Consider the following 141174-nt stretch of genomic DNA (forward strand, 5'->3'; position numbering starts at 1 on the left):
TCAGATTTAAAAAATGTCAGTCGTTCTTCGATTTTTCAAAAATAGCAGACCTACAAGCTCGTATCGCGCCACTCGGTGGCGCGATATGAGCTTGTAGATCTGCTATTTTTCAATAGCTAAAGCATAACATGATGCCGACACCAAAATGGGTGCCCGGTCAGAATGGGTTAACAAAAAGCTGGAGAGACCGGGAGACCTCTGTTACTGAACAAACACTATAGCAATGATTACTGTCACAATATAGAGCTATTTAACACTGTTACTGAACACACACTATAGCAATGATTACTGTCACAATATCTATTTAACACTGTTACTGAACACACACTATAGCAATGATTTCTGTCACACTATAGAGCTATTTAACACTGTTACTGAACACACACTCTATAGCAATGATTACTGTCACAATACAGAGCAATTTAATTTAGGTAACCAAATTGACCCTAGCCTCGATACCCAGGCTTTCATTTCGTCTGCGCGAAAGATGAAAGCCTGGAAAAAGCCGTGGGCTGAACCAGTCTAAAAGTGGGAGTCAACCCTTCCGCGTAGGCGTCGCTCTAAATGATGTGACGTAGCGCTGCACTAGGGGGGAGAGGAGGGGCCGGGGGTGACGGACAGATCGATGAGATCCAATCAGGGTGCGCACTTTTCTGAGACGCGACCCTCCCATCTAGGCCAGAAATGTCTCTGCTTAGGTCAGGCTAAATTGACCCCAAAAGTAGATCTTTACACTCTCAATAGTTCAATTGTTGTTAAGCATCTGCTTAATTTCCAAAAAACTACACAATTAGAGAATGTAGAAGATTGCTACTTTTGATCCTTTAATTATATAATGCTGATTGTAGCATAGTGGTTAGTGACTGAGCTTTGTTAACATGAGTGCCCGGGATCGTTTCCCACCAATTTCAAAGAATGTTTGTTGCTTCGCGCCAATTTTCACAGAATGTGTGTCCTTTACCTACCAAACAATACTCTTCTCACCTCTAGTCGATTATTTATTCAGCGTTTGAACCACGGACCAACATTTGACGCCATCTAGTCTCTCAGACCCATTTGAGCCACTGACCACCATTGTGAGAGTCTATTAATGTGAAATGGTGGTCCGTGGCTCAAACATGTTATCACTTTTTAAGTTACTTGTTGTGTTTAGAATCTGTGACCAGTGCCAGCAGAATATGCCTCAACTCGATTTTTACAGATTACAGTAAATTATTAAAGTACAGAATGTAAGCTTTCATATGATGTATCATTCAATGAAATTGGACAATAATTGAAGGAGATATGACCATCTAAAACTTGTTGAAACAGAAACCCCAAAGCAGAGAATAAGCCATGCAAAGAATCCTGAAATTTTAGCACCACTTGAATGGGTGTGACAATAGATACTTGTCTGTCCACAACCCTAATTTCTTGCATAATCACTCCCCCACCCACTAACCACTCCCCCACTAGGTTAAAGTAAAAGTAAGTTAAAGTAAAGAAATATAGGACTGAAGTTGTTTAGTGTATATTTTGTAATAATACAATCTAAAAAGTAACTAGTAGGCTAACAGAGTTTTCAATGGATATAGGCTATGTAGTTTTAGACCAATGCTTTAACATGTGTGCAATGAAACAAAGGGCAGAAGAATGAGATCTAACACCTTAGGTGCCCCAATAAACCCTTTTGAAAGTACAACAATTCAATTTAACTTATACACTACCTGGTTGTAAATAGCTGCAGTACAGAATTTTATGCAGGTCTACTTTAAGCAATCAAAGTCAGACAATTGACCCAGTATTTTGCTATTTAAAAAAAACAGATACAGCAAACAGCAAGTCATAATGATCATTAGTCAATTGATACCGTTTCGTAGAGACGGCCTACACGACGCGTGATCTTGGCGCTGGGTGCGCGAGGGAAAAAATAAAGCGATTTCCCGACATTTCCTTTTCAATTGATACCGTTTCATAGAGACGGCCTACACAAACGTTCTATATACCAAATGAAAGCCTGCATTTCATAGTTTACATAGTATATAACCTTTTTTTAAATGAGCAAGAAATGAGCGACACAGACGGCTAGCTAACTAGGCTAGCTAGCTTCTAGCCTGTTTGTTGGTGAAAGACTCCAAGTTGGGAAGTGTATTTCAGCGAGTAGCTATACGTGGTTTTGTTTATTTACTCCAAGCTGGGAAGTGTATTTCAGCGAGTAGCAGCGATGGTTATACTTTACAGAAAATAAACAAAACCACGTATAGCTACTCGCTGAAATACACTTCCCAGCTTGGAGTCTTTCACCAACAAACAGCAGGCTAGAAGCTAGCTAGCCTAGTTAGCTAGCCGTCTGTGTCGTGTGTTAAAGAGCAAAGAGCCAAGATCATACGTCTTATACGTTCTTTTAATCATAACTCGCTCATTTCTAATGTGAGTCTATAAATGTAACATGGTGGTCCGTGGCTCAAATACTTAATGAATAATGGACCTCGACTAGATGGAAAAACAATTGTGTTTGTTTTGGTAAGAAGGAAAAACACTCGGTCATCGACGGGCCCGTTGTTTATAAACCTTCAACAGTTAAACCATTCGGCTACTGAAACACTGTTTTACGGTTTCGTACAAACATCATATATAAACATCATAACAAGTAACTTCAAGTGATAGACGTTTGAACACAAAAACAACAACAGCGTTAAGTATTAAATAACATTTAATCACTTACTTGCTCCGAAGACGGACCCGGAAGATGGTGACGTGGCACTTCCAAACAAACACTGACCAAGCCGACCTCCACGCGTCTCTTCCGTATTTGAGGACGGCGGCACTTCCTTCCGGTGTGAGGCCACGCCCGCGAGATTTAACAGTGAATTTATTGTAGTCATATTGTAGTCCTTCTACGTTACATCCGGGTCCCTTGGTCCCACCCGCTTCTCATAAAAATGTAAATGCAAAATAGCTACATATGAACGCGTGAATCTTTTACAATAACGTTATTTGTCAGAAAGGAAGCCATTGGGGGTTAAAATGGGTCTTAATGCTTCCAACTCATATAACTGTCAGTCTGTCACCAACAACACTTTTAATGATATTACATGAAGCAGACAGCCCTGTGATGAAACCTTTAGCATTACACTGTGGTTAATACGTTTTTATTCACAATGGAATGTTATTGTACTCTTAATATATCATGGTGTAGCACAGCACAGTAGATTCATATTTCAATCGATCTGGGATGTTAAAATTGTGCAAAACTCTGTTAAATGAATGGCCTCTTCTGCTACATTAAAAATTACTAAACATTAAACGTTACTTATACCTGTTATTGAGACTCCTATAGAGCATGTTGACATGGATAGCTTGGTTAGTAGTATCTCTGTTAGTTAATGCAGTTTGATTGATTAAATTAATAGCCTATTTTATTAGACAAAAATGTAGAACAGTAGTGTCATAGAGTGGAAAATGCCATTTGGTTTAATGTCACAGAATGCAGTGCCACGTAGAGCAGCATGATAAATGGTTAACTTTATAGTGTGTTCAAAAATGGCAGATCTGCAAGTTCAGTGTATTGAATGAGATGTGCTGTGAGTTTGCATATCTGCTATTGTCCAGCATAGGACCGTTGCACAGTTAAGTATAAACAAGGCTTTAGGATTTATAAGTCGTTTTTAGAATATAATAGAATATTCACTCCAGTGAATAGCATTTATCCATTTAGATAACTTTTTGATGTTATTTAATTACTTATTTTTACACAGAAACATAATGTGTGTCTTTACAATAACTGTAATGTAATAATAATACTAATAATGTAATGTAATAATTAATTAAATAACCTTATTTTATTCTGAAGGCAACCGGATGTCTTAAATTAGCTAGCTCTCAGACAGGAAGTTCTAAATTAGCTCAAAAGACGGAGCCTTCTGTAGTGCAGTTTCTTCTTCTATTATTGTTGGATTATTGTTTCATGGAGCATTACCGCCACCTACTGTAGTTGTATAGAATTGTTCTATAGTCAAGTCTGAGCATAAGATTGAAATCATGGAACTTCGAGTAGGTAGGTCACCTAGTGAATGCATGACTATTTTGTTCTCTCTGCACTCTTATGTTACTATTTACTTAGTTGTTTATTGACTAGACTTCTTACTCTGCTTGTTTGTTTAGATATTGGTCAGTTGTAGCTGATGTGACAGAAGCTTTCCGTGTAGTCAGTGATAGTATTGTTTTTGTGTAAATCCAGAAATTTGTGTTTTCTGACCTTTTAAAGTGGTTGCACACTGGACACATTTTTCGGAAAACCGCTGCTAAAAATCTGAAAAATGTGTCCAGTGTTCAACCAAATTTAAGGCCTCTCTGAAACAGGCTTTGATTAGTAATAAAGTAAATATGGATCCTGATTCAGACATGTGTAAGAATGTAGCCCATGCACCAATCTTCATACATTGATTAGATGGAAGTTCATGGAAGACATTAATTCAAATAAAAACACCAAGCCAAAGTACATTTTGTACTAAAATAAATATGCTAATGCAGCCATCTCATGGAAACTTCTTCACAAGATATTGCAGTGGATCTTGCTTTACCCCAAATCACAAATAAAGTGACTGTCACTACTCTGCACTACAGACAATATTTGATATACTTTCAACTGTACAGATGTTTCTAATAGTGCAGAATATTCTAGCGTCTATTCATGCACAGTATTTATTACATGGTCAGAGTAATGAATAAGCAATATGAAACTCAGATGACTGCCTAATATCTTTTTGAAGGAAGGACCTACTTTACAAATGTAGTGCATTGTTCCTGAGCCAAAGAATACACACATCACACAGATAAGACATGAAAGGAAAGTATGTTTATGTGTGTGTTCTTTAAAAACGTCAAGCAAGACAACATCCATAAACAAAACTCATCAAAACACAACACAGCAACCAAAAAATAAATGATCAATCTTAATAATTAATGAGCCGATTTAGCTAAAGAAAACAATGCCCAGTTAGGTTTGTAAAGAAATCAGTTCTGAAAAGAGATATTACTCTTTTTAAATTGTCCATCTGAACATTGGACATCCTTCCTGTGACAAACTGGCAAGGACCATTTGTAAAGGTCTAATTTCTCTTTAGTTTGCAGTACGTTCCACACTGGCTTGTGTGCTGCCATTGTCACAATCCATACAGCTGAGTAGTGTTGCGTCGGATGGTGGTCAACACTGTGTCAAAGTCCTCTCCTTTTAGCAGACTGATCTCACGCAACGTGTGGATAGCCATTCCAGGGTGGGCGAACCGACACACATTTTTACTAACCTACAGGAAAGGAAGCAACGGGAGAATGACTGAGTAAAGCCAGATATATTTATACTCTTTGCCGTACAACAAAGTATGCATGATAGAACAAAGGATTAGGGCTGCAACTATAAAGTTTCCTTTTAAAAATATATAACGGTATCTAAATTTAAAATCACAACGAATCGACACAAATGTTTGTTTTGTCTCCCTGCTCTTCTATTGAGACATTTAGATTTTGACACAGGATCTGACACAAATTTTGACCTGATGGTCAATATTCAATTTATCCCCTGAGCAAGGACGCAGGCTCTAGTAAAATCCTCTTAAAATCCAGTGTAGAAGAGGAAAGCATAGTGCAGCTTTTAAATAAATACAATAAAGTCAAATGAATAATGTTTTAATTGAAAATGTTGTTTGATGTTTGTACCTGTCTTGGCAGGAAATAAGGTGCGTCTGTCTCCACCAGGATTCGGTTGAGAGGGATCTTGCGGACAGAATCTCGTGCCTCTGCGGCTCCCCGGTAGGTGATGAGGGCCGTGAAGCCCACACACAGGTTGGGGAACTCCGTCAGGAAGGGTTCAATCACTGGATAACTGTTAGTGAAACAGTGCCTGCAGTAAGCAGAAAAGAGACAGAGAAATACTGTAAGCATTCAACAGATGAATGAAATAACTAGTGCTGTAATTAGATTTCTCTGGGCATTCACTGGGATTTTTTATTAAAAAAAGAGAACAATGTAAAACCAAGAGGTATTGAAGTCAATTATCAATATAATTTAATCATTTTGTGCTCATGGGTGAAGGAAGCTGCAGTGAACAAAAGTGATGCGCAAAGAAAAACTAAAGGCAACTAAATGTTGCCTTCTCTTATTAATTAACCCTCCCCCAGTGCTAAACCACAACAAGAACACACAACCTGTGAATTTTGTAGTCGTGCGGAACACACTTCTTCATGATCTCCAGCAGGTCATCATCTGCATCCCTACAGTGGATGACCAGAGGTTTCTGCATGGCCACGGCCAGACGCAGCTGCCGCTCAAACACCTTCAGGGGGCACCAAAACAACAGGACAAGACCAACAGAATGTCAAATATATGGCATATCAGGCAGCCAAAACAGATTAAGGATGGGGAAATAAACGTTATTATCGTTTATCGTGATAAAAAAACACTCAAAATAACAATAATCATATCGTGGAGATTTTAATTTATGGTGAAATTGTCCTCCTCTCATAGCCTGTAGCTTTTATTGAGAAAAATCGGTTTAAGGGAAAAGGAAGTTCCGGAAGATTGCAGACTACAAAACAATATTACAACATGACGTAGCGATATCATCCGCTCCCGACCGGTTCATGAACCCGAAATGGAATGGTGCCCAGTAAAACCTAGCTCTGGTCCATAACCCTAATGCCCTTTGCTGCCGTTGCATTAAGGCTATGGGACCGTTCTCTTCCTGGCTTGCATGAAACGCAGACCAGCCTCTCCTCTGTTACGAAAATAAAAATAACGTTTCACCTACTCACTGAGCCCCCCACCACACGTATCAAATTTACTTTTTGGCCAGAAAGTGCATTTTATACGTGTGGTGGGGGGCTCAGAGTGCGTCCACTAAGGAAAGTAGGCTTTCTAATAACACAAGCCACCTTTTTTATTGGTGAGTAGGTAAAACGTTATTTTTATTTCCACAACAGAGGAGAGGCTGGTCTGCGTGTCATGCAAGCCAGGAAGAGAAGAGTAGCAGAGCTCTAATGAAGGCATTAGAGCTATGATCAGAGCTAGGTAAAACCTGTAAAGAACTTGAGTCTTTTTTTCACTCTCTACAAAAAATCTTTGCCAAAAATAGTATATTTTTCAATATTGTATTCGTAAATAGCAAATATCTTTGCCACAATAATCGTGACATTTTTATATAGTCCCATCCTACAATGTGAGAACAGATTATAAATTACTTTTATTATGGCTATTAAATTCTATTTGTCAATAAGCGCAACAGCAAGTTATCTGAGCTTTAGCCAATTTAAGATCTTACCACTTTTTGCACGGAGGAGTCGGTGGAGTTTTTGTGGGAGTAGTCCAGGCCAATCTCTCCAAATGCCACAGCTTTAGGATGTCGCATAGCCATGAGTATACTGCGCTCATGGATGTCTGAATAGTCCTTGGAAAAATGGGGGTGGCACCCAAATGCCCCCCAGACCAAGTCCTCGGCAAGAAACCCTTCCCACAATGCATCTTTTACCATGATTCGTGGGTTGCAGAAGTCTGCAATGCACCCGTGGAACTCTGCAGGAAAGCTGCTCTGGTGCATACTGCGGAAACGGCTAAAGGTCCCGTGGAAGTCTAGTTTGCCGTACAGCATGTCCAGGTGACAATGTGTGTCTATGAAACCAATCTGATCTGTAGGGCCCTGGGAGAGATCACTGAGCCAAATTGGCTCCGAGCCATCAGACATTCTTCTTTTAGGATTTCCAGTGTTATAGGAAGGGTTGGAGGGGTGCAGCATGCTACGAACACTATCGGAGTACCTGCATGCACTGGAGTCCGAGTATGTGTAAAGGGGAGAAAATTGATTGCTGCATAAAGTAGGGGTTGTTGATGTAGATGGTCGTGCTCTATTTTCGTAAACAGGTAAAGCAAACGGGTCCAGTGAGGAGTCACTAATTCTGGTGGATCCCTCCCCGTCAGTCCTGGGTAACTTGAACGGGTCACTTTTGGGAGTATGAGTGGGCACGGGTGTCTTTGGAGATTTCTTTGTAATAGAGACTGTCCTCCTTGAGTTTGGGGAGAGCAAACTTGAGCCATCAGTTGTTGCCTGGGTGTCAACTGTAGACCATTCAGAAGATGAAGTGGAGAGAGAGGATCTTTGAATCCCCTTTGTAATCACCGGAGAACTGCTGTGGTTCCAGCTGTTTGTGTAGTGGTTCTGGGTATGCGTCACAGAGGGGACAGGATAACAGGAGACTTCAGGCTTTTTATTTTCCTTTGGGCTGGAAGATTCGTCTTGGGAGAAGGTCTTCGTTAACACACGGCCCTCATCATCAGACCATTCAGACCATTCAGGTGAATCCTCTCCTTTCAGCACCACCCTCTGAGACACAAATCATAGAAGGTACTCAAATTGATATGGAATGATAGCAACTTGTATCATTTCAGTAGTGAAATATTGACATGCATAGTTATCCCATGCCTAGACATTTTAATCAACATCATAACAGAGCCCTACTTTTTATTAGCCATAGGTATTTACTTTTTTTTTTTTAATGTTTGTATGATGCAGTTACCTGTTGATTTCCCCTTTTTTCTGTGTATACAGTACTACATTTAGTAGGTGGTTGTAATGTACTGTTTTGTAATACCGTTTTGTAATACCATTTTATTGTCTGTCTAGAGCTGCACTACATGCTGATGATTAAATCATTGATAATTGAATAATTGTGGGGCCCCACCAATTGAGCTGCAACCAGTGGTGGAAAAAGTACTAATTTTTTTTTACTTACGAATTGTGAGCTTATAGATCGGCTATTTTCAAATGGCCAAAATGTATATAGGGCTGAAGAGGTTAATGTATGTTGTAACAATAATCAAAATCTACAGAGTAACTACTAACTAAAGTTCTCAAATGTAGTGGAGTAAAAGTACAATATTTGGATCCCGAGATGTAGTGGAATAGATGCAAAGTTTCAAGAGACTGAAAGTTTTTGTTTTTACTCAAATGAATGGAATACAATTTCAAAGGAAAATGTCAAGTATATGAGTCAGTCTGTGGGCTAAATATCCAAAAGCTTACAAGGCATTAGGTGGAAGTGGAACATTCAACATACCCGTGTGTCCGTTTTAAGGACTGCTCTGTCATCTTCACTTCCTGTGTCCTCGAACATCAGCGGGGCGAATGAACAACCACATCCGTCGACAGTTGTGCCATCCTCAGATTCACTGTCAGGTTGGGGTAAGCTTCTCAAGACTTCGCTGTCATCTGCCTCTGAAATAGACACCTCTGCCACCACCGGCGAGGAGCTCAGCTTATCTTCCTCTGAAATAGACACCTCTGCCACCACCGGCGAGGAGCTCAGCTGTGAAGCTACCTTAGAGAGAGGAGGACTGCTCCTGGTGCCCCTGGTGCTGGGGATAGCAGTACGATGCCGTGCTTTCCCTCCTTGGCCAATGGCTGCAGTCAAGGCTCTCAAGTAGATGGCCTTTGATCCATCTTCTGGTGTCCGGGTCGTCTTCTTCGATATGAAATGATGAGATGTAGGCGTTGTAGGAGATACTTCTGAAGTCTCCGTGGACTCTCGCCTGGATGTGTCGTCCATAGATGCTCCCTGACAAGAGTTTTGATACCAAGTGACTAATGGAATATTTAACTTGAAAGAACACAATTAACAGAACTGATCTTTGGTGGAAAAAGTATATGGTGTGCATATTTACCTCGGAAGGACTGAGTGCTCTAAAATGTTTTCTGGAGAGCTTCTTTAGTTTGATTTTACGTGAGGACGTGCTATCCTCACCCAGATTCTCTGACTTTCGCTTGGGTGTGCCTAGGCTGAGTTCTCCGAGGGTAACAGATCCTGTAGACTCATTAAGTCCAGGGGAAGGTTGGGAGTGGGATGAGCTACTCCAGCGAGTAGGACTAGGTGTACAGGGGACATCATCACTCCTCTGACGATTGGAAGAGCTGATTGTTGTGCATTTCCACTCAATCTTCACCCTCTTTCTGTTACTATCCATGTTACAAATCCTAAAGAAAAAGGTCAAGAAAGAAAAAGAAAATCAGTGTGCAAGTCTGTGAGACCTATCAAAATGAAAATCACCACAACAGCTCTGAGTCCTGAGGCTCCCTGACATCAGGGAATGTTAGCCGCAAGCAACTCTTAGGGCCGATTCATACTCCTATTTTACCGCTGTTTCGGCGCTGTAGTGCCGAAATGATTTCGGCTCGTCAGAAATTTTCAGTAGCACCGAAGAGCCGACTTTAGAACGGTACCCGCCCCCCCGAACCTCAAATGACGTCAAATTGTAGGCTTTACAGCGCCGAACCGACTTTTATTCGGCTCTAAATAGGAGTATGAATCGGCCCTAAGATTCAATTTTTAATATCAGGAGTCTAATAGTTGCAATACCAAATCCTTGACAGACCCATACAGGCAACAAGAGGATAATTCGAGCTTTCGGTACAACTTTCTATCTCTACCTGTTTTTGTTTCATGAACATCCACCATAGACATGCTATGAGCAACTTTCTGACTTTCTGTCAATAAATTATTACATTCCATGCAGGTGATTGCGTTGGAGTTTGGAAGCATTTGTTTTCAATAACGCAATTTCCAACAAGCGCTTCCAAACTTCAACACTTCACCTTCACATAATTTATTGACAGAAAGTAGCTCATAACAACAGTCTATGGTGGATTTTTATGAAACAAAAACTTTGCAGATAGAGGATAATTCAAATTTTCCATACAGCTGCAATGTTGGTGAGTTAATACTGCAATCAGATAGGACTTGGACTTGTTTGTACTTTGTATGGGTTGTCAAAGGTTGGTAATGGCAACTCCAGATTCCAGATATTAATCATAGAATCTAAGAGTTGCTTGTGACTAAGGGAATATATGGATATTATATTACTATATTCTTATTCTATCTAAATAGTCTAGTTGAAAAGTTAACACCAGCAACTGCTCTACAGTTTAGGAGACTTTGGCTGCATGGTTTATATCATGAACCCATGATGAAGATATTAAGTTACAACAATTAAGCTCTTGCGTGAAAATGGTAGCTCAATTGTGTAAAATAATGACAACTAGAGTAGAATAATGTTACTTGCGTGTCTCAGTGCCATTTAGCGGCCAGGTATGCATACGTGTTGCACTCAGGAAGGTCCGGGTTGCGCACTAACTAGTTCCTAAAGTCCTCCGAGGTGGAAAGCCTCAGCCTGGTGAGGTTAACTCTCGACTCTCGAGTTAAAAAAATAAGCTCCTGGCTCCAGGGCAGGCTTCATCGTATGCCCAAAACGGACCCTCGAAATGTTCATTTTCAGGCACACCAAAATGTGCCATATAGAGGCATTATTCTTAGTGAGGATATGTTTACTAGTTAAATGGGAACCGTCTGCATCTTGGCATTGAATGAAACTTAATTTGTCTTTATGTGGAATACTATATCCCATATCAGTAATATCACACTATGCATTTACATTCAACAGGTTTGAAATGCATAGAGTGTGATAACTTCTATTACTTAAGTTCTTACCTTCTGCAGTCCAGTGACTCCAGTCACAACGACAAGACGCTTCTCCACAACGAGCTGCTGCTTCCACGTTCCTATGTCAGGTTACTGAAGAGTAGACAACGCGCACGTGACCCAGAATCGAAACCTTACTGTACAGTCGAAAGTCGAAACCGTTGTTGTTGTTGTTGTTGTTGTTAATTAAAAGCCAGGGTGGGGCCTGCCCATCATGTTTAATTATTACTTAGACATTGCCATTAATTAATGATGAATTCCTGCTCTGTTCTTTGGCTATATAGAAGTGTCTATTTGATATTTGTACGTCTCTAAATGTTTTGATGAATTGAACAAGGTGGACCCTCTTGTAAACAATTAAGTGTAATGCTTTATTGGGTCGTCCACTCACAGTTAAGTTAACAGTCTTTAATTGGAGTTGTGCTTGAGTTGAAATGTACTGTAATTCGATCTGCAAACTGTTAATAAATATTTCAATCAATTAAGACATGCGAATCCCTTCAAAACCGCTCTCAAAGGGCACCTATATGGACGGCTGCTATTCGAAACTGCCCCCCGTAAAATCTGAATCCCCCACCCACCCCCTTTTCTCCTATATGTTTTTTTACCTCCTCTATGAATGATTTCCTGTTTTTGGCTAGAAGTGTATATTTTTACGTCTCTAAATGTTATGATGAATTTAACATGGTGAACCCTATTGTAAACAAGTGTAATGATGTATGGTGTCGCCCACAGTTAACAGTTTTGGAGTTGTGCTTGAAATATACTGTAATTCTCCAATCTGTTAATAAATACTTCAATTAATCAATCATCCCACATGGAAATTTAACAGGGGAAAAGGTCTACGAATTTAGATATTTGATTACGAATGGGGTATAGCAAACATGGCACAAGGCACATTGAAATACAGAATTCAAAGCAATATAACAGACGTTTGATAACGAACTCACTTTTACATGAAAGTTTTAATCCACGTAAACCACTAGATGGCAGTGTTGTGTTACGTCAGGGTCAGACAGTGTAAGCCTGTAAGGACTGAATCATTGGGATTTTTTCCTTTGGAAGCATTGATTGAGCAATGGTGTATTTCCATGCAGATACAACAACCATATTGAGAATTGGTAATGCTATTCAATAACCACTTTCCATAGAAAAGCCAACTCTCTGTAAGAAAAGGATAGCCTAATATGATGTGAAAAAGAAACAGAAGGAAGGCAGTGGCAGTCAGTCTGTAGGCCTATAGCTCGGAGCTCCTAGATGTTTTATGTCCCATTTGTCCTGCTACAGTGGTGAAAACTAAGGTCATAGGGTTTCACATCCTCCAGGTGTTCCATGAATAAATAGTCTATGATATTGTAAAAGTACTGACAAGCACTGATACAATTCAATCTGCAAATATTTCACCACTTTGTTCTCAGAGTCTTGGTAATCCTAGACATGTCTTGTAGCTTCCAAAGGTGGACGCATGACCTGAAAAGTAAACGCCAGTATATCAGTCACCTCACCTATATGATAGTAATTAGAAGAAGAATACATCCATCCTATAGATAACCAGACTTATAGATAACCAGACTTAGAATAATACACGTCTTGACATATCCTGCTGTAGATAGATAAGATAGCTGCTGTATCTTACATTATACGGCAGCAGCCAATCAGCACAAGCTGAAGCTTTATCTTTGTCTGGTAGTAGAGCAGTGGTTCTCAAAGTGGGGTCCGGGGACCCCCAGGGGTCCTTGAAGGGAGTGAATTTGCATGCTTCACAAACTATTGGCATTCATTTAACTGAGAGTTTTAAAATGGGCCCGTCAGCACTCAGGCTCAAGCTAAATGAACACTGAAGATATTGATGTGATGCTCACATTTTGGGGCTTTCTTCTCCATAAGCCAATAGCAGAAGTCCATCCTGGCACGGTCATTGTATTCATTCCTGTACTGAGGCATATTTTGAGATGAGGAGCTAACTCTTAGAGGGGTTTGGCACATAGCTGCAAAAAAGAAAAGAAAAAAAGGCCTCGTTGTGAGCTTGTAGATCAGTTATTTACTTGCGACACAGTTAGGGTGACCAGATGTCCCCCATTTGTGTGGGAAAGTCCCTCTTTTCCAAGACTTTTCAGGCATAATGAGGCATCCCACAAATTGAGACCCTGTCCCACATTAGCCTGGCTAATAAGCCAGACCAACGGCTGATTCGGTCTGGTTTATTAACCAGGCTAGTCCCACATTGTGACTGGCAGGCTCAAACGCCCTAATAGTTAGTCCCCTAATAGTTGGCTTTCTGTTGTAAAGCTCTCTCACTGTCTCTTTTAATGCAAGATGTTTTTAAGCCTGTTAAAATAACATGATAGGCCCAGGCCGTAGCGTAACGGTCTGGGCACCGGACTGGTGATCCAGTCGCGGTTTGCCGCGGGTTCGACTCCCGGACCCGACACGGCCTTTACCGCATGTCATCCCCCCATCTCTCTCCCGTTTCCTGTCAGCCTACTTTCTATCCCTTAAAAAATCAATAAAGGCGTAAGCCGCAAAAAAATATCTTAAAAAAATAATAATAATAACATGATAAATATCCCCTATACTAGGCTACACCATACAGTACCAGCTACCAAGTTGGCCATACCACCCATGTTGACCCATTTTATAACAAAATGTGAGACACCAGAGGGGTTTAATAACAAAATAATAGGTAATATTAAGCCTATGGTTGAACCGTCACACAAAAGCAATACTTATGTACCTCATTTGAACAGTTTGGATCTGGTCACCCTAGACACAATCATATGTCAAAGTTTAATGTAGTGGAAATTTGATACAGTATTAAGTGAGAATACCTTGCCCCATGGAAGGGATCAAGTCATTAGCAGGAGTCTCAGTGGTAGTACCATGGCCTAGGGGGGGAAGAAGACGGGCGCCTGTCCACCTTATAACATTTCCATCCTTTCCACAGGCTTGAGTGTCTACATTACAATATGGGAGTCAAAAAAACAAACAAACAAAGAAATACTACAGGATTTTTCAGCATAATTGCACAAAAGTCTTTGCGAAAGTCTAAGCTAAATGCCTTTTCATTTGTTTGTGTTAAATAGTGTTAAATAGCTCTATATTACCATAGCAATCTTTGTTATAGCCTGGGTTTCAGCCAGCTTCTCTGCGTTCTGTGATTTGTTTCGTCACTTCGCTACTAGCTCCGAGTTTGAACCCGGGCTCCCCCACAGTTAGTGTCGAAGTGTCCTTGAGGAAGACTCTGAACCCCTAATTGCTCCTGATGTGCAGGTTGGTGCCTTGCATGGTTTCCTCCGCCATCAGTATATGAATGTGAATGGGTGAATGTAATGCAGCACAATCTATGCGGTTTACCATTTATATGAATTTCATCCAATCAGGATGATACATAATCTGGACATATCTGGACCCAGGTATTATCGGCTTAAATTCCAGTCTATGGACGCCAGAGAGTCCAGACCACAACTCCACCGACTCGAGATGCTTCTAGTCTTTCTTAAACAGACAGATTCCGCAGCTTTGCAGAGAGACTGACCTGAAGACATTATAGCAATGATTACTATCAGAATATTTTTAACCAAACAATATCAATATCATCTTTGAACACAAGTGTTTGGTGCTGCTTTCATGGAATGGTTGGTCTGACAGTACATTTGTCATCTTCCTGTATCCTGTGGTCGTGTACGATTTTTACTAACCTTTTCCTGTCAACAACGCTGCTGGAAGTGACCCTAGAGAAGTTGGTACCTTGAAATAATGGAATACATTGCAAAGTTGACTAGGCAGCTCAGGCACCAAAAATATATACCTATAGTGTACAAAGAATTATAGATGAATCATGCAATCCATTTCCAGTTCAGGATGACCAACTGAGAAAATCTACAACCTACAAAACTTCCAAAAATGAAGAATAAAATAACCAGCAGAGACATTCTTACAGCTCAATCTGCACTAAGACTATACACTTTAAACCAAGGCAATTTGCAGAAGATACAGCAAAATAATCAAATAAAAATGTATTAAACATTTATTTAAATAGTGAATGAGACATAGGTACATTATATGCCCTGTGAGGCAGAGGGGTGAGTTTTCATTTAAGCTACTGGTCTTCTTACCATTGTTTTCATTTTGGCCCAGTGGTCTGTGTGGAGATGTGGATACATCACTGGGTTACGTCTTGACCAAAATGTCATGCTGTCGAAGCATATCAAATGCTGAATGTGAGTCATTTCTCCATCTAAAAAAACTATTCAATGAAATGATAGCCTATAATAAATGCATAAAATTACATAAAAGCTCAATGATAACTCACTGCTGTTGCCTGAAGGGACTTGAGCTCTTCTTTTCTCCAAATGACATATTTGTACTTCAACTAGCTAGCCTCACACAGGAAAGGATAGATTATGTTTCTTTGTCGCTTAGCAACAGTTGAGCAACAGTATACCTTCTCTGGCAATACGAAGGCGGGATACAATTGAAGACAGACATGAAACACTTACAGTACTTATCTTGATCCGTATAGTTGTCAGTGTGATTCCATAGCTGGGGAACAGTTACGTCCAAGTTTATTTCCTGTCCGCCACAACACCACTACAGAAAATAATCTGGGATCCAATTTGAATGTTGATGATGTTGCAACATACTAGTCTAAAACATTCTACAACTATAAATAACAACTACTAAATAAATCAATTTGGGCAATTTGCTATACTTCAGTGATGCAAATAGCCTGCATCCTAGACTCACATGTAATACTGAACTCAGTACTGTACTCTAACGTCAATGAAGTAGGACTCGTAAAATGATCCCGGGAACCCACCCATCTAAAAGACCACCCCTGGGTCCCGGGACCCGTTACATTGAAAACCTATTTACATCACTGCTTGTTAATGTTTTATTTGGAACCAACCACAGAATTATTAATGAAATGACTGGAGGAAAGCTGAGAGGGACAGTGATTGGGGGAGACTGATGGAAAATAAAGATCTAGGATGCAAAAAAATAACAATGCAGCACAACATTTAGGGTATGACTGATTATTTGTTCTGTATGTTTTTATTGTAGGAGAACATATCTGGCATTTCCAATTCCAAAGAATATGTATTTACAGTGCTGACAACCAACGGTTTGGTGGCTGACAAAGTAATATAAAAATAACTTGTGTTTATATAATTAATACATAATTAACATATTGAAGAAATATCAATATCATAAATGAATTGCAAATGGTTATAGAAGAATAAAATAAAAGATATGAATGTGTTAACAACTGTCTTTCAAGACAATGAAATATGACACTGATTTGTAAGCCTACATTTACAATGTAGGCATTTAGCAAAAGGTAAACGCGAGGTAATACATCAAATGCATATAAAATAAATAGTAATCTCGGATCAAAGGTAAACCAATAACCTATAATCAGTCTAAACAGTACAATATAAAAAATATCAACAATCTGTACATTGAAACTATACACATAGTAGGATGCCAGGTCTACAAATGAACCTGGCATCTGACCCATGTAGTAGCCTACTAGTAGGTCAAATGATTTATCAGAATGAACTTTACATTGGCTAGGCTGAGGATCAGGTAATATTAGGTGTACTGTGGATGCAGAACTATGTGAGATTCTAATGATACAGGCTTCTCCAAATGAATAGTCATTCGTCATGGATGCAGCTACTGAGTCAATTAATAAATACACTCTTAAATTCTAGATGAAATATAAATATAAAATCTAGATCTTCAAAGAATGATTTATTTTTAATGCTATATTAAAAAAGGCACAATTGGGCAAATTTAGAAATAAATAAATGTCTGACTTAAACTGTCATGACTTTTTGTGTGTGCGTGGTAATTAGACAGTAACCTTACTTGACACATAAACATGCTTGCAGAGGTTTAAAGAGTGCACTGGCTCCGCCGCCCAGTAATGTTGATGTTTTGGGAGACACAAAGCTGCCGCCACAGCTAGCGTCAAAACATAAACACTGTTCCTTGGCACAGGCCAGATAATCCAACTTTGACGCTGATGTTGCTCCAAGCCCAATTGTCTTATTAATGTCTTTGTACAATGGTGAATAAAAGCAGTGTTAGTGGTGTGCTACAACACCAGTAAAATGAGCTCCTCTGTGATTTACCTCTGTGTGGTGGCCAAAACAAGGGTATGATTGAACCATAAAAGCTGAACAGCTTGCCACCACATCAGTGGCATAACTGACATTATGTGTACATGTAAACAATGACACTGAAATGACCCTGAGACGGCGATTATGTTACACAAAACAGCGAACATATGGTATATATATATGGTATATGGTGCATCAGTGTATAGTTACATATTGGAGTAGAATGTCATTCTACAAAACTCTGCAGTGTCACAGCTAGGAAGGTACTGTAGGCAACTTGGCCAAATAGTTCCTTCTGAGCAGTTCTCTGTGTCCCGAAAATAATAATAATAAAAAATCTGAACTTGGTGATTACAAAGTGATTAGACAAAATAAATTACTATTGTAATTCAAACATACCAGTACAGCTCTTGCTGAATGGTTGTGGATACAGTACACTAATTTGGTCTGCTACAGTATGTTCCAAAATAAGTTACAGTTACACAGTCAAATCTAGAGTGAAAATATAGTTTGCTTTTTAAGAGTCTGTGGGATAAGTGTCCACATTACCAAGGGCACAATATTGTCATTATTTAGGATCCCCGTTAGTTAAAGCCGCAGTAAGTACTATTCTTCCTGGGGTGACGGGGTCTTCTAGAGTAGACAGGACATTCAAACATCACCTTATGGATAATCCACTGAGTCTCTTAGTGATACATCAAAACATCATGTGTCTTCTTGGCCTTGCATTTCCACTTGCATGTTCATGTGCTGGACCACTGTCATGTTCATGCGCTGGAGGTCTTTCAATGCACTAGGTTTATCTTCCAGGTCCTCATGGAGAGACCGAGCAATTTCGAGCCTCCTGTAGTCTTCTGGTCGGACCAGGTGCCGAACGACCTGGAGAGAACGTTCTCTGAGGCTGTAAACTGTAAAACAAAAACAAAACAAACACATCTAAGTTATCATCTCAAATCTTGATTTTGCACGTTTGCATTCATCTATCAATCTTACTCCTTGATTTTTTCAGGGAAGCCCATTGAGAACAACTTTTTCAAGGATGCCATGATTACAGCATGAAAACAAGTAGTTCTAAAATACAATACATGTAATTAAAAAACCAACAACAAACATTTTAACTACATTAAAACAAATCAGATGCAAATAAATAGTGTTACATAAAACAGGTGCATTCACTATGTCCCTATGGAGACCAATCAAACCCATTTCAGAGAGTCATGAAGTTTGTTCCATTTGTGTGGATAAAAGAAAGCAGTCTTTCCTTGTTCACTGTGGACTTCATACGTGGACTGATACTGTATGTCTTGGGTCTGTGAACGTTTTGAATGTACAGTAACATTTGGTTCTAAACGTGAGGATAGATACAAAGGAAGCTTAGCTTAATAAATGGTGTTAATCTCTACGAACTGCGAGAGATGGCCAACCCACTTTGTCATATTGGAAAACCCCATGATTAGCCAACACTGTGTTACCTAGTCTTCCTGGGGTTCCGTCCTCTCAGTTTATAGATGTATTGACCTTAAACTTTCTGAGAATCGCAACCACTACAAAGTGTACTGTATCTAGGCTTATGTTTGAAAATCGATGCACAAATGAAAAACAAACACTATACACCTTTTGTACACTCACCTGGTAATGTGATACTGGCGATTACAGCTTGCCCATCCTGTGTTGCCCTGGGAAGAAACAATGCTTTGCAATTCACCCTCAGCGGGTCATCGGTCACTGCATCACGGAACATCCATGGGTGACCTAGTAGAGAGAGAGACACATTGTAGACAGGACATTATCACACACTGCATCATCACAGAACATCCATGGGTGACCTAGTAGAGAGAGACACACAGTCAGACAGGACATTATCACAGAACTGTACAAACACAACTATAACAGCTACTGACATACAAACAAGTTTACACAAGATTGTCTTGGATTACATTTCTGGCCCAAAACTCAACACACAGAATACAAGACACATCTGCACACACATATATACTGTAGTGTACACACACATTGGTTCTCAAAGTGGAGTCCTTAGGAGGGTTCCAGAGGGGGTCCCCAACAAAAACAGTTAACATAGCATATAGCGTCACAATCATGTTAACCACTTTATCCATTTATATGTTGGCTATTCAAAAATAGCAGAACTACAAGCTCACGCTGCAGCTTGTACATCTGCTATTTTTGAAAATTATTGAAATGTTTGGAACTTTTAGAATAATTTTGTCCCAGGCACAAAACATTTTCAGATGGGGGTCCCCGGCTACATATATATCAGTTTGGGGGTCCTTGACATGAAAAAGCTGCTGTATGGAATACCATGCTAGAGTTAACAAATAGGCAGTATTAAGTCAGTGTGTTTACCCTCAAATGTGTTCATCTTTCTCCCCGTCCGTGGCCTTAGATCACCGTACGAATGCAGTTCTCCTCTATAATCGATCCACATAGGTCGCACTGTGCGAGGACTGTGGTTACATATCACAGCCTGGACCGATACTTGGCTGTCCAGGGATCGGATGAAGTAGAGTGGCCGACGTGGCTGCTCCCCTCGCCCCCTTCCTTCTTCTGGATCCTCCTGGGGCATCGCAGACTCTCTGCCAGTGGATTTCACTCCAGGAGAGATAACCTTACCTTAGTTAGCTGTCTGGCTAGCTGGAAGTTATGGCTAACTATAAAATCAGACTCTAATCTTATTAGAACAGTGAACAAACATCTGCTTTTCTCAACCACTATGAACGTCCAGGATGCTCGTCAGCTTGTGAAATAATAACATATGGATTGTTATATAAGCTAGAGAGTTGATGTTGTTTACCCCTCTCTCCTCTTCTATTTACATTATTCTGTCTTCCTGCTGGAAGTCTTGTTCAGTGTTGCCAGATGCTGTGAGAGAAATGAGCGACCAAGTATATGAAAACAAGGACAAAAGAAGAAGAACCACTTAACTACCGGTATCTGGTTTATCAGGTCACCTGATAAACCAGATACCGGTGGATTCAGGTGGGTTTATAAACAACATTAGGAAACAAGCCCAAGAAACCGCAACCCGCGACTACCAATATTTTCAAGCAACTTTACAGAAAAACGCAAAGTCGCTTATAATAAGCAGACCTGGCAACAGTGGTCTTGTTACATCAATCGGTCTCGTGCTCTGATTGGCCGAACTCTGCCGTGCACTGTCCAATACCGCGGGAGTGCGCAAACAGTGGTTTCCATTGTTATTATTAATCTCGTGTTTTTTAGCTTGTTTTCCCCAAAGCGCCTTATCCATTGCTTATGCCATAAAATATAGCCATTCGTATAGAAATAGTTGAATTATTAGGCGTTTAAATAATGTCAAATGTTCAAGCATGTTCAAATCATATCCTAGGCTACGGTACATTTATTTTAAATTGTATACATTTTGGAAATAAACCCCACTGCCCACAGTCGGTTAAACCCCCGGGCCCTTGCCATCCATCCATTTGCGGCTACTACCGTAATTAAATTGAGCTGCTGCTACGCAGTATGGTGCTGAAGGATAGCTCCACCCACAGGATAAAACATAGAACCATGATAGGAGCGCTTCTCTTCAGATTATCAAACTGAACACAGTAGTCTACCTACCGGACCGGTAAGTATAGCCTACTATAATGCAGGCTATTCAACCTCAGTTTGCAGCTGATATGAGTTTCGTGAATGGAGGCATATCTTGAAATTAGGCTAAATCAGATGATAAAAAGTCAAAAGCTCACCGTGACATTTGGAGTTTGAGGTTAACGTTTTTCAAAATATAGTTGAAACTGTGTGTAGCCACAATGTTTAGGAATGACAAGTTTATATGTCATAAACTACAGCCTAACTTTTTATACCATGCAATCAGTCAGGCCATAATTTAAAAACCGACTAAACGCAGCCTTATCACTCAAAAATGCTTTATTTCACATGATAGCCCAATCTTTTCAATTTTGCAATTTCTCAACAGTAGCCTATGCCTTTGGCAAGGTGGGAAATCTGAATTCATCATCATCATCATCATCATCATCATCATCATCATCATCATCATCTCCCGATCTCAGCAAAGAGAAAATGAACCGTGTTAATAATGGCAGTGATTTGACGGTGGAGGACGTGCCCAGAGATGAGAGCCTGGCCACCGTGGAGATCGCGTTGCTCAGCGTCATCTTCGTCAGTGCAACCATCCTCAACAGCGGTCTACTGCTGCTGCTCTGGACGCAGCGCAAGCAGGCGTCCAGGATGCGCGTGTTCGTGCTGCATCTGTGCCTAGCCGACCTGGTGGTGGCGTTCTTCCAGGTGTGTCCTCAACTCATATGGGACGCCACGGACAGATTCATCGGCCCGGACATGTTGTGCCGCCTGGTGAAATACCTCCAGCTTCTCGGCATGTTTTCTTCCACTTACATGATCGTGGCGATGACGATCGACCGATACCAAGCCATATGCAACCCCATGGTAAAGTTCAGGAGGGGACGCGCGCAACTCTACCTCCCTGTGTGCTTCGCGTGGGGGGTCTCTGTGCTGGGCAGCTTGCCGCAGGTTTTCATCTTCTCCCGGATCGAAGTGGCCCCCGGGGTCTTCGACTGTTGGGGAAGTTTTCTGCAGCCATGGGGTCTGAAGGCGTACGTAACCTGGATCACACTGGCGATTTTCATCCTCCCCATTGTCACCATTGTGTTTTGCCAAGTGCGCATTTGCCGTGCCATCCAGGCAAACCTCTACCACAAGACGCGCCAAGAAGGTCGCGAAGGCGCGGCTCTTCCAGTAGACCTACTGGCCCACAGAGCCAGCAGTGTAGCCGGGATGTCGAAGGCCAGAATCAAGACAGCGAAGATGACGGTGGTTGTGGTGTTTTCCTACATAATCTGCTGGGGCCCGTTTTTCACTGTCCAGCTTTGGTCCGCTTGGGACACAAGTGCGCCAATAGAAAGTAAGTTCCCACTGGGGGCCAATTAATAAATATAAAGTTACTGTCTGAACAATCAAACTATATAAAAACTTGTTTCTTTATGCATAAATTCAGCTTTAAATAGAACATCGCCTTTTACAGCAATTTTTGCCTTTTACGCATAGAGCTTTGCCTTTTACGCATGCACGTAGCCTATTGATCAACATGTTCAAACGGGCGTTTGTGTTTAGACTTTTGATTGAACATGTGTACAGTGTGCCACTTTCTTCTTGTCATGTCATTCCAGCTGCGACTTTTGTCATCCTGATGCTGTTGGCCAGCCTGAACAGCTGCGCAAACCCCTGCATTTACCTGTTATTCAGCGGCCAGATGCACAAGAAAGTGGTGGCAGCTCTATGTCGGAGGCATGCAGGTGTCATGGATTCATCGCGTGATGAAAGCACGGTCGTCACTCAGTTCACTCTATAGCTGTCAAAAAGAGAATCATGGAAATAGCTATTGGAAAAAAATCTATTCCAACTTTAAAGGACAACTTTAGTTTTTTTCAACCAAGGTTCATGTTTTAGGTTGTTATTAGAGAAACTAAAAGATGAGTCTTCATTTTTTTTCATTTGCTGCTTTCTTTCGTTTTAGGGATTTTAGCTATTTTTGACAGGGGGGCGGGGGCATTCGAGCATGGGGCTAAATATGTATTTCTTTACAACATTTTATAGCTATTTATTTTTTAATTATTTACTATAGTCCTAATAAACCCCTGGAAATTACATCTGGCCACAAAACATCACGAGATCTACTGAATGTGTCAAACTGACATTGAGCCTATGACACACAGTGTGGCTTCCCCCCAGTAGGCTACCTTCACATTCAGTAGATCCTGTGATTTATTTGTGGCCAGATGTAATTTCTTGGGGTTTATTAGGGCTATAGTAAATAAAATAAAAAATAATCTCCATAATATTTTGTAAAAAAATACATATTTAGCCCCGTGCTCGAATGCCCCCACCCCCCTGTAAAAAACAGCTAAAATCCCTAAAACGAAAGAAAGCAGCAAATGGAAAAAAAATAACACTCATCTTTTACTTTCTCTAATAACAACCTAAAACATGAACCTTGGTTGAAAAAAACTAAAGTTGTCCTTTAAGTATATCATAAATTTTAGGGAACAATATTAATGCTTTCTTAATGCATGCATGGGCAATAATGAGCCATATTTTGCCTTGCATCTGTTTTACGGCGGGGCTCCAGTGGAGCAAATTAGGCAATCAATATTAACATATCTTTCTTTCTCAATTGTTTACTTAGAAGGATTGTAATTTCTCACATGCTAAAATGTCATTAGCAGTAGCCATCAGTTGTTGGGGGGGGGGGGGTGTTATTCAGGGGGTTTGCTATTCAGATGTAATTCAGTCAGTAAGTAGGTCTATTAGAACTGTGATTGATTACAACAACAATGTCTACAATAAGTTAATAATAATAATAAACACTAATCTGGGAATTATTTCCGGCCATCTTGGGGCTTCACTTTCGGGTCGAGATGTCTTCCCCTTTTGGCGAGAAGTCTTCACTTTCCAGGGCGAGTTCTCTCAGAGAACCCGCCCCGGAAAGTGAAGACTTCTCGCCAAAGTGGAAGACCACTCGCCGACAGACACACACACACACACACTATATGTCTCATTAACTCCCCCGGCCACCCGATGCTATAGACAAACACCATGCTGTCCACATGTTGCACGGGTATCTGCCTACAAATGCACACATAGGCATTATAGGCAGCATTTGATTTGCTGGGGGGATCCATGCTTCTGCCTTTGATATTTCCCCTCTAGTCTTTTTATAGGGGGGGATGGGAATATGTTTTTAATTATCCCTGCTTCTGATCAGACTGAATTAAATGAATGCATTTTCTTTTTCTGGAAATGTAGACGTATGTAGCCTGGTGTGTTTGATAATTTACATTTGACTATAGTGCAGTGCCCGTTGAAAACGCATGCCCCTTGGTTATGCAAAACCCCTTGTCAGAGACACGTTTTGTTTTTCCAGATTATTAGACTGGCTATGCGAGTAGGCTATATTCATTCTGAATTAAGATGATCACACATCCATTCACCTGTCGCTGTCAGTCATCTCATTCAGGACATCAGTCCTGTCTGAACTGTCACATTTAAGCATATAGCATAGTCTAATTTATGCTTTGTGGGAAAGGTCGCTCAATATCACTTGCTGTGCTATAGTTAGTAGTTTGTTTAGTTCTGTATTCTATTTTTTTTTGTTCTGTGTTTTCCTAGCAGCACACCACTTTATTAGTTGACAAAGGCAGGCAAGATACTCTGGGAGTCGCAGTATAAGTGTATATTTATTTGGTTTGATGGTAACTTAAAAGGAGAAAACGAGCATGGCCAGCTTTGGAAACAGGCAATTGAATGATCCCTTCCGTGTAGCACACAACTGTCAGGGGTGTATGTAAATCTGACAGGGATAACAGGAACCCAGGAGACAGGACAGTGATTGACATCACAAGAACACCACTTTTTGCATTTGACATGCTGTTTCTTTTCCCTAGAAGAGTCTGTAGATTAGCACACATCACCAGTAGTAGTCCCATCATCAAAAGAATCAGCGCACAACACATTGTATCGGGATAGGTTGTGAGCTTGTTCAAGGTGGTCTTTAATATATATTGTGTTTATAAGACTTAAACTGCTTCAGACATGACAGCATCATAAGTAGCAGTAATTACAATGAGAAGATGTGTGGATCGGCTATTTTTGCCAGGGGCTAAAAGACAATCTTAATTATTAACTGGCCTAATAATTCTTCATTATAATTATTCCCCCAATTGCACTACACTTTACAGTTAGCCCATTTATCATTTCCAAAACAGAAGATTTTAATTACTGTGTTTTCACTTTTCACTCATACCAGTTAAGGAAAATAAACCAAAAGATTTCAATGCTGATTTAAAATGCTAGTAAAAAGACCACTATATTCTAAACCATTTATTTATTGCATTAAATTATACTTCCTGGTGATGAGTCAGACTGATAATGCTTCAATATTGGAAACAAATGAATGAGATAGGAGTTTTCAGATTCTACACACAGAACACCACTAATGTTATGTCGGACGACACCAAATCATTGCCACTATATGTACAATTAAATCTATACAAACATGAGCCCAACGACCTTGGACATTAGCAACAGATACACTTCTGGAAAATGAGCTTAAATCTCACAAAGCATGACAAAATCAAATGACATAAGTTACCACGCTTCAATGTACAACATTTCACTGGTGTCTGTGGACAACCTGATTTTACTAAACTCAAATCAAAGATGTTGAGCCACAGCATAGGCACACTATTTTACACACAACATGAATATTGGATGGGGGGGGGGGATACAGCATTTGCTCTCTGCATTCACTGCTTCAGCTTTGGGCAAATTCATACTCCTATTTTACTGCTGTTTCTGTTTTACTGCCGAACCGACTTTTATTCGGCTCTAAAATAGGAGTATGAATCGGCCCTTAGACTTGTCTCAATCAGGATCCATTCGACATGAGGTAACAAGCAAACTCTAGCCTTCCGATGTGCATATGAAGCAACAAGAGGCACAATTGTATTTTACTGTACAACGAGCCTTCTTTCTTTACAAAATAGAACACCCCTCTTGTCATAGTCTGTTTTCAGAAAAACAGGTGGGACATATGAAGCATGTGTCTGCACACATGGGGAAAATGTTTTCCAATCTCAGTCAATGGATACAAAAATACTAATTCTTATCGTATTGATCAAAAACAGTCTTATTAGAGTGGCATACTCAACACACGTGTTACATCTGCTTTTATACAATGAAAGAATGCCAATGAAATGAAAGAAAACATAACGAACAACCTGAAACCTAAGTGGGTTATTATTAATTTTACAACTGTTTGAATATTCAGCTCACCTGCCCAGTTTGCCCACTCTCCATAGTACAGTGGGAACAAGACAATACAGTTCTGTGTGTGTGTGTGTGTGTGTGTGTGTGTGTGTGTGTGTGTGTGTGTGTCTTCAGCAATAAAGTGGCTGGCCACACAGAAACAGGAGGGTATCATCTTTCCATGACTACGATATCCTCATCATCTTGCAGAATTATTACTTTCAACTAGACTCTGTTCTAATTTGATAAATCTGCCTTTACTGTGTCATTTAAAGGCTAAATGACTTTTCCACAAATATGATGAATTCACTGTCATGGTTTCTAAGCTGGTTGTGATATATTGATTATTAAAAGGAAGCCCCCCAGAGTGGATGGTTGATTGATGACCCTGGTAGCATGGAAGCAAACTTGAGTCCGGTGTCACAGGCAGAGGACACGAGAGCCTTCCTCGCCTGCTTCCCCCTCTGTCTGAGGGATACGGGGCAGCATGGCAGAGCGAGTCAGCCCCCAAAAGCGAGCCGGGGACATGTCCTTCTTTGTGGCTGTGAACTTCCAACCCATGTGAAACCCACAGGAACGACACTGGGCAATTGTCCAGGCATATCTGAGGGTGAAAAATAAGTAACCTCTTAAAAGATAGCAAGGCATGTACACATGGTGATGTGGTCCAATCACGTCAGTTATAGTGAAATAGGAGGAATTATGAACTATTTCCAAAACATTCATGTACTCGTACTTCGAAACAAACACTATAAACTGGCCTCTCCTACTCTGCAGATATTATAGATGAATGACTGTGTCTAATCAGTACAATCCCCACACCCGTCACTGCTACATTCACCCCTGCTCATGTGCTCCATCCAAAGCTTTCACGTGGGAACACTGGAAGTGAAGAAAGATGCCCTGGCACCAAACTACAAATGCATCTCACATCTGACACCTGTTCAGCCCAGAAAAGCATCATAAAATGCACCGCCGTTAGGTTTTTTAAATGTGCTACTAATTCAAAAGTGGCAGTAAAAACAAGAAAAGGTGGGATTCTCTGGATTGCCCATTCAAACATTAGAGAGGAAATAATTTACATAGGTTTTTCAGATTAAATACAATTTGGCTGTGATTGGCTAAATTTGCACAAACATGAACACACTCAAGTGCTGTGGAACTGTGCATGCACACCTCCAGCAGGTCAAGGGAGATCCTCCTTCCCAAAGTTTTCAAATTGGCCTCATGGTGGCGTTATAGAGTTTTGGTCTTTAACTGATGAACCATAGGTGGCACAATCAAAATCCCTTTACCCTGAATTTATTGGATTCTGATGCAAATTCTCATAAAGGCCCAGACCATTTGTGCCAAATAAATCTTCCATCATTTTGCGTTTTCTTAACTCCTACACCTTTTGTCTAAAACTCACACAAATCGGTACACATTATTTCTGAAGTCATGTGATCAAGATGTTTGTCTCTGTAGAAGCCATTTCACAGTTTTTGTCATTAGTATTAGTTTTAGTTTTGAATTTTGATTATTGGTTTATTTAATTATTTGTGGGCACAGGTGATTGGGGAAGGTTATGCACCTGGGTGGACAGATGTTTTCTTTTTTTTACCAGAGCCAGAGAATGCAGAAGCGGTTTGTACTGCAAGTTCACATTTGGATCAGTGAAATATTCAAACTATAATTTAAGTTGTGGACGAGGCGTTCTGTTGCCTGGTACATGACACGTGACACGTCTCCAAGGTGCATCAGTAGTTTGTTGACTTTTAGAAACGTCTGAACAGAAACAACGAAACACCTCTAGTCTACACACTGAATGAATGTGACAAAAGAAATCCTGACAAAAGAAATCCTCTCTGAATTCACAATGAATGTGAGCTTTGAAAATGGAAAAAAAGTCATCACGGCCCCCTCACACATTAGAATGTCAGATTTTTCCATTACTTTCTCCATTTATTTTTTATATTTTTTATTTGAAAGTAAAATATGCCTTTCACAAGAACAATGTTGAGTAACTAGATTATGTGAAACATTTTTTTACATTCACAGATAAACAACTACAGACAGACAAGACAAGACAGACAGACACAAACAAAGAGACAGACACAAACACACAGTCACAGACAGGGGTGATTGAATGCCATAATATTGACATGGCGGGTCAGATTTAAGAATGGCACATTTGTGTCAGGAAAAGGCACTGGGCACCCTTTATGCCAAGAGGGATTTGATGGATCATTAAGAAGTACTTGTGTAAGAGAATCCTGGGGAGAGACAGTTCTGTCACAGGCAGTCCCCCTACTGCTTTCTCCAGATAAGTCACCCCTTTACATTAGGGTCCATCATTTTCAATTCATCATAACAACCCATCATCCACACCAGTCCACCAGATTACTAACAAAAGAAGACAACATGCCCTTTTTCATACAGCCCAATTGCAAATGGAATCTTGTGTGTTAATTTAACAAACAGCATGTACACAAGACCAAAGGCTTTTCATTTAAAGCCTTTGTCAGGTTCAGTCACTGTTGATCAATACTAGACCCAATACTGAAATCATAAGCATGTCTAAGGCCTGACTCACACATGCACAACAGATTGATGTATAGCTGATGCATGAGACTTATAGGGGATTCACACTGAGACGGACTGAATCCTTTTCATTGGAACCGTTTCCGAATACGGTTGCCTGGTCCCCGATGGCCATGATTCACATTACCCGAGATTCAACAGCGCACCCGGGTACACTTGCATAACACACTTTAATCCCCCTGATGACGGTGTGCTTGATGGCTGGCGCGCACGGACACTGACCATCAACTGTGCGACATTGTCTCAAATAAATCCAGACACACTGAATTGCATTGCCTCTTTGCCGTTATACTACTATACTGTCAGCCTGCCTGCTATTCACTGTGTCAGTCAGTTCTGTGCTCCAGTGTCGTGTTTGATATTAGTTTGCTATGGATTCTACTTTAGCATTATTATTATTTTGTTTTACTTTGGAAACTATGCCAAGCAAAGCCCAAGAGCCACGTGTAATAAGATCAGCGCGTACTGCGGTGCTGCACGTATACGCAGATTCAACAGGAGACGGGCGGCGTTGAGAAATGAGCTGGTGTTACGCGTTGTGCAGCACTGCAGCGGCTGTGTGGGGTTTTTTTGTTGACGCTTGGCTTGTCGACTAGAGATTATGTCACGTTCTTAAAAAAAAACAGTCCACTTCCTTCTTTAGGTACGCATGCATTCACATTGGAACGATCCGTATCTGAATACACTTCAACGGTCCAGAGACCCGCCCCCCATGCGGTCCCGGGGACGGTTGGGCAATCCGCTCCCGGGAACGGTATGCATCATTCACACTACCACAACATCTGCCAAGTGGTCCCGAGTGCGCACCCGGGACCATAGTGTGAATCCCCTAATATTTACTGATGCAAGCTCGCAATTCATTTCCAATGGGAGTCACATGGTTTGACATAACATTCTTGTTGTATGAGGGGTAGGGGGGGCAGTCGAAACACAGCCGAAAGCAACAAAAATGTTGTGTCAAACCATGTGACTTCCATTGGAAATGCATTGGGAGCTTGCATCAGTAAACAAGTCTCATACATCTAGCATGCATCAATGTTGTATGCTAGATGCGAAGGTGTGAGTGAGGCCTATGACATCAGTGACATGTGTTTCAGTTGCATTTTGCACTAAGTCCTCAAGAGGGAAATAAAATCTAGCCTGGCATTAGCCGTGGAGGAATGTGTGCCTGAGCGAATCCACGTTATTAGTCTGGCTAAAGCCAGGCTATATGAAAGCATCCAAAATACCGCTGTTGGTTCATCTGTCCGTACCTGTGTAAAATCACATGTCACATCCTAATACAGGGGGAGCTTACCCTGGGAACCAGCTGTGCAAGGTGGATGGCCGACCGATCAGGTTCAGGTTGTTGGCTTTGTAGACGGTCAGGGTTTCATGGACGTATCCGTGAGGATTGACGTAGGCAGCCATGGGGCCGTACAGAGACAGGCTGCAGAAAGAGGAAGAGAGCCAAAAGATCAGCGATGATTCATATCTCCATGACAAGAAACACCAGACCAAGCGTTGTCAAAGAATTACAAGAAACAGACACGGAGTAGGAACGGAGGTATTTTACACATTGCATGCCAAACTGTCAAATGAATGACGGCATAATTATGAATTCAACAACCTAAATCTTTCACATGCTTTTGTGGTCCTTTGTTTTCTGAAGAATGCAGTCATGATTGTATAGTAAATGGCACAAGGGAGGAACAAAATGTTTATAAGATGATAAACAATAAAAAAATAAAAAAGTAGAATAAAACTTGCTCTGCTTACAGTAGGGACTAGGCGGGAGTGCTGCACAGTGCACACCAATTCTATATTGGGCGTTTGAGTCAACATGCATTAGTAGTTATCACCAAGCAGCATCTCATTTCACACATACAGTAATAAACATTTCAAATCATCAGTCACCAATACACTGACTGTAGACCATCTGGCTGTTCTCAAGCAATACAACACACAGCAGAACAGTTTATACAGTACATGGACCTGGACATGGTTCTGTGTGTCCCTCTTTTGACACGCAGAGTGCTGGACAGGAATAAACACCTTTACAAAAATGTATTACACAAGTGAGAACTTAGCTAGCCTAAAAGGTGCCTAAAAGGTGATCAGGCAGCATATTACAGTAGGTGGTAGAGCGGTACTCCCAGTACATATTTTGCAGGTGTGTGCAGTGAGTGTGTGTGTGTGTGTGTGTCGCATCACCACACTTATCACCATACATTTGGGCTATATTAAAGAGCCTATAACGTGACATTTTGGGGTTCTGTGATGTCCCTATTGTGGGGTGAACAATATGTGAGAATAGCTGATCTACTAAGCCGGCCATTTGGTGTAGAGAGGGTCAAAAGGAGCAAACAACTTATAGAGCCCTGGGGGACCCCGTCAAATAAGTACATTTTAAGTGGTTTTAATAAATGAACATGTATTGGTGTGCTGGCTTGCTCTACTACGCCATCCCCAGTTTAACCCATTCTGACCTGAGATCAGATTCATACGAGGTTTCCGCCGGACACACACTGGTCCTGATGAACCCATTCTGACCTGAGATCAGATTCTAAAAATGTCAGTCGCTCGATTTTTCAAAAATAGCAGACCTACAAGCTCGTATCGCGCCACTCGGTGGCGCGATATGAGCTTGTAGATCTGCTATTTTTCAATAGCTAAAGCATAACATGATGCTGACACCAAAATGGGTGCCCGTTCAGAATGGGTTAAAAGAGAGACGTGGACCCGGGGCGGCTTAGCGGTCCGGGATCCTAGGCTGGTAATGTTGACGGCGTGCCGCGGGTTTGAATCCTGATCCCAACAATGTTTGCCCGGTGTCTTCCCCCCCCCCATCTCTCTCCCCATTTCCTGTCAACCTACTGTACATCTATCAATAAAGGCAAAAAGACCCAAAATAAATCACACCCGTGTGAAGTGAGTGGTGCAACTCCGTGTGGGGGTCCCCGGGGAGGGGGGGGCACCATACTCCTCCACCGCGGACAAATTTCAAGATGTACACCAAAACTCACCTGAAGATTTCTTTCTTAGTGGTGATTTCTGTGTCTTGGCATTGTTTACAGCGCAGGGAGGTACACTGGAAAGAGAGAGAGAGAAGCAAATAACAAGATTTGTTCTCCTATGACACAAACATGTGGAACGCCCTATCAAAAGTCACGAAGAATTGTGAATCCTTACTCTTTCAGAACCGCTCTAAAAGAGCAATTACAGGTGGCTGCAGTTCGAAACTGTCCCCAGTAAAAAGAATAATGCACAGATTTGTAGGTACCGACACAGAGAAGAAAGTAAACGTAAATGGGTAAAAGGTAAAGACTGATATTTTAATTGTACTTCCCTGACTGGCAACATTGTTATTTGCCCTAGTATGGCACACTATAACAGACATTGCAAACATTGGTGACACTAGCACCCATGACTTCTGTGGTATGCAGACGGCTCTGGAAACAATGGACACAATGCCAAGGGGAGCATCCTGTTCAAATTATGATGAACAGAAATATTTTTGATGTCATTCTTACTAGTTGTAGAAAAATTCAGGGATTTGGAAAAACCATGTGCTCTACAGTGTGGGGGGACGACGACGACACACACACACACAACAAGAAGATATTTGAATTAAGTGAACTCACTGAATATACCTTTAAATTTTGAAAAGCCAACCACCATGACTGGTAATATCACTGCAGGTTCAGCACTTACTTAGACAGGAGGAATATACTGTAGCCCACTATTTGCACCATCAGAGTGACAGTTTTTTGGGCAGAATCATGATAATTGGGGTGGGGGGTGGGGGGGGGGGCGGGAGACATTAGCCAAAAAATGCCGATCTATAAGCTAACAACATGTCGTGTTGCGAGGCGCTGTGAGATTCTTTGGAGGTCGGTTATTTTCGGTGAAGAGATTTGGTGTAGAAGGACGAGTATTGGGTTTAAGTGGTTAAAGAAAAGGCAGGACTGATGTGTAGCAAAAGGCCGTCCTTACACGGTCCATGATGTCCAGCTCACAGCGCAGTCTCTGAATGGCACTGCCGATCTTCAGCAGCTGGAGCCGCAGAGCATCGTCTATGGGCAGACAGGCAGCCACTCTGTAGGAGAAATCTGACGGAAACCAGACAGGACAGACAGACGGGGGGGAAACGGAAAAGGGGGATTAGAGGACGTAAGGGAAGAAAGAATAACACAATTGGAGACGAATGTGTGTAATGTATATTCTGTATGCGTGTGCGCCTGTGATTCTTCTATGATAACCCATTCTGAACGGGCACCCATTTTGGTGTTGGCATCATGTTATGCTTTAGCTATTTAAAAATAGCAGATCTACAAGCTCATATCGCGCCACCGAGTGGCGCGATACGAGCTTGTAGGTCTGCTATTTTTTTTTTATCGAAGAGCGACTGACATTTCTAGAATCTGATCTCAGGTCAGAATGGGTTCATCAGACCAGTGTGTGTCCATGTGGAAACCTCGTATGAATCTGATCTCAGGTCAGAATGGGATAATGTAAGCGGAAACCAACCAATGGCATTTGTGGGGAGAGAGTCATCCTTCAGGTTCTCGTCCCACTCATGGAGCTGTTTTTTCACTCGGTTCATAAGAGACTCCTGGAGGGTAAAATGAAGAGGATTATTTAATAAATGGCTTTTCCCAAAGACGTGGCTGATAGGACTGAGCTGTGTTTATGTTCATCATTCTGGGAAGTTCCAAATAGGCCACATAACTGTATCCTCCAGTACTCACAGAGTCATAGAGTGCATAGACCCAGGGTGGCCATGGTGTCAGGTTTGCACAATGGAACTTCCTCTGAAGTGCAGAAAAAAGAACATATCGATTGTACACACATACTGTAACAGACATTTAAAACAAATCTTTAGATCAGCAGATTATTGGGGTTAGGGATGTTAATAGTTAATCGATTAATCACCGTTAAGAAATTAGTCGGTTAAACTTAACAGTTAATAAACATCTCTGCTTTTGCTTGTGATGTGACAGACAAGACAGTGCACTTTTCATTTGATTCTATTTCTCATACAAAGATGCCTGGCCCTGTATCGCAAATGGTCAAATAAATATTTGATTAAGGAATATAACATGCCTTTTGTATTCTTTCTGTATATCAGCTAAGTGTAGATTTTTATGTCAGACATTGAGGGAAATTAAGATTCTCCAAAAAAAAAATTAAATGCCGCTTATCAACTAACTGGTTAATCAATCGATAAGCTTATTAAAACGTATTAATTATTAATGCATTAATGGATATTTCCCATCCCTAGGTAAATCACATTACTCTGTAGCCTGGTGTATTCCTTTGAGTAAACTGTCACATGAGATTATGTAAATACAATAAATATGTGTGAATACAATGGTTGAATATTACTTTTGTCAACAAAAAGGGGCAATCGCCGGCTGTCGTCTTTTTTTTTGTCTCGCTTGCCTCTGCCTCGTCCCTTCCCATTTGGCATGTCGACCCCTGCGCGGCCCGAAACTGAGTGCTCTTCGCCCCGTTTTCTCGATTTTACTGTAACAGGAAGTCCATTAATTTGAATACTAGAGATGGGAGATTAATCTGCAAACACATCGGTATCGGACGATTTTAGTTTCATTCATCGGAATCGGTTTGATTAATCAATCAGACCGATTAATTAATTGGTCCGATTAATCGGTCTGTCTTTACAGATAAACAAGCCCAAAGTAACAGCTTGAACAGATCTACAAGCTCACAATATTAAATATAAAAAGGTATTTAAGTTAAATCTGACTTGCCCTGTTACATGTATTTTTCAGAATGGACAAAATTATTATAATTTTTCAATACAGAATGAGATCATATCGACATCAGTTATATCAGTTATCGGCCATAACAGCAATTAATTACGGCCAAAATGTCTCATCGGCAGATTCGGCACATCCCTATTGAATACATTGTGCCAGCTGATCACAGCTGATGAGAATCAGATGATTGGGACTCGGCCCAGCTGTGGCACTACGGTTAAAAACAGTCTCAGTAACGACACAAGGCAAAATGTTGTTGCTAAGTTATGGACGGTTAATGAAAGGAAGGCATCACCCTGGGGGCCTCTGCCCGGCCGAGTGCGCCCACACCCGGCCATGCACCACTGGGACTCTCTGGGGGGACACCCTTAAGGAATGGACGAAGGGTCAAATGCCAAACTAACCATGGAGCAAACGGATGCCACACAGAAGGTATAGCAGTGTGTATTCCATATTCAAATCTATATTTGAATATTAAAAATAACATTTGAAGGTAAAAATCAAGACTAAAATAAAATCTCTGTAATGTGAGTTCTCACAGGCCCTAGGACCCTGTAACCTCACACAGCAGCTGGTCTTGTGAGATCACATCAGTCATCAGTCTGAGAGACTGCAAGCAGCTTCAAGTTACACCCCTCCCTTGCTACGATACACTGATAGACAAACCCTGACTCGGCAGAACCCACTGCTGTACTGAATGTACAGAACATGAATCACAGGTCGTCACTTTAATTGATTCTAAATGCAGAGCCCGGAAATCTAGTTTGGTAATGATGGCAGAATCAGTCATTTATTTTTGCAGGAGTGTGCACCAAGAGAGAGAGAAAGATGTCTGCAGTCTTTAAATTAAGTTGTACAGCGAGCATACTTTTCCTTGCCTCCATCTCACCCCTACTCTTCTTTAAACACCAGCATACAATATTTTATAGTCAAACTAAGATGTGTTCGAAACTCCACTGAAAGGGGTGTGTGTGTGTGTGTGTGTGTGTGTGTGTGTGTGTGTCACACCTGGCGGTATGTATCCCACCAGCACTGGGCCTGTTTGGAGCTCTGAGTGGGTGGTCTGGTAGATGGATACTTGTGGAGCCTGGAGACAGGTGTCAGCTGCACAGCAGTGAGGGGGTCTGGGAGGACACGCTCTGGCAGGATCTGCACCTTGGCTTGTCTGATCCTGGTAGACGCCAAAAGAAAGACAAACAGAAGGGGATATAATAGTTTAGTAAGGAAAGATTTGTATGATTAGATGGATTGTGTGCTGGCTCAATTATGTACATGAAATGATAAATGTTCACTTGATCGTTCATTCAAAAGAAAACTAGTTTTATATCATTGGAAGTCTTTATTCTAGGTTCAATTGTTTGACACTGTTCACCTATTGTGAACAGCCAATGTGTGTGTGGCAATTTCCACACCTTAAAACAACTTTCAGTTCCCCTAGAGAGAGGATATCGAAAATGTCTTAAACATGGCTTAAAGGAGAATTCCATGGCCCAGGCCGTAGCGTAACGGTCTGGGCACCGGACTGGTAATCCAGTCGCAGTGTGCCGCGGGTTCGACTCCCGGACCCGACACGGCCTTTACTGCATGTCATCCCCCCATCTCTCTCCCGTTTCCTGTCAGCCTACTGTCTGTCCCTTCAAAAATCAATAAAAGGCGTAAGCCGCAAAAAAATATCTTAAAAAAAAAAAAAAAAGGAGAATTCCATATTCCATGCTAGAATGCCTTCTTATCTTTCTTACCTTTCTTTGTAGTCGTTACGTCCCCACCAAAGAGGTCCAGGTGTTTTTTTGTGCAAAAACTCCTTATTGGCTATTTTCCCTACCATAAGCCCTCAATGAATTGCATTGCATTGAATGGGAATTGAATGGGGCTATGGGGTGTTATGCTAGTTCGCTTATTTCCATCGAAAGAAGTAGTAAAGTGTGCCGCTTGGGATATTATTTACATTATGAAGAGAGGATATATACAAAGAAATTATAATTTTGAGCGATGGAAATAAGCGAATTAGCACAACACCCCATAGCCCCATTCAATTCAATGCAATTCATTTAGGGCTTATGGTAGGGGAAATAGCCAATAAGGAGCTTTTGCACAAAATAACACCTGGACCTCTTTGGTGGGGACGTAACAACTACAAAGAAAGGTAAGAAAGCCTTTTAGTATGGAATTCTCCTTTAAGAGACAAAACAAATGTCAATCAATCACTAATATCTTGTTTGCCTTTGATTACTTTATGGATCTTCTACACTTCTACACTATCTATCTTCTACACTTTTATATCTCCCAATGTCTATTGTCTGTTTGTCATGATGTGCTGCATATTTGCATTGTTATTGTGGATTATGCAGCTCTTACATAATACAAGTATCAACTGTAACCTGCCAATGAATATACAGGTGAATTTAAGTGTGTTTGGTTTTCTCCTCCTTGGAAAGATCTATGATTATGAAGAGAGTGACTCTGCCCCCTAGCTGCCAAGAGTTAATATCAAATCCATTAAGCCAAATAAAAGAAGATTTCCATTAGTGGTAAAAATCACTCGTCCTCATGATTATCTATTTGTCTTCAATCTTTAAAGAACCATGCCACCATTTCCTAAACAACAGCTACAGTACTCCTTCAAACTGAAAAGATGGATGAAGACCTCTCCCTCCAGTGTTTTCCAGCTTACCCGTCTGCCTGGGTTCTTATCTCATGGACCTTGAATCTCTGCCTCCCTACAGCTTTCACTTTGACTGTCTCAATCCCGTACTCCTGCTCCTCACGGTATGCGTAGATCTCAGCTGTTGTCCCAAACTCTGCCTCTGGCTCACCTGAGCCACTGTAGAGAGATTTGAGATATAGACGGGTGCCATACATTTATGAACAATAATATGTAATGCTTTATGGTGTCGTCCACAGTTAACTGTTTTTGTATTGAGTTGTGCTTGAAATGTACTGTAATTCTGCAAACTGTTAATACTTCAATCAATTAACAGAGGTGGATAGTAACTACGTACCTTAACTTGAGTTCTGTACTTAAAATATATATTAATTTTATTTGTAGAGTGAGTATATACCTATGGTACAATATAACTTGTACAATTGGGGTCTCGCTGCTCCTCTATTGAGACATTGACTTGTAGTCACATCTCACCTTGACACAGGATTTGACACAAATTTGAACGTGATCAAGATTCAATTTATCCCCTTAGAAAACAGCCAGGCTGTTAGATCAACGGTAAAAATTTCAGCACTTGCGCAGGAAACCAGGTTCAAATGTCAAATCCGAGGTAGAAGAGCAAAGCATAGGGCAGCTTTAAGTATACTTTGTGAGTACCTGTACTTTACTTAAGTATTCATATTATTTATTGATACTTACAATTAGAACATGATTGAACATTTGACATTTATGGTCTAATATTTGTAAAGTTTCTACAAAACATCAAAATCCAATCTTTTTGTACATAGACAAGAAGTTGAAGGGTAAATTTAAGTCTGATAATGATGTACTGTGCATGTTCAAATCATGTATACTTTACATTACTAAAATGACAATTTTTCAAATCAGCAAATTTTACATTGAGGTGCCAACTCTTCCTTAGTGCCCACTCTTCTTGTATCCATATTCCGTACCTGTGTGCAAGCACGGCAAAGGTGCGATCTCTCTGAATGATGCTGCGCATCATGCTGACCTCCTGTGGTCTGAACAGCTGCAGAGGCAGCGTCTGTCCTGGAACCAGCATGACAGCTGTGTGTGGCAGCACTGGAATGGTCTGATAGCTGTCCTCGTCATGGACTGTTCGACCATGAAACTCCTCCATGTCTGCTCCCAAGTACTGTTACCACAGTGAGCCAGAGATAGACGAGCAAATCAATAAGACAAAACTGTTGCAATGACACATACTTTTCCCCCCTTCTTCTAGGGGAGGTCTTCTGTCTGTATATTTCATAGGGTGTGCAGATAATAACAAACTTGATGATAAATGGCTACAACATAAAGAAAGCCTAATAAGTATGTGATATTGTGAAACACTATTCTATATTTGCATTTGGCAGAATTCATGATATTGCAACATTCTCTAAAATATATATATATGCCTATATTGTGACTTGTTGAAAATCTGTTGAGGTAATAGGATTAGCTCGGCATTATATTAATTCAAAATTCATCACGCACAGCATGTGATGTGGGAAGACTAAAGTCAAAGTTGATGGTAGTAGGCTTCTCTGCATCTTCACTGTCCCGGTCCTCTACAGCCTCCATGCCATACTCCTCCTCTTCTTCATTTTCTGCAATGGGAATGGGATACCAATACCATTCATGTGTAGTGTTGCCTGGCATGCAGTCTCATTTAAGGTCATGAAATATTCCTATGCTCTGGTCCATGGCGTTAGAAGAAGTTAATGTTATGAACCAAAACAAACATTATTCCTTCCTATACTATATGTTACGATGCTATTGTCATATAAATAGGGTCCATTCCTGACACGCCTCTCTGTTTCGAATGGCTCGAATTGAAACGTTTAACGAGCTTTATGACCGACTATCAAACCCACTTACATTTATGTAAGTGTAAGCTTGGTATGAGCTAGCCCTGAAACATGACTGTCATGATTATCATGAAGTACGAGCGTCATGTGAACCATGGCTAGGTATGAGCCACTGTTCTCCAGAAAGCAAAACAAAAGCTCAGATGTTATGACCATCAGATGTTATGATCCGACTCAGTCGCCCTTTGTGCATTAATGCTTGCTAACTGCAAGTATAAATCATTCGCAAATGTATCATTGTTGCAAAACGCCTCGCAAAATAGAAAAATAGTTCATTCAGATCATTACCAGGTAAGAGTTGTAGCTGATTTCCCATGTTTTCGTCTATATTCTGCCCACCTCCACCCTCATCGTCAGCCATATCCTTCTGTTTACAATCCACCTACTTCTTCTGCGCCCCGGTGTCTTGGGCTTGCAACAAATAAATGGCTCCTGGTCGCCCCCAATGGGACAGTATGAGCAGATACATATATTTAGCCTGCACCAATGTGCCCTGTTGTCTAGAATCTGGAGAATCATACCAGTTTGCAATCTAAATTACTTGTGTGTCAGTGTAAGTGATACATTACATATTGATACATGCAACGCAAAAGACAATACAAGAACAATAGCTTTGCTATCCAATGTTATGAAATGATAAACTGACAAATAATTTAATTTATATGGAATGCTGCGTGCACTGATCCACTGAAGCGCAGTGGATCAGTTAGCCTGGCTAATAAGACAGACTGAAATCACACTGTCGTTTTCTGGCAGGGATCTTTTTGCCAACGGCTGATTCGGTCTGGCTTATTATCCAGGCTATCTCAAAATGGGGTCCTTTGAAACAGTTTAAGAAACACTGATTTAGGACGCTTTTACAGTGGGTGGTGGTTAAAAATAGTACACCAGCTGGGTCCAGGACTGAGCTCACTGAAGCTCCAATCCCTGTTCTAGCAGACATCTGAAAACGGTAATGGTAGACTTTTGACTCTTACACTTATATGCTCACATGGCATGCCACTTGTGCCAGGATTTGATTATATTATATTATACTAAATGTATTTATTACAACTACTGTTACACAAAGCCATTTATTAATTGCCATATGCATTGAACAATTGTGTTTAACAAATTAAGTTACCATGCCTGTTGCATAACCCTAACAGAAGCTGTAGCACAGCTGTTACACTGAAACAATGCAGTGCCAGTAACCAAGTCAGTTTTCAAATAGTCAACCAGCCAATAGAGGGTATGCGCGTATCAACAAACCAGGAAGTTATGCCAGGAATGCCTACGGAGTGGCAAAAAAACTACATGGCCTTGACAGCCCATGCATCCAAACAGATGTCATATCTAATTGCATTAAACGACAATATTAAATTCAATTTGCCTGTAACTTCACCACTCGATTTGCCATTCACTTTATGCATGCACATACCCTGTATAAGTGATTAAGTAGGCATTCCTATTGTTTTAGATATGTAATATCCTTACTACACCAAATTGTCAAATACAAAACCTTGTAATCTCACTAACCATCATGGTATTATAATAAACTGGTGTTGCATTATACATGCCCCCTATTTTTTTAAAGTATTTAACTTCTACCCTCAAGTTCACAATTAGATGCATCAATAGTTGAAAATATACCACAATCTTTCAGTTTGTAAAACAGGTTTTATTACGTTCTGTTGACGAAGACAGCTGTTCTGATGTTATGAACAAGAGATCAATCCTCAAGAGTCATTTTGCAATGTTCCAGTGAGACATCCATAGCTGGTTGCCATGGGAAGCATGGTGTACTCAGGTTAGAACCAGGATTCAGCCTTCGTGCCTTCAATGAGGACAGCTCTACAGAATCCACTTCAGTGCTTGGATCATCAATGGGCTGCTAGCGTCGGCCATCATTGAAGGTTCAGACAGGATCAGCTGCAGGTGAAGAGAGACGATAGTCTACTTGGACCTCTGCCTCATCTTCCTCCTTTTACGCTTCAGCCTGTGGACAAAGCAGACAAAGGACATGAGTCAGAGAAAAACAGTGACCTTGACTTAAGCCAGGTTCATTAACTAAATTCAGGATGAGAAATTAAGTGACACTTCCAAGTAGGGTTGTGTGATAAATATCATCGTGATAAGATATTCAGAAATATCGTATACATCATGATAGTGAATACTTTAACGTTCTATAGCTCAATTTATACTTGTAGAACTACAGTTTCGTTAAAGTATTGGACTAAAATAAGTTTTTTTTTTAGTTTGTTACCTTGTAGGTTGTACCGTTAAGTAACTTTAATAACCCTAAAAACTATAAAATATGCATCATACTGCATGACATTATATTTTTCCATATTGCCCACCCCCAAGATTGTATGGCAAGAGGTTGCCTTTACATTCTGTACTGGAGCTAGGCCAATATTCTAGTATCAGATTTATGTGCCATTTCACTGTGAGCCAATTTAAAGGGCAGGTGCATGTAAAGTAGGATGGAATAGCTTTGAAATAGGGTGGTGCATGAAACCCACCCCCCCCCCCCCCCCCCCCCGGAGCAAAATCATAGCCAGCCAACTAGTCTGGGGAAGTAGATTAAACAGTCAAATCACATCTAATGCAGTAACCACAACTGTACAGAATGGCCATGTGCAGTACCCCAACTGTACAGAATGGCCATGTGCAGTACCCCAACTGTACAGAATGGCCATGTGCATTTAGAAAAATTCTTTACACCATTGTTGGGTTGTAGTTACAGATAGTGCTGTGAGGGGGGCCAGAAAATATAAGGAATTGAAAAAGACAGCTTCTCACAGGACAATATTTGAATCCAAATTAAGCTACATGGGGTCAAAAAATGGATAAATTGAAAATCAAATACTGAATCACACAACTTAAACTGCCGGCATGCACACAAACGCCTGCGTAATGTTAAATTAAACATGTTGGAAGTGAAAATAGCCCAGTTGATTTTCTTTTAGACATTACTGTGTGGCAGCATTAAGAAAACGACAGAAGCTGCCCATGCAGGCGGTACAAAGACAATGAAAATTCAAGAATTTGTTTGCCCATCAAAATTGTGGCTTTTCTAAATGGCCAGACCAGCCCCAATAATAAATAGCATATGTCTTACCTACGCATACGCTTCTTCCTCCACTGAAAGAGAAAAAAATGTGAATTATAGTACACAAATACACAGCTTACGGCATTAGCGGTATGTTAATAAGTTGCTCCCGCAAGGCTTTCAGGAGACACATCTAGTTCAGGTAATTATAAATATTATTCAAACGTGTTAACAAGCATTTTCCATCCAGTTGAAGTGACGCCGTTAGCCATTCTTTCAACTAAGATTTGGTGCAAGGGCTAGCGCGGCGGCACAGGCCTGCATGTGCACAACACGGTAGAAGTATAACAGTGGCCAAGTCAAATTCGATACTAAGAGCATAACTCGTAATATACTTGCACAGGTGGTACAAATACAGTATGAGGTGGCGAACTCGTTGCATTCAGAGGCTAGCTAACGCTACCGAAATGCATAGTTGCATTGTTTATTTGTGGATTGAAGGGGAAGTGCGTGTAAAAATCAAATTATCTCCCTTTACTCACCTTAGCTCTCATCTTGTGGAGACGGGTCTGTGAAAGAGAAATGAGAAAATATTATTAGATACAATGGATGGTTTGGAAAATGTGTAGATTAATTTGGATTCAGTTCGTGCCAAAAATCCAACCTTACCTCAGGGCAAGGAGAGCAGCTGAAAGAGGAAGTGACGGAGGGAGAGGGCGGTATTTATAAGTAGAGATGACATCATATTCAATCGCCAATACTTCGGCTAAATGGGAAATGTAGTCCATGTTGAGAAGCAATTATTCTAATTTCGTATTATTGTATTTTTTCTTTTGTTTTACTTAAAGCTGTAGAAAATACTTTAATACAGTGGTTAAAGGTATTTAATTGTGTATTCTTCTGTATATAAACAAAATACAACATTGACATTCAAACTAAATGACAGCAGCATCAGCAATGATGAAGAAGAACATTTTATTGACTATAAGGTTGAATGACTGTGACACATTTACGGAATAGTCTTTCCATGTGTGGATAGTGCAGTTTTGTATTACAATAACAATAGAGGATAATCACCCACGTGCTTTCCTTTGCATAAAGTAACAATGCTAGGGTGACCAGATGTTCCCCTTTGCGTGGGACAGTCCCTCATTGCCAGGACTTTTCAGGCGTTCCTGCAAGATGTGTTATTATTATGTCTGTTAAAATAACATGAGAAATATCCCCTAGGCTATGGTACCAAGTCGGCCATACCACCCATGACCAAAATTTGCATTTAAAACAAAATGTGAGACATCAGTTTGGATCTGATTCTGGTCACTAAAAGGTCATTGAGGTCTTTCCTGTTGTTCTGTAGCTGCTGTCTATGAGGTCTATAGTGGCTCAGTGCAGTGTGACAGGTTTGAACTGCATGGCCTAATTGTGTCTCTTTATAGACGGAGCTTGAAACAGAACCTGTATTCTCAGTTGAGATTCTGTTTGGTTTACATTACTGGTCAGGCTGCATTCAGGTGTTAAAATACCAACATAAGTCAGAAGTTCATGAGCCAGAGCTCCAAATGTGGGCTATGATTACCTAATCTGGTTTCCCAGGAGTTTTCGAGACGAGATTACCAAATGAGTAGGCAAAGCCATAGAAGACATTTTTTAAATCAGGCCTAAATGGGTTAATAGATTAAACTGTTTCAAGTAAAGTATTGTATGATGACCCTTCCACAGGAGTTTTTTGATATACATGTTATTTTTACCTAGGTGAATTGGATGACACATTTTAAGAAATTGTTATCGCCATGAAACTGAAAATGTACATTTAAATATGCAAATTAGGCATTATATAGGAAAACATACCATATTTTGCATAACGTTTCAGAATCAAAATCGGGAAAATGTGATATAGCCAGAGGCAACCTTCTTATTTAATGTTGTTTACATGTTAGAATCAAAGGTTTTAACTTTTAAGTAATAAGTCGCTAACCCCGTCCCGTCCCCCCTGTCCCACACAAGTGATACTTCTGCCCCTCAAATGAACACTTTGGATCTAGTCACCCTAAACAATGCTGTTAAGTAATTGTGTTTTGTAATACGTATACTTCCTATGAAGCCATTATACATTACATACATACATTTGTGTCCATATCACTACGCCCCAAAAAATAGTTCCATGTGATAGAGGGGTCAAAGTTGAACGAAAGTTCTGCTAATATTTTAGAAATAGTTCAACAATACAAATTACGTTAGTTTTGTGAATTAATTTACGTTTAATAAGTGCCCCCCACAAAATGACCGGAACTACTTAATAATCACCACAACCAAAGCAGAACTAATACAGTTGCAACCACTATATTAATGTCAAGTATTTCATACAACTTAAGTTAAAAAATTGTGAACTATCCCTTTTTAATGGGAAGTTTTAGTATCATGGTGTGTATATTGTGATGTTGATGCTGAAACAATAACCTATATTGTGCAAGCCCAGTTCCTAATGGTAATGTTTCTTCTGAGAGATGGTAGCTGCACACCTGAAACGATCATATCTCTACCCTCATCCTCTACTACGATTCCTGACTCTAGCAAAGTGGAAGGGGAGTTCAGATGGTCACCGTTGCTGCACAACACATACAAGACAAAGAGAAAGAGGCCACCTGTAAAGTGTTCCGAGCAGTAGCCTACACTTCTTGGCTTACAACAAAAGGCAATTTTCAGAGCTTGACAATTTACTGTGTCTACTAGACAAAAATGGGTCTGAAATTGGCACTGGCTTGCGCTCAGAATACAGCGGAGCACAAATAGCAAACTATATAGGTTTAGAAATGCGTACAAAAATCTGCAAAAGAATCCAAGCCATAGAAGGTAACATTTCAATTCTCGTAGATGAAACAACTAGACTGGGACCTGGAACTACACTGATTGTGTACCTCAAAGCTGAAATAGACAAGAGCTGTGACCCAGTGTTTCTGTTTCTAGATTTGATTGACCTTCCATATGCATATTTGAAGCAGCATTTAGTTTCATTTGTGAGGAAACCAATCACCAATGCAAGGGACATGGCAGTAAATGTATAGCTGCTTGTTCCCAAAAGTCAATCTAATGACAACACTTGCTGTCTTCCAACCTGGTACTGTACAAAGTATTGCTTAAATAACAATACATAATTACAAAGAGTCAAAGTGACAGCTTTTTATACAAACACACCAAATGAATTGTAATATTTCATAGCCCTTTAAGGCATGGTGTGGCAACATACATGTAGTTAACTATCACCTTTTGTTTGGGTCAAGGGAGCTTATGACTGTTATGTTTTGTGACTTTTTGAAAGACTGCAATGGTTCAGTGATGTTCTTTAGTCCAGTGATTCTCAAAATGGGGTCCCCAGAAAAGGTAGTTAATGTAGCATCTATCACAATAATTTTAACCACTTTATATTGGCTATTCAAAAATAGCAGATCATACAAGCCAGTGATTCACAAAATAGCTAAAATGTCTTTAAATGTCTTGATTGTGTCCGGTTACCAATTACCATTGTACTATTTGCAAACTGTTAATAAAGTATTAAATCAATCAAACAAACATGTCCTGGTGTAAGGATAACTATTTTGACTTAACTGTACAATAATAATGATGATAAAAAAATAATATAACAATGATAATAGGGTTATAGGTCAACTAAACTAAACCAGTTAAATAAACCACAACCACAACTTTCAATTATATTTTATTCTGCAGATAAATCATCATCAACAAAGTATAGATACAATGAAATTGTTCTTAAAAAAAAGACAAAATTTGTTCATTTCAATAAGTAAACATAAAAATACAGAGCTTGTATTCTGGCCATTTCTATTATAGTGTCCCCAACATTCAGTGCCATTATTTCTGAAAATACTCAGCGCTTATGTCTTATGTACTTATGTAGGCCTACCTATGTCCAAAAATATAGTATCAGCTTGTAACAGACAATAAAGTTGTGAGAGTCACGTGTTGACTTATTATTGTAACGTGAGTCATTGGCTACAGTATAATGCATAATTTATGCTTGTGGTCCAAGGAAGCATAAATCAAGCCTAAAGATGGCTGTTGATCACGCTCCGCCTTCCACAGTCCTTCATTTACACATTTTATAGGGAAGATAGAGGCTACATACTGCATTACCCAACTCCAAAACGACAGCTTATGTGTGCACAGCATTTTCCTTCAGGAACATCCTGCTATGCCAGTAGTCTGGATTGTCAAAAGATCTATCTCTGCCACGCGGATCACTGACTCCAACCCCAGCGTGCACTTTGACATAAGGGTCCAAACCGGATGCCCATGCCTCCGTACCTCCCGCTGCCCCGTCTTCCTCAACCTGTATGTTCTGATACTCCACTGTCTCCCCAGCTTCAGGGACGACCAGGGAGTCCATCTCCTCGTACTCGCACGCATCATCTGCTCTCCTTCCCTGCACTTTCAGGCCCTTTCTGTCTTGGAGAGCCTGCCGCAGCTTTGGCTGTCTGTTCGTGTACTGATAGGCATCATTCTCCATGTAGTCGTCATCCTCCATTTCTCTGTTGTGGGTCACTGTCTTTGGGTGAGGGGCGTCCTGTGTCGGGGGACAGTTGTCCTCGGATTCAGATCCTCTGATATCCATGTATTCGTATTCCACGTCGCGAGAGGTCTGCGGCTCTGGATCCAAAGTGCGATCTGTGCTGTTGTCCCCTGCCCCGTCTAGTACGGAGGGAGAGGAGCTTTGTCTCTTGCTCATCTTCAGCCAGGGACTGTTATCTCTGCGACCCAGACTGTTATGTCTGGTTTGGAGAGATGCTGCACACGCCCGTTTGTTCATATACTCGTATTCTTCTTCGTCTGGGTCATTCAAGGGAGAGTAAGCCTTGACTATGAGCCTGTCATGAGACATCGTGGCGTGGGAGCTGGATAGCAGGGTGTCTAGAAAATAAATAAATAAAGAGTTTGATAAAATATACTGTATTTACTATATTATATAGTTTATAATCTAAAGCCACTGTCGGGTGGAAACCTTGTATCTCCAAATTGTAGATCAGCTATTTTCACTATTGAGAACTTTCTAAAGTGAAAGTGGTAAAGTGTGTTGGTGGATTTCATAAATATACCAATGAAAATAATTAATAAGAGCTTGTAACTAAATAATAATACATTAGATCAATTGGAACGTTTTTTCTCTCCCATTTCCTGAAAATTAATAGTTTTGGATCCAAAAGGTTTCCGCCCGACACAATATATTATGAATTGGTTATTATAAAATATTGATATAGTGTTCTTATAGTTATTTATTAATTGTTTTGTTTTGTAAGGATTCAAATCCCTTCCCAATCCCTATGTACTGTACATTTTATTTTCATCCAACCATGTATTCTCATTGTTATATGCAATAAACAAAACTAAAGTTAGTAAAGGTCAAGAAAGATTGTGAACCGGCTGCTACCTTAGAGCTACCCTAGAAAACAACATCTCAAATACAGTAAATTAATGTGATTCTGTGATTTGCTGTCCATTCTACAATGGTAAATGAACTGCATTTATATATAGACCAGATGAGCTGTATCTGATTTTAACCACTTAAGCCCTATATTCTTCATTGTGTCATTGTATGATAAGGAATATATGAAAATAGCTGATCTACAAATCGTAATGCGATGCTTTGTGAGATTGCAGATCTGTATATATACATTTACTTTTAAACACATTTTAAATTTGAGGCTTTTTCTGTATATTAATGAAATAGTTAGTATAACATACATGTATATAACGACGCAATGATGACATAGCTCTGTTTACACAATGCTGTACCCACTCCAACTGTTTTTTTGAAAATGTCTGAAACCTTTTGCCTATAATGTGACATGCCCAAAGTGAGACGCTATAGGGTTAACGTGGTTTAAAGGCACACCTCTTTCCGGGCTGTCTCCAGGGAGCACATATTCATTCAGGTCTTCCTCCTCCATGTCTGGGGACGGAGTCTCGGATGGTCCACCAGACATGCTGTCCCTCTGGGACATGTAGGCACTGTCCTCGCGGTGATGCTTTCTCCTGCACGGGCTGCCGGTCAGGGACAGGGACAGGTCCTCGGTCATCTCCAGCTCCACCACCGTGCCACGGCCCTCCGAGCTCTCGGACACGGTCCGCGCTGAGTCGAGCCGGGAGCGTGACTGCCAAGAGGAGGACTGCTAAGGAAATGGAAGCAAAATGTGCATTAGGGAAAAAGGATTGACATACACTTACTGTAGATGTAGGCCTGTCACATCATTATCTAATCGCAATTATCTTTTTGCATAATCGTCCATTTCCAGTTGAAAAAGTGTCATCTATTTTAAAACATTTAAAAAGAATAGTGGAAATAGCAGAATTCATGTTTTTTAAGTATAAGTAGTATAAGTAAGTATAGGCCACCTTTTCTTTACCAAACATAATGATTCATAATGTTCCTATGTTCCTATGTTCAACGACAACGCAATTAAATAATGTAATTGCAATTATTTGTGTGATGATTTATTGTCAACTTAAATGATACCAATATTGACAAGACTTGTTTATAAACATTGAATGAGGAAAACTGATAAATACAAATGGGGCTAAATTATGATGAATAATAATAAACTTTACTTAAAATGCACTTTCAGAAACATGGTTACAAAGTGCTTTGTGATGACATGGCTTCCAGCTGAAAAATGGACTGTAGTCTAGTCTGTTTGACATACAGGAATTTATTTTGTCTTCCCTTCACCACTATTATCGCAAACCACTCACCTGTCCTGGGTTGTTATCAACACCTGGGGTCATAGGCAGGTATCCAGCCAGATTCGGTGTAAGAACCACCTTTGGAAGAAGAAATATGAGAAAGGTAGAGACAGAGGGGAGAATTGTCACAAGGATAAACCATAATAGAAACAAGTCATTATTGTCTTCGTCCTAGTATTGCGGCTGATAGCAACCCCCAATAAGCCAATCAGCCGGCAGTCTAAGCATGGGAGAAGAAAGGTGTGTGACGCTTTCTAGGCCTGAAAAGTTGCAATGCGAAAATGGAAGCCATCGTTCTCACGATAATAAAACTCTAACCATTTTTGTAAAAAAAATCTGCCTAACGATGATGTCACTGGTGGACGGGTTTCTGAACTGCCCACAGCCCTCCTATGAGACATAATTGTGCCATTTTATCATGATTATTAGTGAGGACCTATTATATGAAAATAGGTTGAAAAGTGGTGAAGTGGTCCTTTAACAGTGAGCAAAATATGAAATGCGGTCAACACAAAATATCTCTCCCATCTCACCCTATACCCCCACGGCCAAGCCAGCCTTTTAAGGTGAGCAGGTGAGGACCGTCATTTGTAACCTGCTGGAAGCCACCCGCAGAGACACTTCCACCAATGCCTACTTTTATCACTAACTAATCAATCAGTGCACAAATACAAAAATAGCTGCAAGCAGCGATAAGACGGGGCCAAGCCATAAAGTAAGGGTCCAGACTATAATTGATACAATCATATAATTGGGAGATCTAAAGGTCAGAGGTCTTTTGACGAATTACTAGTGTGAGATTCAGTTCTTGACCGTTTTCCATGACCCTCTACCATATTGCCGAATTCCGTGGAAAGCGACAGCACAGAACTGCCACCACTGCAAAAAGTGGCGGAAGAAAGAAACACAACAGGGGCCTTCGGTCCTTCGGGCTTGGCCGCTTGGCCCCTAAATATAAACAGCATTTTGCTCCTACACCTACTCTGTGACTGTCCATTCTAGAGAGACGAGACAGGCTCCTGGAAGGTGCCAAGTAGTGAGGAGACGTGGTCATCATGACATCCTCCAGTCCTGGTTCGTTCTGGTCCTCCAGGTCACCATCCAGGTCATCCAGGTCCACACTCCGCTGGTGCTGCTCATCTGGGGCCGGGTCTTGTGTGTTGCACTCCCCCTAGTGGAGTAGAGAGATTACCTATAAGTAACCAAACACCAGCATAATGACCATTGTGTACCTAATATTAAAGCCGCCTAAAGCTTCTAAACTTGGTAAACATTACCTCAGTTGACTCTCTACTTGGTTCGCCCTTTCCCCTCTACCACAAATCTCATTTCATCAAGTGTTAATGGGTGTGCCTGTGCTACATTAACGTAGCTTCTGTTCATGAAAAATAATCATTACATACTGTATGTGCTGATGCTGACAGGATGTGCCTTACTTTGATTACAAGATAGCGGGGCGGGTCTCTGGCCATTCTGGTAAACTCGCTAGCCAGTTCCTTGAAGGTTGGACGGACATTCTCATCAATCATCCAACCTGGAATAAAGAGTCATATGTCACTGTTAGACCATCAATACCATGTTGTTTCAGCAAATACAAATAATGAGTTTCGGAAACTATAATTTATCAACTGCAGAGAAAACGGCATCAAAGGAACTTATGGACTCTAAAGACTTGGGAGACAAGGGAGGGGCTATTTGCATCCAAGATGCTGACAAATATAAAGCAGAAATTCTCTCCCAACTGTCTAATGATAAAGTCTATAAGAAATTTAAATACTCCCTTAGAGCATTGTATTTGTAGTTAACACCTATGCATGTAGTTGGTGTCATTTACAGAGACAGCTGAATAGAGGACAATGTAGGAGGGTGGGGCACTTACACTTGACCATGACCATGTAGACATCGATTGTGCAGATCTGAGGCTGCGACAGGCGCTCGCCTTTTTCCAGTAGATCAGGAACTTCCTGAGGGCGCATAGCTGCGTACGGCTCTGCCCCATATGACATCATCTCCCATATTGTCACACCTGAACGAAGATATTTTTAGGTTAAAAGGGTATCTTAAAAACAAAGAAAAGGAACTGCACACTGTCAGAAACTTTGCAAAAACGTTTTATTTTTATTTTATTAATTAGATGTTTCGGTTGTTAGACCTTCATCAGGAAGGACATCGGGACGTCCTGAAGATACCCTTTTATTATATGCACTTTTGTCCTATGCACTTGTCTCCAACCTTTTGAGGTTGCACTGATATACATGACATATTACATGAGGATATGTTCATGTGGATATGTTCGTCTGTGTGAACTCTAAGTGGTTCATTTTTGCACCTTATGTCTAATCATATATATTGTATACAACCTGCCGCTATGTGGACCTACCAATGATGTGTTACCACCTTTGCATGCGTAACCTCAAGTACATACTGATCAACTTTGTTTTATGCTATGTGTGTGTACATGTGGATAGCTTCATCCTTTTATGTTCTCTTTGACATGCTTATTTAATTTTTCTATCTCTCTCTCTCTCTGTACCCTCCCTCTGACCTACTTCTTTATCTTTACACCTGTAAACCAGTGATGTGACAATAAAGCTGATTCTGAGATACATACCAATATGTGTAATAGTGTAATAGAGTTTAATAGAGTAAGGAGATCAGCACAACACTCACCATAGCTCCAGACATCACTTTGATGTGTGTATCTGCGAAACAAGATGCTCTCCAAAGCCATCCATTTGATTGGGGTCTAAAATATAAATATATATTTTAAATAATAATTGTATTGATAGCATTAACACACACTAAATAAATAACGAATGCATGAATTGTCAAGGAATGTCAGCGGATAATTGCTACTGGAGATTTTAACAGTGAACTAGAATTAGAATTAGAACATCTGCCAACTATCTTTAAGATCAAGAATCTGTGTCAAAGACTCTCGTGGACCTTGATCTGATACTTCAGCCTACCACGATGAACTACCATATCTTTATTGGAAAGACACACACCTTGACCTCGTTGTAAAAGTATTTCTTTTCATCTGGGTAGAGCAAGTCTGCGATGCCATAGTCTGAGATCTGGACGATGTAATCATTCTTCAGGAGCACATTTCTGGCTGCCAGGTTCCTGTGAACCATCCTGTTCTCCTCCAAGTAATACATGCCCTGCAGAGGTGGGAAAAAGTACTCAAATGTATCAATACTGCAATATAGAAATACTAGTCTACAAGTAAACGTTTAGAATTCAAAATTTACTTGAGTAAAAGTAAATAATGAATTGCATTTTTATAGCGCTTTTCCAAGTGCTCAAAGCGCTTTACAATGGTACATTCATTCATAGGCCTCACTCACACCTTTCGATCTAGCATACAACATTGATGCATGCTAGATGTAAGCAAGATGTAAGTGTCATGGCCGCCCCAATGCATTTCCAATGGAAGTCACATGGTTTGATACAACATTTTGGACTACAAGCTGTTGTATGGCTTTCGGCTGTGTTTCGACTGCCCCCCTCCCCCTCATACAACACAAATGTTGTGTCAAACCATGTGACTCCCAATTTACAATTTACAATTTAGGCATTTAGCAGACGCTCTTAATCCAGAGCGATTTACATTTAAGCAAGAACAAAAACATGGGAATACATCACATAAAAGCATTTATCATGAAACATGCGTAAGCTAAGAAAGTAACAGTGGAATATCTATATAATGAAACTATACATACACTATACATATAAACTATACATATTTACTACTATGCTATACATATGTACTATGGCGTGCTGTGACTATATACAATACAATTATAGTGCTGTCTACATAACATGCTATAAGTCTGTGTCAAATGCTATCTAAGCCAACAGAAATGCTATCTAAGGGGTTAGGGTAAGTGCTATGGGCCATGATGGAGTCTGAAAAGGTGGGTTTTCAGGCTACGGCGGAAGATTGGGAGTGATGCTGCAGTTCTGACTGCAATGGGAAGTGCATTCCACAGTTTTGGAGCCCATTGGAAATGCATTGGGGCAAGATGTATCACACCCTTTGTATACAACAAGCATACATCAGTCTGTTGCGAAGGTGTGAGTGAGGCCTGAGTGAGGCCATACATTGGGAGGTGAAGCGTACAAAAGTATTGGTATAAAAATGTATTTAAAGTACCCAAAAGTTAAAGTACTCATGCATACAAATCTTTTGAAAATAGCAGATCTGGCTGAAATGTATATAGGGCTGAAGTGGTTAATGCATAATAAATGTAGTGGAGTATAAGTATTGGAAATTGGAAATACTCAAGTCAAGTACAAATACCTCCAAATTGTAGTACCATGGATTCCTCAGTGTTATTAGCATGTTACCTTTGCAATCTGCACACACCAGTTGAGCAGCCTCTGGGGGCTGAGGCAGTCCCTACGCTTCCGAATGTGCTCCAGCAAAGATCCGTGTGTGCTGAGTTGGGTGACAAGTTGCAGACTGGCACCCGGGCAGATACCTAAGATCCTGACTACATGAGTATGGTCCAGGCTGCCTATGGCCAACATGTGCTGTAGTAGGCAAAAGCAAAAAGCAGATACTGTTTAAAGGTTAGGCTAAATAACTATTACAAAAATAAATAATAATACAAATTTAAAATGAAATAAAAAATACAAATGAACTATTAAATGTTAATTTGGTGGGGAGGGTGGGTTCTCTCACATCTGTAACCTCATGGAAGGTCTGTCGTCCAGTGCGATCATGAATGATCTTTATGGCCACAGGAAGCTTCACCGTATCGCCTTCAGGAATCCAAATACCCTGTGAAAACGTACTCAAATGTTTTACTTAAGAATGTGCCGTTTCACAAGTTAGCATAAGTCTAAAATGTTAAACATAAAAAAGTTTGAAAATAGCAGATTTACAGGCTCATCGTGATGTGTTGTTGTGACCTTGTAAGTTTAAATAGGACTGAAGTGGTAAATGTTTGTTTAGTAACTAAAGTTTTCAAATAATTATTTGTCTCTGAGATGTGTTGGAGTAGGAGTGAAAGTATTGGAAATTGGAATTACTCAAGTAAAATACAAATACCTCAAAATTATGTGCGATGTACTGAAGTACTGTACTTTAAGTAAATGTACTTGCTTTCCACCACTGTTAAAATGTGTTACGAATGAGAAGAGCATTGAACAGGACGGTTGATGTCAGGCAGTACCTTATGGACAGAGCCAAAGATACCATTCCCCAGCAGCTTGATCTTACCTTATGGACAGAGCCAAAGATCCCATTCCCCAGCAGCTTGATCTTACGCAGCTCTGAAGGCTTCAGGATCCGAGCATGAACTTTGGCTCCTTTCTCACTCGGGTCCAGTGGCTCAAAGCTCTATTATGTATAAAAGAGACCATGCATGCTAATACACACTAATCCAGTTGAAACGCTGACTGCAGCATAATGAAATGCAAACAGAACTCGGACTTACTTCTCCACTCGCCATGTATCTCCTCATGGCTCGTTTGCGACGGATGGCCAGACCTCGGCGGTACAGAATAACCAAAGCAAAGATGGCAAATCCAACAAAGAGCAACGCGATCACTCCTAGCACTATTCCTGTAGTTTGACTGGATGGAGACAAAACAAGGAATGTGTAAATATCAGCAGTCGATACTTTGTAAGTTATTTATTTCGATGTCAATGTGAATTCATTTTTTCATTGAAAGGAGCTAGGGTCTTTACCCCGATATGGATCTGGAGGGACCCAAACAGTCCCCGATTCCTGGATCTGAGCATCTGAATGCAAAATACAGAATAAAAGGGAAATTCAAAACACACATACAGACTATATATTTTCATATAATCATATCAACAAACATTGTAGCATACAAAGTTGATGAAAACATGATGAAAATGATCAAACTAACAGACACACATGCACGCACACACGCGCGTGTGCACACACACACACACACACACACACACACACCCGTTGTAACTGCCATCGTTAACACACACACATACCCCTGGGTACAATTGGCGTGGCAGGGACACACACACACACACACATACCCCTGGGTACAATTGGCGTGGCAGGGTTCGCAGCGCTGTTGTTTGTTGGGGTATTTAAATATGACTCCCTCCCCTCCCATCACTCCCTCGGGACAAGAGGACACACAGTGTGGACCGTCTCTGAGACTGGCACACGCCACACACTCATCTGCTCCCTGCAGAGAGGAGGAAGAGCAGTGGAACAACAGATCATCATCAGTAACAACAGATCATCATCAGTAACAACAGATCATCATCAGTAACAACAGATCATCATCTGCTCCCTGCAGAGAGGAGGAAGAGCAGTGTAACAACAGATCAGCATCAGTCATCACCATGCTGGCTTGTGGTCAAAAGTCGATTTTTGCCATGGACGTACAAATGAGTGGACAATAATATGAGCAGAAACACACAAAGAGCTTAAATGACCTTTACAGGTTTGTAACTCTGTAACTCTGAGAGTGCACAAATGGAACCAAATGGACTCCTAATGTGCCATAGTAAATCAGTAAGTGGAGACTGACATTCAGTAATTGGGTCTTATGATCAAAATAAGATCATTATAATGTTATGTAAAAACGGACAAGGGCAGGCCAAGTACATTTGTCCGTGACACACTGATGACCCCTGCAAAGGATAGGAACAATGGAAAGAGCTATACCAGAGTTAACTTCTAAGTTATGTCTGGGGATTAATGTAATAATTAATCTGCCTGTGCTGTATACCTTAACCGCTTTCAATCTGGGCTCTCAATTTTGGGTATGTCATTATAGATGAACATTTTCCCCCAATTTTCACAATACTGTCATTCAATAATTTCAACAAAAATAGAATAATAGCAGAGGTTTGAGAGTGGTTAACATAAAATATGTGTCTGACATATTGCCACTAGGTGGGAGCAATTCTCCTGTTCTAACAATCGCTATACTTGAAGAACCTGACTTTTGTTTGTTCTCTGACTTAGTTTTCAACCTGATTGTCAAACTAATGGCGTCAGTTAGCTGGAGGGTGAAGGTGAGGCACATACCGGCCCAGTGCAGGTCACTTTTCCCTCTTGCACTGCACACTCAGTGTGACAAGGCATACACTCTCCTTCTGCAGTGGCAAACTCACGCCTCCCCCTGGATAAACACACAGACAGACAGAGACGAGAGACATAATATTATGTCAAAACACAGTACAGGGGAAGCCAATATACAGAAAATGAAAAAAGATATAAGTTACATCAGGGATCATCGCCATGCTGGCTTGTGGTGGACATTTTGGTCAAAATTAAATTTTTGCCATGGACACTCAAGTTATGGGTGTCCTTGCTAATAAAACATCTGAGACCAACTAGTACTATTTGGACTACAAATATGCCATAGCGTAGTCATAGTAGGTGTCATACATATTCTGATGAAAACCTGGAGACTTGGCATTCGGTAATTGGGTGTTATGATCAACATAATAACATTATAATGGTGTGTAAAAAAAGAAAATCAATCATTTGCCGATTTGTTGATGACCCCTGGGCTACATACTGTAAAACAAAACAGTTTTCTAATTGTTACGTTTTGAAGACTGACCCGGTGTAGAACATGCACTGTTGCACGCAGGTTCCTCCTCGGCTGTAGTTCTTGCAGGACAGACACTGGTCCGGTCCAGGACCCCAACAGCCATCAGAGGAGCACAGCAGGTCACACACATGACCTTCTGCAACTACACACACACACACCATGAGACCAAAGCTGATGAGGAATGAACATCAATTTGCGCAAATTGTGTCACTCATCGAAAAGAGAGATCTACGAGCTCTCAATGTTTTGTAGCGTGATGCGTGAGCTTTCATATTTTACTATTGTCATTGCGTGACATCATCTACTAAAGGCCTATTTATTTTAGCTGTTACTGTAAAAACAAGAGAGATGTGTTTGGGTAAGCGGTGCGTGGCTTATCACCACAGCATGATGTCATGTTGTTGTTTTTGATAGTCACCTTATCACCTAATCATCTTCTGTTTCTTTAGCGTGAGGCGGTACATCCCCCAGCCATGATGTACAAGTAAACCTACTAGACATGACGCAACTTTGCTCCCAATCCTATTCAACCCTTGATGCTAAGTGCGAAGCAGGGTGGCACTACTGGGCACAATATACAGTAGTCTTTGGTTTTAGAGATTTACATTTGTAAATGTAATTCAGGGTGGATTTAGGGTTATTTACAGGTCACCCTGAGCCAAACTGGTTTGAGAACCACTGCTTTGGATTGATGTTTAATTCTATGTTTGTCTTCAGTCTCTAGTTGAGTCAGTTGACCTTTCAGAGACTGACATGTTATTAGTCTAACCGTAATTATGTCAATTGCTTCCAACTTGACCTGACTTACCACATTGGCTATGTGCTTGATTCTCCTTGACGTCGGTGTTCTTCTGACGTCGCAGGGGCCGGGAGCTGCCGCTAAAAATGCGTGTCCAGTTGACGGTGTCATGGTAGCACAGCAATTTGTTTCCTGAGACGTAGATATTGCCATCGTTTATTCTGCGTAGTGATCGCAGGCCCAGGGAGGTGATAGATGGAATCTTCACCACCAGTAGAGAGTAACCCCTGAAAATGCAGGGTGTGGGGTTTAATTGTCGATTAAATGAAAGAAACTTATTCTCATATGGTTACTATAAATAGCAAGAGTGATATTGTGTCTGTGTTAAAATTTAATTTACAATTATATAATTTTTACAATTAACCCAGTGTTTACTCAGATCCCAATCAGTCACATCTCTAGCCCATTCTGACCGGGCACCCATTTTGGTGTCGGCATCATGTTATGCTTTAGCTATTGAAAAATAGCAGATCTACAAGCTCATATCGCGCCACCGAGTGGCGCGATACGAGCTTGTAGGTCTGCTATTTTTGAAAAATCTAAAAAAACGACTGACATTTTTTAAATCTGATCTCAGGTCAGAATGGGTTAATCAGACCAGTGTGTGTCCAGTGGAAACCTCGTGTGAATCTGATCTCAGGTCAGAATGGGCTAGATAAGCTACATACCATACATACCATTTACAGGAGAAACCCCACCACCAATGATTGAATCATTATACCCCAGCACTTAAAGCGACAGCACATTCAGCATTTGCTCTAGATATCTCTTGTAATGTATGTTCCATTACTGCTGCCGAAACTGTGCTGAAAAGTCTACCCCAGTGATGTCACAATCTGTAAATGGGAAGACGACCACCCTTAATTCCTCTTTTTGACCCACTATGCCTTCATTGTTCTGTGTTTATATGAATAATGCTCACAACGCATGGCAAAGAATAGATTGTAAATCAGAGTGTTGTAAAGCTGGCCATACATACACTACAGTAGGTGTTTTGCCAGGCCAGTGCTTCATGTGAATTGAAGGAGCACCAAAACAGGCAGACAGGGGATACATTTTCACTGTCTCTTTGGATTGTATCATAAATATTGTTGTTTCTACAGAATGTGATATAACTGGCAACAATTAACTGAAATGCACAATCAACAGTATATGATAGTGTCCATAGATGGTAGTCTATAGACTTTATTAACCACTATGCATTGCGTATTGCAACACGTTGTGAGCTTGTGGGTCGACTATTTTCGTTTGCTGTACAAATAAGAATAGTGCTTAATTGGGTAAATTAAGGCAAAGCCTAAATGCTAAAGAAAACGAAGGAAAATTGTCATTGAAGCAAAACTGTTCTGTATGAAATGTGATCACACATCATTCAGCACGAGTGAAAACACATGACTGTACCTTTTAGAGCTCACTCCTCTAAATGGGATCAAACAGAGACAGAGAGAGGACACACATGTTATGTTAAAGGGTTATGAGACAGGGATGATGACATATAACATGGACACCTGGTGCAGTGGTTCTCAAAGTGGTGTCTGCATGCAGGAACCCCCAGGAAAAGTATTTAATACAGTATCAAAATCAGTTTTACTGTATACACAAGCTTACAATGCCACACATTGTGAAAAAGGTATAGTAATAGAAACCTTTAAAAAAAACTTTTAAAAAGTGCAAATCATGTCCCTGGCACAAAATCTTTTCAGATGGGGGGTCCACGGACAAATACATATTAATTTGGGGGTCATTATGAAGAATTTTGAGAACCACTGGCACTGATCTAGTTCTAGTATACATTGTGGTTAAGCACAGATGGTGACATGAGATGCAGTGAACGGCCATTACATAAAGAAAACATTTTAAAAACAAAAACAAATAAGAGCTCACCTATAAAGTGTTCTGCCTTGAATTGTTTGCAGGTTGGAGAAGACTGACAGATCAGACATGTTCTCTGGCCATGACTGGATGCTGAGAATATCTGCAAATTAAATCCAATGTATCCAGTTTGTTCAGGTTGGAATACAGTAACACTCTAAGTACTGCTGTCATATATATATACAGTACATAATAAAACATCTAGGTTACTTATGAAAGGGAATGTCTAAAATAAAATGTCAAAATGGCACATGCATGGACAAACATACACCCATATTATACGCACGCACACACCTGTAATCTCCCGCACAGTGTTGAAGATTTTCAGTTTTTCTGGATCCAGTGCTGGAATCTTGTTGTATGCATCTCTATCGACAGAATTTGGAGAGTAACAAATAAGGACTTTTGACAAAAAACAAACAAAGAAAACTCACACAAAACATTGTCATGATGAATGCGGATGACTATGGCTTCCTTTAAAATGGGCCTGAAAATCCATCTTTCAGGAGGCCAAAGGGTGAGGTAATATATTCACTTCCTACTCTTTTTTTTTTTTTTTTTTATCCTACCTATACGTATTTTATATTTTGTGATGATATTGAATCTTGTCATTATGTTTTATCATTTTATGTTTTGTTTTGTTTTGTGAATTGAATGAAACCCAAATGGAAACAAGACTGAAAGGAACCTTTTTTTGGTGTGATCCTTTTAGACCAAGTACTGTAGTCTGTTGCTGTATACATTTATTTTCTATCTAAATAAAGTATTCAATAAAATGAAATAAAAAGGTTTATAACATCATAACATGCTATCAGTCAAACCATTTCCGGGGAGAATAAAGAGAAATAGAAACAAACACATTTAAAACATCACAAGGTTCAAACAGTAACAGCCGGTATATTACTCACCCTTTGATTCCAGTGACCAGGAAATGCAAGCTGCCCTGGATCTTGGTGCAGTTGACAAAGCTGTCGATATTGCGGGCATCAATAGTCTGTCTGTTGGGAGTTCCTGTGCCACGGCAAGCTGCAAGGAGGAGGATGGGAGGAATGAGGAAGGGAGGGGTCAGCCTACAGCAGTGGCTCCAAAAACCTTTCAGCTCAAGACCCAAAAGAGGACTGAAACGTCTGCAGAGACCCAAACTTGTGAAAATAGCAGATATACAAGCTCACAACGTGGCACAAAGCTTGTAGGTTGAAAAAAGGGCTTTGTGTGAAAATGCCTGTGTGCAAATTCAGAGAGATTGGTGCAGCCAGTGAGGAGCAGTAACAGTGTTTCAGAGATGTATTCATTTATTCAGACGTTCATTCATGCATTCAGACATCAAATGACTGTACCTTTTGGACAGAGCCCTCCACAGGGCTCACATCTTTTCACTCCTTTCCTCTCCACTTCCTTCTTATCAGAAGGGCAGCTCCTCACACACGAGCTGCCATCCACCACAAAGTTAGCTGTGAAAGGGGGAGACGGAGTGAGAAAGGAGGTTGACAAGACTAAAAGAGCAGGATTTTGTAATTCAATTCTAAATCTCAAAAGTAAAAAAAAAAAAAATCTCCCTTGACTTACTGTCATAAGAAGGAATGCTGTAACAACACAAACTTTGCTAGGGGGCACTCACCAGGGCACTGGGTCACACAGATGGAGCCATACTGGTACTTGGCACTGGGGTTGGGCTCCAACTTGAACGTGTGCTTGTTGTAGATGAGGGTCTGTGGACACTGAGGCACGCAGGAGCCTGAGTTGTTGAAGTTCCTGCAAGCCTGTGCAAAGAACACCATGTCGTACACACCATACAGTATACAATACGTTATTGCTCTGTTTCTTTGTATGAGTTTTACGATTTTATGATTTTATGATTTTATGATTTTATGGTTTTATGATTTTACGATTTTAGCCATTATACTCACAAAGCAGTCTGTATCCAGTGGTCCCGTGCAGCCTCCTGCACACTCTATATGACAACACTCACTGGGGCTTCGTCCAAAGCAGCGTCCGTTGCACTGAGGAGCGCACACCGTCTTGGTCACTACGAGAGAGGAGGACAGTGTTAAGACTCAGCAGGTGGACACACTGAAGTTTAAAAAAAACATTTAACTCATTCTGAACGGGAACCCATTTTGGTGTCAGCATCATGTTATGCTTTAGCTATTGAAAAATAGCAGATCTACAAGCTCATATCGCGCCACCGAGTGGCGCGATACGAGCTTGTAGGTCTGCTATTTTTTGAAAAATCGAAGAGCGACTGACATTTTTAGAATCTGATCTCAGGTCAGAATGGGTTCATCAGACCAGTGTGTGTCCGGCGGAAACCTCGTATGAATCTGATCTCAGGTCAGAATGGGTTAAAGAGGAGATGTGTCGATGTGACTTACAGATCTGACACGCGTCTCTCTCTGGCCCCCAACATGGACCGCCCTTGCACCTCGCATTGCAACGCTCTGAAAAGTAACCATCATCATTATCATCATCATCATTTCTGATTATATTTCCAACTTTATTATAAGACTATTATTATATCATAAGTCTGAAATGTACACAGTAAAAGCCTGAGTTAATTTAACTGGTCCATTTAACTGTGTAATATACAGACATGGATGTCATTACTATGAGATGCCTCTGAAACACTCACCCCGAGGCCCATTGTCATTAATGACAACCTCTGATGAGCCGTCCTTCACTATGTCCAGCCAGTTGACCTGAGGGCCATAACTCAGGAATTTATTCTGGATGATCTGGACCCCTCCCTCCAGTATCTCTGTATGTAACATACATGTACACAACATTAAAGGTACAGTTAAAGGTTATATTCAAGTAACAGCGTCTCCGTCATATGTGGCAGCTGCCAATTATATCAGACAGCACAGTACTTTGCCAGCCTTTTTGCCCCGATTTGTGCATCCCACACACACACACACACACACACACACACACACACACACACACACACACACACACACACACTCACACACACACACACACACACACACACACACACACACACACACACACACACACACACACTGAAGATAACCAATAAGTTGTAACAGGCAGGTGAGTCGCCGTGTGAAATGTCATTTGATATTTGAACTTGGGTGTATTTTAAGACAAAGTCTTGTGTGTTTGTCATATTAATGACAAACACAAAGCCCACAGGAGAGAGAAGATCCAGGGACTTCCCATCATCTCCATCCATTAATCAGACCAGTGTGTGTCCGGCGGAAACCTCGTATGAATCTGATCTCAGGTCAGAATGGGTTAAAGGCTATTCTGTGACTCCTTCTGATGACAGGTGTGTGGGCGAGGAGGCAGCACTACGAGGGTGTGGCAACACTAACAGCCATCAAAGGTAACACAGTACTCGTTCCATTCTCCCACATAAGAAAAACACCCTCACACATTCCATTAGGTATGAGGGGGGCAAAATGTTGAAAATATGCCAATAAAACGACACTACAAAGCAAAATCTTATTATTATTATTCTGTGTATACAAAGCATTTTGTAATTATGCCTGCCAATTTTCATTTCCATCCTGTCGGAAGTGTGTCGTGAATAATAATAATAATAATAATAAACTTTATTTGTATAGTACCTTTCATGACATCAAAAGCAGCCCAAAGTGCTTTACTGTACATAAAAAACAATCAACAAAAGAAAATAAATGAAACAATATTAAACCAGGTTAAAAACAGTAAGATCAAAACATTGAACAAATTAAAATGAGCCAGGATCAAAATAAAACAATACAAGAAAACCCCAAGAACAGAACATCATTACATCATGCACTTTAGAAGAATGACAGACTCTAGACCTATTCAAAAACAAATTGAATAGGTGTGTGTGAATGGCTGTTATGCATACAAAGGAATGTACATGATAGCACGCCATGATAGAATAGTGGAACTCATAGCAAAGGACATATCAAAATATTATGCATCCTCAGTGAGATTGTACAAACATTCCAGTGTCATTCCATCCATGTTTCAACTGATAACCCAGACACCTATACATCTCTGACAGCTAATACACCAGATATTGTTGTGATTGATGAGAGAAGTGTCTGTATTAGAGATAAGATAGCCTGCACCTTTGACCCTAGGCTAGTTTGTCTGGGGACCCCCAGAAATGCTTTGGCCATGTCTCGCCCCCGGCTCTGGACATGGCCAAATTAGCCAATTGATCACACCTGATCACCCCTAGATCTTCATATATGGAGCTGGCCTGTTCTTCACAAAGAACTCCATATTTGGGCATAAAAGGGTCACAGACATAACTAGAAAAAGTGCCCTTCCGGGCACAGGTCTCCACCAGGTTATCCACAGATCCGTGCAGTTAGAGGTAAAAACACTTTTCGGCCAGTTATAGCGCCACCTTGAGGCTGAGTTGAAATTGTTCATGTGGCATTTCGTCCTCGGCCTAGTGGGAATGTGGGTGCACAATTTCACGGAAATCACGCGATGTGTTCATGATTTGCAGCATTTTGTTTGAAACTGAGCACTCCTGTGAACTTTGGAAGCCAATCTTAACCAATCAGGATGGAGTCTGATAAATCTGAAAGACCCGTTTCGTTGAATGGCTCTAGAGAGACTGTGTACCAATTTGCGTGATGTTTGGACAAAATCTGTAGGTGTACTGTGCAAAAACTTGTTTTGCACAAAGCGGCCTCCTGGTGGCGCTATAACAGGCCGTTCTGGAAAGTTTGGGGCAGAGGTTCATGGTTGGCATCCAGGGAGTGTGTGTGCAAAATATGGCATCGAAAAACTTGTTTTGCACAAAGCGGCCTCCTGGTGGCGCTATAACAGGCCGTTCTGGAAAGTTTGGGGCAGAGGTTCATGGTTGGCATCCAGGGAGTGTGTGTGCAAAATATGGCATCGACCGGGTTAACGGTGGCCGAGATTAGCTGTTCACGGACACACGGACGGACGGACGGAGTGCAAAACATACTCTCCCCACATGCCTTCGGCCTGGTGGAGACAATAACTGGGTGGGGCATGCATTTCCAACTTGCATCGTTCCAAAACGGGCACCACTCTTTCAATACTGAAACCGGATATAATCATTAAGGAAAGTTTGTGAATGTACTATGTGAACTATAAGTAAACTCTTAATTTACATTTTCCGGCCAATGAGTTGAAGAAAAAAAAAAAGAAAAAACAATTTGGCGACCCCCGGGCCTGAGTGTTCGCCTCTCAGGTTGAGAACCTCTGGCCTAGCCCCAGACTGGTTGTTAGAGGGTTCCAACAACTTGGGATGCCCAAAAAGGAGGCAAAATGTTACCCATAGAGTACTGAGTGACAACCCTACTGCACCTAAAATATTTGTGTCCTTGTATGCATCTCCTCTGTGCAGGACATAAATAAATGGTTAAAGTGTGTGTTTGTGTGTGTGTGTGTGTGTGTGTGTGTGTGTGTGTGTGTGTGTGTGTGTGTGTGTGTGTGTGTGTGTGCGCGTGCGTGTGTGCATGTGTGTGTGCGTGCGTGCGTGTGTCTGTGTGTGTTCACCTGTAAGGCGTGTGAGGCCCAGTTCCTGCAGTCCTAGTTGTCCATCCTTCTGATAGTTGACCAGCACGGCCAGGGCGAAGCGTTCGTCGTAAAGCGTGTTTCCTCTGATGACACGCAGGTGGTCCAGCGGGAGGCGCTTGAACTGGTTGATAGCGATCAGGATGTAACCTGTCACCTCTCTGATAGACTGAAGTGGAACAGAGAGATAGGGTGATGGAGTGAATGCAGATTGTACCACTTAATATAACAGGCCTGTTATATATACCAGTGTGTCAGGCACCGAAAATAGCAGGTCAACAAGCTAACAACAAGTCGCACTGCACTGATATTTTGGTACAAGTATAAACTTTTAGAAGAAAGCCGATTCACATCTCAAAGGTTGGTGACAAGTGCGTAGGACAAAGGTGCAAAAGTTCAGAAGGGGATCTCTGATAATAAGATCAAAGAAAGAGGTCTGGAACTTTATAACTCTTTATGAAATCAACGTTTTGGTTTTTGTCTTTCCTGATGGGGGTTTAACGACCAAAACGTAATTTAATAAAGAGCAAATCACGCTTGTTAAAAACAATTTGTGTTGTGTGTGAAAATTTCAATAAAATAAAATGTATTTGTAATATTTTTGCATAGTAACCATACTGTATACAGTAGCAGATATTTCTTTCATCATACAGTAGGTGTCCTGAGAGTGAATCACTCTAGTTTGATACAGATAATCCCATAGACGTTTGTCACGCCTATTTGTTATTAACTAATATCACACCCTGGCAACAAGCGTTTGTCTTGGTTGTTCCATTAATCACAAAGGCTGTTTCAACAGTGTGTAATAGAGTAAAGTGTTTTTCAAGGGAACACGTATGAGGGAACTCATTGTACACATGCAGACAGTGACATCACCCAATGGAGACAGTGATAAGAAACAAGCTTGTTTTAGTGTTTCTTTGTGCCACAGGGACGTCTGAGAACAGTCTGAAAATGCCATACATGCGTGCAATATCAATATTCCTTATAGGCTCTAGTCTATGTTAATTCGTTTGATATAATACAAGAAAGGAAAGGGAGCATTTTCTGGTCCAGACAAAGTTGAAACTACTTTTATAGCTTCACCCAGCTGATGGCTGCTCAGGTGGCTTTCCTGAGTGCACGGGTGGGCCGGAGTCCCTCAACATTTTGCCTCCTTTTTGGGCATCCCAAGTTGTTGTAACAACCAGTCTGGGGCTAGGCCAGAGGTTCTCAACCTGAGGGTCGCGAACACTCAGGCCCGGGGGTCGCCAAATTGTTTTTTCTTTTTTTTTTCTTCAACTCATTGGCCGGAAAATGTAAATTAAGAGTTTACTTATAGTTCACATAGTACATTCACAAACTTTCCTTAATGATTATATCCGGTTTCAGTATTGAAAGAGTGGTGCCCGTTTTGGAACGATGCAAGTTGGAAATGCATGCCCCACCCAGTTATTATGTCTGTGACCCTTTTATGCCCAAATATGGAGTTCTTTGTGAAGAACAGGCCAGCTCCATATATGAAGATCTAGGGGTGATCAGGTGTGATCAATTGGCTAATTTGGCCATGTCCAGAGCCGGGGGCGAGACATGGCCAAAGCATTTCTGGGGGTCCCCAGACAAACTAGCCTAGGGTCAAAGGTGCAGGCTATCTTATCTCTAATACAGACACTTCTCTCATCAATCACAACAATATCTGGTGTATTAGCTGTCAGAGATGTATATTGTAGGTGTCTGGGTTATCAGTTGAAACATGGATGGAATGACACTGGAATGTTTGTACATTCTCACTGAGGATGCATAATATTTTGATATGTCCTTTGCTATGAGTTCCACTATTCTATCATGGCGTGCTATCATGTACATTCCTTTGTATGCATAACAGCCATTCACACACACCTATTCAATTTGTTTTTGAATAGGTCTAGAGTCTGTCATTCTTCTAAAGTGCATGATGTAATGATGTTCTGTTCTTGGGGTTTTCTTGTATTGTTTTATTTTGATCCTGGCTCATTTTAATTTGTTCAATGTTTTGATCTTACTGTTTTTAACCTGGTTTAATATTGTTTCATTTATTTTCTTTTGTTGATTGTTTTTTATGTACAGTAAAGCACTTTGGGCTGCTTTTGATGTCATGAAAGGTACTATACAAATAAAGTTTATTATTATTATCATTATTCACGACACACTTCCGACAGGATGGAAATGAAAATTGGCAGGCATAATTACAAAATGCTTTGTATACACAGAATAATAATAATAAGATTTTGCTTTGTATTGTCGTTTTATTGGCATATTTTCAACATTTTGCCAGTGTATTTTCTGTCTTCTTTTTATCGTGGGGAAGGATTTCCTCGATCAACAAGTTCACAACGCGGTGCAGCATATCCTCAATAACAACAGTTATTGAGGATATGCTCACAGTATGGCAAAGAACATGACATTACATATATTGCCAAAAAAGGTAGCATCATGTTTGTGAGATCTAGAGAGGACAGGAAATCCACTTTTCCAGTATTCTATTTCTCAAATGCCGCTCTCTCTCTCTCTCTCTCTCCCTCTCTCTCTCTCTCTCTCTCTCTCTCTCTCTCTCTCTCACTTTTCTGTTCTGTAAACGTAAAACATGCACTGTTCAGAGCATGTCACGCCCCTCTATATTGCTCCTCTTAGAGAGTGAAAAGCATGCAGAGCTCAAAGTGGCATACAACAATGCCATGAGGCGTTCCCAGGAGGCATAGTGCCAGTCAATTGTTTACTTCTGCTGGTATACCCCACCTGTGAGTGAGTGGCACTGTTAAGGCAAATGATGTACAAGTTTATGTGGCACCTGGTGTCTAATAACAGCATCATCTATAGTGGCTCTAACAAACCCAGTGATGAGCTGTTATCGGGTCACGTCCAGGCTTCGCAAGCACACTGGCTCAGCAAGCTTCTGCTGATTAGGTAGGATTGCACCATAATACCTTTATTGCACTAATCCAGCGCAGCGATAGTTCATTAGGACATGGACCCCCCCATTCATTCGCTAATAGTTCATTTGAATATGCTCCCTCTAATCAGTCTGTCTGTTTCTCTTTTGCTGCAAGCTAACTAGGGGTGTCAAAAAAAATCGATTCGAATTATAATCGCGATTCCCGTTATGAACGATTCAAAATCGATTCATAATTTCCAAAAATCGATTTTTTTATTATTATTTATTATTATTATTATTATTATTATTTTAGATTTTATTTCTGGTTAGTTACAGGAGTTTTCACTACATGGTGTTTATAATATGAAATGTAAGCTCACCCTAACCCTCACCCTTACAGTAAACATCATGTCTTCAGTCATTTTCAAGTTAATCACAGTTGGCTGGAGTAGATTGTGATGAAATCCTATGTATTGAATCAAGAATCATTTTGAATAGAGAATAGTTTCGAATCTGGAAAAAAAATCTTTTGAATAAAAATAAAAAAACGTTTTTGGAGAATCGAGAATCGTAAAAATCGTCAAATTCGATTTTGAATCGAATCGTGACCCCAAGAATCGGAATCGAATCGAATCGTGGGACACCCAAAGATTCACAGCCCTAAAGCTAACTCACTCACGCCCTGCACAATACAATCAGGTGGTCCTTTTCAGTTTAAGCAGTCACTACTCTGTGTTCACTCTACATGCTAGCTGACACCGTGGTTGTTCAGATGTCAGCGTTCAAATTCCCTTCACCTCCCCGGCCTCCTTACTGGGGCATTTTGTTCTGTAATGGGTGATTCTGTGATTGTCTCCACCAGGCCGAAGGCATGTGGGGAGAGTATGTTTTGCACTCCGTCCGTCCGTCCGTCCGTCCGTCCGTGTGTGTGTCCGTGAACAGCTAATCTCGGCCACCGTTAACCCGGTCCATGCCATATTTTGCACACACACTCCCTGGATGCCAACGATGAACCTCTGCCCCAAACTTTCCAGAACGGCCTGTTATAGCGCCACCAGGAGGCCGCTTTGTGCAAAACAACCCGGTCGATGCCAAATTTTGCACACACACTCCCTGGATGCCAACGATGAACCTCTGCCCCAAACTTTCCAGAACGGCCTGTTATAGCGCCACCAGGAGGCCGCTTTGTGCAAAACAAGTTTTTGCACAGTACACCTACACATCTTGTCCAAACATCACGCAAATTGGTACACAGTCTCTCTAGAGCCATTCAACGAAACGGGTCTTTCAGATTTATCAGACTCCATCCTGATTGGTTAAGATTGGCTTCCAAAGTTCACAGGAGTGCTCAGTTTCAAACACAATGCTGCAAATCATGAACACATCGCGTGATTTCCGTGAAATTGTGCACCCACATTCCCACTAGGCCGAGGACGAAATGCCACATGAACAATTTCAACTCAGCCTCAAGGTGGCGCTATAACTGGCCGAAAAGTGTTTTTACCTCTAACTGCACGGATCTGTGGATAACCTGGTGGAGACCTGTGCCCGGAAGGGCACTTTTTCTAGTTATAATGTGATTTATAATGTGATTTTTTTGTATCTGTTATGGGTGATTCTGTGATTGTACTATGATCATGTGATATGTACAGTATATGTGGTATATGGCATGGATTGAAAGTTATGTTGTTCATGTAAAGTCTTTATTTATTTATTTATTATGTGTCTTGGTGCACAGGTATTCTGTGATGCATGAGCCATACTAAATGCAATAGCTTTGCAATAAATGGTAATGGTCTTAAGAATTAATTGTACTTTTTTCATATATTTTGATCTTTTCCCATGTTGTACCGGTATGTATTTTATGTTATTGTAAGTTACCTTTATTTGCTATAGTTATCAGGGTCATCTATATGTCCGTACACAAACGAATGTGTCAATGGCAAAGACTTGGCCTTGTCCGTGGCAAATATTAGATTTTCTTTTTTACACACCATGATTTGAGAGTTTACAGTACATCTATTGAACACTCTCAGAAATACAGACCTGTTGTATGATCATTCAGGGCTATCTCTTTATGTGTTTCTGGTCATTTTTATCTGCTTGTTGTATGTCTGTTTTTGTGCCTTTATTGATAGTTACAGTGAAGACGGACAGCAACGAGGGAGAGAGAGAATGGGAGAGACATGCAGCAAAGGTCGTCATGAACGGGACTGTCAGACCAGAGCCTATAGCCAAATTCCAATACCCCAAATCTCGGCAACTCGCTCACTCACACTTGCTCACTCCAGCATGGTGGAGTTTGGTGAAATTGGTGACCTGCCGCAATATGCGACCCTCTTGTGGACTTCACATAACTTACATGGAGGTCTTTAAATACGTGGCCTGAAAACCGCTAGGTTGAACTCTGCTAATAAACAAACCACAACATTTACATTCGGACACTGACATTATGTGATGTCAACACGATTGTCACATATTTCAGCAGGTCACCGATTTCACCGTAACACGGCCATGCTGGAGTGACCGAGTGTGAGTGAGCGAGTGGTCGAGATTTTGGGTATTGGAATTTGGCTTATGTGGCAATGTTGTGGCATGCACCTGGACCACTAGGCCAGCGGGCGCCCCCGCTTGTTGTATGTCTGTGGCAAAATCTCTGTGACTTCTGTCTGAAATAATGATTATATAATGTACACAAATGTTCCTGCTGACTCCTCACCTGTAGGAATGTGAAGTTTCTCCAGTGCTCCATCTGTGTGATTTCCAGGTTCCCCATTACGATCTCACAGTCCGTGTACCTCTCCTTCATTAGGTTATACTGCATCTCTGACGTTCCTGTCACACTCAGAGCATTCTGGGTACCGGAACACACCATACCAACTGGTAAAGAGAAAACGGTTTGCATTAATGACTATAGTGCACCATCACACCTTCTGTATTGTTCTGAATGTTCATTTAAAGGAGCACTGACTTCACCCATTTTCAACCAATCTTCATATAACTGGTCCACTATAATGCTCTTTGTAAGATGGCACCATTTCTGTCTACTCATTCTATGTGGCTGTGGTCAGTTCAGAAGGCAGAACAATGGCTTTTATATCAGCATGCTAACTTTGCAGGAAGAGAAAGGATGAAGTTTCTATTAGCTTGGAATGGGTGAAGTGCTCCTTTAACTCTGACAGAAAGTGTACAAACAACATTGTTTCAAAGTCAAGGTTCTGTATTGTTACAGTACAGTCTTGTTGTTAAGATAATATAATTTGGCCCAGGCCGTAGCGTAACGGTCTGGGCACCGGACTGGTGATCCAGTCGCGGTGTGCCGCGGGTTCGACTCCCGAACCCGACACGGCCTTTACCGCATGTCATCCCCCCATCTCTCTCCCGTTTCCTGTCAGCCTACTATCTGTCCCTTAAAAAATCAATAAAAGGCGTAAGCCGCAAAAAAAAACAAAAAAAACAAAAAACAAAAAAAAGATAATATAATTTTAATAATTGTTGCAACCATGAGGGGAAGACGCAGAGTGTTAACCCATTCTGACCTGAGATCAGATTCATACGAGGTTTCCGCCGGACACACACTGGTCTGATTAACCCATTCTGACCTGAGATCAGATTCTAAAAATGTCAGTCGTTCTTCGATTTAAAAAAAAAATAGCAGACCTACAAGCTCGTATCGCGCCACTCGGTGGCGCGATATGAGCTTGTAGATCTGCTATTTTTCAATAGCTAAAGCATAACATGATGCTGACACCAAAATGGGTGCCCGGTCAGAATGGGTTAAAAGGTAAAACATTTGATAAAATGCAGATGAGGCAAGAGTTTGGCTTTATAGTTTTGGATACAAAAAACAAAATGATGTGAACCAAACCTAATTTGTGCAGGAGACACAAATCCAATGGTCTCAAAACGTCTAGTATAAAAAAGAAATGAAAGAAATGCATACCACCTATGAAACTAAACTGATGAGAAAAATGATTTACCATAGTAGCCATAGTGTAGATCGACTTTACGAAAATAGTCGTTTCCATTTAAATAACTCATAACAAAAGCAAAAGGAGACCAGCCTTTTGCAAATAGAGCTCATACATTTTGGAATGCCCTGCCTGAGATCAAGCTTACTGATTAAAGTTACGTTTAATGCTTAATCCTCTTCAGTTTGTTTGTTGACATGTATTTATCTCCTATGTTTGTCCTATGTGCTATTTATTTCACTTTAACACTTTAACTTTTGAAAAGTTCTATGCAATATGAATATAGAGTACCGGGTATTTAACATAACAGCAATTTTCTATAAGCTGCTTTGTCCTGTTCTCACTATATCAATGAAAGCATTGTAGCAGAGTGAAACAAGCTAAGAATTGTATACAGGCAGGGCATGCCGTTCTCTGAGACAAACATACAGGGCCTTGTTTATAGACTGTAGGTGTTCATCACTATGTGTCACTGGAACCAAGTGACTGCTTTGCTATTCAAATCTCAGAGAGAGAGAGAGAGAGAGAGAGAGAGAGAGAGAGAGAGAGAGAGAGAGAGAGAGATGAAAAGACAGAGAGAAAATGGAGGGAAGAAAGGGGACTGAAGAAGGCCATTCATGATGATGGCTGACTTGAAAGTTATCTTGCTATCCATACATTGCAAAATCCCCACTGTAAATGTAACTCTGAGAGCGTACCAATGTTATTAAATGGACCCAGAGTTACAAATGGGGTCCATTTGGTTCCATTTGTAATAATATATTATCACTACTTTATGACACTGTTGTGCGATGAAGAACAATAATACTCGCGCTGGTTAATCGATTTGTTAATATGTGAAGAAAAAAAAGATTAATTGAAAGATTAATCACTAACACTAACCCAAACAGTTGAGAAACAAATCTATGGTTTCAGCCCTATCTCCGAGTAAAATTCACGCTGTCCCTTTCACACACCGATGGCGCAACCATGCAAGGCGCCAACCTGCTCATCGGGAGCAGGGGTCAATTTCAGTCTCGTTCAAGGACACTTCAACACGAAGCCAGGAGCAGCTGGAGAGCAAACCAGGAACTGCCCCATTCCAAGACTCTACCTCTCCTGACCAGTATTTGATTTTGTCGACAAAAGATATTTTTGGCAGGCTGTGATGGCGTCCTAACGCTTGCTTGCATGCTGAAAACAGCAGATCTACAAGCTCACAACGCATCGCGGTGAGACGTGTTGTGAGCTTGTATAGATCTGTGCAACACCCGAGCGGAACCAAACATAAAATGTCTTAGATCTCTTCTCCACTAGTCCCTCCCTAATGTTTTAGTCTAGTTTGTATTTGTTGAGGAAATTGCCAATATATTTAGTCATAGTTTTAGTCATTATAGCTTAGTTTTTATTTAGTTTTCGTCAGTGGAAAAAACTAAAATTTTTCGTCACAGTTTTAGTCGACGAAATGAACACTGCTCCTCCTGACCCAGTGCTGCCCCGACAACGACATCAATCAGCGTTAAGCACATAAATTCTTGAACCTGACATTAAACACGCAGCAGGTGAGTGTGGAGAGATGTGATTGAAAGGAACAACAGTGCAATAGGCACGCAATACGCATTACCGCCATAAAGCTCAGATAACACACACTTTATTATGTTTGTGACAAAGTCAAGGTTCAATCAGGAGTTAAATATGAAGAGTACACAGATATGATCCTTTTATGGCATAGCCAAGTGTGTCTGCAAGAACGAGGGACATTTGTAAGCACTTGATCCCTAAATGTGAGCTACTATAAGAGAAGACACTCTCGCTATTACTGTAAGCTCCCGCAAAGAGCTAAATAAGTCTCCAGATTACACTTGAGAGTTCAGTGAACGTTCAGTGGTATTTGCTCATTAGAAAGCCATCTGACTGAAATTAGGTTGATTGCACAAGAAGCAACCTTCTTTATCTAAGTGAAACTCTGAGAGTAGTCATTCACTGCTATCAGTGGGTTGTTTGGGCTGTTACTTGAGGTTGAATTACCTGTTGGGAAATACTCAACACCTGCACATGTACACTCGGGTTCAATCAATGCACGACACCCAGAATGCATACAAGTATGTTACACACTAGAGATTAGAAAATCAACATTAAGCATCCCTACTATTCCCTAGTTTGAGTCCCGATCCCGACGGCCTTTTGCTGTGTGTCGCTCCCCATCACTCTCGCCCCATTTCCTGTCTACCTATACTGTACTATACTGGCATAAAAAGCCCCAGAATAAAAAAAATCTTTAAGTAGTTAAATGTAAAACAACAAATAACTGGAAAGCAACTGTGTACACAGTAAAATCCTGGGTGTCAATTTAACTGTGAGAGTGTACAAATGGACCTTTAAGGGTCAGAGCTCTGCTGTGCACTGCTGTGTATACATGCACGTGTGTGTGTGTATGTGAATGGTATAGAGGCCACATTGACAATATACACATGCTGCAGCTGTGGGCTGGGATGAGTGGGTTTTCTCTCAAAGGGGCACTGTCATGGCAAATGGATTATACAAAGAAAATGGAATTGGTAGGAGGGTTAATAGGGAGCCCACACACAAGCACTGACATACACACACACACACACTCAAAAAACCCACTTAGAATTTCAACACACGCATACACGCACGCACGCACGCCCGCACGCCCGCCCGCCCGCATGCATGCACGCCCGCATGCACGCACGCACGCACGCACGCACGCACACACACACACACACACACACACACACACACACACACACACACACACACACACACACACACACACACACACACACACACACAAAACTGTCTGTTGTGCCCACTCTGACCCACCATAACCCCCCTCTCTCTTTCTGTCTTTATTTGCTCTGCAGTCTTTACATTCGGCATCATCATGTAACAGGCATAATCATTCCGCCACTAACATAACACTCCTCTCTGCTTTCTCAAATCGTATTTCTGCCATACTGTACACATGAACTGGGGTGAATGGCGTTATTGTTACCTACATTATAGTGTAACCCAATACACGCGCGTGCAGAAAACATTACACAGTATAGGTGGACTGGACTGGGATCGGGTTTTGCTGTCATTTCCATTCAGTTGCTACCAAGGTTTCACGCTCAAGAAGAGAGGAGGGAAACAGAGAAAAGAATGGAGGGAGGGAGGAGATAAACAAGTTCATTAAAGCAGTACAGACGAACATTGGAGGTAAACAGAAACTTGGCACAGGGTGGCAAGAGATTACCGCATACCTCTGACTCACTACAGCACGTGCACATGTACACACACCACCACGCGCACAGCACACACACAGGCAAGCACAAAGACAGACACCTGAGCACCTGTATCATTTCCTTTTCATGGCTTACAGCTGCACATACAGTACTTTGTGAATCGCAACGTTCTTCCTGCTCCCTCCTTGTCCTTCCTTGAGCTCAGAAATGCTTCCTTATTTCCTTACTTCCTTATTACTTTACTTTGGCTGACAGAGAAAGCAATAGAGATTGCTTAACCTCATGCGACATGTTTTCAAAACTGGAGCGACAGCATATTTGCGTTTTGACGCATCCTTTGCTCTGAACAGAAGCCACACCTGTAAAGCCATGTAGTCAAAGATGCAATTACCAACTTGGTACAAACTGTTTTCTTTTGAAAGCAGAGTAAACCAATGCCACAATGTTGTTGTGTTTCAAAGTGGCATATTAAGCCCCACCTTGTGGTCCATTTCTGTTTCTGCATTGATACCTTACCTACCACTCAAAACTGAAACTGAAAATGTAACTATTGAAAAGAGTAGAATTTTCCATAGAAAAATTGACCATAGAAAATAGTGGCAGTAAACAAATGAATGTTTAATATTAAGTCACAACTGAATAGTGCACGCCGCACGGATATGTTTGTCTTGAGTCACAGTAACAAATGACGTATGACTTGACTTGGACTCAACTGTCTGTGATTGTTGATCAAATACAACAAAAATATGACCTACATCGCAGACATTTTTTCAGATTTTTACAGGTGAGGGATTTCATTCTCAGACGCTATGAACAAATTCAACTACCTCTCCAATTGAGAGAGTGCTGACAATGGGTTTTACAAGAGGGTTTATAAGTATTCTGTATGGCATGTTAAGATCCAAAACAACTGTTGACACACAAGATGCTAAGAGGAAATGGGAAGGTTTGGTGTGAAATATTTGAAAATGCCAAAAAACTTTCTGTGTGTAATAGAGCTTGGTCGATTCAGCTAAGAACCATACACCGATTACAGATCTCACCTAGCCTTCGCCATAAAATGAATCCTATACTCTATCTCCTCTCTGTCTTAAGTGTAAAACTGAAGAGGGAAATTATATTCACTGTATATGGTCATGTCATAAGATTAAACGATACTGGTTGGGTATAGTGCAGCAGTTGAATGAGATCTTTAATATGGAGTTTGAACCCGACCCTATGTGTTTGATTCTTGGGCTGCCTGATGACAAGATTGTTAACAAGTTCCATACACGTCTGTTTAATCTCTTAATTTATGCTGCTAGGAAAAATATTCTGTTGTCTTCGATTAATGAGAAACCACCAACAAAAAAAGATTGGCACAAAATAATCATGCAGTGCATGCCGTTGGAATTCCTAACCTGCCTGCTACGCTCCACCACAGATACCTTCTATAAAATATGGGACCCATATTTGAGATTTGTTGGCCCTCAGTTAGCTACCACCTTGACCATAGGGTTCCTGGACAGAAGCGATGCCACTAACCTTGATGGATAAAGTTATGTATGTTATTGTTATGTATGTATGTATATGCATATCTTTTATTTTCTTTAATTTTCTCGGGAGTTGATAACCCATCTAGACTTTCAAGCACCAAACTGAATGTGTCCATATTTGTATATTATTTTTGTATTTTATTTTTTGGTATTTATGTGTATAACTGTGTCCTTTGTTCCACAACGTTTGTTTCCTGTCTTGTCTTTGTCATTGTCATAAAATGTAAAAATCAATACAAATATTATTGAAAAAAAGAAACTGTCTGTGATTGGACTTGACTCAGACAGTTTTATTTGGACTTGAACTTGGACTTTCTAACCACAAGATGTTATAAACAATTGAGTAATAATAATAATTTAAAAAAATCATTTAAAAGCGATTGTACATTCAACTGTATTGTGTATGATTAACTTATAAGGTCTGAAATATGCCAGTGGAGGGGGGATGTTATTATTATTATTATTATTACTACAGTATTATTATTTGTTTTTTAAATGTATTTTTTATGCATGATCTGTTTCCCCATTTACCAAGAAAGCTATGTCACAACCAAGAGAGTGGCCTGGTAAGATTAAGTAAAAGGCCTGGTAAGTATTGGCAAATTTGGCATATATTTCATTTAATTTAATTTCATATTTATTTATTTCATTTCAGTCATGGTTTTACATGATTATATTCATTTTCAATCTATCAATAAAATAAAATAAATATATATATATATAATATATGTAAATACTTACAGTACCAAAGTAAAAGTACTCAATGTTTTCAGAATTTGGAAAACTAGAAAATCTATAATCAGATATTTTGGAATATCTGAAATATAAAGCCTCTGTAATTTCATAGATTAGAAGTATAAAAGCAGGGCTTGACAGTAAGGCTTGTTCGGTTGTCCTGGACAAGTAATACATCTTTCTGGACAAGTGCATTAAAATGTTACTTGTCCGTTGGACAAGTGACTCTCGATTTCACATTTTTGTGACTATAAGGCAACAATATTGTCTGGCACTATTGTGTGGCTTCCTAATATTCACCGTCCCAATATTGTTAATAGCGCTAGAATGGCTGTGATCTTACATACATTTCATGTATTCCAAATCCATAGATCGGTCCCAGAGGTTTAGCAGACCGACCATGTTGGCATTTAAACTACATACGCAGTACAAACTGCGTGTGTACAAGCCAGTAATTAATTCCCAAGATTGGAGTCAGATATTGTCTTCTAGTTTCATATTCATTTGAAAGTTCTGGCAGAAAATGTGTGTTAAGTAAAATATCGCCACTTTACCACAAGGAAAAGCTGGACTGGGAAGCACAAACGTATGGGGCACACAATTGACAGGTGTGTTGCAATTGGTGAGGGGTAATTGATCACACCACCTATTTTGTGTACCCCATACATTTGTGCTTCCTAAAGGAAGTTTTGATGTGTTCAGTCCAGCATTCATTCCGGGCCCCTCATCGGAGAGAATGTCATGCGTGTACAGCTTGTGGAAAACTGGTGATATTTTACTAAATGTATAAGATCACATAGGATATTAACTTGTAAACTGAGAATATTCATCTAGTATTCTATCTATGTATTCAACAAAACCAACTTACAGTTAGTTGATTTAAAATGTATTTGTCTGTGCTCATGCTCCGGACAAGTGACTTTTGTGCCTGGACAACTGAATGGGAAATGTACTTAATGCCTCAAAAAGTTAATGTCAAGCCCTGTTATAAAGTATCATAAAAATGGAAAAGTAAAGTACTTGAGTAAATGTACTTAGTTACATTGAACCACTGGTCAACATGGGTTTATTTATCTCACTACTTCCCTGAACTGATTCCAGTCACACCTGAGTTGCCATACCTGAACTCCATCACCTGACATTGTTTTTCTCAAACTGAGCGCCACCTTATTTTCATACCGCCCAGTGACTGCAGGGGACCAAAGTTCACTGAGTTAGATTCAAATAAATCACAACAACTCGCTCTGCACACACTGTATACAGTACTGTACATAATTACATTATGAAGATACATAATGTTATTCTCTGTGTAAGAAAAAAACAGGTGGAGATGGAGACAGTGTGTTCACATTGTTGCGCTATCACAACAGAGTCAGACAATTGAGACATGAGTATGCACTACACAGCCCTGGGAGGTGTCATTGACTCACAGCAAACAAGTTCTAGAAGTTCTAGAACAGGTTCTTTCCCCTCTTGTCAGGGACTGAACTGATGCCTGTAGCTCACATTAACTGATGCATGTAGTGATTCTAGTGAAGGCAGATTTAGTTAGATATAGGCCTATAGCAGGTTCATTTGCGTGGTCACTGGTCAGTGTGATTAAGATTATTAGGACTACATTTTAGGACAGTGGTTCTCAAAGTGGGGTCTAGGCAGGGACCCTCAGTGTTCCTTGAGGGGGTTCCAAATGGACCCTTACAGGCTCTGTAGCTCTGAGAGTGTACAAATGGAACCAAATGGATCCTTACACGTCCATTTGGTTCCATGTGTACAGTACAGTGTACAGTTATGGTGGTCCTTCACATTAAACAGTTTCAGAACCATGGTCTTGTAGGAGATATATAGCTTGTAGCTTAGGCTAAATTAAATTAGCTAAAATTAACCTATAGCCTATCCTCGAGAAAAGCAGCTGGCGGCATATTGTCCTGTAGTGTCACATACAAGGCGGTTCTACGAACCAAACGTACCTTCTTGGGTCTGAGCACAGGTGTGATGGAGAAACCATGGTAGCAACAAGACGCAGAGACCAAACACATTCAGAGGGGTAGTCATCCTCAATCAAATAAGCTGCCGTATGATGTTTAGACTGGCATAACGACGGTGCAGAAGTCTGCTTGACATGGAAATCGTTTCCTTTAGTCTGAGAAAGTCCATTAAGTTCATTAAATTAGTCTTCGTCATTAATCCTGATTATGCCATGTTCGACGGACGGTAGCTCATTACGTTTCCTTCAGTTTATTCGCCTCTCGCTCTGACTCAGACGCGCGGCAAGTTCTTTAATAAATCCGCGCTATATTGTAAAAGGTCTCCATGCTGTTTCATACTTTAACTGCCAAGCTCTCCTTCAGTGCGTAAAATCACTACAAGTCACTGGTTGGTGAGGGGTTATTAGCCAATCAGAAACAGGAGCGTCTGTTTTTCCAGTCGTGCTGCAAGGCACTACACTAGTTGTGTAGCGCGTAGCGCTATAACAGTGTGTGTGTGTGTGTGTGTGTGTGTGTGTGTGTGTGTGTGTGTGTGTGTGTGTGTGTGTGTCTTTCAAAAAAGCATATAGGCTCTCACTCACACACACACACACACACACACACACACACACACACACACACACACACACACACACACACACACACACACACACACACACACACACACACACACACACACACACACAGTATATGCTTATATAAACATACATTGAATAAAGACTGAAAACCAAGGCAAAAAAAGTATGCACAAGTTTTTAACGTTGTGATGGCCGGGTCAGTTCTGCTTGAGAAATAGATGGTCCTTGACACAGAAGCACTGTTATTCACCATATAAAGGGACATATTGTTGTCTACTGTATCCATCCAGTCCCACCAGGAAGTGCTTAGTCTAATCACTCTTTCTTTGAAGGGTGCTGCAGAGCAGAGCTGTCTCAATGCCAGCAAAAGTCCACAGGTCAAAATAACTTTTAACCATTCCTCGCTTTTTACCTGTGCAACTTCTGATATGATCTTAGTTCTACAATTTGTAGAAGGACGGTCCTCATTTAATATATCAAGATGTTTGGCCAGGCAAGTTAATTTGTATAGCACATTTCAACAATTAAGGCAATTCAATGTGCATAAAATTACCTTAGGAAACAATAGAACACGCTCATCCACTAACTGAACGCCAGGTAAACTGCCCTCCCACTCTGGGCGTTTAGGTGTAGAGCACATCAAAGCCTTCTACAAAAACCTAGGTGTTTGTAACAACTGAGGACGTACTTAAAAAACTGAGTGCCCTCCAACCCCACAAGGCCATGACAATATTCCCTCCAAATTTCTCAGAGACTCAGCCATTTCCATTGCTCCCGTCATCACCCACATAGTAAACCTCTCCATCAAACAGGGACAGGTCCCCCAAGATTTTAAACTGGCCAAAGTAACCCCCCTGTACAAAAAAGGGAGTAAATTAGAACCCGGCAACTACCGCCCTATTTCTATTCTAAGCTCCATCTCGAAAGTGATGGAAAAAATAGTCTATGAACAGGTTGAAAAGTATCTTGCCACTAATAAATTGCTGTACGAGTTCCAATCTGGGTTCAGAACATCCCACTCCACTGACACATGCCTCCTCTATTTGAGCGACCACATCAAACACGAGGTGGACGCTGGAAAATACTGTGGCATGGTCATGCTGGACCTCCAAAAGGCTTTTGACACCGTGAACCACTCCATACTGGTTAACAAGCTTAAAGCTATTGGTTTTGATAGCACATCAGTGAGCTGGATGCAATCCTACCTGGAGGGGAGAGAACAGATGGTGGAGGTGAACGGAACACTGTCCCCTCCCCTCCCAGTGAGCTGTGGCGTCCCACAAGGAAGCATACTAGGGCCTTTACTGTTCCTAATATATGTCAACGACATGACTTCAGCTTGTGACTGCAACTTGTTCCTGTTCGCAGATGACTCAGCACTGCTGGTCTCGGACAGGAACAAACTGCAGGTTGAAAAGACCCTCAGCTCTGAACTCGGTAGAATCTGCACCTGGCTCGCTGATAACAAACTATCCTTACACCTGGGAAAAACTGAATCCATCCTCTTCGGATCAAATAGTAATCTCAGCAAGGCAGATGGCTTCTTGGTTAGAGTGGGTGACAATATTATCACACAAAAAGATCAAATTACCTACCTAGGTTCCATCCTGGAGGCCAATCTTTCCGGTGATAAAATGGCCACCAACGTAATCAAAAAAGTCAATCAAAGAACAAGATTCCTTTACAGGATCTCCTCACTGGTCAGCAAAAACACCTTGAAGACCTTAACAGGAGCCCTCGTACAAGGCTTCTTTGACTATGCATCCACCTCTTGGTACCACAGCACCTCAAAGGCCCTTAAAACAAGGCTCCAGACCTCCCAAAACAAACTGGTCAGGCTCCTACTTGGCCTCACCCCCCGAACCCACCTCACCCCTGCCCACTTTGACAGGCTGGGATGGCTTAGGGTCGACGACAGAGTACAGCATCTTGCAATGGGTCTGGTCCACAAGATTCGATACACCACCAAGATACCCATGTACCTGTCTAAATACTTCCTTAATGTAAACGAAGTCCACACCCACAACACCAGAGGGAGTGCAACAAACCATGTACAACCCAGATTCGGCACAAACAAGGGACTAAATTATTTTCGCTCCTATGCCACCAAAATGTGGAACGCCCTACCAACAGTCATTAAGACATGTGAATCCCTTGACTCCTTCAAAACCGCTCTCAAAGGGCACCTACGGATGGCTGCAATTCGAAACTGGCCTCTGTAAAATCTGAATCCCCCACCCCCCCCCACCCCCATTTCCCCTCACTGTATAATGTATCTTTTCCATTTTTTGCTTCCTATATGATGAATTCCTGTTCTGTTCTTTAGCTACATAGAAATGTCTATTTGTATGTCTCTAAATGTTTGTATGTCTCTAAATGTTTTGATGAATTGAACAATGTGGACCCTGTTGTAAACAAGTGTAATGCTTAATTGGGTCGTCCACTCACAGTTAACAGTCTTTGTATTGAGTTTGTGCTTAAAATGTACTGTAAATTCTACAAACTGTTAATAAATATTTCAATCAATCAAAAAAGGTGCCATCCGCTGAAGCAAACAATATGAAAGAAAGTAAGGTCCGCACACTGGACTGAGCTCCAAAAGTGGTCTGATGAAGAGCCGTGAGGCTCGAAACGTCATGTCCCTGTGGTAGAGACTCAGATCATATCAAACACAATGTGAGTATAAATAAAAATCACACCTGTGTGAACTGAGCGGTGTAACTATACATTTATTGTTATAGTTACTGTACTGTGCTCTTTACTGTAGCCTACTTTGATTATTTTTGGGAAAAGTTACCGTGTGGGGGTCTCCAGGGGGTCCACGGAACATCAGACCCCCAGGAACTCACCGAGATGGCCCGCCCGAGAAATGACAGAATTACCGCGTGGGGGTCCCCGGAAGATCCAGACCCCCAGGAACAGGTGCTCCCAGGGGGCCGGCCCTGTTCTGGCAGCCTTCCTGTGTCCGAAACGGTCGAGAATTGACAGAGTTACCGTGTTGCAGCTTTCTATGCTCTGACACGTGCAGGGACACATGGACATAGGGACACACATAGCTCCGTAATGGAGCGGAGGCACCGCTCAAAAATAGTACAAATATATATATATTAATACTGCAAATAAACTGCTGAGCAAGTGAAGACAATGTGTGGGACTTCCATTTTTCTCATATTACAATGGTTGCCTGCTCCTTCGCACCTGTCCCAGGGCCAGTAATTGTGCAAAAAGACTATGTTCTATAAAAAAAACTTAAAAGCATGTCTACACGGTCACATCACTTTCATACCACTTAGTTTGTTGGTCTCAAATGGTTAACATATTACTTGCTATTTTGCACAACTTACAACTTACACATACACTAGGAAGAGTGGGTGTGAGAGACTAGAAAGAGGCTACAAGTACAGACACAGATATATGACTAATTGTCTCTTGTCACTCTCTCGTCCTGTGTTATAGTTTGTCACTTGAGCATTATGCAAACATGGTCTGTCTGTAGTGGGTGAGCCAGCCAGACTGCTCTGGCAACCGGCTCTGCCTGCACTTCCAGTCTCCTTCTTTTTTCTCTTTCTACATGGGTCTACATAAATGACAGAATGATTCACATAAAAGGAAATGTGTCCCCACTCCCCACTACTTGACCACAAGTTGGAGCATAAAGGAACCCTTCTACAGGGGATTTGCAGACAATGTCATTTCAAAACTAGGTTGGGTGCCAAAACAAATGGTTAATATTTCACCACTCGAGGGTCTACCAGGAAGCTTAACAAGCTGTTGCCCAAGATCATTTTCATGAAATATAGAGAAGATATGAACAAATGTTTTCAAGAAAATTCTGACACCCCCCCAGGCACACATATAACATATATTCCATAGCTGCTATTGCTCAGGGTGATTATTAATGTATCAATTTCATTCTGAACAAAAATCATTGACTATGCTTTGATCAATCATGATGGTAAATACCGACCTCTTCTGGTAAAAGGTTGATATAGCAATAATTTATGTGACTGCAAAGCCATGGCCTCTGGAAGAGTTTAAAACTTTAGCACAAAATGTAAGTTGTATATTAGCTGATCCCAACAGTAACATTCACACAAAGTTCACGAGACAGGCTGTACAGAAAATGGCTTTATTTTGAATACAGCAGGAGTTTGCTTTATTTGTTGCTTTGTTATGTCACATGCATGTATCCAGCATTGAAACATGGCCTTCACCACTTTAACCTACTTGTATAACTATACAGAATGAATAATCAAGAAAGACGTGTATTGGTTTACACTGATTATCATCATTTTACAGACACAATCTATGTTCTTGTTTTCCCTTCCCAAAACACCAAAGATTCTACTAGCAAATATCAATTTGTATATTTGCAAAACAAAAGATATTAGAATAAATACTTTGCCTATTCATCTTGAATGACACCAGAGGGCACAGAGGAATAAATATATAAATCATACTTTATGGATAAATATATGTGACAAATAAGAATCACTTTTTTTCTTCCCAAATGACTAAATATAAGGCCACAAAAACCAAACAATTGAAACAATAATTAAACATACAATAGATGCAGAATATGAATACTGTACTGTTTGGTATGATAAGTAAATAAATAAATATCTTGAACTATAACAAGTGTACTATATCAGTAAGATTACTGACCTATGGCACAAAGATTTTTTTCCATTGACAGAAACCTCTGTATTCTGCTGGTATTAGTGGTAACAGTGTGACTAGGCTGTTGTTTTTAATTGAATGCTGATGCATCTTGGCAAAGTCTAACACCAAGAGATTCACTTGTTCACTCGGCTTGCTTTGCCGTGTGCAAAAATAATTATACATATACCCTGACAAAAATAAATAAATATGTGTATGTGAAATAAATATAATTTCAGCGATTTATAGATTCATGAACGATATTCACATTCGGTTACACATAGCAGTAAGATATATAATAAATCCTCCCATCAGAGATTTAACTCACACTGAAACATAAGAGACAAGCGAGAGAAAGATGATTCAGTCTCACATCATCACACATGGGCACACAAGCTGGCAACGGCAACAGCAATGTCTGTGTGTGTGTGTGTGTGTGTGCGCGACTGTGCGCGCGCATGTGTGTGTGTGTGTGGGTGTGTGTGTGTGTGTGTGTGTGTGTGTGTGTGTGTGTGTGTGTGTGTGTGTGTGTGTGTGTGTGTGTGTGTGTGTGTGTGTGTGTGTGTTTGTGTGTGTGTGAGGGTGTGTGTGTGTGTGTGTGTGTGTGTGTGTGTAATACAGCAATACCTGCATCAAACTACACTGCACTACACTGAACACTTTGAACAGCTCCCCACCTACACTGCCAACAACATCCATGTAGCGCTTAGGATAGAATAATATAATATACAATGTTATCAATGCAACCATAACCTTAGGCAACATAATAAGACTAGCCCAGACCGTTCAGCTGGACCCTAGTTGGATACTTGCATACTTGAAGTTTCTATGTCGAGTTTGTTGGGAAAGCAGTCGTGAGAAGTAACGGCACATCACTGGCTGTTTGCAGCACATGAGGGCGTGGTTGATAGTGCAATTCAACAATGTGAGTCTGTTCATCTCTTCTTCCTGCACCCCTAGAACAGTTTATTCTGCATCACTGAATGAGAGAGAAGTGTACCAGGTTTTCTAAACCACACATCATTAAACAGTACTTTTTATGTATTAGAAATGATACCCATACCACCATAATATGAAGCTCACTGAAGTGTAAAAACAAACCTAATTCTCAAATTCCCTGATTTCCAGCTTTAGAAGAGGTTTGTTCATATTTGCAATTATAGGCTGTGCGCTTGTATATGGACACACATACAAATTAGATCAGCAGCAATCATCAATGTGTGCCAACAAAAGCAGAGCAAAACAAAACAAAACAACTAAAACATTAACAAAATAAAATCATCTATATATATAAATAAAAATGACACAAATCTGCCATCAGTGATTCTTGTCAATGGTGGTTCTGCTGTGAAAAGAAAACTTGCACAGCACAGTACTTCATGTGGAATGTTACTGACAATTGAAAAATACAATACAACAAAAAGTCACATTAGACTCATTGGAGAGTTAGTTGAGTCAATTTCGACTCATTATGGAGTTAGTTGAGTCCATTTTGACTCATTGTGGAGTTAGTTGTCACATTTGACTCATTGTGGAGTCAGGGGAGTCACAATTGACTCATTATAGCTGTATAGCACCTAGAGACTAATAGAGACACTTAGCACCTACTAGCAAGATATGAACACAGGGAAAGCAAGTGGCTATCGTTTGCTTATGGTTATTGTAAGTTGTGCAACTGTGTATGAGTAAGTGGTTAAATGTGAATACATGATAATCTGTTTTCAATTAATCCTGACAATTGTTCACAACTTCAACAAAAGCTAAAGTTTAAATACAAATAATAGTCAAATCTCCTCAAACCTCTGTAGAGTTTTACCTCGCACCTATACTGTATCAAGCACAACCACTTTGAGGTCATCTCCAGACTCTCACACCTATATATCCCACCCCATATACCCACCAAAATACTGCAGTGCTGGTTCCTGCTATATTCCCATCTTACTTCTTGTTCTTGAGTTGATTGGCCAGCCAATCAAGGCCCTCATAGAGGCCATCTCCGCTCGTGGCGCAGGTGGCCTGGATATACCAGTTACGATGGCGCAAGGAGTGCAAGCCCAACTTGTCTGTAAGTTCAGCAGCATTCATGGCATTAGGCAAGTCCTGTCACAGAGGTAAATAGGTGGAGTTTAATGGTGCAGCATTATCACTCTTGGAGGTATATTGTGGACATGGCCAGAACCACTTAAGACTTAAGCCCTAGTTTATATGTCTTTGTACTATGGTGTCGTGCTGCAAAAATAGCCAATCCACTGTGATCTTGCAGATTGTATATTATTTAGTTATGTTTGAGAATTCTTGACAATTTTCACCTATAATGACATGCCCAATGTCCCCTACAATGACACCAGTTGAAAGTAGTTAACTTATGGTTTTTTTAAAGTGTTTACTTACAGTAAGACTTCTTTGATTGTTATTGTATGGAAAAACTATTAATCAGTGTTTGGTGATTTGAAAGGCAGGAAGGAAACATTAATCAGAGAGAGTTTGCTTTCCTATTACAAAACCTTTGAATCACTTTGAGCACAGAAGAAAACAATATGTAAACAAAGCATAGAATCTTTTGTTCAACAGTGTGCTTCAGCCCTAATTAAATGTGACAGTCATAAATTATTTAATGTTTGGTGTACAAGCGTATGAAAGTATTTATGTAGTGTAAAGGCTTCTGACCTGTTTATTGGCAAACACAAGGAGCACAGCATCTCTCAACTCATCCTCTGCCAGCATCCTCATCAGCTCCTCCCTCGCCTCGTTCACACGCTCCCTGTCATTGCTGTCCACCACAAAAATGAGACCTGAAACAATGAAAAAGCAACATCAATGCAGAGATTGTTAAAAAATATGTGCTTTTGGTGAGAGTGGAAGCTAATTCATATTGAGTCGAGTTAAAGAATTCCATGTGGCTACACGCCTGATTAACCACATTCAACCTGGCATCCATATTTTACCTTTTAGGCACAGTGAAGATAGTAGATCTGCAAGCCCACAAGGGCCACAACACGTTGCATCGTGATTGGTGACACATAGTGAACTTGTAGATCAGTTGTTGTCTCAATAGTTGTTGCCGTAATAGTGGACTCACTGTACTCACCTTGTGTGTTCTGAAAGTAGTGTCTCCAGAGAGGACGGATCTTGTCTTGCCCACCAACATCCCACACAGTGAAACTGATGTTCTTGTACTCCACTGTCTCCACATTGAAACCTAACAACAGTTACATGCATGCACATAAGATCATGTATGTCTGTATGTGTAAAGTAAACATATTTTACACTAACACCTAAGATAATGTAAGATTGGTATGTTGGGTTATCAATTTCTGCTTGAGTTCCACTTTAAACCTGGTGTCCATCTTTGTCTGCACCAGGCTGAAGGCATGGGGAGAGAGTATGTTTTGCACTCTGTCCGTGTGTGTGTGTGTGTGTGTCCGTCCGTCCGTCTGTGTACGGCTAATCTCCGGCACCGTTAACCCGGTCGATACCAACGATGAAGCTCTGCCCCAAATTTTCCAGAACGGCCTGTTATAGTGCCACCAGGAGGACTTTTGATTTATTTTTTTAAATATTACTCCTCCAGATTCTGTCCACAAATCGTTACACTATATCTCTATAGTCATGTGTTCAAGCCGGATGTGTCCGATATTTCATATTCCATCCTAATTGGCTAACATTGGCTTTCAAAGTTTGCAGGATTGGCCCGTTTTGAACAAAAAGCCTCAAATCATGAACGCAGAGTGCAATTTACATGAAAGACTTTCCTACGAGGCTGAGGAATATATCCCACCCTTTTCACATTGGCCTGTTATAGCGCCACCAACAGGTGGATTTTTGCAAAACACATTTTTGGAACAAAATGCCTCAAATCATCCAATTGCCATCCATCACATTAGCCTATTATAGCGCCACCAGGAGGCCACAATAACCTGACCTGCCCTGGTGGAGACCTGTGCCCAGAGGGGCACTTTTTCTAGTTTGGGCATGTTATTATAGGTGGAAAATGTTTTAATGATAAATTTCCACGGAATAGAAAGAATAACCAATCTACAAGCTCACAATGTGTTGCAATGTGAGGCTATTTTTGGCTATAACAAAGTACATAGGGCTTAAGAGGTTAAGAGATAAGAGGTTCATGGTAGAACAAATGTCACTTTGTCTTTGCACATACCAATCGTTGGGATTGTTGTGACTATCTCTCCCAATTTGAGCTTGTAAAGGATTGTAGTTTTTCCCGCAGCATCGAGTCCCACCATTAAAATCCTCATCTCCTTCTTTCCAATGAGGCTCTTCAACAGATTTCCGAAAATGTTCCCCATGATTCAGCAGAGGCTCTTCAGCTTCAGTATGTGAAGTTACAATCCGAAGGCTAATTCAACAGCAAATCCCAGTCCAATGAAATAGTGGGGATGATTTGGGAATGAACTGAAAGGAAAATAGAATAAATATGGCATAATAAGCAAAACTCATGAGTCAGTGTCAATTGTTGCAAATTAGGTTATACTGACCAGCTAAAAAGTAAGTAATAACAAGTAGGCTATATGAGGTTGAGGTATAACAATGGCCACACACAAAAGCCAACCCTAGACCAGATCCATCTCACCAATACTTATCATTCCCTACACACCACCCAAATAAAGGCCATTTACCATTGTACACACGCAAGAACACCATACAGTATGCATACAAAAGCATGCACAACAGGTGCAAGGTTATTCAATTTCCCCACACACATTCAGAATCATGACACAAGTGGAGGACAACTACATTGGTGCCACATGACTCCAGGCTGTAGCACAATCTGTTCAAACCCTGGTCCCGTTTAATGCTGCAAATGTTAGTCCCCAGCCCAGATCACAAGACCATTGGAGCTGCATGCATGCAAAATGTCCTATAATAGCAGGCCTATCTTAGTCATATTGATCACGCCCCCACATGCCTCTTGAAATCAAATCTGGTCTGAGACAACCCAAAACATGCAGATATTGTACATTATTGTCTGTTTTGTTTGTCTATAGTTCATGGATTTTGTATTCAATAAATCTAGCTCTCAACCAATACATTTTACAACTCTCACCTAATCAGCTCACTGAATAAATAGTCTACGTGATAGTAGCCTAGGGCAGGCCACGATATTATAGGTGCCCCCCAATGCGTCCTGCCCATCAGAGCACTGTCCATGGTCCTGAAAGTGATTGCCACACTATCACCGTATTCCGACATAATCCGTTCATTCTCAAATATGATCAATGAAACTGTATCTGTGAATTAACATAAGACCATGGATAGGGAGATTTAATACGCAAATGATATAGCTTTGTCAGCTAACGTTAGCCATTGGACCTATACGAATTTCCATTTATTAGCGTTAACACCATCTCTCCAGCACTTATTACCAATCAATTGAATGTACCACGTTCCTGATGTCCTTCTGATCAGAGCCATTCCATTTCTACAGTATGGTGATGGATGAAGACAGTGCGGTCATTCAGTGCCATCCTATTCACACATTATAGTTCAATTGGAATTCAAACATTCAAGTCAAACATTCGGTGAAGATAACCTTTAAGCAATATACGCAAAAAGCTTTATTCTATTTGTTCAGATTAATGGTGCCAGCATCTTCACTTACCTTGTGCTGAAAGAAGTCATACACAAATGTCTCACGATATTTTCCCAGGCCGGCCAGAACACAACACAAAGGTCTCGCGATACAAAATGCATGCGCTATAAGGTTTAATAAAACCGTCCTCTCGGTCTCGGCTCTCGTCAAACACTTTTAATTACCCTTGATCTTGTCTGTTAACAGTTAATATGCTACACAAAATCAGTATTTAAATATAGTACAGGGTAGCCTACTGTAGCAGTATATAGGCCATACGCTAAATCAATTTAATCTTCCAAATGTCCCTCTTTCTCTCGCGCGTAAATTAGCCCTGGAGGCTGGATCAAGAAGGGAACACTACTTCTATGATAGACTAGTCTTGATCCAAGGCTAGGCATGCATAGGGCCTCTATGTGGTAACATTGGTTATCCTTTTAGACCAAGTGTTTGACAGTACTTCTGTCTAATAAAGTATTAGATCATCAAAACCTAGTCCTGCACTGCCCTCGAGCGGCATTTAGAGGTAACAGCGACGTTTCCGTTTTCCACCCACCACGAGTGGATGCTGGCGGAATGTCTGCGGCGGGGGCACACGCCACGGCGTGATCTGGGTGGACAGCGTCCACGGGCGGCCGAGTCGACCCCCCGTCCCTTATCCTTATCACTGTACACCTCAGCATTACCTGGCAAGGGCCCAGGCGTCCAGTTTAACTAAGCCCTAACTGATTGCGTGCAGCACTCGACGCTCGCACACGTACACACACACATCAGTCTTCTTGCATTGTGAAGAGAGAAGACGGAAGTTGACTGGTTTTACTTTTTCCGCAGAAAGTTTTACTTTTTACAATGAAGAAGACTGCAGTTGTTGTGCTCTTGTTTGCTGCTCTGACTTGTGTTGCAGCGCAGGACGAAGAAAATGAATCGCAAGAGTTATTGGTGGAGACCCTGGTAAGCATAGTAGCAGTGACACAGACAGTCGTTAACAATGTAACATCTGTCGATGCATTCGGTGAGTTATTGTGACTGAACGAACAGCTGGATTAACTGTTGTGTTGGCTCTATAGGTGAAACCTGAAACTTGCTCTGTACTTTCGGAAATGGGAGACACTCTGCAAATCCATTACACGGTATGGGGAAAAACGACGTTCACGTTGTTATCTATTACACTTCGTGTATTGTTGTGGCTGAGTGAATGATTAAAGTAGCCTATAGACTATATCATTAATTTGCATGCTACAAACGGGTACAATAAATTTGTAGTGACCATGTAACTATACTGATGACTATAACACACTCGTCTATGTGGCACATCTGCATGGACACAGTGAGTTAAACATCATCAGGAATCACGTCAACCGTTATTTGACGTAAGAGCGTGGTATGTTAGGATCAGACGCCGGGATGTCATTCTCTTTGTCAAATTGTCTGTGCTTTTGAATGGTCGTTGCGGGCTCTGTTTGACCGATGCGTCAGAAACATGTCTGTCTTTGGAGTGCCAGACATTCTAGTATTCTAGTAACTACTATGGCATGCCGTGGTGTCGTCGTGTGATGGGGAGGTGCAACACGTCAGCAATCTCATACTCAGTCACTACAGTGTCAGTGTAGGTAGTAGTCCAAACTGTTTACACACCCATGTGATGGCTCTAATTTTTCATATGCATAATGCAGGCATAGATATAGGTATGTTGTGTTGCATTTTTTACATTTTGGTTTGACTGTTCTGTGATTTAAAATGCTTTATTTTATTTTCATGTTGTACTTTACTAAACAGGGCAGGCTGATAGATGGCAAGGTGATTGATTCATCGTTATCCCGGGACCCCCTTGTTGTTGAGCTGGGGAAGAGGACAGTAATTCCTGGTAAAAATGGCAGTTAAATACTTTGTGTAGGCTCAGCTTTTTGCTACCACACACCTTTTCATCCGTTTACATTTAGCGTGTACATAAGTCCAGCCATTTGTGTTTGCTTTATTGACTTTATACATATGACATTCTTATCAGGTCTGGAGCAAAGTTTAGTTGGCGTTTGTGAAGGGTAAGTTAAATAAATAAATAATAATAAAGTAATAATAAGTAATAATTTAATATATAATATAATATAATATATAATAAACATTAATTATATTCACAATTACCCTACATACTTTTACAAATGGTGATTAATTATGCTTTGCTTTAGTAAAGGATTCTGGCAATTCCCTTATAACATTTATTGTGAATGCTGCTTATGTATTTCATGACACACCAGACAAACAATCAAGGCCACTATTCCATCACACCTTGCATATGGAAAACGAGGATACCCCCCTACAATTCCAGGTATTACACACGCACGCACACACACACACACACACACACACACACACACACACACACACACACACACACACAGCCTGACAAAGTTTCCGTGCTGTCCTAGGTGACGCTACCCTTGAGTTTGAAGTGGAGGTGGTGTCCCTCACTCAGCAGACCCCATGGCAGAAGATGGTGAACGATGTGTTTCCTCTAGTGTGTCTGGGCTTGGTGCCAACTCTGCTAGGCATGGTGGGACTCTATCTCTATAAAAAGGCCAGCAACCAAGGCAAGAAGAAGGCAAAGGATAAGAAGAAGAAGAAATAAGCACAAGGCACAAAACTATTTAAATAAAACAAAGAGGGGGAAAAAAGGATTTTGTTGTAATGTCATTTGAGTTTATTTATTGATGATACAATATACCAAATGTAAACCACTTTTAACCTGGTGTACCTATTTTGGGCAGGTCATTATAAGCTATTTGAGAGTTGTGATATATGAGCTTGTAGATTGGCTATTTTATGTAAAAATAAATATATATTGTTTTTTAAAGAAAAAGAAAGGGAAAGGGCTTAAGCTCAAGTAAATTGATAGGTAAACTAAAGTAAAAATAAATATTGGAATTGCCACCGCTGTGGTTTCTGGAGGCCATAACTTAAGCAATGATATGGTGTAAGCCGAGTTTTGGGGCGTGGTACCTGACGGTATACTGTAGGTGTTCCATGTTACAGCGTGTGCTGCAACACGTGTGCTGCCTCAATGACAGTGTGTCGTTTCCGCTGTCTCTCTGCAATCGCTGGCACAGTGAGAGTGTGCTGCGACACCATGAGCAGAGGGTTGCGCTGGCGGAGGACATTGTCGCTGACAGAGATGCCATCCAGGTACTGACGCAGTAGAGCCTGTAGCTGTTGGTTCTCCTGCGTCAGAACCGATTCCTCTTTTTCCAGACTCAGACGCTCCAGAAGGACCTTATTATAACGCTGCCAGAATCTCTCCAAATCCCAGTAGTCAGTCATTGCCTAAAGTCAGAGTCACAGATGGGATGTTTAAGTAATAACACAGTTCCATGTATGTTACAATTCCACTGTACCAAAATAACTCACTCACCTTTGCTAGTTCTTCGCCTGGAGGGTCCATTGCTTGAGCTCTTACTTGGTCTTCTTCCTCTAGTGTGAGAGAGGACATATAGAAGGGCAGGACCTTTTCCCGCTCACTTTCTAGCTTGCTGCACATCTCGGCTCGACGTAGAAGCTTCTCCCCCTGAGTCATTCCAAAGGACGCAAGGGTGAAGGTTAAATTATGTTTGTTATAAGTCAAAAATGTGTGGGCACCCATGTGTTAAATCATGAATGGATAGAAATACAAACTGTAGTCAGATAATGATAGCCACCTTAGCAACAATGTCCTGCAGCTTCTTGGCAGCTGTATTGCTGTGGATGACAAGGTCAGTGAGACGGCTCTTCTCCGAGGCATGAGCGCGACTCATCTGAGCCTTGAGCTGGCGAGTCTGGAGGGTCACCTTCTCTCTGGCAGCTCTCAGTTCTCGGGCTGCGTCCTCGCTCTCCCTCTGGTTAGAGCTCAGGCTTGCACGTAGCGTGGCGATAGAGTCCTAAGAAAAGAAAATACCACATGTTTTTTAACGTGGTAATTAAGCATTTATAGATAAGTCAACAAGGCCCTTGTCAGCAGGGTCGGCGATTCTTTTCACCTCGAAAATTCATGCATAACACTTTCTGAACTGCAGTTTCAAATAAGTAAGGTTTCAAGCAAGAAAGTGCAGACTACAGGGAGATGTCTATGTGATGACACCAATAACCGATATCTCTCTGTAGCAGTCTTAGCCCAGTTTAATACCAGAAGGAACAGCTACATCTGACTGAGCCTGTTAAATGTATGGTTAGTGGCAGGGAAATGGTGAAAATAATTCCAGAAGCATTTCCTGTTAACGGCCGTCCACATCAAGAATGGCAAACTATAAATGAAAACAAAACCATTATACCAACATCGTTATGTTTCTTGATATGCCCTTTAGACAGTTTAATTAAAATCCTGACTCTTATTAAGATCCCCTTAGAGTTTTATCATCAATGTAATAAATGTCATGAAGGAGACCTGGGAAAGGAGCACACATGTAGCTTGAGATAGTACTATAGTTATAGTATTGCTATAGTATAGTCCTTTTGTATAGGTCACGCAACCACTGCAGTACTAATACTAACCTGCATCTTCTGCAATGTATGGGTCTGGGATTCAATCTCTTGTGCACTGCATTGGTCACGGGCGCGCAGTGACTCATAAGCAATGCGACGATCCTCAGTGGCTTCCTTATAACTCTGCTGGGCCTGCTGGTACTGGCACCACAGAGTCTTAACGGATCCCTCCAGCTGGTTCCGTAGGTCATGCTTCTCTTTGATGTGCTTAACAGATTAGCAGTGGGAGATACGATATAAAACTGTGGTTCATTGAAATCTACATATTCTTTACCGGTATATAAAAAGTTTTAAACTATGTCGTGATGCTGTGTCGCATCACATCATCATGTGTGACACGAAGTCTGACATTGTGCGCAACAAATTTAAATAATCTTTTTAGACTATGAAAGCATGGATGCAATCTTATGTTTAGAATTGTGACACACACAATGCTTGTGTTTTTCCCATATTATATTTTGTTGTCCCTCTGGGTTACAGTTAGGATTTGGGATTGACACATTTAAAATGTTTTTCAAGGTACCGTACCCTGTTTTTGATCTCATCTCTAGTGCTCTGGTAGTCCTGCCGGGCTTCACCGACCACCTCACTGTAGCGTTGCTCCATCGCAAAAGTCACATCCTCCAAGTAGACAAACTCTTTCTGATGCAATGACAATAACTTCTCTCTGACAAACACAAAGTAAATTGATTCAAATGAATTACCATGCAACGGACATTGATACTAGTTTAAGTGGCTGATACACACATACACAGTCACACACACCTCTCAGAGTTGAACTCGGAACTCAACTCCTGCTGGCCATCATTCCATTGTTCCTCGTGAGATGCCAGTCTGTCGGTCTGCAGGGCCTGCAGTGACTCTACAAAGCACAGGTGAGAGCGCAGGGCCTGGGCTGACTGCTGCTCTGCCTCATGAAGATCTCTCACCAAACACTGAATCACAAGGTTTGAGGTTATACATGCAAAAGACAGACACAGGTATCGTTGTTTCTTGACACACACACACACACACACACACACACACACACACACACACACACACACACACACACACACACACACACACACACAGAAAATGCAAATAGAACCAACAACACAATCAAAAATGTACATTTGGAAAATCATCATGAGTTGAAGGAGGATGAAGTCACCTTAATAACACTATTCTTGTGATCAAGCACCCGTTCAAAGATCTGCATGGACACATCAATGTCCTTATGTAACTCTGCCGCACGAGTTTGGCGAAGAACAGTCCGCCATTGCTGGGTTAGTTTGTGTAGGTTGACAGCGCTGTTCTTCTCTTCCTTCTGCAACTTATCCTGGTGTCACAAAGCCATGACATTTGAAACAGACATGGGGCTGATGATGCGCAGGACCAAAAACCAAACAAGTAGAAATGTAGCCTAAAAGAATGATGATGATGATCCTTGCTGTCTGTGTTTGTGTGATAAAGTCAGTACTAGCCTACCTTGAGGAACTGTGTAAGCATCTCCTCTTTCCTTTTAGCCATCTCTTCCTCTGCTTGGGCTCTCTGCTTCGTATAAAGGAGTCTCTCCTCCTCGGTCAGCCCACCCTGCCTCCCCCCACCACCCTTTTTAACTCTTTTCTTTGGCATAGTTTCTCCCTCCCTCCCTCAGGTAGGCTCGCTTTAGTGTTGACTCACTGAAGCACACGTGTCACTAATCGTGAGTGATTCAACCTGAAAAGAAAAATATAAAGTTATTTTTTGTTCATAGTATACAACCAAACAGTGATGTTTAAAATATATTAAAATGCAAGCCAATAAGCACTAGCTAATTAAGTTGCCCCTCTTTTTCTTTTTGAGTTGTATTGAGTTGTGCTTGAAATGTACTGTAATTCTCCAATCTGTTAATAAATACTTCAATCAATCACAAGGGGAGAGAGATAGAGAGAGGGGGGATCTGCCTTCTCGAGTGTCATGTGAACCTATCATATGACAGTGATCAACCACCACGCAACACTGTACTCATTCATGATGCCATAGCAGCAGGTGTCAAATGTATTTGAGTACAAATTTTCATGTAGTTAGATTTTATGTTCTCCTTTTGTATGTGCTAACGAGGAACCAATTTAATTGGATTTCTTGTACGGTAATTTGTTTTTTCCAAAGGCAGAAGGTAGGGTAACAGCAGTATTGCACAGTAGTGCACAGTAGCCTAATATTTATTTGCTTCATTATGAATTTGTTTTGAACAAATCTTAAGTAAACAAAAGCACATTTAAAATTAAAAAAACATATGATCAGCATCAACACTTTGATTCTGCATTCTGTCACACATCCTGATGTAAACAAGTCTTTAGTGCTTTTTCTGGTTTTATCCTCGTAGCAGATTTTGTATTGACCTCTACTTTCGTTCAACTGTACCCACAACTGTTCACCCCCCAACCACTCTAGAAAAGCGACCGCTAAAATTAGTTAAAGGAGAGTTGTATATTGCATGATTGCGAGATTTTACACTACAGAAACATTCTAATGATATACTTGCTAGATACAAATATATCTCTCTCACAGTTACAATCATAGTGACATACCTGTGATGTGAGCACCATGAGCATCGTCTCTGTTTGTGCTGTGTATGGTCTCCTAGCAACATTGTCTTTTTTTCTCCTTCCTTTACTTTTGCAAAAAGTTAAATGTATGATTGTATCCATTATGATGGAAGTTATCGAAAACAACGCAATGTAACGTTGCCGTGTCAAGGTTTTTAATTGACCGTTGTTGTATATTATTAATAAATATACATTTAACTCACGCTCAGTCATAGAACGAGGTAGCATGTTTTGGCAATCACGTGTGGCCCAAGTCCTGGTCGCCCCGATTCCGCCATAGAGTATTAGGATTCCGCCCACTCGAACCACTCTGAGTGATAAAACACGCATCCACAATACGCGTGCGCATACCCGCTATCAAACTATTTATTTATCAATTTAATTCCAAATAAAGTCTAATTATATAACTGTTTTCGCATTGTGTTGGATGCTTTACTTTATTAAAATGGGGGACACTGCAATTATTTTTGTATTTTAATAATACATCACGGGTGGAAACGGAAATATAGTTGTGGTGCGACCTCTTCCGGTCCTCTTTCTATCTCACCGTCAACATGGTGAGTGCGGCGCCGAGGCGCTCCTGTTGACAAAGACTCGTAAATTGGCCAAATGTTTAAAATAGAAAGGATAATGTGACTAGTTTGTATATATTGTAACACATATAACTCGTATTATTCGAGATAATCTCGTATTGATGCAGCATATCGGATAAATATAAGACCGGGCCTTTTGGTAGCATTGTTAGCTAAGCTAGCTACCTTCTGCATGTGTTCTCTGAGCAGGTCCCTGTTAATGTGACATTCAGGGTTAAAGTATACGTCTTAAATAAGAAACAGTCCGCACTCGCAAAATACACCTTGGCGTGTTTTCTTTTATCATACCTCAGCAGCAGTCTGAAAAATGAGTGAATGACGCTTTTCGGCATCTATTTATGACTCAATCCTTCAGAATACGCCGTAGGCCTGAGGAGCAGAAACGCGTTATATTTTCTGCTGTGGTAAACTAAATTGATAAAAAATAAATGTCTATTTAAACTACTTGGTGTCAGTTTTCACCCGTCAATCTCTAGTCTAAATGATTGACGGTAGAGCACATTTGGCTCGTGAGTCCTGACTTAAGTCGTATCGCATTTTGGATAATTATTATTAAAGCACTTTACTGGTGATTTGAGAGACTTTGATTGATTGATTGAAATCTTTATTAACAGTTTGTAGAATTTACAGTACATTTTAAGCACGAACTCAATACAAAGACTGTCAACTGTGAGTGGACGACCCAATTAAGCATTACACTTGTTTACAACAGGGTCCACATTGTTCAATTCATCAAAACATTTAAAGACATACAAACATTTAGAGACATACAAATAGACATTTCTCTGTAGGTAAAGAACAGAACAGGAATTCATCATATGGGAAGCAAAAAAAGGGAAAAGATACAATATACAGTGAGGGAAAATGGGGGGTGGGGGGATTCAGATTTTACAGAGGCCAGTTTCGAAATGCAGCCATCCGTAGGTGCCCTTTGAGAGCGGTTTTGAAGGAGTCAAGGGATTCACATGTCTTAATGACTGTTGGTTAGGGCGTTCCACATTTTGGTGGCATAGGAGCGAAAATAATTTAGTCCCTTGTTTGTGCCGAATCTGGGTTGTACATGGTTTGTTGCACTCCCTCTGGTGTTGTGGGTGTGGACTTCGTTTACATTAAGGAAGTATTTAGACAGGTACATGGGTATCTTGGTGGTGTATCGAATCTTGTGGACCAGACCCATTGCAAGATGCTGTACTCTGTCGTCGACCCTAAGCCATCCCAGCCTGTCAAAGTGGGCAGGGTTGTGATGTACCATTAAATACAATGGGGTGCAAGTTAATTTACAAATGTTGATGCGCTGTGCTATTGTACATCAACATAGTCAGTCAAAAACAAATTTTTCGTCATGACGACATGATGCTCCAATATTGATAAACATTCTAGATTAATTAATCATTGAAACTTTATGACCAACTTTGAGTGTGAAATGTGAATACTGTTGAAATGAAACAGTAATTCAGGAAGTATTAATGGTATATTCTTCACATTCTTGTATCTACAAGTAATTATGTGTTTCTCTCTTTTATAGACCAAAAAGAGAAGGAATAACGGTCGTGCAAAGAAGGGCCGTGGGCATGTGCAGCCCATCCGCTGCACCAACTGTGCCCGCTGTGTGCCCAAGGATAAGGCCATCAAGAAGTTCGTGATCAGGAACATCGTTGAGGCTGCAGCGGTCAGGGACATCTCGGAGGCCAGCGTCTTTGATTGTGAGTATATTTAAGGCATGACTATTTAAAAAACTGTTACATCTGCTGTTCTGCATGACCAAAATTGGGAGGTGTGGATGATGATGGTGGTTAAAGGTTGCACAATAAAATGGACCTAAAGTAGTATGTCTTCTATCTTCACAGCGTACGTGTTGCCCAAGCTGTACGTGAAGCTCCACTACTGTGTGAGCTGTGCCATCCACAGCAAGGTGGTGAGGAACCGTTCCTGTGAGGCAAGGAAGGACCGCACCCCACCTCCCCGGTTCAGGCCTCAGGTATTGTAAACCTTTGTAAAGACATTTCAATCACCTGGATAAATAAAGGTCTACTTTAAATCCTGTTCAGATATATCTTGTTGATGTGAAGTCTAACATACTCATAATTCTCTTCACAGGGTGGTGCACCCAGACCTGCTCCAAAGCCCATGTAAAGATGTGTGTAAACTAAAGAAGGCTGTACACCATCAATAAATAAAAGTTTATAAAAACTACTTGCAAGGCTCAATGACTTCCATTTAAAGGTATATCATGCTATTGTAGTAAAGACCAACCAGTCAAGTATTTTATTTGGAATAATTTCCTACAGTACAAAACTTACAGTAGTTTTTTCAGATTGGGGATTACACAAATGCTAAATACATTGTGATACATTTAAAAATATTCTGCATTAATTGAAAGTGATATAAGAACATTTACAAAGTTAGGAAGGTCAAAGCAGAGTTAAGATTCAGGTAACGGTGCAATAGAGAAACTTAAATAGAACTACATTAAACACCACCACAAAATTAGTACTAATTGGTCAAATATATTAAGCAGTTATGAATTGAATAGAATTGCAAAAGCTTTCAATTTGTTATCCTTATTCAGGAAGATGAAGAAGAAGAAGAAGAAATGCGTTCTGGTAAATCAAGTTTACCAAGGGTAACTGGACTAAGCATCAGATACTTGTTTACAGCCAGGCCCACATGGAGCATTTCATGGTAGTGGTTCAATGCCTTGTCCAAGGGCACTTCAACGGTGGTAATTTTAACGTGTCGGACCGCTGATTCGAACTGGCGACCTTCCGATATCTAGCCCGCTCCGCAATCCACTCGGCCACCGCTGCCACTAAATGAGATGGATGTACATGATAAACTGGCAAACATCGGTACTACATGCACCAGGTTTGAAAGCAATACCACTGACCAGTGTAGAGCAATTTGAAGCAAAGGGCTGAGTACTGAGTAAGTACATGGTAGTATTTCAAAGCACAAAGCTGGTTAATGCAGGGTTGGCTGGCCATTAATGGGATGATTTGATCAAATTACCATTCATAATGGCTTTATTTTGAGTGAGCTATGACCAAATACTAATGGCTGGATTGTGGCCATTAACTGTTTTATGATCTTAATGATTGGGTTAGTGATGGACAATATTTAATTTATACGATGGTCAAAATAAATTACACAATTGTGCAAGAATGGGTTTAAGAATTATGGAACATCGAAGGCAAATTCGATCGGTCGATTCATTAGACCTTCAAGACAGACAATCTGCCTGTCCTGATGAAGGTCTAATCGACCGAAACGTTGACCAATAAAGAGCAACATTTTTGGCAAGTTTCTGACAGTGTGCGGGACCCTTCTTTGTTTTTCAAAGATAACCTTTTTAAAAACTACAAACCAACCACTTAATTATGGTAGTATTATAACTTGTTAAATGTAACATCGCTCTTGACCCAAAGAGGTAATATTTGAGGTAAATCTTTCACATTTATTTTGAAAGGGGCAACATTACCTATGTTTCTACAACATAATTAAATAAATTTAAATAAACCATATCTCTTGCAATAGACATCCTGTTAAAAGAAAAACATTGAAAACTTGTGGGGGAAATATTACCTGCTCTGACTGCTTAAACATTAAACCTATGAATCCATTTCCTTCACTTCAATAATGTGCTTATAACAGTATCAAAGTGTTTATTTGGCTCATAGTTACTATACAGCTGTGTTTCAGTCCACTAAATATATTATTTGTGCTGTATGGTGGGAGACATCAGTGAAATTACAATTCCACAAAGAACCATGAGATTCTATACAGAATGGCTGGGTTGATTTAGACCCACAAAACAAACAAATTGGTTCAATATAAAACCACTGGTTATTCTAATTTTGGTTCATATATTATAGTGTGTGTGTTCAATTGTTATGTATTTAATATTTTCTTTTAATGAAATAGCAACAGCAGTGAGAAGGTCAAGTGAAATTGTATTTGAGTGGTGATAAATAGGATAATTGACTCCTGGCCATTAGCAATAGCCAATGTATTAAGCATGATATACTGTAGTCTGGAACCCATACACATGACTAGGATATTACTGCCACTGGTATTACATTATTTTCACGTTCTTTCCAGCTTTTTTCAGAATAGTACTGAAGATCAACTACACCACTAATAGCTTGTTTAAATCAGTATGGGATCTGTTAACTGACTACTAAAAGGGGGCAGGACTTAATAAAAATGTGCTCCTAAATACAGATAAAAAATGTGCTATGACAGATTGAGTAATTTTATTTTCTTACAAATGCTTACTTCTAATTTCCCCATGGAACACAACAGGAATATACTGTCCGTAGAGAGCAAATACTGTAGCCCAAGTTCAACCTCATGTTTGTCAGGACAATCTCAATTTAAAGCTGCCTTGATGACTATCTACAAATTCAGTAGAGTTTGTCATCCCAATCTCTAAAATTAAAGTTAATATAATCTCACTGTACATATATTTTGATAATAAATAAATAAAAAATAAATGCTAGAAAAATAGAGCTTAAATGTTGATTTGAGGTCTAACCAATTTGACCTGGATTCATTGTATTTTTCAATTTGAGATGCACCATTTAAAACTTTACCAAGCTCCTACTCTAGTAGGGTTGCTGGGCCTCAAACTTAATGCTGTTATTGTGTTCAATGCACACGTGAGCAAATCACTATATACACATATATAAAGATTACAATTCACAAGTTACCAACTATAAAACACCACATCAATATTATGGTTTACAGTAGCATGTAAACAAGCAGATAGTGATATCTGTAATTGACGGTCTTCTCTTTGGCTCAAGTCATCTTCATCTTTGTTTGTTTTAAGTAATTCTTAGACAGGAAACATCTTTCACTCAACTTTCCCACATCTTTGTAGCAATAAAATAGGCTAAAGGATGGTAAGAGTAAGAATATATAAATGTAAAATAAGCATTTTAATTTCAATTTAGTCTGTGAGGACAGTGGTCAACCACCACGCAACACTGCACTCATTCATGCCATAGCAGCAGGTGCCAAATCTCATGCACCCAATCTTTAATAAATACAAAAAGTGCTTCTTTCCCCTCACATACTCATTTCAATCGAAGCAAGGATCTACTTGAATAGGCCTCAGGAAAACAGTGTGCAAAATCCTAATCATGGGACTTTTTGATTATCTGGATTACTATAGTACTTGGTCAAGCCTTTTTCTCATGATCTTTAACAATCACATCATCCAAAAACATCTGTCACTGACCATTTCCTTCAAACTTATCAATGAGGTCAAGGTCATGAAAGGCACAATACAATGACAAAACAAATGACACCAAAATCACTTTTAAATAAAACATAAATATAATAGTTTTGGTTTGTTGTTTCATGTAGTAAATTAAGGGGAGATTTCGAGGAGACCTTTATAAATATTAAACACCCTATCCTCTCGATTAAGTAATCTCCAAAATAGTGGCAGTGATACTTTTAATAGCAAATGCCTTTGCTCACATTTGTTTGAGAAATGTGCAGGTCATAAATGTTATTCTATAAAATAGTTTAATATAATCATTGTATTCTGGCAGGTATCAGTGCAACAAAAGCCATCATAGACAAAAACATTTTAACACCCCATACCAATCCACATTCACAAGGGACAAAAGCCTTCATTTTTCACTTTACTTAAAACACAACATTGGGCCTCTCTCGCACACATTTAGACTACATATACACTAGGACGTTTTTGTTTTAAAACACATACGGTTTGCACCCACCATCCACACTATCAGGTGTTTTTGACCCCCTAAAACAGAGACATTTGAAAACACTGCTGATCCCATTTTGATTTGAAAACACTGGCACTGCACTTTGGTGTGGACGGGCGGGAATGGTAGTCTGGGTTCCAGCCTGATTCGCTGCGTTCCGTGGATTTTTTGTCACTCAATAGTGAGTGACAAAACAAATCCACGGAACGCAGCGAATCAGGCTGGAACCCAGACTACGGGAATGGAGACCTTTTGAAAACAATGACACAGACATCCACATCCTTTGACTACCAGAAGTGAATTCAAATTACAGGCATTATACTGACCATGTTGTCTAAGCAAGGCTAAGCAGCTGTTTATTGTATAATACTACTGTACTACTGCCTACATGCGCAGGAGGCAAGCTATTAGACTACTTCCACATGGGGAAGGAGGGAACGACACAAATGGGGCGTGGATGAAGCCTACATTCATGAACAACATTGTTGTTCGTGTGGACGGAGATGGCTTTGATTTTAAACTCAATATTTCAGTGAAAACGTCTTAGTGTAGATGCAGCCTCACACTCAACTTGCATACAAACAAAAGTGCATTTCTAATTTGAGGTCACCCCCTCCAACACCTCCATTTGACATAGACCTGGTTTTCTGAGTTTGGTCTGCACATTTGGTACTATAAAACACAATCTACTGCTCACCACAACACCAAACTCAAAGATTGAGGAGTTTAAGGTGCGTTAGGGAATGAATTTGAAAAAAGGTGTTTTTTGCTTTAAGAAGTACACTACTGTAGCAATTCAATTTGTTGTCATTTGCAAGCCCATCAAAGTGCACACTAACAGGTTTTGTACAGCTTTTTTTCTTTTTTGCATTCTCAGTTAAAGTGCAGAAGACGGAAACATTTCAGGTCACAGATATAAATCACATTAGTATAGCGTATGTTGTGCACCAGGTCTGAATCCTGGATTCATAGAAAGCAACGGTAGACTACCATCAGAGCAAGGCACTTCTGAGGTTAAAAACAAAGTGCATTGACACTTCGTCTACTTTAGAATAAAATTAATTGGAAAGTGCAAAATTGATCCATTGTTCAAAGTGCATTAAAATTATTCTTCAATTTAACAAACTACACATTTTGAGCTTTTCTAGCATGCATAAGAGGGGTCAAGTGTTTCCAGCTAACAGTAGCAATGCCTACTCACACAATCAGGTCCATACTTACCCAGACCCCTTTTAAACCCCTTGTATTATGCAGACCAAACCCAGCCAGGTCATAGTCTCAACTTTAAAAAGAGCTTTAGCTGAAGCAGGTAGTCCAACCTCTAATCCTACTCAGTCAAGGATGTGCTCTCCACGGACTATGTGTGAAGAGAATTCATAGCGATCCTGGCTGCGGTAGCCACAGATATTACACTCAAAGGGCTGGCGGAAACCGTGGCAACCCATGTGAATGGTGAACATGACATGGTCCAGGAAAAGCACGCGGCAGTGCTCACAACGGAAGGAACGGATAGCGCGCCCCTCTCCGTCTACCACCCGGTAAGCCTCCCTGGAGGTGGAGGAGGGAGCAGTGGGCGAGCTGGGAGTCGGAGCTTGGGTGGCTGGCAGGGCAGCTGGGTGACCTCCGTCCTCTCTTTGCACATCTCTGTCTTTGGCAGGGCTAGGACTGTGTCGTTCCCTGCTTCTATGTTGCAGGAGAGGATGCAGCGGTGGGTTGTGGTTGTTGGAGTGGGGGAGGTGAAGATTGTGATGGTGGCTGTTATTGTGGAGGGGCAGAGCTGGAGCAGTATTATTGTATGGCTCATCTGGCATGCTTTCTGTGTCCGTAGAGTCCTGACAACCATTGCTCGGTGAGGGGGCATGACTTCGGCCTGTAGGCAGGTCTTCGTGACCCTCTGCTGCCTCCCTTCCCTGCACAACACCCACCATAGCTCCCAATCTGGCTCCAGACCCTGTACAGTCCAACCTCGGGCCAAGAGGAACCATAGAGCTAATGACCGGCCTGATCTCTGATAAACAAGAAGGGTGAGTGGTGGGAAGCCGTAACGGTCGCAAAGAGTCTGCTACGGCTTCCCAGGTCCCAGATCCCAGGTCACTGTGGTGCATCTCCGCATCTTTGTCAAAACCAGCACTGATCTCGTATGGTGCGTCTTCCAAGTTGAGGCGCATATGCTTCTGTCCTGTAGTGAAGCAACACATTTTAAAATTTACTTAAGAAATCCTCTATTCCAAGTAAATTTAACCATGACCATGTGATTATATTATTATTACAATTATTATTATATTATGTCTTAAAAATCTTTCAACATATTAGCCACACAAAAATAGCCAATGTACAAAGCAGCAGGGGAGGCAGGGGTTGGCAGCGATACCCTGTAGTGTAGACTGTAGAGATGACACCGATATGGCTAATATCTCTCTAAAATCCAGGATAGTTTCCATTCATCTCCATTCCATTGAATGTGTTTTGGGTTTCTGTAAAGGTAAAGCCATAACAACACCAAAAGGTCGAGACGGTTTTAGCGTTAACTCCATGCAACCGTTTAGACCCAAGGAGTTGCATGGTGACCCTTTGGTGTGGTTAGGGCTTAAGGAGGAACATGGTGTATGGCTCCAATAACATTAGGGAAATTAGCTTGGGCAAAACAAACTTTAGTGCACTGTTTTCTAAGTCATATCATCGTATCAAAGCATAATACCAGTGAAATGTGTAACATCAGCACTGCAACCCTCCTGAACGGATTAATTATGAATCAAAGTCTTGATCGAAACGCTACTGATTATTCTCTTGAAAACCAAAAATTGTGTGATACTACAGTAATGTGAACTTTTGTAGTCAAATAGATTTTTATTTGAATACAGGACTTTAAGTATTTACGTTATAGTTTTGTTTAGTAGTCGTGTCAATCAATGTATTATGATTCCATGATATCAACAACAAAAAACTTAATTTTGCTTCTGCCACATGACCCTTTCCCTACATGAAAACTCAAGTGCAGGCTGCCTGGCTCAAACTTGACCGACAACAGCCAAGAGGCGATAGATTCTTGGCAGATGCTAGGTATCAGTAGCCAACAATGCCATATACCAACAATGCCTTTTGCACCCAGGGTGGTATAGTCAATTTGGCTATTTACACCCAGGCAGTCATTACATACTGATTGATACTTACATACTGGTGTGTATAGAAAGCTATAGAAGCTTAAACCTTTGGCTCGCCTCACCCAATCGCCAGATAAGATATGAGTAAAATGTAAACAGTTTCACCTTGCTTCCCTGATTGAAATCAAGTGCTCACCTACAAATTTCTGTGGTGTGGATCTTTTGCGTTTGGCGTTTGCAAGCCGATCGATGAATGACATCTTGTCTGAGGAAGGTTGCAACAGAGATTCTGGCATAAACTCTAGCTCCCTCATGTCCTCTCCTGCAGAGGGGATGACAACATCCTATGTTATTGTTGGTATAATTTGATTTTAATAGTATTAAATTAGATTGTGATCAAAGGGGAACGGAATTACATAGAATTAGTGACAGAGAGGGATTCTGCTAAATACAAAATCACATATTTAGGGGCCATTTGGTTTTAAAATAAATATATATACATATCGTAGTTTTGTGTGAGGAGATGTGTATTGCAGCGCTGCCTTGACTCGCTGCGCTACATCACTATGGCGGCATGAACAGAAACAGAGCTACACTTTCTAACCACCTGCCCAGTGCCCACTATACCAAGACATCAGAGACACAGAGATTACACACACCCAAAGTGAGTTTGAAAACATGACTCCAAAACAACTCCCATACCACAGCAGCAAGATTTGTGAACTGCGACAAAAGAAGATTAGCCAATGGAATACAATCACCCTAAGGACTACCGACTGTACAGAGTTGACCTCTAGACCTACTGCACATGTAAACAGAGCTGCTACCTTTTAACACATTTTTGTATAACATTTAAATAATCTTGATAAAAAAAGCTTTGTTTCATAAAGCTTTATACCCTGTATATATATCATGTATATAATGACACAATGTGACATAGCTCTGTTTATTATATTTTGACACTTGCTTTGGAAATGTAAACTTATGTTTTCTCATGCCAATACAGCTCCTTTGAATTGAACAGTGTACCTGGAGTGTGAGCCCCAGGCTGCAGGGTCTCCAGACTCTGTAGGTAGCTGTGGCAGCGTTCGCGGTGCTCCTCCAGGGTGCTCTGCTGCTTGTAGCTGCGACCACAGTAACTGCACTTATAGGGTTTCCCTACCATGGGAGAGGACACTGGAAACAAGACAAATGGCACTGCATTTATTTACTCAACAAAAAAAAAAAAAAAATAGATCACTGTTTAAGTGCTATATGTGTGGCCAGTTCCACATAACAATCACACAAATAATAGCCACTTAACAACAATATGGTCAGTGTGTGGCAAAGCTTATAAAGCCGCCCCAGCCAATAGGCAGACAACTGCCTAGGGTGTCATGAGGCTAGGGGACGCCCACCAAGCCTAGATTTTATTCTATTTTTAAGAATCGAAAAATATACTGTATATATTTGTGTATAACAAAACATACACATTTTTGGGGATCTTTTTAATACTTTCTAAATGATAAAATTAAAAGTTGGGTGTGCCCCAATAATGCACTCCTCTCTTTCATGCGCTTTTAGTTTCGCCCAGCCATGTGTATCCAGACCTCTCCAAGGCTATTCTTTTAGTTTCAGCAGTGTGGCAGTCTCACAACAAAATGTTAACAAAGATGATTCTGATGTTATTCACTTTGTATTCTGTACGATCTACAGTATATTGTTGTAATTACTGATTTTGCATTTCCCATTTTATTTCCCTGTTCTGTTTGATCAATTCACTGCATAAAGCAATTGGTAAATTCGTTTTAAAGTGCTTAAAAAGGGAGACTACTCCCCCCTCGCCTCTCTGACAGGCATCAAACAGGTAGCTGTCATTGATGCTTTAATTTTATAGTGCATTATCATCATCATCATGAAGACCAATCTATGTTCACAATTTGTGGCAGCAAATTCATAAACAGATTAATAAATACCACAATTTGGGCTATCAACTAGTATTGTATAATATACAGAACATGAATTCCCAAATGTCAGCTACAACGCCCCATTTAGCTTCAAGAAGTCCACAGATGATGCCACGAAAAAAAACTTTTTATACCATTGTGGAACTAAAATCTCTGGTGGGAAATTAGGCCTACATGTTTCATGTAGGCATGGGTTATATCTATGTTTTAAAACCTTCCTGCATTTCACTAGGGTACATGGAATATGATGGTATTTGTGCAGGGGGAAAAATGTGAAAGCAGAGTTGCTTGTGATAAACGTTGTTACAGCATTACTGTAAAAGACAATAAAGCTACAAACTTAAGACATGTCTTAAGCAGCCTTGGTACAGTATCTGCGACAGCAACAACTGTTGGTTTGTCCTTGATCAACACACCAGTGGGGCTGGGCAGAACAGAGATGATGACAGATGTGGGGGTTGGTAGCGGGCTGGGTTGCATACTGTGAGTTGAATAAAATCATGTGGCTAATAAACTGCTTTAGTAGTAGAAATAATCTTTGATGAGTTGAGTACGAAAGACAAGCCATGGTGCTTTCTTGGGTCAAAATCCTATTAACAGACCTTATATTGAACTCTCCTGTGTTTGTCTTAGCAAACTGTCATCATCGTTATATGTGGCAATAGTTTAATGATGCGGAGCACTGCATCACCTTAATACTGCATTTCTGTATTAATACAGAGAGGACTGTAGAGGGTCTTTTTTTTTGACGGTACTGAAAAGCATACCTTGTGGATTTCTAAATACCTTGGTAAACATAATACCTTTGATACCAGCCACGCCTAGTTTCATGAACACAAATTTGAACATGTCTGGACATGTGAGAATCTCTCTCACCAGAATGAGTGCGAAGGTGTCCAGTGAGAGCATCCCGTCTACGACAGGCATAGCTGCAGAATGGGCATTTAAACGGCTTCTCCCCAGAGTGCAGCTTAATGTGACGAAGCAGGTTACCCTTCTGAGTGAAGGAGGCGCCGCACTGATTACACTGGAATGGCCGCTCACCTGTGGGTAAATCAAACCTATGAACTTATCGAATGAAGGTGTCTGGTGTGATGTCTCATCAGTGCAATGCACCAGTTGAGGGTGATTTATTTTACACGTTGTGCCGTGTCAGTCACATACCGAAAATAGCTGGAAAATAATTTGGTCAGCTGAAAAGAGAATGAGCTTTAACCCATAAATACCGGGAAAGCATGCGTGTTGCGTGTCATTTTAGATTTGAGATATATACCATATACAGTGGTGTTTTGGTCGTAGCACGGGGTACCACGGCATGTGGCCAGTATTGTTTTCACGCGCAGGCACGGTACGGTAAACGAGTGTACACGCTAGAATGTGTCCCCTCGATTCATGACCCAAGTAAATGGGAACCCAAAATGGCACTCACTATGTGAGCAAATGCATCCTCACACCTTGCATATACTGTGTACAGTATGATACTACACGGTAAGCAACACAGCATATTGGCTTCAGTAGGGCTGCTGCCACTGCCAGTATCCTATCTGCAAGCAACAATCTCTTAGCCGCGAGTGCCGAATGGTCTTCGCGTTAGAGTAAATGGGCACGCCCCCCTCCTAAGTACAGTTTCAGGCCGCGACGGTGGGGCGCTGTCTCAAGTGAACTTCGCTTAGCCGACTAAGCCCCGATCAAGTTGCGACTTGATATGGACAGAATAGTAAATCATGTTCGGGTGAGAGGGTTTTCCCTGACTGCCACTCAAAGTGGCTACTGGCCAATCACAGTGCGTCCTTGCACAAGTACGCTGGCCAATCACAGCACGTCCTTATACAAACGTGAAGGCCATTCGGCACTCGTGCCTCAGCCACCTCCTATAATTCAAGACATCCCTCGAGAAGATTTACAAAGGCTAAAAGATAGTAATTTCCTACTACTATTTATACACATACGTCACATACATTATGTAGCCGTGCCCGCGTGCTCGTGTATGTGACGTCATTAACGTACCGTTCCCCCGGGGGAAAACAAAACACCATTACACCACTGTGTGTGTGTGTGTGTGTGTGTGTGTGTGTGTGCATGCGTATTGATTGATACAATGTTTGTCATATTTTATACTTTGGCTATTCAAAGATAGCAGATCTACGATGAGATTGTAGATCTGCTATTTTGGAAAAATCATGAACATTTTTGCATTTTTGCTTTGAATACATATTTATTTATTTAGCTCAAAATGTCTGGGTGCCAGGAACAAAATATTTTCAGATGAGGGGTACATGGCCAAATACATACAATTTTGGGGGTCCTTGACATCAAAACGTTTGAGAACCACTTGTACAGCAACATACATTTGGCAGAACACTGTTGACATTGTTTTAATCTGCCTCAGGTCTTAATGGTTTAATCGTAATTATAACTACAAATAATAAAAAATAACTACATTGTGACTGGATTTCTCCATTTCCCCAACTCAAAACCATCCACAAATAATAAATATATGCTAATGCTTCCAATTATATTGCTGTCAATAAAATGACAATAGGATGATGTTGGAATAAAGACCAACTTCACAATCAGTATTGTATTGTATGTTCCTACAATGTAAGAAGTAATCAATTAATTGATCACTCACCTGTGTGGCTGCGCTTGTGCACCATGAGGACGTTGGGCCCAATGCAGATCATTCCACAGATGTCACACTTCAGCTTCCCATTTGGCAGCCTGGTTGCTCCCGCTGACAAGACCTCAGTACTGGTAAGCTCCCTGTAGCCGCCACCAGGCTCACCACCCTGCTCGGTTCCGCCCTCTTCAGCCCACTCCCCTTTCACATCCTCTGTACCACGACTTGGCTCTTCATCACTGTACAGCTCCACTTTAATGGAGTTGGCTAGAACCACAAGAGGAAAACTAAATTAAAAAGGACAGATATCAGCGACTTTGTGGTACAAAGAAAGTACAAAGTAGCAAAACACCCATAGATTAAAATGTTTTTTTTGTGTTTGCTTTTTAGTAGCCAATTAGATTTGAACCCACTTTTCTCCCCAATTTAGTCGTTATGCCAATTGATTCCTCCCCACACACAGTGAGAAGTGGCAGGAGCCCCCACCGGGAAGACATAGGCCCTCATTTATCAACCGTGCGTACGCCAAAATATGGGTGCACGCCGAAATTACCGACATTTTCGGCATTTGCTTGAAATTGAACTTGAGTAGGACAAAAAGTCACGTCAAAATAAAAAGTTAAGGAATACATCAACGATGTGTCTTTGTGTCATATGAAATTAGTAGGAGTTAAAATCGCGCAATTAAAAACAATGTTGCAAGTTAGATGCTTAAGCCATTTAAACAGTGTTTTGCATGAGCGCATACTGTACATGCGAGGATTTGGGCTGTCTGTGCTGAAATATTTCCATGACGGGACGTTGGAGAGTATAGTGCAGTGCTGCAGTTGTGGAGAGTCCCAACGTGGGTAGCCTACTGTAGCCTAATCTACAGCAGGCCGATGTCTTTCTGGAGTTACGGTATGTGCAATCTCCTTCTCGTTTAATAAACCCGACGAAATTAAGGAAGGATCAGCTGTTTGCGATCACTTTATAAATGCCGTGGCGACGTGGGTGTACTACGAAACCTGCACTCGAATCTGTGGCAGATTTTACACTTGATTGATAAATGAGGGCCATAGAGCCTTCATCCTACTCCTTCCGCCAAACACTCCCTACTGACAGCTGCTGCCATAAAATGTTGCGTATACATTCATTACATTTGGAATATGTCAACATGACACAAAAGAAGAAAGTCTGGGGTGCCCGCTGACCAAGTGGTCCAGGTGCATGCCACATTGAGGCTCTAGCCTGACAGCGTGTTGCGTGTTCGAGTCCCATTCATGACAACCTTTGCTGCATGTCTCTCCCCCGTCTGTCTTCACTGTAACTATCAATAAAAGGCACAAAAAAAAGAAGTAAGTCTGAACTGATCTAACCGCATTAGTCACTCTCTTAAGAAATCTTTAGAAGTCAAGTAGTAGGCACTGCAGCTCTATATGGTGCAAAGGAAAGATTGTAATGAAGTGCAGCTGCAGCATTATTCATTGTTCTATGTTTTATGCATTACTTCATGTTCACACACTGACCACTGAGGGGGCGACTTGGAGAAGCGTGCTGGCTGTTGGGGGTGCTCATTGTTGGACCTCCAAGGGGCCCAGAAAACTCCCTCTCCATCGAGGAGTCCCCGCTAGCTGCAGTCCAAAAGGAAAGAAAACATAATGTGATGTAGTCACTTCAAAGACATGACTACTGTAGAAGAGATGTCAGTCTGTTTTGCAGACTTTTTCATAGTCATGAAAAGACCTACAATGTTCACCTGATATGTAGGACCGGCCATTGCAGTCATCAGCATCCATACTCATAGCTGAATATGAAAAAATAGCAAATTAATGATTAAGATTTAACCCATTTAGGCCTGACCTCGAAATTTAAAAGAATTCTTCTAAATCCTCCAGTTTTCTGAAATAAATATTTTCACAATTTAAAAAAAAATAATAAATAATAAAGAAAACAATCTCCAGTGAATTGACCAGTAAAAAAACTCACGTCCAAGTTTAAAATGATTTACATCTCTTGACAGTGCACCAAATATTACAATACAATTTCAAATATATATCAACAAAATATATCTCTCCCAGCTCCAAGTTCAAACCAGCCTAAAGCAACTTCCACCAATTGAGTGTCAATGTGGTGCCTCCACTCATCACATATAAATAATCCAATTGTATGTGGCAATGTAAATAGCATATAAATACGGTATAAACATCATTTTTGGCTCCTACAACAACAGAAATGCCAGATCAAAATCTATGACTATGGAAATGCTCTTTTATGTTTTGCAGGGGGAAAGAAACCACTATACTCAAGTTAGCGTGCTGGCGTCTCATACCAAACAAACGTTATGTGTCAGTTACTCAAAAATCTAGAGCTATCACAAATCTAATATAGCACAATAATGTCGTTGCTGTGTTGCTATCGTGAACAAATCTTTACCTTAAATGACACCACACAGCGGTCGTGGCGTGGGTGTCAAATTGTGATTGTGAATGCACGCCACTGTCCACTCCAGTGACTCCACGCAAGGCCAACATTGAAAATGTGTTCAACCTGTAACGTTAGCTCGTTGCTAACGTCACATACACAACACATGTATAACAATATAATTATAATATGTCATGCATTAGCAAACATATAGCTTCCTGGGCAACTTTACTACTGGCAGCGAACAACTATGGCTCCGCTGACAAGCTGATAAACAACAACAGCAACAAGGGTTAAACAAGCTTAGCTAGCATTAACACGCACAGATCTGTCTGTGTTCCATGTTTGTCTGAAAATAATAGCATACAACGTTGCTAAGCTAACGCTATTGTCCACTGTCCAGTCGCCTGTCCGTCCAGCCAGCGTCGTTGATTGGCCTTTTAATAGGCTAGCGTTATGCTAATGCTGTACGTCAACTGCAGACAAGTTAGCCAGACGGACACACAAGATCTTACTGGAGCAAAGTTGCAGTGAAGTTCACTTCAACGCTGCTATCACACTAATGTGGCTAAACGTCGTGAACCTTTTTAGTAGACCAGCAGCTGATTTATACACTGACCCTCCTGTAGAAATTAACCACGTTTCACTTAGCACAGCAAAACGAGCATTCATTAGGCTAACGTTAGCTTATAATCACAGCCAATGTTTCCTAAACGGTTGCTATGGCACCCACTGCTTCCCAAAATGCTATGCTAACTTAGCTATCTACACATACACAAGTAAGTCATAGGTGTGTGAGTACGTGTGATCTAACTTCATCAGCATGATGACACCAGCCAGCGGCTCTTCCATCGGTGAGATTTCTTACCTGTCTCAGCCGCTTCCATTGATTAATGTAATCTTTTGTTTTGTTTTCTTTGCTCTGCTGGTTTTCTCTTATGACGACATCATATCGCCTACCAGCCAGCAGCGTTCACCTCCAACTGCAAAACAAGTTCCGGTTCTGTTGGACCAACTACGTCCACCCCTCTATGGTCCACCCATAACGCTATGCGAGGTATCATCACCATGGCATGCATCATCCTTCTCATCACCAAGTTGTTCCATTGACCACTTTACTCCGGTGTCCCTATTTTGTGCATGCCATTATATAAATAATAATAATAATAATCACCCCATCCCCAAAAAGGAATACAAACTAGCAGATCCTTTTATTTAATATTTATTTTTATCTAGATTAATGCAGGGTAGTGGACTGTCATGAATACTGGACAACTCACCCCGGTGCTTAGGCTGTCTGCTGTCGTGAAAGTTTATAGTTTAGAGAAATTCAAAGTCCAGCCTTCTGCTGTCCAGCCTCTCCCACCCCTCACTGGGGAAAATTCCGGGAGGAAAACGGAAAAGGGGTGAATTGTCTTGTTACCACTGTCATTACATCAGTCTGATTAGTAATAATAAATACTTGGAGGGCAATCGTCTTTATAACAATGGAATACTATTACTAAGGCTAAATAACAGTTGTACTGGCAAGGATAATTCCCAATTATGTGAATTGTGAAACCATCCCGGTCATGTCTATTTGTAGTCTCTAAATGTTTTGATGAATTGAATTGGACCCTCTTGTAAACAAGTGTAATGCTTAATTGGGTCGTCCACTCAGTTAAGTCTTTGTATTGAGTGTGCTTGAAATGTACTGTAATTCTGCAAACTGTTAATAAATATTTCAATCAAATTCAATCAATCAATGATGTGAATTCAATTCACATTATCTGGCTCAAAATTGCATTTCTGTAACATCCCTGTTGCAACAATAACATATGACAAATCATCAAAGGAGTAAAGGATTTATTTATATACAAAACTGTTTACAGCAATATTTCTGAATTAACATTGACCAAGGAGGGAATATTGGTGTTCAGGTGCACAACACCACCAGGTATCCCCACATGATCAAGTCAACAGAAGGAAAAAATAACCCTTAAGAGCACCTTGAATCACAAAGGGAAGCAAAAGGGGTAGGGGTTTCCCGATTTATACATCATCGTATGGAGCGGCCGTGCATAAAAAATAGCAGATTGACAAGCTTGCAGATCTTCTATTTTTTGGCACGTGACACTGTTGTACGGAAGAGCATAAATCAAGCAATATGGAAACTGTAAGGCACAAGACACAGTATCACCAGCTTCTCTTCGACCATCAATCACACAACTAGGCTACTTACTCAGTTAAGCTCTCAATAAAATAAAATAAATGACAACCAGTAGGGGTCAAACATGAGAATTTAAACCATAGCATTTCTATACTCTCCATTTTGTAAGGCTACACATGCCGAGTAAAACAGGTCATTAAGGGCCTCAAGGGTATAATAGTGTTTGTCATGTCATGATGTAAACTTGTAAATTAATTTACTTGGATGCAAGCCACCTTGGCTTAATTAAAAAGAGGGTTTAACTAACAAAGTTCATTCCGCAACCCTCATGATCTATTCAACAGTGTTAAAAATAGTTTAAAAAACTGCAATTCAGTGGTCTATACACATTATGTACTTAACTCCACATATTCTAATGTAGCAAGGAGGGGGGGGGGGTGTCATTTAAGGTAGAAACAATACTATAAAACCAGTTTCTAAGATTCTATTTCTATAGCAAGAAAAGGCCACAAAATATTTGAGATCTGTTCCATGCTATGCTAAATGTGTGGCAGAGAAGGGCATGTCCATCATATGACAGCTTTATTACACTCAATTTGAGGACAAGTAAGTTTGACAAAATAAGGGTGAAAGCACCAATCTGCTTGGCAGAAAAGTGTAAAAATCTAAGTGTCTGGATTTCTTTGCTGGCAGTAATTTGACAGTTTGTAGGCTATGTGAATAGCACCTGAAGTTGTCGAGTTGTGCACAATGAAAAATAAGTGTTACAGTGACACTTACTTATGTGACAGAAATCTCACTCCAGAATGTACTAAGAAATCAACCAGTTCTGTATAATAGTTGGATTCCAATACCACATTTAAGAAATTTGAACTGTGGGTCATTGTAAGGTATAATATGACAGGCCGCAAAATCCCTAAATGCCAAGTTCCAGGCATAATGTATAGGCATTTACTAGCCCTTTTTGTGCATCTACTGTAGAAGACTGGTCTGGTATTGTTGAGCCAATCATGTCTTCATGAAACACATTTCATTGCAATGAATTGTGACTAATATATTTGGCAATATTGTCAATTCTGAATTCTGTACATTTGGTTGAAGTCAATATATGGATTATACCTAGTCCTAGACGTCTCACATTTTTTTATTAATTGAAAAATGCTCCAAGGTCTAGGACTCAGAATAATCTGTCATTTAACTTCTCAATTAGTGGACTACTTTAAAAAGCCATCTGAACAATAATTGGCTGCCAATGTAAAACAATATTGTAGTACAATGGTGTAGCAAATTGCCAATGTAGCTCCTTGGTGCCGAGGAGGTCAGGGTTTGGAAGCGGATGATCATGTGCCTCCTGTCTTCAGCCAATCAGCTTTCTGAAGTCCTGTTCAGAAGGTTTTACATCACGAAACACTTCTTCTCCTCTGAGGGTACATTTCCATCAGCTTTCTCCATCTCCAAAACGATTCGCTTGAAAACCTCCACTGCAGTCTGTATTTCAAAAGAGTTATGACTATGTCTGTATGCGTTACATGCATGGTGTTGTGTACTGTGTAGTTCTGAAATGGATACATTACCTCATTCTCCTTGGCTGAAGACTCCATGAATGCAGCACCCCAGGAATCTGCCAATTTTTTTCCTTCCTCTGGCTTGATCACTCTGAGATAAAGAGAAGAGATGCATACTTGGCTTGAGTTTAAGCACATGAACTCTAGCTCTAGCATCCCTATTCTGGGCACGTTATAATAGCATTCTGGGAAATAGGCAAATGTTGAGTGAAAATAGCAGATCTACAAGCTCACACAATGTCACAACACATCATATGCATCACAGTGCATTTGAGCTTGTAGACAGGCTATTTTTAGCAAAAGGATTTGGTGTATGGAGAAATAAGGAGGGGGCCAAGTAAGTAGCCAAAGTATCAGGGTACGCTTTCTGTGGATAATTTACCTAGATACAGAAGAACAGGAAACAGACATAGGGGAGGAAGAGGGGAGGATGTGTGACAAAGGTCACACAAAGCTGTTTTCATAGCCATGCCTGTCATATTCTGCCTGCCAACATAACTCAGGGCACTGTAAACATTATCGGATTGTATCCATTTTACTAAAATAACAAACACATAATATATCGAATACATGTTTGTATTCAGCAGTCAAGCATTTAAATAACCATCGTGAATACCTTTCCATATGGAGATCTTTTTTGTTCCCAACAAGAACGGTTGGCACCCTAAAAAATAAACGAAAAAATAAGTTTTAAAATAGGCAATTGTTAAAAAAAGAATCAAATTTCAATGATTAAAGTATTATTATTATTAAACTTACTGTATCTTTCCAACCATATCTAGCAGCTTGTCATGTAGAACCTGCACAACTTCAAAACTGGAAGAGATTGAAATACAGAGACATAACTATTAATAACCAGTTAGTTACCAATCTTAAAGGAAAATTCCATGCTAGAATGCTTTCTTACCTTTCTTTGTAGTTGTTAGGTCCCCACCAAAGAGGTCCAGGTGTTTTTTTGGCTATTTCCCCTACCATAAACCATCAATGAATTGCATTGAATGGGAATTGAATGGGGCTAAGGAGTGTTATGCTAATTAGCTTATTCCCATTTAATTAAGTAGTAAAGTGTGCCGCTTGGGATATTATTTACATCATGAAGAGAGGATATATACAAAAGAAATTGAGCGATGGAAGCACAACACCCCATAGCCCCATTCAATTAATTTAGGGCTTATGGTAGTGGAAATAGCCAATAAGGAGGATTTGCACAAAATAACACCTGGACCTCTTTGGTGGGGACATAACAACTACAAATAAAAGGTAAGAAAGCCTTCTAGCATGGAATTCTCATAAGCCTTTCATTTGGCTTCCATATGACCAACTGCATAGTGCATACTACTATGCCAACATTACTCATAAGATGAAACCACCCACTCACCTTTTCATGGAGGTTACTGCATATACCAACACATACCCATGGATGTCCATTGAATGAGACTGAGGGAAAATTGAGTACTCATCCTGTAGAAAAAGTTGTCCATATTAGATGTTCACCGAGGAAAATAACAATTGTTAAGACTTCTACAACATCTATTTGACAAACAATGTATTTGACATTAAAAATCACACATTTACTTTGCGGTAATATTATTAATAATACAAGGTCACCATTCATTCCATGACTGTCGCTGTCTAAAGTAACTTAATTGTAACTCACTTGTCCAGCTGTATCAACAAGCTGCAGATTGAAGTCTGTACCATTGACTGAGACCATTTTGTTGAAAGCTGTAGAAAGGAAGAACTGGTTAGGCAAGAGCTTTCCCCCCTTACATTTCACATACTTTTTTTAATACATTTCTCTCTGGTGCAACATTTTACAAATATTTCAACTCACTGTTTTCAATGGTGGGGTCATAGGAGTCTACAAACTGTCCTTCCACAAACTGTATCGTAAGAGAGGACTTTCCTGTGCAAGGCAAAACAAAAATAACATTACATTAGACGACATGACCAACCGTCTGTAGTAGCCTAATCTAAAATAATAATGGAAAAACAAACTCTGGTGACCAGTGGTGGCCTGGTGGGAACATTCAACTAAAACAAACAGCTCCAACTGATACGCATCATGCCAAGATGTTGGGTGTGTACAAAAATAAAAAATAAAGTATGGTTCATAGCTGACACGATTTTGTTTCATAACTACGTGGACATTTTATCTACAAACGTTGGAGGTTCGTACATGGGGACTAAAATGTAAAGAGGGCATAATAAGCAAACAGCACATTGTGGTATCAGTTCTGAGGAACGATTCTGCACGCGCGCGCGCACACAATGTGGCTGGTTGACACGACCAACCCGCATGTCTTTGAAAATGTACCTTAGGTCAAAGACATGCTGTACAGTGACCCCCGCTACGATCAAACGTGTACATGTGGGTGCTACTTAATCATAACAAACCAATGTAAACAAAGGGCAGCCATAAACGCGCCACGCTGCAACAAAAGCCCCTGAACGTTAGCCGTCTGTTAGCCAGCTAGGCTAACTAACATTAGCTTAAAGTGCATCACCAGTAGTACCACTCACCTACAGACCTGTAGCCTATCACAGCGATTTTTCTGTATTTTGGTTGAGGCATATTTTTTTTTCTTCAAAAAACGAGTTTAACGTAGGTCCGGAACTTAGCGTACCAGTCGTTTGTTATTGTTATTTCAAAACAAAAATAAAAAGTAAAATAAAAACAAAACAAAACGAAAAAACTTAACGCCACATTCGCCTCGCGTCACGTGACAACAACAAACTTTTCGGAGGATTCACCGCCGGGGCCTCGAAGTTTGAACTTCTGAGTTGAAATTGAAAGAAGAATGCGTACTCTCGGTGAGTACTCCGTTGGATAACTCGGTCTCTAACGGCTTCTCGCACACTTATCGATCGCCACCGATAGATAGTCTAAAAATCGCGGAACAGCTGTTGTTTATACTGGAAACTATAAACTAAAGGCTGGTTTCGCCGCAGTTCGCCTCGCAAGTCACACTGACGGAAACTGACATTGTGTAAGCACACCGTCGTAAAAACCCAGCCGCTACGTCATCACTGCTGCAGGCACAGGTCACTGACCAGCAGAGGTCGCTGTTTCACAACTTTTCCTCATATGCCAAACCTGTCTTCAGGTAGCCTCGGAAACCCACTAGACGTTGCATTGAACGAATTGTCATATTTTATTTTAGTTAGTTAGTTAGTTAGTTAGTTAGTTAGTTTAATTTATTGTCCACAATGTGGAAATTTTTCTTCGGTCTCATAACAACAGTAACAACAAAACAGCAACAACACTCCTGCAAAAAGCAGGACAACAGTGACAAATATATTAAAAACAGGTTTAACTAGAACTGCACTCTGTCGAGTGCATACTTGCTTGTAAATGGCCTACTAGTGCGCAAGCAGAGAGCGCAAGTACTTTCGACCGCTACAAACTGTCAAATCTCAGTTTCTGCCTCTTCTATGTAATTTGTAAGTTGATTAGCGGTATACTGTATTAATGTTGTTACTTTGCGCCGTATGCACCGTCCCAGCATTTTCTATGCGTATGCACCGTCCCAGCAAATGCAGTAATGACTAGTTGTGACTGATACGGCAGTAGTGCCAGATTACATACATGTATACATAGGAGCATTACCTTTAATCCTCCCAACACTAAAACATATCGTCATTACGTCACCATCGGAAACCAATTATACTACATTAGCGGTATACTGTGGTTACTTTGCGCCATATGCACCGTCCCAGCATTTTCGATGCGTATGCACCGTCCCAGCAATTTTGATGCGTATGCACCGTCCCAGCAAATTTTTATGCGTATGCACTGTCCCAGCAAATGACGTAATGACTAGTTGTGCCTGATAAAACCAATGGTTTTCGATGGTGGTGACGTAATGACGATATGTTTTAGTGTCGGGAGGATTAAAGGTAATGCTCTATGTATACATGTATGTAATCTGGCACCACTGCCGTATCAGGCACAAGTAGTCATTACGTCATTTGCTGGGACGGTGCATACGCATAAAAATTGCTGGGACGGTGCATACGCATCGAAAATGCTGGGATGGTGCATATACGAATCCCGGGCGAAACTAGTACTTGCGCGCTCTGCTTGTGCAAGTAACGAGACATGGTATCATTTAGTGCCTTTATGGCATTGTTGTTGAGGAAGTGTAAGTAACAATAATATAATTGACTCAAATAGTGCTACCGGCTGCATTGTATCTGGCAAATCCTTTGAACAGCTGAGGAAACCTACTGCCCAGTTCTGCCTTGGTGTTTCTTCAACCGCTGATCAAAATAATAGGGCCAGGCCTACAAAATGTAGGCTTTTAATATTTGAAAAAAGTCTGCCGATCCCTATGCTAAATTACTGCCCTATATGCCGTCTATGAAAGGAAGTCATTCACAGGTAGCTAATATTGTATTCATAGGAGACCATTTCCTAGGGTGCGCTGATTAAAGGACCAAGCAGTCCTGAAATTGTTGGTCCTTTATTGTTTTTGTTAGTTATTTTCTTCTCTTTCTCCTCCTTACGCCAAAAATAGCAGTTCTGGCTGAACCGTGTAGTCGGTTTTCGTGAAACTCTGAAATATGGTAGAGAGCCATGCCAAACGGTGAGGATGTGAAGCCCACAACCAACAAAGGGTGGTGCTATAGCACTCAATTGAAAATGCAAACTTTGAACGTGCATAGCTCATGAACCGTTTGACCATCGGGCAATGAAACCTCAACACACATATGCGTCTCCACATACCAAACCAGTTTCGTGCTCTTACTTTTGACCTCTGACCTCTAGATCACCAGCCATTTGAATTATATGAAAATCAGTTATAATGCATCTCCTCCCAGGATCTTTGATCAAAATTCACAAAAAGTTCTAAACGTGAACTTTGGACCTATACGGACAAGGGAAACTATAGTACTTTTTTAAAGTGAAAATAATTAAGGTTTTATGAGCCAATGAAAATTGCCGTTTTGTGAAAATTCTTCTTTTGCCCCTAATACATACATGCAGCGTCATATGCTTATGCAACTTTACAGTATGATAGACTGGTAGAGGGTCATGCCAAATAGCACTGAAACCAGTCTTACTTCAATTGGTCAGGGTTTCAGCTGAGAGCCATCCTGGCCTTGCCCCTTGCTCACCCTATAGTGCACCTGACCGCATACCTGATGGTTGAGAAGCGTAGGTTGATGTTGAAACCTCTCCCTGCCGTTCCCTGCAGCTGCGTGTTATCTCGATTCCCTCAACTCCTGTCTTTTCTTCTCAGCTAGAGCCAGAAACGTCTCTTTTCCTCCGAAAAATCCTTTAGGACCTTCTTGGCCTTTGCTGCCGTGAAGCCGATGTCCCTCAAGAAGCGGTTTGTTGAGAGGCCAGCATAGCTGCGGCAGCCAACGTCCACTGGATAGGTTGTTGCTCTCCAGCCTTTCTCTTGGCATTCTGATTCTCCATATATAGAGAAGGGTTTGAGGTTTGAGGTCAAATGTAGAGTTACTGGCCAATATTGATCTCTATCCCTGATTATGTCACGTAATGTCACATGCTCCATCCCTGATGATGTCACATGCTCCATACCTGATGATGTCATGTGATGTCACGTGCCCGACACACAAACTGACGGCAAATGTGCGATTCCATAGTTAACTGCAACCTTCGGTCGCAATTACAGAAAATCTCCAAAAGGTAGCACATCCCAAATTAGCACAAATTACTCACATTCCCATTTTTAAGGGGAACTAGCTCAAGATTTGCAATTGACAATGAAAGGAGATTTCAGGTCAAATGTCCACTAAATATTGTCCCCACACGTCTCAATATTTGCCATTGACAATGAACGGAGAAATGACTTAAGTGGAATTCTTTCCACTAAATATGACGTAAATTAAACATCAAAACATTAAACGCCATTGACATTGAAGGGAAAACTTACGTCATATGTAAACAAGCAAATCAGCTAACCAATCAGATGTTGGTGGGAGCGCTTGGCCAATAAGGGACCACCTTATGTACCTTATGTAGCAAATGTTCACTAACATAAATTGATGTACGATGACAAGAGCGCCCCTCATTTCACACGGGTGTGATTTATTTTATTTTATTTGCACACAACAATAAACGTACGTTGTTCGTTTACTCCACTGAGAAAAAGCATTGTTCATGTGCAACCTCTTTTTCTTATTTAGTATTATTATCACACACAATAAAAAAAAATATATATTGCTTTTACATAATAATTGTGTAACCACTCCAGTTCTAAATCTATTTTGAAAATATATTATCCAATATACAAAAACAGGACTGAAAATCCACCTTTCAGCATGCCAAATGGAGAGGAAATTATTGCTCCCCCTTAGTCAAATGACTACCCCCCACCTCCTTATAACCCCCTTCATTTCCCCCAACCGTACATATCCTTTTTAATTACTTTTGAGGGGCGCTATAGGCTTTAGTCCCTCCTATGTCCAGCTTTGAGGGTTTGTAAATTGTGTAAACCCAAACATTGTCCTAACACAAACATTGAATGCCAATGACAATGAATGGCCAGCTTTGAATGTTTGTGTAAACACAAACATTGCGTAAACACAAACATTGAAGACGATGATAAGAGCGCCCCTCACTTCACATAGGAGTGATTTCATTACTTTTCATGATGATTTTAATTTTGTGATGATTTTTCATGATTATGAATTGAATATCCACGACCTGAATGGAAACTAGACCGCAAGGACTTTTTTCGGTGATCCCTTTGGACGTGTGTTTGACCATACTTTTAAATGCTCCACATATACAGTATGTGAATAGATTATAGTTAATTATATGATATATTATATTTCTGTAAAGATATCATTATTTAGAATTGGGGACATTCACAAGCTAAGAACAAAGGGGGAAATATTAAAGCTTAGCTCAAGAAAAAGAAAGCATACCGCTGTGAAAATGTACAAGGATTAACAGTACCCTATAGCTGACAGTCCTAAAATGATCGGACTAGGTTTCCAGCTACGTGAATGCTTGTAGGTATGTAGGTATAGTATCGTAACAAGTAACAGCTTTTAGTTTTTCCTAACCAGACACATTATTTGATTTGATATAGAGTAATGTAATCTGCAATCATTTCAAATGGGTTACACTACAGCCTCTCCTCACCTGAGACTGATGTCTGTCTAAAATCTTATGAGGATATATTCTTTTCCCACTGCAACATATTTATCCAACAGTGATTAACTGTTTTCCTGGTGCATTAGGAAAGTCATTGTAGTTATTATTGTATTATTGTCCACAGCAGTGTAGGCAACCTTTTAAATGGCTAATACTATTACATTGCACCAGCACTATTGCACTTGGGTTACTGTACAGTATGGATATTTATTTGATGCCAGTGGTGAAGGTGAAGGTGAAGCTCTAAACTGAATTTCGTTGTTTCATGTAAGCAATGACAAATAAAGATCTATCTATCTATCTATCTATCTATCTATCTTAGAATCATACTTAGTTGGGCAAAGGGGCATGTCGAGATCACATCGAAAACCACATCCATGTCGGTCAGCGGTATTAAACAACGAATAACAACCAGAACCAGCAACTGCATTTACTTAATCACATGTAACAAATGTGGTTTACAATATGTCGGAGAAACGGGTAAAACAATAGGTACAAGGCTGGGACAACACAGATACAATATTAACAATGGAAAAAAGACAACCACAAGGTTTGTGCAACATTTCATGGCTCATGGCATTGAAGCTCTAAAATGCGCTGGACTTCAACACAATCCCAACTGGACAGTAGGACAAAGACGTTTTAATGAAAAACAGTGGATTAAGAACCTCAACACGGATTTTCCTGGAGGCTTAAACATGCCTAAAATCAGATCTTGAACACAACAAAACCTAAACTCAGGATTAAACTGGAGAAATCTAAAAATGATTGGATCAGACTTCCTTCAGATACATGGCGAATGCATTCATTCCTTGCATTGTACCTACACATGTTGCGACTTGCGGTCGCAACATGTGTAGGCACAGTGCACTGAAGTTTTTTAATTCCCCCCTCTATAGTATTAAAGGGTACTGGAAAATGGACTTGGACTTGCACTGAACTTTTGCACTATTACATTGCACCAGCACTATTGCACTTGGGTTACTGTACAGTATGGATATTTATTTGATGCCAGTGGTGAAGGTGAAGGTGAAGCTCTAAACTGAATTTCGTTGTTTCATGTAAGCAATGACAAATAAAGATCTATCTATCTATCTATCTATCTATCTTAGAATCATACTTAGTTGGGCAAAGGGGCATGTCGAGATCACATCGAAAACCACATCCATGTCGGTCAGCGGTACAAAATGTCCACATAGAAAACCCTGCACATTGACATGTTCTGAAGGGAATTTAAGCTGCAGAATCTTGAAATGTGAGGATAACCTCGCTCCATGTATAGACTGCAGGTGTAAGTCTTGTCAGTGCCGATGGTTTCTTATAGTAGCCTCTGAGGTTCCTGAGGTTCACGATCAAACTTCACGTCCTTTAAAGCATCTTTACTCTGACAAGAATCTCAACCTATCTCATGACCTCCAATTTCAGAAGTAGCATACTTTGACGATTTATTATTGGAAATCCCATTGGCTAACAAGTTCCTGAGAGGGATGGTGGAATGGGACACAATCAATGATGGTTTATGCAGGCCTGGTGAAAGAGAGAACAATGCTTAAATGCAGAATCAATAGCTATGTACTTGTGAGGGTAAGTGGGTGACGTGTGATGAACATATACAGTACATACCAAATGCCCAAGCCAGATCTCTTTGCAAGGTCCACGTTAAAGTTTCAATAAGACTGGCAGAGGTGAGCCCGACAAACATTAGGTTGTAGAGGAAGACGACGTGGAAGTTAGCCAACCAGTTGTGTCGTCCAAAATCTCCAAGCAGATTAAACCTGGTGATGCCTAAAATATCAAACACAGCACAAATTAGTGTAGTTAGTTGATATACTCTCCTAAGACAAGCTGCTAATTGATTGGTTCTCCCAGTCTCTAACTGTAACCCTTGTCCTTGTCCTTACCCAAAGTCCTGGAGAATGCAGGCAGGGCTGAACTGAGCACTAGCAGAGATACACAGTTCCCAATAATCTACAGAAAAAGACATCATTCTATAAGGTCAATTGTTTTTGAGGGAAAGACAAAGACAGGGAAAAGGGAAGTTAGTGTGTATGTGTGTGTGTGTGTGTGTGTGTGTGTGTGTGTGTGTGTGTGTGTGTGTGTGTGTGTGTGTGTGTGTGTGTGTGTGTGTGTGTGCGTGCGTGCGTGCGTGCGTGCGTGCGTGCGTGCATGCGTGCGTGCGTGCGTGCGTGCGTGCGTGCGAATAACCTGTATTATAGTAGTATCCTGCATCCGGGGTTGTAGACCAGTGAACAATGGGGAGCTGTAGAACCCCACCACAGATGAAGTCATCAGATATCTATAACGTTATATAGTTAAGGGAACTGAAGCTTGTCTACTGCTATATGTTCATCAAGGATGAGTAGGCTAGCTTACCTAAACTCGAACGATTACATATGTCACGATCTGACGTTTTCTGCTGTGTTCTAGTGTTCCTTGTTCTTAGTTTGTGTGTTTTAGAGTTACTCTTATTTTGTAGTCTTGTTCCTGTGTTTCCTGTTTGCCTTGTTTGATGTCACCTGCCTTGTCTCACCTCCCTGTATTAGTGTAACCCTAGTCACCTGTGTTCTGTTTACCTGTTAGCCTATCCTATTGTTGATTGTCAGTTGTGTTCACCTGTGTCCTGTTTTTCCCTGCCCTTATATACTGCCCTGTTCTGTCAGTGCCTTGTCGGATTATTATTTGTATGTCTCGGTGTGTTCTGTTCCTGAACCTTTTGTCAATAAATGTCTTGCATTTGAGATCTTCTGCCTCAGCCTTGCTGTCTGCTCTTGGGTCCTACCCTCTTGCCCCGCACACGTGACAACATAAAAAGTGCAAGATAGAAAAGGTATGCAGTACCGTCATTTTGTGAAACCAATGAATATTGAAAGGATACAGAATGAGAATGACTTGTATCACAGCCCCGAGCAAGCCAAACATGGAGAATGAGGCAGTGCCCAAGAGAGGGTCCTTTGACAGGAGAAAGTATAGATGTAATCCAACATATCTGCACTGACTCAGGGGGAATTATTTGCATATATCCATACCATAATATGACATAAATGTAAGGTGCTATAAAGTAACTCAGGATGAAGTTTGTACAGTTGAAGTTTTGTCAAATACCTATCAAATAAGTAATATTGACAAATATATTATAGAGAAATAGCATAACACATGTATTCACTCACTTCCACCCACCGGGGCATAGCCGTTTCATCAAACAGCAATTCAAGCACATGGAAACAAACTATGAGAACACACATTACCTGGGAAAAGAAAAAGACGGTGTCAGTCATCATTCACTTCACGATAAACTGGTTTAATTAAAAAGAACACTGAAATCATTCATGTCTGAGCAAGTAGTTAAGTTGTTACCTACAGTTAGTGCAAGCAACAGCAGCATTGCCAAGGGGTAAACAAGGTTATATATGGGTGCTGTCCTCTGCATTTCTGTCAGGAGAAGCAAGATGTTTGCAAATAATTGTATAAAATATCATACTGTTCATCAAAATATGACTTTAAGAGCGGCCTTACCCAAAATGGTGCGATACATCTGTGTGGAGAGGTACTCATATCTCAGAAGCTCTGCATTTATGTTCAAACAAAAGGTCCCACCTGAGGAGGAAATATAGAGATAAACAGTGTCAAGCGAGCCATTAAACTGAGTTCATCATTATTTACCTCATAGTATGCTTTGTAGTAGGTGGTGTGCAGTAAAACACTGCAATACCATCATTGCCATGATATAATACTGTAGCTCAGTTATTTTTCTTTCTTTTTTTCTAAATGTTTATCCCACGATTTTGTAACCCAGTTTTCTTTTCACCCAGTGCCAATTATCTAATGTGATCCTGGGCGCTACACTTTCTCTGCCAACCTGGGGGGGCAGCGGACTGACCTCATGCCTCCTTCTATGCATGAGGAGTCCAAGCTGCTTCGGGGAATTTCCCCGGCCGGACGTAGCGCGTGGAAGGGACACGTTATTCCGACCAGTTCCTTTCCCCTCCATTAGGTAGTTTTAGAGACCAGGATTATGGCATGTTTTTGTGAGGGTATCTACCCTAGGGGACACGAGGAGAACATGCAAACTCCACACAGAAAGGCCCTATCGCCAACCCCCGCCTCGGGTATGGGCACTGATGACGCGGAGGAGGGAACACGCCGCCAGTGCCCACAGCGTCCCCAGCGGGAATCGAACCCAGGACCTTGTAGCTCAGTTCTTATAGAAGGCTATTATTACAGAGGAACACAGACGGTACTCACTTGTTAGTTTCCTGACGAGAGAGGCTTCCTCCAACACTATGCAGCCCATTGTCTCTTCAATATCCTCCAGTAACTGTCAAATGTCAAATGTCACTGGGTCATTAGAACGCACGCATGCAAGCACTAAAACTGTGAAACAAAACAAAATAACGTGCTATTAGGCCTACTTCTCTCATCCGTGGCTTGACCAGTAGCCTCCTTGTGATGCTAAACATTCGTGACAATCCAAAAGGTGTACATACTGCAAAAGACAATGAAATGTAAGTATGTCTCCGCTATAAAGATTATCAGTTATTATAGTAAACTATTAATGGTGAATAGTTTCATTGCACTTACATAACAGCAATAGTACCCCAGACAGAGACACGCTGGAGTAGAAGTGTGGCAGGTAATATTTCCACAGCTCTAGAAACAGTTAAGATGCATTCTGTGACTTTAATAGATTTTATTTCTCATTAGTGCAAACTGGATAATGAATTAGTTGTCAAATTTCACAGTTTTTGATTGTCATCAGCTTGTCCTGAAAAATAAAGTGAATGTAATATCTCCAGTAAATCACAACAGCATGTCTGAATGAGTGCTGTGCAGATAATTGTCACCACATAGGTGTAATGTGTGTATACAGTATATATATATATATATATATATATATATATAGGCCTATATATATAGGCCTATATATATATTATATACCAACATTTCTGGAATTAAATAAAACCACAAAACAATTAGTTAGTCTATTAAATGGTTATTATTTTTTAGGGCCATTACTTTTCTACATTGCTAACGTACTTGGACTCAAGGTTGAACTGTACCTATTTTGGTGGTCAAAGTTCACACTTAACACTCTTTATTCACTGGTGTCGTGTAAGTGATATTTCTTTCTAAGTGTTATATTTTGATAGCACACTTGGGCAACATACAGCCCAGACCCAGCCCTTTGACCATTTCAACCCGGGCCGGTCCCCCAAAGGATTAAAGTGAAAAAAGGCAGCAGATTTTGATCTAAATCTATTTAACTCAATGCAAGCAACTGTATATGTACTAAAATGGTAAATATCAAATCTTTATAATTGAGAGACAGTCTTCCTTGAGTCCATATGTAACTAAATGCAATGGTCATCAGTAAGCTATGAAGTGGTGCATATGTACCGTAATTTCCGGACTATAAGCCGCACCTGAATATAAGCCGCACCAGCCAAATTTAGGGAAAATCCCATAAACAAGCCCCACCGGAATATAAGCCGCACTGGACTATAAGCCGCAGCTACGTTAGCTCAGAGCCTGAGATGGCTCTGCGTTAGCTGTAAAAATCCATAGATTAGCCGCACCGTTGTATAAGCCGCAGGGTTCAAATCATGGGTAAAAAGCCGCGGCTTATAGTCAGGAAATTACGGTATATACCGGTAATTGGTGTCTTACTCTAGTCTTGACCCAAACGTATACTTTTGACAATTAAGAGACGTGTGTTCCATATGTTATATGATAGAATATAAATTGAGCTCAAGTCACTGCGGGGGGAAAAACATGTTAAAAGAAAGCTCAGAGAAGGGTCTTGACTCTTGATGACAAAAGATGTTGCCTGTTATCTCCTATGGCACCAACATCAATACAGCATGGAATAGTGGACAAAATAAAATCAAAGTCTGCTTGGATCTGAGAGGAAAGATCTCATCAAATGGTGGTCTGTGCCTCAAATGCTGAATAAATAAGGACCTTGATATAAAAAGGGTTGAAAACCACTGTGTATTGCTTAAATGGGGAGGGGGGGCTTACCACAGAGACCACCTCTGGCAATGCTGTCATGGAGAAAGGCAGACGCCACCCACATCAAACCCATCATCACAAGAGCTAAGAGAAGAAGGACAACTCCTGTCTCAAACACACGCGCCATCACACCCTTTAAAAGCAACACTAGGGGTTATTCTTTTTAATGTTTATCGTGAGCATTTGGAAAATTATTATCACATAAAACAAAATTGCTACCTTCCTGGAGCCTGGAAAACCTTCCGACTCGGTGAAGAAGTAGGCAAACGGTAGGATGAAGACAAGACAGAGGTTGGAGAAGATAAATACTAAATTCCAGAATCCTGTGATGGTAGAATGGAAAACGCAACCTTAAAATCAAGAGATATCTTTTTAGATTATATTTGTTATCAGGTGTCATGTCCGTACAAATTTTTAGCTTTTATTATTTTTACATTATAATGTTCTTATTTCGATCACAAGACCCAATTACTGCATGTCAAGTCTCCAGGTTTTCTTCAGAATATGTATATGACACTTATTAAGTGTGGTCAACTAGTGTCAAATGTTTTATTTGCAAGGACCCCCTTAAGTTCTTAACTGAGTGTACAAATGGTGTACAAACGGAAAACAAATCCATTTGAACAATCAGTTACAGACCTGTTATGGTCATTCAGGACGAGCTCTTTATGTTTCTGGTCAGACTTTCCGTGGCAAAAATGTCCACCACAAGTCAGCATGGCGATGAGCCAATGACCCCTGATTGTTATAACTTGTAGGGTTTATTATAATCATAAAATACTTATTGATTATGATTACCATATAAAAGGGACCCGTTGAGCCACTGCGTGTAGGAGCTTTGTGTGAATCCGAGCAAGAGCTCATTGGACAGGATGGACATGGGCAGCAGTAGAACGGCACCCACAGAGACAGACAGAGAGAACGTACACAGCCACAAGCTGGTGAAATTAGAGGTTAATTAGGGCTGTCAGGAGTCATCACCATGATATTTTTGTTCATGATTTATTAACATATATTATATGTTATATATTATACAAATATTTGTGATTAATGATTTAATTCTATTTTTGGCATTGAACATTGGAACACAAAATATATACAAAACAGATAATAATTTATAATACAATAACCCCCCTCAACCAATGCTTTTATGATACTGTTCAAATGTTCAAAAATAGTGGAAACTAATCTACAAGCTCACAATGCGTTGCATTGTGACACATTGTGATCTTGTAGATCTGCTATTTCCACTATTTATGAACTTTTTTTTTAAATGTATACATAGATTTACCAGATACCAATTTATGCACACGAATGGAAACGTTTCTGATGATTCGGCATGTAATAACTGTGACAGCCGTATTGTGTACCAACCATATTATATAGGCCTATTCATATCCTGGCAAATAGTGTGATGATTCATTTACTCAATCATATCTTATTTACTCACACCATTTTGTTGACTTTTTTGTCTTCAATGTTATCTGCAAAGGCAAAAGCACTTTTTAATGATACTTTTTATGTTAAAGTCAAACAGGCCAGACCAGAAACCATACAGAAGCCGAAACTACAATCTCCTTGAACTCATAACAGTGCAATGCTGTGTAGGGCAGCCTACTCTTTCAAACAGCCGTAAGCTAAACAGCTGGAGAAAGTGAAACTATGAAACAAAAATGCATGTAATAAACTCAACTGCAAGTTTGCTCGAGGAAGAATGTTATATAAAATGAAGTAAATGAATATTTGTTTACATAGGTTTGTTTAGTAAAACAAAAATACTAGTTGGAATCACTGACTGAATTATAGAGTGCTGTGCAAGGGCAAAAAGACAGTTCAAATTCCCAATTTAACAACATACAAACCTGTAATGAACTCAGAGCTCTTCTTGTAGTAGCTAATCACCAGGTGGGAAACAATATACAGACAGATGAAAAGTAGGATACAGATCTGTGGGTTAGGAATGAGGTATTTATTTGTAATAGCCTATGTCAGATATAGAGAACCCATACAGCATAAGCAATCCAGATGTAAATATTCATAACTTGATGGACAAATGCCTATTTGTAGTCGCCTATGCCCTATGGTTTTAGTGATAGCCTAATTTTCCTATACTATCTCCATATCATTTTGGTACATAGACATAGGCCTATACAGAGTATATCTACATTGCAGTATTGGTAATTTTACTTAAATTAAAACAGGCTACAGGCTACAGAGTACTTCTTCCATCACTGATTCCATCATTGAAGGACATATAGGACCATACTCACGATAGTCTCCCTGACCCGTTTATAGAAAATCTGCTCCCGGACCGACATGTCTTCTGATACTTCCATCTTCCTTTAAACATTGTCAAATATGCTCTAATATGCTGGGGAGAACGAAGGCTTTCTTTATCTCTACCAAACATATATAAATTGTTCTTCTGGTGGCTGCTGCTGTGTGATCGCAGTTTAGGGGACAGCCAGGTAACACATGACATTATTAATGTGGTGGGCGTGGTGAGGGAAGTGCAAGCACAGGTGTTTTCCCCACACAAGCGTTACCACCCTGTTCTAGTAATTGTTTTTTTCACAAATCTTTATTTAGAACAATCATGACATCTCAAATGAAATAAGTTTTGGAATGACTAAATTTGGATTTATGTATGAACTGAAGTGCCATGTGTGCCGTGATACAGGAGAACCTCAATGGAAACAAGTCCTCAGGACTTTTTGAAGTTATCCTTTTAGACCAAGTGTATGACAGTGCTCGTACTTATATGCATTTCTGTATAATAAAGTATTCAATTGATCAATCAATCTATGGATTATGGTCAGATCAGGCCTTGTATGGCCAAAATAATGACAACCCACCCAGTCACTTGACAGTGCATGGTGCTCTTATGCCACCCTATGGTCAATGTAGATCATTTCCAAAGCCTATACTGCCTGTTTGTGTATCTTCTGAAACAGCTTTTAAAACACAATCAGACTGCCTTGGATGTGAATTATTACAAAATTATACCGACCATTGTCAAATCAACCCCATCAGCTGCTATGATCAAGACATTTGAATCTGTATAGGTCATTATCGCATAATACATTTATAGTAAAATGTTGTCTGTGGACCCCAGGAAGACTATCTGACTGCCATGGCATCAGCTAATGGGTATCATTTTCAAATAAACAAATAAATAAATAATAAGCATATAAATGAGTTCTAGCAACAACACACATAACTACTGCCTACTACTCCAGGTTGTTGTAAGTCTTCTCCGCTGCAAGATTCTGCGCACACACACACACACACACACACACACACACACACACACACACACACACACACACACACACACACACACACACACACTCACACACTTGTTGAAATGTACCCATTCTAATTTCTACGTAGGCCCTAGCCCTACTGTGAATAAAATGAATGAATCAATCAATCAATCAATCAATCAATCAATCAATCAATCAATCAATCAATCAATCAATCAATCAATCAATCTCCTCTGTAGCCTACAGTAGTGGTTAGTTTTCAGTACGTGACTGTTATGGTCTGAGGGCCTATATGCTGTGTACTTGTACTTGTACATGAGAGCACAATGTATAATGTATTGTGTACTCATCTCAGACAGCAAGGTCAGCTTGCTGCAGTAAGTTTGTTATGTCTCAAGTGTACGTCATTAGGATCCAGCTATATATGTTCGGTCTGTATAATAAAATCTTGTGAACGTCTTAGCGTGATACTGCCTCGTGTCATGTTATTTGTTCTCCCGGGCCCGTTCGTCTGTCCGCCGCCGGACCAAGGAACACTTCAACCGGGCCGTCACACACCACCCAGCCTACACACACAATACCGGTCTGTCAGAACCAGACGAGGGTCCACTGTCCAGTACTTAAAAGATTACAACAGTGACCACCCAAAAATAATGTGGAGACCTCCCTCCCACCCTGACGAGCACATGGAATTGTAGAAGTTGAGGCATTATTGAGTTAATTGCGAACGCAGTGAGCCACTTACTATGACAGCAAGGGCTGAATGTCTGTCTGTGTCTGTCCCGCTGTTACACCACCCGCCCGCCACCAGAGGGCGCAGCTGTAGCACACACACACACACACACACACACACACACACACACACACACACACACACACAGGGCGCAGCTGTAACACACACACACACACACACACACACACACACACACACACACACACACACACACAAGCTGCGTTCGCTTCCCGCGTTTGCGCGTCTTACTTGTTATTATGAAAATAAATAGCAGAGCTCAGCTATTTTCTAAAACATCGCCTATTTGACAATTTGGACAGTTTGACCCGTAGGCTATAGACAGTTTGTTGATTACTTTTGATGCAATGATGGACTTTTTTATTCATTTTAAAGTCCTTTAAATTCTCTTACTCAATGGCTCTGATCTGGGGAGGGGACCCCCTAAAATCATGTAGGACTGGGGGACCCCCCCTGGGGAGAACACTGGCCTACTTGCCTTGAGCTACTGCATGGAGCACTCAGAACTGGAGTCAGCTGGGTGAAGTGCCATGCTGTTTGCATGCGTAGGCCCTACTCTGGACTCTGGAGCAGTGGAGTAGCCCTGAAACATGACTGTCATAACCATGAGCGTCATGTGAACCATGGCTAACTCTGGAGTGGAGTGAATCAATCACGGAAATCGTGTGCATGTGTATGTGGAAATGACCGGATGTCGTTTTTTGAAGTAGACGGACTCGGCTCAGAGCCCGCCTACTTAAAAAAAAAAACGATATCCGGTCATTTCCACACCGGATGGGACTGGTTAAAATTCGGGCTCTTCACTCCGTATTTTCCCACGGTGGCGCTCAGGACAGGATAGGAACACACTCTGGGAACACATAAATATCACATAGCGATAGACAGTGTGTCGAACTCGAACATATTTGATCCATCCAGAGATCTCCTATTCGGATAGACCAGGAGGACCTAATATCGATCTGAAAGGCGGAACGGAACCGTGGATGGAATATGGACTGTGTAAGTAGCTAATTAACCTACTAGCTTAGCAGCAAAACAACAAAGATCAGTAGACCATAATAGAGTACTGAATTCAGAGCAGGATTTGTCGAATTTGAAAGGCAAAATGAAAAGTGGAATACACTAGCAGTTGAGATGAGCTAGCTTAGCAAACTTTATGTGATCATGCTACAAAGCTACATAAACTATACCCATTGGAAATAAAATGCTATAATATTATATATCGTCAGCTAACCTTAATGTTAGCACTCAGTCTCTGCTTATATAGAGTGAAATTAATTCAGAAGCCATGTTTAACATGGGATGAAATGCTCTGATAACTTTTATAAACCACCTGCGGTTGGCTAACCTTCGCAAGCTATGCTAACTACTAGCCCTACAAGCAGAACCCAATGGTACTGAAGTTTCTGACATTTTTTAGACCGGTTCGGTTCGGATTGGGCTGACCCAGGGGGTTCCGAGAGGGGCTAGCTAACTACAATGGCTATTATGTTCGCCAGTCAGCCAAAATATGTGATGGTAGACCAGAATGGTGGTATTTTTCATTTTTTGTTGTTATGACATGCCAGCGCGTCCGAGACTAACGTCAGTCTTGTAACTTAAAGGAGTTTTGATGTCATGCACTTTAAACTCCATCGTTCAACAATGATGAATGCATCATAATGCTTGGATCTGAAGTTCTGAATTAAATGTGAGCTATAGTTAGTTACATGAATACACAAACACGTCTGTTTCTATACAATTATATTTCCCTAATGATTACTTAGAGTCTTAGACGTTTTCTCTCCAGCAATGACACAAGGAGTCCAGGATTATTGCGACCGCAATAGTCATAACGTCAACTTAAATTATTGTGACATCACAGGCTTACGAGTTCTTACGAAGTTGTGAAATGTTAGTGCTTTAAAATAGTATGTTTCTATTGATTAAAAAGTAAGTTGTTTCTATCATGCCCAAATAGCAAAAAGCTGGTCTTCTTGAATTGGGCCCATTAACGAATCAAGGGCTAACAATACTAACAACCCAGGCTGTGATGTTTGTTTAGCCATGTCATGCGGGCAATAGTATTTATAGCAGCAGGCAAACACTCAGTAAATGTATGTCCTTGTCTCCGCTGAAGAATACATTTTATCTTTCAGATTCCAGCTGCTCTCGATGATCTTGAGGGCAAGAAAGACTTGGTCACAGAGGGCAAGTTTTTTCTTTGCATTATTAAATGTTACTGAATTAAGGAAACGCATATGTACAATACATGGTGTATGAACGGATATCTGACTCCGTGCCACTGCACAGTTGAAGAATTGATATACTGTAATTTGTTGCACACGGTTTTGCACTACGAAATAACTGATCTAGTACAAGGAGCCCACAACGCGTCATGCTGAGAAGCATTGGGAGCCTATAGATCTGCTATTTTTAGTGTGATACGGTGTACAACTAGGCCTATAAGTATAAATCCAGTTAACTATTGTCTCTTCATTTCGTTCCAGACCCAGAGCATAATGTTTATACCAGGTTTATGAAGTCTCATAGATGTTATGACCTGGTACCTACCAGCTCCAAACTGGTGGTGTTTGATACATCACTTCAGGTAATACAATCGCCTCAAATGTTAAAACGTCTTACCCACTGACGGGTATTACTTGAATTACTCTATTATTTGTCTTTGAAACAGGTGAAGAAGGCATTTTTTGCTCTAGTTTCCAATGGCGTGAGAGCAGCACCTCTATGGGACAGTAAAAAGCAGTGTTTTGTTGGTAAGGCCAACATGTGTTTGGATCAGTTCTACAATTAATTTATGAAGTAAAACATTTATGTATTACCGGTAATGAATGAGACTCCATTTAAACGTATTTTCTTGCAGGTATGCTGACTATCACGGACTTCATCAATATACTGCATCGCTACTACAAGTCTCCTTTGGTAAGAAAAAATCAACATTGTAAAAAAATACTCATCACAAAATTGAGGCATTCGTAATCTTAGTCTCTTTTTGGCCTAGTTGTTGATGCTTTTCTCCTATTTTTAATATTTTCAGGTCCAGATATACGAGTTGGAAGAACACAAAATAGAGACGTGGAGAGGTAAGGACATTTATCTATAGGTTATTGTACTGGTATGTCTGATCATCTACTCTGGTTCACTTGAACCACAATCTTCTCTTTCTTTATTACAGAAGTATACCTTCAAGACTCATTCAAACCCCTGGTCAGCATATGTCCAAATGCAAGGTAGATTTATTTTGCTTTTACTTTCATTTTTAACCCATTCTAACCGGGCACCCATTTTGGTGTCAGCATCATGTTATGCTTTAGCTATTTAAAAATAGCAGATCTACAAGCTCATATCGCGCCACCGAGTGGCGCGATACGAGCTTGTAGGTCTGCTATTTTTGAAAAAAATCGAAGAACGACTGACATTTTTAGAATCTGATCTCAGGTCAGAATGGGTTCGTCAGACCAGCGTGTGTCCAGTGGAAACCTCGTATGAATCTGATCTCAGGTCAGAATGGGTTAAAGCTTTACTGTCCAAACTAGTGATATTTGTCTCTGTTCCAGCTTGTATGATGCAGTATCATCTCTGTTGAAAAACAAGATCCACAGACTGCCTGTGATTGACCCATTGACAGGGAACACACTCTATATTCTCACACACAAGAGGATCCTCAAGTTCCTTAAGCTTTTTGTGAGTATTTAGCTCTGTTGTTTTTTCAAACCCCCCCTAGTTTTATTAACCAACATTTCTGTATTCATTTTATTTCTCACATCTCAATATTTCATTCTAAATGTGCAGCACATGGTCTATCAGTAGGGCATTAAGCAACTAGTCGACTATTCAACTAGTCGACCTTGTTGGTACTAGTTGATAAGAAAAGAAAAAAAAATCCCCCGATTTTGTAGGCCTCAAGATCAGGTAGATTATAGTTATAGTCACCAATGTACACAGTTTTTAAATGTACACTTATTTTTACATAATAGGTAGTTAAACAACTAGTCGACTAGTAAACTAGGCAACTAGTCTAGATGACTAGAAGTGAAAGCCCCATCTATTAGCCATAGTCAATAACCTGTTATTACCTCTTTGTTTATTGTTCTATAGCCACATGACTTTACGCATTCGTGATCTCTGTTATTGTTTTCAGATATCGGAGATGCCAAAACCTGCTTTCTTAGGTCACACCCTAGAAGAATTGAGTATTGGAACATTCCAAAACATAGCCGTGGTGCGTTCAGATACACCACTCTACACAGCACTTGGCATTTTTGTCGAACAGAGAGTGTCGGCCCTACCTGTTGTGGATGACAATGGTATGTGTTAGCAGGGTAGATCATTTTATGAATGAATGACTACTAGGACAGCTACTGCATTATGTGGCACATATTGATGCACTTTATCTCTTGCAGGTCGAGTAAAGGACATTTACTCCAAATTTGATGTCATAGTAAGTATTCTTTTATTGTACTCAATATTTATTAGCACCTGAGCAGATCTTGTGTCACAAAATATGTGAATGTTCCATTTTAGTGTAACACTTGGCAAGCAATGACAATACTCTAGGCTCTGTAGTCCCATGTTTCCTGAAGGTGGCATTACCGTTTCCTGTTCAAGTTCATTTACCCATGGCTTCGGCAGTAGGTTTGAATGGGAAATGCATATTATGTGTCTGCCCTGGACTACAGTTATGCACATAGCATATTGTCTATTGTTGTCAGTGCTGCTCTTTGACCCATTTAAATCATACTTACTCATTATCTGCAGTAGTCTTTACCGTGCCATCACGTGTGTGGAAAAGGATCTATTCCTCTGCTCTGGCTGGGCCACCATTTATCGATACAAATTTTGTCTTCCACTTCAATTGGTTGTTGGTGGTTCTTTTGAGTCCACTCCCAGACATTTCTGCCCAGAGCTCTCTTCTCTAGCAATTCCTGGGGTGTACTCTTGTCGTTGTTCATTGGTTGTTCCATTTCTGGGCTTGTCGGGTGTAATTAGATTTTATGGCAGAGTAAGTCTAATCTACTTTTTTATTTTTATATATTTTATATATTATTATTTGTAAATGAATCCCATTCCCAGCTTGAACATTTCCGCCAGATTCACATTGCTAATTATGTGTGTCCACCAGAAGTTTTGTATTGAGGGCAGATGTTAATGAATGTTTGCAGAAAGTTTGGTGTTTTTTTATTTTACGTTTTATTCTCCATCTCTGGTCCATACAACATCACCTGTTTCTCGTAGGAGTTAAATATGCATACTTTGGTATTGATTGACAGACACATTTCTTCCCCCGAGTATGTTTAATGGCACCCGAGCCCTATTGACCCTGCTTTTTACGTCAGCATCTGTCCCTTCATTGGTGTCCACAACACTGGTTTTGGAGTGGAGCTTTATCCCCTGTGTCTGTGCTGTACTGGGTGCAAGACCAAGGGTCTGTCTTTCTCCTGTATTTGTATTGGTGTGTGAGAAAGGAGAACTGGTATTGGTATGGAAAGTAAGGGTCATTCAGCAGCTCTCACATTTTCCAATGAATCCCATTTCTTTTCCCTTCAGTTGTTTCCCCTCATGATCCTGTCAATTGCCAGGAGGAACAGGAATGGTGAAAATAGACATGACTGCTTGATGCCCGTCTTGACATTAAAGCTCTGGAATAGCTGCCATGCATGCATGCATGACTTTGCATGAAGTTTCGTCATACAGTATGAGTTCTTAATTGAGTTTATGGTCTTGGTGGGAATTCCATAGTGGTCCATTAGGCACTATAGTGTGGCCCTGTCTAAGCTGTGAAATATTTATCAAGTTGATTGATGTGGGACGTGTTCCCTTCCAAGACTGTACTATGATGATGCGTGTTGCTATGTGGTCTGCATGAGCCATCTTTCCTGAATTGTGCTTGCTGGTCCCTGAGCATCTTGTCTACAGCTTCCTGGAGATTGTTTAGAATTTTACTGGGTACAGAAAGTAGGGGGAGCCAGGCCAAATGTACTTGTTACATTTTCTTGTGCCACCTTTCTTTGGCACTTCCACAATGTGACCCTCTGCCCATTCTGTGGGTGTGTTTCCAATTCCAAAAGAAGCCGTAGATTATACTATGTTTACTATGGTTTTCTGTTGCTTGATTGCAATTCTTTTTTCTTTTTTTCCCCCTCTGTCACACTTATTTGTAATGGTATCCTGCTGACAACAAAATCCAGGCTAAAGTCATGATTTATGATCCTGCCAAATTATTGAATTGTATTTTCTTGCCATATGTAAGGCATTAATGCTGTAGATTAGAATTATAATTAAAAGTGTGTGTGTGTGTGTGTGTGTGTGTGTGTGTGTGTGTGTGTGTGTGTGTGTGTGTGTGTGCACAGAATCTTGCAGCAGAGAAGACTTACAACAACCTGGACATAACTGTGACCAAGGCCCTGCAACACCGCTCTCAGTATTTTGAAGGGGTGTTGACCTGCAATAGTCACGACACACTGGAGGCCATCATCAACAGACTGGTGGAGGCTGAAGTGAGAGTGGGGCATGCGAGAGTGGGAGTGAGAGAGGCTGTCGGCAATGCTTCTTGTATAACTTTGTCATTGGCAGAAACTTTGTATGTCCAAAACCGTTAAAGCCCGGTCACACATCTGTGTCGGATGTGCCCAAACGGCAGCTTCCCTATTCACTTCCATATGTGAAAAACGGTGCTCAATGTCCTGTTGCGGCACATTGTATAGACGCTAAAGAGAGAGAGAGAGAGAGTGTGTGTGTGTGTGTGTGTGTGTGTGTGTGTATATATATATAT

General features: G+C 40.6%; 13 protein-coding genes and 1 long non-coding RNA gene across 22 annotated transcripts in view; 4 read left to right on the top strand and 10 right to left on the bottom strand.

Annotated features, from left to right (window-relative positions):
* Positions 1 to 4943: 4943 nt before the first annotated feature.
* tatdn2 (TatD DNase domain containing 2) lies at positions 4944 to 11590 on the bottom strand. Its single transcript, XM_083770453.1, has 7 exons — positions 11508 to 11590; positions 9688 to 9997; positions 9084 to 9581; positions 7295 to 8350; positions 6183 to 6310; positions 5695 to 5878; positions 4944 to 5285 (listed from the first exon to the last, which is right to left on the bottom strand). Exons 2-7 carry the CDS (start codon positions 9985 to 9987, stop codon positions 5145 to 5147), a joined length of 2307 nt encoding a protein of 768 aa, XP_083626579.1. The 5' UTR covers positions 9988 to 9997; positions 11508 to 11590; the 3' UTR covers positions 4944 to 5144.
* Positions 11591 to 16545: 4955 nt separating this feature from the next.
* On the bottom strand, positions 16546 to 20457 carry vhl (von Hippel-Lindau tumor suppressor). The gene is made up of 3 exons (XM_083770638.1): positions 19991 to 20457; positions 19256 to 19378; positions 16546 to 18534 (listed from the first exon to the last, which is right to left on the bottom strand). The coding sequence occupies exons 1-3, from the start codon at positions 20208 to 20210 to the stop codon at positions 18332 to 18334; spliced, it is 546 nt and encodes a 181-aa protein (XP_083626764.1). The 5' UTR covers positions 20211 to 20457; the 3' UTR covers positions 16546 to 18331.
* Positions 20458 to 21628: 1171 nt separating this feature from the next.
* avpr2b.1 (arginine vasopressin receptor 2b, tandem duplicate, 1) lies at positions 21629 to 22997 on the top strand (the record flags this gene model as incomplete). Its single annotated transcript, XM_083772297.1, has 2 exons — positions 21629 to 22550; positions 22816 to 22997. The coding sequence occupies exons 1-2, from the start codon at positions 21692 to 21694 to the stop codon at positions 22995 to 22997; spliced, it is 1041 nt and encodes a 346-aa protein (XP_083628423.1). The 5' UTR covers positions 21629 to 21691.
* A 1873-nt stretch (positions 22998 to 24870) lies between these two features.
* Positions 24871 to 39706, bottom strand: crbn (cereblon). Its single transcript, XM_083770441.1, has 11 exons — positions 39619 to 39706; positions 38957 to 39069; positions 38413 to 38615; positions 37469 to 37618; positions 35806 to 35968; positions 33766 to 33828; positions 33545 to 33629; positions 33011 to 33126; positions 32041 to 32105; positions 30333 to 30464; positions 24871 to 27056 (listed from the first exon to the last, which is right to left on the bottom strand). The coding sequence occupies exons 1-11, from the start codon at positions 39689 to 39691 to the stop codon at positions 26873 to 26875; spliced, it is 1347 nt and encodes a 448-aa protein (XP_083626567.1). The 5' UTR covers positions 39692 to 39706; the 3' UTR covers positions 24871 to 26872.
* A 1263-nt stretch (positions 39707 to 40969) lies between these two features.
* On the bottom strand, positions 40970 to 43070 carry LOC310862849. The gene is made up of 4 exons (XR_014569632.1): positions 43034 to 43070; positions 42907 to 42933; positions 42434 to 42456; positions 40970 to 41308 (listed from the first exon to the last, which is right to left on the bottom strand). It is a non-coding gene; the product is annotated as an uncharacterized lncRNA (long non-coding RNA).
* Positions 43071 to 46060: 2990 nt separating this feature from the next.
* erbb3a (erb-b2 receptor tyrosine kinase 3a) lies at positions 46061 to 79482 on the bottom strand. Of its 3 annotated transcripts, none has more exons than XM_083771948.1 (29): positions 79200 to 79482; positions 70484 to 70644; positions 64857 to 65043; positions 61987 to 62112; positions 61730 to 61795; positions 61265 to 61383; positions 60976 to 61117; positions 60695 to 60808; positions 60266 to 60383; positions 59652 to 59725; positions 59370 to 59460; positions 58887 to 58904; positions 57495 to 57712; positions 56696 to 56828; positions 56155 to 56248; positions 55149 to 55303; positions 54819 to 54872; positions 54565 to 54703; positions 54348 to 54467; positions 53808 to 53906; positions 53471 to 53656; positions 52126 to 52281; positions 51788 to 51863; positions 50997 to 51143; positions 50554 to 50651; positions 50100 to 50288; positions 49127 to 49195; positions 48270 to 48543; positions 46061 to 47287 (listed from the first exon to the last, which is right to left on the bottom strand). In XM_083771948.1, exons 1-29 carry the CDS (start codon positions 79282 to 79284, stop codon positions 46533 to 46535), a joined length of 4263 nt encoding a protein of 1420 aa, XP_083628074.1. In that variant the 5' UTR covers positions 79285 to 79482; the 3' UTR covers positions 46061 to 46532. The 3 variants fall into 3 exon arrangements, with proteins under 3 accessions (XP_083628074.1, XP_083628073.1, XP_083628075.1); XM_083771947.1 differs by having other exon boundaries at positions 48270 to 48546; XM_083771949.1 differs by lacking the exon at positions 58887 to 58904 and having other exon boundaries at positions 48270 to 48546.
* A 6910-nt stretch (positions 79483 to 86392) lies between these two features.
* On the bottom strand, positions 86393 to 88761 carry LOC310862494 (ADP-ribosylation factor 3; the record flags this gene model as incomplete). Of its 2 annotated transcripts, XM_083770430.1 has the most annotated exons (4): positions 86393 to 86554; positions 87122 to 87246; positions 87543 to 87653; positions 88614 to 88761. In XM_083770430.1, 4 exons carry the CDS (start codon positions 88759 to 88761, stop codon positions 86393 to 86395), a joined length of 546 nt encoding a protein of 181 aa, XP_083626556.1. The 2 variants fall into 2 exon arrangements, with proteins under 2 accessions (XP_083626556.1, XP_083626557.1); XM_083770431.1 differs by lacking the exon at positions 87543 to 87653.
* Positions 88762 to 90608: 1847 nt separating this feature from the next.
* fkbp11 (FKBP prolyl isomerase 11) lies at positions 90609 to 92713 on the top strand. The gene is made up of 6 exons (XM_083770961.1): positions 90609 to 90995; positions 91112 to 91174; positions 91821 to 91908; positions 92050 to 92083; positions 92297 to 92367; positions 92468 to 92713. Exons 1-6 carry the CDS (start codon positions 90894 to 90896, stop codon positions 92665 to 92667), a joined length of 558 nt encoding a protein of 185 aa, XP_083627087.1. The 5' UTR covers positions 90609 to 90893; the 3' UTR covers positions 92668 to 92713.
* On the bottom strand, positions 92473 to 97185 carry drc2 (dynein regulatory complex subunit 2). The gene is made up of 10 exons (XM_083770960.1): positions 97106 to 97185; positions 96021 to 96251; positions 95704 to 95871; positions 95316 to 95485; positions 95079 to 95217; positions 94560 to 94757; positions 93731 to 93949; positions 93448 to 93600; positions 93039 to 93359; positions 92473 to 92606 (listed from the first exon to the last, which is right to left on the bottom strand). Exons 2-9 carry the CDS (start codon positions 96165 to 96167, stop codon positions 93066 to 93068), a joined length of 1488 nt encoding a protein of 495 aa, XP_083627086.1. The 5' UTR covers positions 96168 to 96251; positions 97106 to 97185; the 3' UTR covers positions 92473 to 92606; positions 93039 to 93065.
* Positions 97186 to 97579: 394 nt separating this feature from the next.
* LOC310863137 (small ribosomal subunit protein eS26) lies at positions 97580 to 99909 on the top strand. The gene is made up of 4 exons (XM_083771289.1): positions 97580 to 97680; positions 99242 to 99419; positions 99564 to 99694; positions 99814 to 99909. The coding sequence occupies exons 1-4, from the start codon at positions 97678 to 97680 to the stop codon at positions 99847 to 99849; spliced, it is 348 nt and encodes a 115-aa protein (XP_083627415.1). The 5' UTR covers positions 97580 to 97677; the 3' UTR covers positions 99850 to 99909.
* Positions 99910 to 101027: 1118 nt separating this feature from the next.
* On the bottom strand, positions 101028 to 114833 carry LOC310862485 (zinc finger protein Eos-like). 6 transcript variants are annotated; one of them, XM_083770416.1, is made up of 8 exons: positions 114396 to 114833; positions 112863 to 112910; positions 112633 to 112737; positions 111137 to 111391; positions 109381 to 109548; positions 107588 to 107734; positions 106755 to 106880; positions 101028 to 105636 (listed from the first exon to the last, which is right to left on the bottom strand). In XM_083770416.1, exons 1-8 carry the CDS (start codon positions 114412 to 114414, stop codon positions 104789 to 104791), a joined length of 1716 nt encoding a protein of 571 aa, XP_083626542.1. In that variant the 5' UTR covers positions 114415 to 114833; the 3' UTR covers positions 101028 to 104788. The 6 variants fall into 6 exon arrangements, with proteins under 6 accessions (XP_083626542.1, XP_083626543.1, XP_083626541.1 ...); XM_083770417.1 differs by having other exon boundaries at positions 107588 to 107716; positions 112854 to 112910; XM_083770415.1 differs by having other exon boundaries at positions 112854 to 112910.
* Positions 114834 to 115357: 524 nt separating this feature from the next.
* Positions 115358 to 120220, bottom strand: LOC310863176 (GTP-binding protein Rheb-like). The gene is made up of 8 exons (XM_083771346.1): positions 119765 to 120220; positions 119076 to 119147; positions 118899 to 118966; positions 118620 to 118702; positions 118001 to 118057; positions 117858 to 117905; positions 117251 to 117332; positions 115358 to 117164 (listed from the first exon to the last, which is right to left on the bottom strand). Exons 1-8 carry the CDS (start codon positions 119814 to 119816, stop codon positions 117072 to 117074), a joined length of 555 nt encoding a protein of 184 aa, XP_083627472.1. The 5' UTR covers positions 119817 to 120220; the 3' UTR covers positions 115358 to 117071.
* Positions 120221 to 125399: 5179 nt separating this feature from the next.
* Positions 125400 to 132802, bottom strand: LOC310863806 (limb region 1 homolog-like protein). Its single transcript, XM_083772298.1, has 17 exons — positions 132656 to 132802; positions 132248 to 132332; positions 131836 to 131869; positions 131184 to 131323; positions 130605 to 130708; positions 130395 to 130518; positions 128955 to 129023; positions 128786 to 128859; positions 128619 to 128691; positions 127890 to 127970; positions 127735 to 127805; positions 127544 to 127621; positions 127252 to 127325; positions 126582 to 126672; positions 126278 to 126344; positions 126000 to 126161; positions 125400 to 125903 (listed from the first exon to the last, which is right to left on the bottom strand). The coding sequence occupies exons 1-17, from the start codon at positions 132719 to 132721 to the stop codon at positions 125773 to 125775; spliced, it is 1524 nt and encodes a 507-aa protein (XP_083628424.1). The 5' UTR covers positions 132722 to 132802; the 3' UTR covers positions 125400 to 125772.
* Positions 132803 to 135205: 2403 nt separating this feature from the next.
* Positions 135206 to 141174, top strand: part of prkag1 (protein kinase, AMP-activated, gamma 1 non-catalytic subunit) — a 9137-nt gene continuing 3168 nt past the window's right edge. The window contains exons 1-11 of the mRNA XM_083770404.1: positions 135206 to 135401; positions 136541 to 136592; positions 136892 to 136992; positions 137077 to 137158; positions 137266 to 137324; positions 137440 to 137485; positions 137578 to 137632; positions 137960 to 138086; positions 138544 to 138709; positions 138806 to 138843; positions 140753 to 140899. Of these exons, the coding sequence (XP_083626530.1) occupies positions 135393 to 135401; positions 136541 to 136592; positions 136892 to 136992; positions 137077 to 137158; positions 137266 to 137324; positions 137440 to 137485; positions 137578 to 137632; positions 137960 to 138086; positions 138544 to 138709; positions 138806 to 138843; positions 140753 to 140899 (882 nt within the window). The 5' untranslated portion in view covers positions 135206 to 135392. The remainder of the gene's footprint in view (positions 135402 to 136540; positions 136593 to 136891; positions 136993 to 137076; positions 137159 to 137265; positions 137325 to 137439; positions 137486 to 137577; positions 137633 to 137959; positions 138087 to 138543; positions 138710 to 138805; positions 138844 to 140752; positions 140900 to 141174) is intronic.

The sequence above is a fragment of the Protomyctophum parallelum genome (assembly GCF_964188405.1).
Source record: "Protomyctophum parallelum genome assembly, chromosome: 8".
Taxonomy (NCBI): domain Eukaryota; kingdom Metazoa; phylum Chordata; class Actinopteri; order Myctophiformes; family Myctophidae; genus Protomyctophum; species Protomyctophum parallelum.

Excerpts from the sequence above, each read along its gene's own strand:
- tatdn2 (XM_083770453.1), bottom strand. The coding sequence starts at position 9,987 with ATGGATAGTAACAGAAAGAGGGTGAAGATTGAGTGGAAATGCACAACA. Across the intron at positions 9,582-9,687 it reads GAGCACTCAGTCCTTCCGAG|GGAGCATCTATGGACGACAC; the intron begins GTAAATATGCAC and ends AACTCTTGTCAG. Across the intron at positions 8,351-9,083 it reads TCCTTAAAACGGACACACGG|AGGGTGGTGCTGAAAGGAGA; the intron begins GTATGTTGAATG and ends TTTGTGTCTCAG.
- vhl (XM_083770638.1), bottom strand. The coding sequence starts at position 20,210 with ATGCCCCAGGAGGATCCAGAAGAAGGAAGGGGGCGAGGGGAGCAGCCA. Across the intron at positions 19,379-19,990 it reads AAAGATGAACACATTTGAGG|GTCACCCATGGATGTTCCGT; the intron begins GTAAACACACTG and ends TCTCTCTACTAG. Across the intron at positions 18,535-19,255 it reads CGCCAGTATCACATTACCAG|TTTACAGCCTCAGAGAACGT; the intron begins GTGAGTGTACAA and ends TTTGTTTTACAG.
- crbn (XM_083770441.1), bottom strand. The coding sequence starts at position 39,691 with ATGGCTGACGATGAGGGTGGAGGTGGGCAGAATATAGACGAAAACATG. Across the intron at positions 37,619-38,412 it reads TTTGCCGTGCTTGCACACAG|TGGCTCAGGTGAGCCAGAGG; the intron begins GTACGGAATATG and ends ATCTCTCTACAG. Across the intron at positions 27,057-30,332 it reads TTGCACAGCTGGTTCCCAGG|ATATGCCTGGACAATTGCCC; the intron begins GTAAGCTCCCCC and ends TTTCACCCTCAG.
- erbb3a (XM_083771947.1), bottom strand. The coding sequence starts at position 79,284 with ATGACTACCCCTCTGAATGTGTTTGGTCTCTGCGTCTTGTTGCTACCA. Across the intron at positions 61,796-61,986 it reads TAATGACAATGGGCCTCGGG|AGCGTTGCAATGCGAGGTGC; the intron begins GTGAGTGTTTCA and ends GTTACTTTTCAG. Across the intron at positions 61,384-61,729 it reads GAGAGACGCGTGTCAGATCT|TGACCAAGACGGTGTGCGCT; the intron begins GTAAGTCACATC and ends CCTCTCTCGTAG.
- fkbp11 (XM_083770961.1), top strand. The coding sequence starts at position 90,894 with ATGAAGAAGACTGCAGTTGTTGTGCTCTTGTTTGCTGCTCTGACTTGT. Across the intron at positions 92,084-92,296 it reads TTAGTTGGCGTTTGTGAAGG|ACAAACAATCAAGGCCACTA; the intron begins GTAAGTTAAATA and ends ATGACACACCAG. Across the intron at positions 92,368-92,467 it reads ATACCCCCCTACAATTCCAG|GTGACGCTACCCTTGAGTTT; the intron begins GTATTACACACG and ends GTGCTGTCCTAG.
- drc2 (XM_083770960.1), bottom strand. The coding sequence starts at position 96,167 with ATGCCAAAGAAAAGAGTTAAAAAGGGTGGTGGGGGGAGGCAGGGTGGG. Across the intron at positions 94,758-95,078 it reads GAGATGAGATCAAAAACAGG|CACATCAAAGAGAAGCATGA; the intron begins GTACGGTACCTT and ends TAATCTGTTAAG. Across the intron at positions 93,601-93,730 it reads TGCAGGACATTGTTGCTAAG|GGGGAGAAGCTTCTACGTCG; the intron begins GTGGCTATCATT and ends GGAATGACTCAG.
- LOC310863137 (XM_083771289.1), top strand. Across the intron at positions 99,420-99,563 it reads GGAGGCCAGCGTCTTTGATT|CGTACGTGTTGCCCAAGCTG; the intron begins GTGAGTATATTT and ends CTATCTTCACAG. Across the intron at positions 99,695-99,813 it reads CTCCCCGGTTCAGGCCTCAG|GGTGGTGCACCCAGACCTGC; the intron begins GTATTGTAAACC and ends TTCTCTTCACAG.
- LOC310862485 (XM_083770415.1), bottom strand. Across the intron at positions 109,549-111,136 it reads GCACAAGCGCAGCCACACAG|GTGAGCGGCCATTCCAGTGT; the intron begins GTGAGTGATCAA and ends ATTTACCCACAG. Across the intron at positions 105,637-106,754 it reads CACACCACAGAAATTTGTAG|GACAGAAGCATATGCGCCTC; the intron begins GTGAGCACTTGA and ends GCTTCACTACAG.
- LOC310863176 (XM_083771346.1), bottom strand. The coding sequence starts at position 119,816 with ATGCCTCAACCAAAATACAGAAAAATCGCTGTGATAGGCTACAGGTCT. Across the intron at positions 118,967-119,075 it reads TGACCCCACCATTGAAAACA|CTTTCAACAAAATGGTCTCA; the intron begins GTGAGTTGAAAT and ends TCCTTTCTACAG. Across the intron at positions 118,703-118,898 it reads TTGTTGATACAGCTGGACAA|GATGAGTACTCAATTTTCCC; the intron begins GTGAGTTACAAT and ends CTTTTTCTACAG.
- LOC310863806 (XM_083772298.1), bottom strand. The coding sequence starts at position 132,721 with ATGGAAGTATCAGAAGACATGTCGGTCCGGGAGCAGATTTTCTATAAA. Across the intron at positions 130,519-130,604 it reads GTTTTCCAGGCTCCAGGAAG|GGTGTGATGGCGCGTGTGTT; the intron begins GTAGCAATTTTG and ends TTGCTTTTAAAG. Across the intron at positions 127,806-127,889 it reads GATGTATCGCACCATTTTGG|AAATGCAGAGGACAGCACCC; the intron begins GTAAGGCCGCTC and ends TTCTCCTGACAG.